Genomic DNA, 117,653 nt, shown 5'->3' with positions numbered 1-117,653 from the left:
ATAATCTGACTCCGGCTGTCCACGACCGGGTTATGATTTCCTGTGTGGGCTGGGAGACTCAGCCATTGGACGTGGCCTGGTCACATGCACAACACGCAGAACGGCAGCTGCTGTCGCAAATCAACGAGAAGAAAAAGAAACTGGAGACAGCCCAGTTAATGTTCTACGAGAATAGGGGCCAGGCGCCAAGAAAAGAACAACAAATGACAGATGCGACGCCAAGGTGGCCTCAGGAGAAGAGAGAGAGGGGGGTGCCCCTGCCGGGAGACATTTGTGGACTCTGTCAGAAGACAGGCCACTGGAGACGGCAATGTCCCATGAACGCTAAGAAAAGAAGGACAGATGGCCAACAGGTCAGGCAGGGCAACAACCGACACCAGGGCCGAGGACAGTGGGGGTGGCAGGGAGGACAGCCGGCCACCTGGGGGTATCCATCACCCCCTGGCCCTTGCTATCCGACAGGACAGTGGATCTGGACCGGCTCCTCCCCTCACCTGGCAGCCCAAGCAGGCCCGCAGGACACCAACCGAGCCCGGCAGCAGGCCCTCCCATGGCAGTATGGACCCGCTGCAGACGTGACGGTGTCCAGCCCGGGTCAGCTATGAGATAGGGAGGTGGCTGTGCAAGGGGTAAGACTAGTGACAGAGCAGGAAGTAAAGGTACGTGCTGGTCAATTTATGCAGGTCTCAGTCTCCCCTGATGAAGCCCCAGTGTTGGATCTGCTCGTGAATGGTGAGAACATAAAATTCCTTGTTGATACAGGCGCTAGTCTGTCAGTTATTAGACGGGAAGAGATCCCAGACGCTCCATTATCTAATAAGTCTATTAACACGATTGGAGCGTCTGGTGAGCCCTGTTTAGAGCCAGTGACGTGCCCGTTGGCAGTGGCGCATGGTGACATGAAGGTAGAACATACATTTTTGTCATCAACAGTGTGCCCCGTTAATTTAATGGGACGCGACTTGCTGTGTCGTTTTGGTGTTAAATTGGACTGTTCCAGCGATGGCATTTTTATGTCATGTCCTACGCTGGGCCTTTACAATTTATCTGTCAGTAAGGGGGAACCAACAAACTATTACTATAATTGGGACCTTTCTGACAGAAACTTATCTGAGAAGTTACATAAAATGATACCAGATGATTTCACCAAGTCAGCATTGCTACGTTGTACTGCACATTTTTCACCATTCACAAGAGATCTGACCTATGAAAACTTTTGGTTTAAAATAAAAAATGAGGACGAAATAAATTTAAGTAATATGTACTTTAATGACCAGTTTAGTGCCGTTACTCTAAATTTAACTGAAGAGCAAACAATGTATCACACTTTGACAGATACAGCTGCCTACATCCCCCTAGGAAAGAAACTAGGCGAGGGGGGTGACATAGGCCCCTGGTTAAAATTAGTGATAGAGGCTGTTGATTGGCAGGAGTATGGTTCAGGGAACTGGTATTCACCCAGCATGAAAACATACTGTACTCCACTAAATGTCAATTGCATGATGACAAGAACGTCAACTAGCTCTAACTCAAAACAGGATTGGGAAACATTAATGGTACTAGATACCTCAGAAATATCCCCCTTGCTTGCACAAGTACCAGAGTGTTTGTGGGCAAAAGACAAATATGACATAGGGCAGATAAAAAATGCCAAGCCTATTGGGGTTGAGGGTAAATCGACGTTCAGACCCAACAGGGCCCAATACCCTCTGAGTAAAGATGCAGAAGAGGGGATATCAAAGGTACATGCATCTCTAGTGGAAAAAGGGGCTATTGTCGAATGCCCTAACTCACCCTGTAATTCACCCATCTTGCCTATTAGGAAGGCAAATGGAGCCTGGAGATTTGTGCAGGATTTGCGGCAAATAAATCAGGCAGTGTATACGCCTACCCCTGTAGTTCCTAATATTGTAACCATTATGTCGCAGGTACCGGCAGACGCTTGCTACTATAGTGTGACGGACTTGTCCAACGCATATTTCAGTTTGGCTGTCGACGTGGACAGTCAATTTTGGTTTGCGTTCACTTTCAAAGGGAGGAAATGGACTTGGACTGTTTTACCCCAAGGGTATGCAGCAAGTCCAACGCTGTTCACAGCAGCGTTAGCGACAAATCTGGAGTCTTTTGTGCCGCCCGAAGGCAGCGTTTTAATCTCCTACATTGATGATTTATTATTATGCAGTAAATCAAAAGAAGCATGTGAAAAAGATACTATAGCCTTGTTACAATTCCTGGCTGAGAATGGCCACAAAGTGTCAAAAGAAAAATTGCAATTTGTGAAACAAGAGGTAAAATACCTAGGCCATGTTATTACTCCTGAGGGACGGAGGTTGGGAAAAGAGAGGATAAGTGCTATTTTGGCCATGCCACGTGCAAGCAAAAAGGAGCAACTAATGTCCCTATTAGGTATTGCAGGTTATTGTAGGCCATGGATCCCAGACTATGCAGAAATTGTGGAGCCTTTATCTGACCTGATCTATGGAGGGAAAAAATTAGCTATGTCTGACAAAATTGAATGGACGACAGAAGCATTAGGTGCCCTGACCACACTCAAACAAGCCTTAACAGGATCCCCATGTCTGGGTCTACCTAACCACGAGAAACCTTTCAATTTATTTGTTGCAGAAAAGAATGGCTTCATGTCTGCAGTATTAACCCAGAGGCACGGTGACAAACAGAGGCCTGTGGGTTATTACTCAAAACGCTTGGACAATGTGGCCAGGGGACTTCTGCCATGTCTCAGAGCTGTCGAAGCAGCCACGTCAGCTGTGTTAGCAACAGCTGACATAGTAGCAATGCATCCATTAACTGTCCATGTACCACATGCAGTTCATGCATTGATTACGCAGGCACGTACTGCACATTTGACACCCGCACGCCTGCTACACTATCAAAATGTGTTACTAACCATGGCTCATGTTACTTTGAAGAGATGTACGGTTCTTAATCCTGCTAACCTTCTCCCTACAGAAGATGACGGGGATCCGCATTCTTGCATGGAGCTATTAGATGTTATGTCTAAACCGAGACTAGATCTAACTGACATTGAAGTACCTAACTCAGACTTAATTCTCTATGTAGACGGCTCAGCTCAGAGGAGTAAAGATACCGGGGAGCCACTAGTGGCATATGCTGTCTGTTCTGACACTTCTATCTTTGAAAGTGCGAGGTTACCAGCACACCTGTCAAGTCAAGCAGCCGAATTGTTTGCATTAACTAGAGCTTGTATTCTGGCAGAGGGGAAGACAGTGACCATTTATACAGATAGTAAATATGGCTTCAGCGTTTGCCATGACTTCTATGCGATCTGGAAACATAGGGGATTCCTTACATCAACTGGAAAGCCAATAGCCCACCATGTGTTGGTAAAGAATTTGTTGGCAGCTATTATGTTACCAAAAACAATAGCTGTCTGCAAATGCCAGGCTCACACTAATGCTCTGGACCCCATATCACAAGGGAATGCATTTGCAGATAGGACTGCAAAGAATACTGCTGTCTCACCCTTCTCCCCAGTTTTACAGATGACGGTGCTCCCGGCACAAGTTAATCCTTTCTCTATTGACGACATTTCTTTGTTACAGACAGGAGCTGACGCACGAGAGAAGAAACTGTGGGAGAAAAAGTGTACATTGGACGCCACCAGGAACATATGGGTGAACTCATCTGGCCTACCAGTTATGCCGAGATCAGTTTTCCCATATTTAGCAAAAATCTCACATGGACAAGACCACGCTTCCAAATCAAAAATGATTGAGTTGGTAAACAAATATTGGTTTGCCCCAGGATTTACTACTTATGCCGACCAATTTTGTTCAAAATGTGTAATTTGCATGACACACAACATTGGACGAGGCTTAGTTGTGCCAATGTCAGCACAACCAAAACCAGACGGGCCTTTTGAGTATCTCATGGCCGATTTCATCACTTTGAACCCATGCCAAAACTACAGACATGCTCTAGTAATTGTAGACATGTGGTCTAGATGGGTGGAATGTTACCCATGTCGGGACGAATCTGCTAAAACGGTAGCGGATGTCCTATTACGTCATATTTTTCCACGATGGGGGCTCTGTAGTAAATTGGGGTCGGATAACGGCTCGGGCTTTGTGAACAAAGTTATTCAAAGTCTTTCTCAAAACCTACAATTTGATCTAAAAAGGCATTGTGCTTATCATCCTGAGTCTGCAGCGCCAGTAGAAAGGGCAAACCAATCTTTGAAAGGCAAATTAACTAAATTGCAAGCTGAAACCAAACTCTCCTGGATCCAAGTCCTCCCACTGGCTCTCATGTATATGAGAGGCAGGACTAATGCAACATTAGGTCTGTCCCCTTATGAGATTTTAATGGGGCGTCCAATGAGAATGACAAATATGCCATTCCCACAGAATAAGATGACGTTAATGAATATTGATGACGATATGATTAAATATTGTATTGCACTCAACTCTGTGCTTAAGTCTATTTATCCGAAGGTGAAAGCAGCGCTTCCAGATCCTAAAGCCGGCCAACTACACGACTTAGAGCCAGGAGATTGGGTGGTGATCAAGGATCTAAGACGCCAGCATTGGTATCAACCCAGGTGGCTAGGGCCCTTCCAAGTTCTTCTCATCACGCCCACCGCGGTTAAAGTCACCGGCAGGGAAACCTGGGTTCATGCGTCGCACTGCCGAAGGTTCGGCCAACGTTCACGTTCGTCCACTGTCCCACACTGAAGGTATGAAGATGCAGGTGCCCACAGGTTCGACGTGGGGCCCAAGGATTCCCTGGGCCATGATGGCGTTGGGTGTAGCCCTGTACCTATCAGTGTGGACGTGGACGACAGGGAGGAGAGAATGGTACCAGAAGGAGTACACAGAGTACCAGAAGGAATGGTACCAAATGCACACACAAAAAGAATCGTTGCATACATTACATAGAAGAGACCTCCATCATCCAAACTTGGCCATGTCAATGACACTCAGTTTTGCAGTACAAATGAACTACTCAAATTGTTGGATATGTCAGCACCTGCCTCATAGCGCAACGGCCCCAATATGGATGGCCCTTCCACTGACAGCAAAAGAATGGCGTTTCTATGACTGGCAAGGTTTAAGAGAGAACAATGTTTTGTGGGATTCTGAATGCCATGATCCTCCTGGGAGTCATTACAGGGGGGTAGGGGATTTTATCACTGCTAATCCATGGACCCAGTACAAGAAGGTCTTGGATATTATAGAGATTGGGGTAAACAGGCTTGTAGAAGTTGGAAAACACAGACTTAATAAGACTATGATTCACAGGGTGGGAATGGTAAACCAAACAAACATAGCAACTAATGAGTTTGTATTCAAAGTTGAAACAATCCATGTCCAGACAAATTGTACATTTGCTGAAAAAACGAAATGTATGCGAGGGAAGTCCAGTGTCAGCCTAAACTGTTATTCTGAAATTTTCTATTTCTCTGTCTCAAGTGAATTCAAAATGAATAGAATAAAATGCAATGATGTCTCTAACTGCCAAGACCAAGCACAGACTAAAGTAACTTTCCGGTCCTCAGACATGGGTAAAGCTATGCCAATAGTAGAAGAGGGAAATATCAAATATTGTTTCACTGGAACTCTGATCCAGGGAAAGAAATATGTAGACATAGGAGAAAGTCCTTGTGACAAAGAAACCATAATGCTAACCAACCTTACTAGGCCTTCATATCTTCCTGAAACTGTCTATGCAGTGTGTGGAGGGAAAGCGTACACGCACCTCCCAGCCAATAGCCATGGTACATGTTATTTGGCCCATGTCATTCCAATGATTAGAAGGGTGAATAGTTCTGAAATTCAAGAGGCCTACTCTGAACACAGGAGGAAAACTAGTCGTAAAAAACGGACATTAACTTGGTGGCAAAAAGTTCTCGGGGTGATAATACCAAATTATGGAGTCTATAATACACAGAGCGAACTGGAAGCCTTGTCTACTGTCCTGGAAAAACACATGAATGTCTCAGACGCAGCTATTGAAGCTTTGGCCACTGAAGTTAACGAAATCAAGGCCATTACTTTGCAAAATAGAATGGTTTTAGATATCATGTTAGCCAATAAGGGGGGGGCCTGTTCTGTTATCAAGACAGAATGTTGTTCTTTCGTGTCAGATCCCACTAAAGCAATCACTAAACTCCATGAGGATACCCAACTCGGGGTAAAAGAGCTACAAAAAAACCATGGGGGGATGTTTTGGGGTCTATTTGAAGACTGGTTTGGAGGTATCGGGAACACACTGACACGTACACTGATTCTGATTGTCATCACTGTGATCATACTACTCTTAGTTTTTGTTTGCCTATCTGCATGCATTAAAGCGGTAATGTCAAGAATTGTCGGGTCCACCTCCGAAGTAATAATCCAACCAGGAAGATCACAGTGGTCACCGCCATTCAACAACAGTGACATTGTTTAGACGATGTGGATTTGGGCTTATGGGTAGATGGGTGATGGGTCCCTTAGAAATAGTGACATTGCTTAGACTATGGGTGTGGGCTTATGAGTAGATGTGAGGTGTCCTTTAGGAATGGTTTTCTTATATTTGAAATTTATACCCATAAGGTATAAAAAAATGTGTGATGTGCTCTTTAGAGATGTTTTACTATATTCTATCTAGACGTGGGTTTTTTATTTGTTATTTTGAGTTCTATCCCCCTTAACGTCAATATAACTATCTGAATTACAGGCCAAACTAAGGTGGTCGCTAAAGAAAGAGAAAAAAAAAAAAAAAAAAACTAAACTCTAGGGCCGTCTAGGAATTTTTACCTTAAAGAGTTAATATAAAAGAGATAAATATATTAAATAAGGTTTTCGCCTAGACCTGTTTTCAGATACGTAAAAGACGGAAAAACAAATGTCATTACATTTACTATTAATGACCATATTCTATGTTCAAAAGGGAGGGATGTTATAGAATTTTATGAAATGTAATCTTTGTTTCTTCTTGAAGGTAGTCAGAAGGTCATGTAATTTAGTTTAGCCATGTCAGGGTGTTTATTCCTAGGTTTGAGAACAACTGTTGTGTGAGTCACTCTTTCACCTGTTACCAGAATGTCATGATCTGTCTAAAGTATTCCTGACTGAAAGCCTTAAAAGGATGGTTGTTAACCTGACTCTTTTTTATTTTTAAGTCCCCTCTGAAGTGTATAAAGAGGGTGTGTATAACCTGTGCTAGGGAGTGGAGAGTTGCTATGCCCATTGAGTGTAGTTGCTGTCTGCTCAGGAGCTCCTTTGATGATTAAATATTGATTGTGTTTGAACACTGCTCGAACCTCTCTTTTCTCAAGTATATTTTTATGCAATAATTATAGAAATCCATAACAGTAGCTTATTATTGTCTAGTATAGTAGTATTAAAATGTATTTTTTTATGTCGAATGTATTTGTATTTAGGTTCATAAAGTTAACATGAGTATATCATTAAATGTGTTTGAAATTAAATCAAAATGTTACATTTCAGGATTCCAATAAAAAAATAACAAAAAATAATCTAGGATTCCAATTCAAAAGAAGAAAAAATAGCCGATCTACAAGCTCAAAACGCATTGCAGCGCGATGCGTTTTGAGCTTGTAGATCGGCTATTTTGAGCTAGTATGAGATACTAGAATGACAAAGTAGGAAGTAGCAATATGCAATGTGGCCCTCTGGAGTGAAGGTGGAAATATGGGGCTCTTAAGTCTGACATCATTTTGTAGGCAGAGGAGAACTTTTGGGGCCAAAAGGCCCCAGCGCCCATGAATCTTTTTACTATTTACTAATTTGTCTTCTCTTTCTTGTTGACAGGAAAGTGGTAGAATTATACTTTAGTCGTTATTTTTGTCTCGGATCTGTTGAAATAGCGAGGGACACATATTGACAATAAATCTGCTTTGAGGTCTGACTACAAAATGATGTCATGGCTTAAAAGCCCCATAGTGGCCCTCTCCATCATCAAAGTTGCCCACCCCTGATCTAGGGTTATTAAAGACTATGTGATAGTCTCTACTGTAGTAGATTTGTTCCCCCTAGAACCTGGAAAAGCACTCTATATAAATCTGTTAATGTCCCAACTGAAGGCACTGAAATCAGACGTTGTTCCCCCCGTTACTGTATATACAGCATATCTGTATGAACGCACAATGGTGGTTCTGCATGGTTAAGTTGCACTTCCTGATTTACCTGTTGCCGTAATCCCATTTTTGTTTATTTTGTAATAACAATTTGTTTCATCTTCAAGACAATTAATTAAGTTATAATGAATCACATTTTTATAGCGCTTTTCCAAAGTGCTCAAATCGCTTTACAACGGTTCATTCATTCTTTGGGAGGTGAAGCGGCGAACAGTCGTCGAAGACCCATGGATCATTGGCCAACCTGCTCTACCTCCTGAACTACATGTTTGGGTTGTTCACGATCAAGTTTTCTTTGTTTTGGCTGTTGACAAGTTTTTAAATAAAACCCTTAGAAAAATGCTTTGTGGCTTGTGTGGTCCTTCAGATCTGATGAGGGGAGTCCCAATCAGTCATGCTGATGCTGCACCATGGTTTCTCTGACTTTTGAACAAAGAAATGCTACAAGATTCAATAATCAAAGAATTTATTCAAAAGACTTTAAACTAATCTGTAATAAATCTTGAAGCTATGACTGGAGTGTAACATATGAAAGGAGCATATAAAATAATTACCAAAAACTGAAGCTGTAACACTTTGCAGTAAAAGATACCATCATACAACACTAAATCAATGTACTTTACAGATGACTTGTCCAGTGGTTCACAAACCTTTTAGCATGAAAACCAAAAGAGAAATCCCCATGTACCCAAAAGTGAAAATAGCCGATTCCATTTTCAGCACTTGCATCGATTATTGAACGCAATTAAATTACCGTTTCTTTTTTCTTTTACATTCAAATTCCATTCCATTTTAATTTCTGAAATGTTGGGATTTTCTTTTTACTTTTACTATCAAAATCCTTCCAATTAACTGTTAGTAAATGGAACATAGGACCCATAATAATGGGTCCGTGACCCAGAAATGGTCCCCAACCCAATGTTTGGGAAACACTGGACCGTCTTGTTTTCATCACTGCCCTTACAGGGCTGAAGTGAATTGTAACAGCAATTGTAACGAAGAAATGGTAACAACAGTAACAAAAAAACTGTAACATCAACAGTAACAAACAAAATGTAACATCATAAACCTAGTGTAGTCTACTGGTAGGGTGCAGCTGACCTAATGGCCTTTTACAGCGGTTGGATAATGGTCTCTTTTCCTGTTAATAAAACAAAAATAAACTGTATGCATGATGTCATAATTTGTTGCAGTTGGGGAGAAAGCTTGTATCTCCATATTTTCTCTCAAACTAACACCCAATTTGGTCATACAGTCACAATAAAGTCACTTTTTTGCTATATATATATATATATATAAAAGTGGTTAAAGATATGTAACTTTGGTAGAGTACACGACTGTATATAACTTAAATTCTTTAAGTCTGTGTTTTATAACAAAAGCGTGTGACTAAATAACAACTACAAAGCCAAAGGTCCTTATTTCCCCATTTCCTGAATTGTAACAATTTTGGAAGCCCGACAGTGATGATGAGAGAACAACAAGGTGGGTTAGGTCCTCCTTCTAGAAGCCCACCTGGTAGTTCACAGGCCTGCATCAGGCCTTCTAGAACAGCGGTTCTCAACCTGTGGGTCGGGACCAGGGGGGGTCCCCAAATTAAATTGGGGGGTCCCCAGATGATTATCTTAATGTGAAACATTGTTTTCTCACTCAACAGTGAACAAACCAACATAAGGTTGATTGATTTGACAGCGAATTAAAAAAAAAAAAAAAAAGGATGTAAATAAACTATTGAGCGAAAATATTGTAATAATAGTCATGGAATGGACAAGACATGTCAGTAGATTCAAAGATGGGGGAACACTGAACAGTAACTTGTTGGTTTATTGTTGGGTTTATGCACATTTCTTAAGTGACAAAAAAACCCTTTTTAATACCTCTAAAATGACAAATTAAACATTGGCCAAATTGTCAAATTGTCAGTGAACGAAATTGGGAAAATAGCCGATCTACATGCTCACAAGCATGTTGATGTAGTGCATGTAGATCTGCTATGTAGAACCGTGTTATACAAAGTGTGACTGTTAGTGCTCGTCAGGGTGGGGGGGTCCCCAGTTAAAATATGATTATTTTGGGGTTCGCGGCCTGAAAAGGTTGAAAACCACGGTTCTAGAAGCCCACCAGGTAGCTGCGGGCCTGCGTCAGGCGCTTGAGGCGGCTCTGCAGAGAGGCTCTCCTGCTGGCGATGTCGATGTCTTCCTTGAGCAGGACCTCCACGTTGTCCTTGTCCTGCAACATCTGCAGCATCTGCATCTGCAGCTGAGAGGCGCACTCCTGCAGCATGAAGTAGAGGATCACCATGGGGATCTGGTCCGACAGGCGCTGCCTGGCAATCTGGAGAGTGCAGACCAGAGGACAAGCGGACAGTGAGTGACGATGTGCACCTTATCGATCCTGCTTACTGAGCCGAGCTTTTATCGAGCCCGCTATATTGAGCGTTTTCTAATATCTTGGGGAAAAACTCTGAAAAGAACTGGTATCTTTTTTTTATTGGCCAGTTGTGACCGTGACTTTGTGGCTGACCACCAACTATGAAGATGACAATAATTGACAAAAGTAACAAATATTAACATTAAATATTATTAAAACAATCATTCATTAGTGTGCACTAAGTGTTAAATGGATTTATATTATGAATAGTACTGTAATCATTTCTTGATCGCCTCTGGTCTTGATTGTTTAAACATGACGCCATGGGCCGCTATGCTCGATAACAAGCTTGATAAGCCCAAAGCTTATTGATACCGGGTACTCAATACATCTGTTATCGAGTTTGTAGCGGGCCCTTGTTTTGAGCTCCATCCCTAGTGATGATCAGACCTGTAACACTCCAGTGCATTATGGGGTGCTCTCTGATTTGTTTAATAACTTAAAACTTACGTTAAAATAAGACTTGAGGTGCAACATCATCTCCTGCAGTGTGGCATGCTTATCTGAGGAGTAAATGGTGGTCCTTCTCTCGAATCTCTCAAGGTTGACATCATCCTCATCCTGGATGACCACCTCCCCCTCCTTCTTCATTTGGATCAGACTTTGACTGTAGGTTCTGTCCTGTGTGTAAACGATCATCTCCATCTTGAACTGGGTCCTGATGGTGGACTCTGCAGCGGTCTGCCTCTCCTGCTTGATGGCTTCAATCTTTGTCTGGAAAACAAACCAACTTTAAGGGATTCTGTTCACATAGGATTCAGGGGGGAAAACAATGCCAAAAACTGTGAAACTATAACAGGGGTGGGCAACTTTGATGATGGCGAGGGCCACTATGTTTCCACCTTCACTCCAGAGGGCCACATTGCATATTGCTACGTTCTACTTTGTCATTCTAGTATCTTATACAAAAGAAGCAAAAATAGCTGATCTACAAGCTCAAAACGCATCGCGCTGCGATGCGTTTTGAGCTTGTAGATCGGCTATTTTTGCTTCTTTTGAATTGGATTCCTGAATATATATATTTTTTTTTATTGGAATCCTGAAATCTAACATTTTGATTTAATTTCACATTTAATTATATACTTATGTTCAGAGATGGGCAGTATTTGAAATACATGTATTTGAAATACGTATTTGAAATACTTTTTTGTATTTTGTAATTTGTATTTGGCTGCGATGGGAAAATTTGGATGTAATTTGTATCAAAATACTTTCAGGTCTAGTATTTTCTGTATTTGAAATACAAAATACATTTTAATGTAATTTTATTCTCAAATGGACACATTTTAAACATTCACAAGGGTAAACTCTTGTGGCAGTTCAGGTAGTCGGGGGCGTTAGGGATATTTTGTGCTATATTAGTCTAAAAGCACCACATTTTGCACAGATGTAGCCCAGGGCATGCTCTAATGATTTGGCAAGGGCGCCTGAGTCGGCGACCTTCGGGGTCGCCACAGCGGACAAGTCAAGTTGGGCTCCCATCGACTTTCTATACAGGAGGAAAATACCCAGAAAAAAATCTGCTTTAAGTAGGATGTGAGGGGTCTAACTAGGGGTTTGCCATGATGCTGAATCCATTGCAAGCATTTTTTTGGCAAAAAAAATAAATGGCCCCAGAAAATGCCCACAAAACGGTTAAAAGTGATGACTCATGAGTCATGAGTCATCACAAAAGTGATGACTCATCACTTTTCATCACTAAAAAAATCATTTTCTGGGGGCATTTATAGCCCAAGGAATGTTTATTTGTGCAAAACAAATGCTTGCAATGGATTCAGCATCATGACAACCCCCTAGTTAGACCTCTCACATCCTACTTAAAGTTTTTCTGGGTATTTTTTCCTCCTGTATAGAAAGTCGATGGGAGCCCAACATGACCCCGAAGGTCGCCGACTCTGGCGCCCTAGCTAAATCATTATAGCATGCCCTGGGCTACATCTGTGCAAAATGTGGCGCTTTTAGACTAATATAGCACGAAATGGCCATGTTATCTCCCTAACGCCCCCGACTAAGGTGTGTGTGTGTGTGTGTGTGTGTGTGTGTGTGATACAGCCATGGCACTTAACTTGGATTTGTTTCAAATGTAACATGCGTTATGATTACAATTACGAATTACTTGTGCCAGCAGAGCGTGCAAGTACTGTGTTCATCTGCATATGTACGTTATGTAAGTAGGTAGGTAGCTGTGTGTGTTTAAGCCCGTAGCCCAATCAGGGACCAGCATTTCTGGCACTGTCATAATTAACAGCCAATGAGGGACCAGCATTCCGGGTGATATCACTGGCATCGCCAGTGGTGCCAGTGGTGAGACACCTCACGGAGCGCTCTGCTGATGCACAAGTAGGCCATACATGGCCTACTTTTGCACCAGACGCAAGTTGGCACCTCGACAGAGCGTAGTTTTTATTATAAGGCCGGTAGAGCAGTTTTGCATTGTGCATTCAATCTCATGCCATAGTTCCTTTCGAAGATAACAGTAACTCTGGCCTGCGCTCTCACACACTGACACAAAGTGGTAAACATTTAGGCTGCCTGCTCAAGACAAACACCATAGTATAGACCCGTTTCTTGTTTACAAACATTGAGACTAAATGCATAGGTGACTGTATCAAATCAATTCCCAACAATCCCCAAACCTGTTGTTTTGGGGAGCGCTGGTTTCATTGGCTCATTTGGTACCGACCTGCACGCGCATCTAGGTTTTTATCAGTGTAACGTGGACCAGAAATGCATTATGGTCAATTTATTCTTAGATATTCTGACAGGCAATTAATGTAATACTTGCAATCAATCTATAAAATTCTATTTTTTTAAATGTATTTATGTATTTTCAAAATACAAAATACGTATTTGTATCTCAAATACATTTCTCTGGCCTGTATTTATATTTTGTATTTTGATACATTTTTTGACCCAGTATTTGTATTTTGTATCAAAATACTTTTCAATGTATTTTCGCCCATCTCTGCTTATGTTAACTTTATGAAACATTTTAATACTACTATACTAGTCATTAAGCTACTAAGATAGACTGACGGAATTAAAGCAGGTCATGTTTGGTATTGTAACAGCTGAAATCAATAATATATTAGTATTCTGGTATTAACCTGTGGGCCGCATTAAGTGAAGGTGGGGGCCGCATGTGGCCCCGGGGCCGCCAGTTGCCCATGTATGAACTATAACATAAAGAATACAATTTATTATGATCTGGTTTGTTGTTCAGTGCAGTGGTTACCTTGGCTGTCTTCATGAGGTGAGGAAATCCATCAAAGCTATCATGAGCCAGCTGGTTGAACACCTTCCTAACAGCATCTAGAGGTAACAACAATACAACAGATCAGCTCTTAATTCCCAACACAGAAATAGAGAAATCAAACAAACACATATTATTTCTTGTGCCATCAAACATTTACTGTAGCTTTTCTTTTGTCTGCTTGATTCATTTCAGATTGACATTAAAGGTATATTCAGTGATTGTACTTCAAATAAAAATATAATTGGTACATTTTCCATTCATTCTCCTCATTAGAATGTGTGCTGACCATATAAGGACTTCCACCATGGCCTGTGTTACGAGCATAGCTACATTCGGTTTTCAGAGGTGGCCAGCCAGTCCTCGACCAATCAGGGTAGAGTATGTCCGTAGTTATGTTATGATGTTTAGTTATGATGGTCAAAATAAAAGTTTTGAGAACCAAAATTGCGTCTGCTAAATGCCTAGATTGTAAACTACTGAACTCATAAAATGCCACAGTCTCGTAGTAAATCAGTATCAAACATATCCTGAAGCTGGAGACTTAGGCCTACCAATATTCAGTGATTGGGTCTAATGATCAAAACGAGAACATTATAATGGTGTAAAAAATCTATAAAAAACTAAACATTCTCACGCTGTAAGGCCAGTGGGGACAAGATGATCCCCGGCCACTTACATTATCACTGAATACACCTTTAATGTGCATTGTGCAAGGAGTCCAGTTGAACTAGCGAAGGACCACGTCCTACAGTGTAAACTGGTTTTATGAGTATTCATTATATACGTACCTCCAACATCCTTAAGCCTCTTGACCGCTGGTTCCTCCATCTTTTTGATCTGGTCCTTCACCATCACCTCAAAGGTTTTGAAGTTGATGAACCCGGGCAGTTCTCTTCCACGGTACTTCTGTTCATACTCAGCCACCTCTCTCTCGATCCACTCGTTAACTGTAGTAACACATTGACACACCCGAAGTGAGTTTAAAAACATGACCAATGATGAAAAACTCCCATACCTACTGGGAGAAATACAACAATGTGCGAACACAGCAGCAAGATTTGTGAACTGTTGCGACAAAAGAAGGCTAGAAACACAACCACCCAAAGACTACAAACCATGGCTTCACATCTAGACCCACTGCACATACAGTATGGAACAGAGCTGCTACCTTTAAATGCATTTTGAGAAGAAATAATGCTGCTATTTGTTCGAAAAGCTTTATACCCTGTAAAATGTCACAATGCGACATAGCTCTGTTTATACAATGCTGTACCCCCTCCAACTGTATATACCGGGATGTTCCCCATTTTCAACTGTTTTTATTTTGTATTTGTGACACTTGCTTTGGCAATGTAAACGTATGTTTTCTCATGCCAATAAAGCTCCTTTGAATTGAATTTAACTGAATTGACATGCATTTAAATAAATGTTATGTTCGTGGGTCTTGATCTTTGTGGGCAAAACCCAAACAGCACCAAGACACTCACAGTTCTCTCCCGAGTGGTCCAGGCGCTCCTGCCAACTCTCAAACTCTTTTCTGAGCATGGGGAAGACATTGAGGTCTTCGCCACATTTTAGCTCCTCTCCCTTAGTCAGATTGACGGCGTCCTGACTGAACGCTGTCACTTTCTGGAAAACAAATGAAAACAAATAAAAAGAATTATAATTGTCACAAATATTTGTTCCAATTTATTTTGTGTATAGACTATGCATAAAGCTTTAATTATTATTCTATTATTATCAATGAATTATTAATCTTTTTCTACCAATTAAATTGTTTATACTAATTTATAATGTATCTTAATTCCGTGGCATTTTTTAGACCTGCAGATACATGAAGAATATTGAGGTGGAAGGAGCTACAGATCAGAGAGATAGTGGAGGTTCAGTGTTAGAAAGGTTCCAAAGATAATATTAAGTTGATTATCATTTGCCTAATTATGTACCACCATAAGAACTGTGTTCTGAGTAATATGCACCTGCCACCTTAAGTCAAATGCATTAAGGGTCATTCATTCATTCCAGTACTAACACGAGCGGTGAAATCCAGTCAAGTTCACCTCACTACAAACTTTACATTTGCACTGCAGTGCCAGTGTGCATTATTTTGTCCATAGATTTATACCGTATTAATTTGCCATGATTACTGAGTTACTGACATTTCTGAATGTTTATTTTGGCTCCATCACTGGTTAACTTTCATGTTTGTTTGCTACATTCTGTGCCTTAAGCATACCCTTGTTATATTATATTCTGAATGTTATGATTCTGTAAGAGTGTATTTGGGAGCGGTTTGTATGTTTACTAAAGCACTTTATTCGACAGGTCAGTTCTATGATGCTGTAGGTTTGTCCATGTGTATTCACAGGTGCCGCCATTACATCCCATCCTGCAGCTGTGGAGTTATCGGAGTTAGTGGCTTATGTTTTTTCTACAACTATCAGGGTTGTGTCACATGAAGGGACTCACATTGATGAGGAAGGCAAGCCTCTCTGCAGGGTCAGATGGGGGTCCGGTGCCACATCTCTCCAGCTCTGCGTCGGTTTGTGCCAACTTCTCCTCTATTTGCTCCTCGAGTCGAGGCAGGGATTTCTGAGACAACAGCAAAGAGGAAGAGCAACGGTCAGGCTTCCAAGACCTAAATACATTATGCAAGTTAATGTGTACGTACACAGTATGCTGTGATTATTCGTCTATTTATCAAAACGTTGCAGGGAATTAATAAGAAGGTATTCACTTGAATATGATTCACGAGTTCCAGAGTGAGTTTCTCGGCCAGTTTAGGAACGGTGGCATGGCCCTCCTCATAAAGACAGCTGTAGAAAGAAACAATGGGGAAGTTACTGGTCACATACGGTACTACAAACTGTACAGCAAGACAATCACATGACCTTTTCTTTTGTAAATGAATGCCCTACTACTACATCCCCAGTGTAAAACAAAAGTAGCAAGAATAGCTGATCTACAAGTACACAAGTATTTGCTATCAAATAATACAAATAAATAAGCGAAAGTGTCTGTGGGTTTGATCAATATTGAACCAATTAAAAGTATTATGAAGAGCTTGTGACAACATAACTACATTGGAAACATTGGAACTAAACATTGGACTAAATAGAAAGGCATTTACCGGAAGTGCGCGTGTTCTTTGAAAAAGTCCATCTCTCTCTCCGAGGCCTCCTTCAGGGACACTTTGTCTGTGATTTCTTTTTGACCCCGACACCTGAATCACAATCAGATAACTGACTTTATAGACACATCACATGGTTTACAGATGTAAAGAAACGGGTGAAAAAACCTGTTTTTGTTATTGCACTTATTTAGAAAGAGAAAGAAAAATAGGATGGAGTGTGTGGCAGGGGGCATGGAGATCCAAAAAGAAAACGTTGAGGAGAAATATAATATTAATGTAGATATTAATATATCGTCACTGTCGGGCAGACACCTCGTATCTCCAAGTTTCAAATTTGTTAATTTAAGTAAAGCACTGCTTCATCATACAAGGCCGATCGCACAAAAGTAGTGAAAACAGCTGATCTACAAGCACACAATGCCTCGCGGTGTGAGGCGTTGTGTGCTTTTAGATCGGCTGTTTTCACTAGTTTACATAATTTTAAAAATGATAAACAAACGGTTTTGGACATACAAGGTTTTCACCCGACAACGACGATATCATCATTACATCTGTGATATTATACATATAGCACAATCCAGCTCGTACAGTATGCACATGAGGTTAGACGCAAGGTGCATATCAGCAGGTATGTACATTATGGTACACATTATGGTGCAAAGAGAGAATCAGCGCAGTCACCTGACGATCATGTAGCCCTTCGTCAAGGGGAAGACCTCGTTGTGAACAATGTCCACCACTGTCTCCTCTGTGCCTTTGTCAACCAAGTCAGGTTTGGTGAGGATGCCTGCATACCCAGAGAGTAAGGGAGAGAGAGAGGCCTGTTCTTACTAGAGAACCAAGTGTCTAGTGTAGTGTGTTTCCTAAAACCCAAAAAGGGCATTTTAATCACATTTGAGCAAGCAACACCTATTTGTTATTTACCTAAAGTTCTTTGGCCTTCAGGGTCTACTTCCTTTGCCATCTGCAACGCCTCGGTCGTTGCTATGTCCACGTTGCACGGAACAACTACCAAGTTAATGGTTTCTTGTTTTTTGATGAACGTCCTTATCAGTCTCTTTATCTAAAAAAAATAGGGAAAAAAATCCTGTGTGTCATTTTCATAAACCTGGCTGTCTTTGTATTTGTATTTGCTTTGATCGAAAGGACAACATTTTCAACATATCTTTATATAATTGGTCCCCAGTAATGCTTATTATATTATGGCACATTTCTGTCTGCACACCCTGTGTCTCAGAGGAGTGCTGTGGACAGTCCAGAATCCTTCCAGTGACGACATCATCAAGATTTATAACTTTTTATGTTGTACTAATGTAAGAAGAATGGCTTCTATTTCAGTGTGCTAACTTTCCAGGAAGATAAATGCTGTATAGTTTCTATTAGCTTGGAATCCCCATCGATGATGTCACTGGTAGACAGGTTTCGGAACTGTCCACAGTTCAATTGTCACTTTTCTAAACACTCACAGAAATGTTGAAATGTCTATAAAGATAAGGTTGACAATGTGTGAAATGCTCCTATAACCTTTCTAATTCTATAATACACTATTTATAATAAATTACCTTCTAAACCACTTAAACCCTATAAACCAGGGGTCTTCAACGTTTTCAGGCCAAGGACCCCTTTGCTGAGAGAGAGATGAAGCAGGGACCCCCGTTATAGTCTATATTTTATACAATTGTGTTGCAGATTAAAATTGTTCATATATTTCTTAGACTTGTTTGACAGCACTGTCATCAGTGTAATGCTTGGTCTGTTCTTCTTTTCCCTCTACACCAAACCTCTTTGCCAGAAATAGCCGATCAACAAGCTCACAACACCTCGCAGCGTGAGGCGTTGTGAGCTTGTAGATCTGCTATTTTTGGCTAATGTTCCACTGAATGTAAAAACATGATCATATCACACGAAATGTGGCAGCCCCCCTGTAGTAACTCTGAGGACCCCCTAGGGGTCCCAGACCCCCTGTTGAAGACCTCTGCTATAAAGCGACACATAATTTGTTGATCGGGGTCCCCCAGAAGCCTGCTTCTCGTTTAATCGATTACATGAGCAAGATAAAATCGCTTATTGGTTCTAAATATCGGTTTCAATGTGTTTTCGGTTAATTGCCCAGCCCTAATGTAGCAGCTGAGCTGAGCTGCAGTGGTGTACCTGGTAGGGCATTCACCAACTATTCGAATATTCAAATATCAAAGTCACTATTCGATGTTGTTCACCGAAGTAGAATATTTTCTTGTTTTTATTCTTTTATTGTATTCTCTACTACAGTTTATAAAGCTTGGCTAGATAGGAAGTCATAAGAATGAGTTGTCAATGCCCCTGGTGGATGAATTTATTAATGCTCTATACCAGGGGTTCTCAAACCTTTTTAGGCCGTGACCCCCACAATAAACATATTTGAACTGGGGACAAGCCCTTGGAATTATAGGTATTACATTTAATGTGACTCGGTTCCACTGATAAATATTGTGAAAATAGCATGTAGATCGTATTCGACTATTCGAATACTTTGAGGTCGAATAATTAGAATACTAAAAATCACTATTCGTGAATACCCTAGTCAGTGATGTTACTAGGTTTTCAATGTAATGGGTCCCGGGACCCACAGGTGGTCATTCAAATGGGTCCCAGAAAGGTTTTATGAGTCCTCAATACAATGTTTTCGAGCGCTGTGAGCTTGTAGATCGGCTATTTTCAAAATGTTTGCCTATTTCTTATATTTATTTTACAATTTGGCTAATGTTTGAACTTAGAACTACTAAAACTACTAAAACATGTGCCCCTAATGAATTTGGGCGCGCAAAATGGCATCGGACGTCGGTGGAATCAAAACATTGACGTTTCTATCGCCTGTTTAAGACTTTCTACGTGGATTTTATTTGTGTTAACGTAGGGTAAAGTAGGATGCTTTCACCCATGAACAATGGTGGTGTCTGTGGAATTTTAAAATGTTTTTCTTTTACCGCGACACCGTATTTTAACATGGACTCCAATGGAGGCGCATCCCCGCGACCCCAGGACCATGACATGAATGAGTCCCTGGGCGACTTGAATGAGTTTTTGATGCGGGATGCGCACGTAATGACATCACTGCCTAGTAGTCTACCTGGTCCCCAATGTTCTCAGGCTGTCCCTTCACGGCCACCCTGGCGATGCCAGGCAGGTCTATGAGCGTGAGGTCTGGAACGTCAGGAGAGACGATCTCTAGGCTGATGAGATCCTCGCTGATCCCCACTCCAACTCCCGCTAGCTCATCCTGGGCTAGGGATGGGACGATATGAAAATGTCATATCACGATTATTGTGACAAAAGAAATCGTGATTTACGATATTATCTCGATAATCAAAACCCATTATCCTGGGGGCGGAACATTTGCCAAAAAATTGCCGATCTACAAGCTCACAATGTGTCGCGTTGCGACACATTGTGAGCTTGTAGATCTGCTATTTTTTTGGCAAAGACATTTGATAGAGAGTGAAAAAAGAGAAAGACTATCAAGTACGTATATTATAAGTACCTTTTACCAATTCTAGAGGGTTGGTACTGGATATGCAGCTCGGCACATAAAAGGTGAATTGATCCCAGTGCATGACGGAGGACGATATCACGATAAATTAAATCTCCACAATACGATTATCATGAGTGTTTTTTATCACGATAAACGATAATATCGCTTATCGTCCCATCCCTATCCTGGGCTAATGGAGATATTAAGAAGATTGATTGATTGATTCTTTTATTAGACAAAAATGGAGAACGGTGCAAGTATAGTCAGTACAATTGAAATGTAGTACAGTACAAGTACAGTTAAAACCCCCTGCCTAAAAGGAACATCCCAAATAAGACTTTTTTACGTTGAAAGCCCTCAGTATTTAATTCATGGACACAATGAATAGCAAGCAAAGAAAACATAAAATAATATTGCAGTTATAAAAACACTATGTACAGGCTAGGGGAAACAAGGTGGTGAGGGTAAGGTAAGGGGGGTGCTCAATTCTCGCTTGTCTATGGGAGAAGTGAACTACCTCAAAGAACAATGAAAAAGGAAGGGAAGGGAACATCCCTGATAACTATGTTTTATATTTGGTTATGCATAATTTTAGTATAGACACAAATTCTACCACATCTGTAAAATGTCCTTGGACTTTGAGTTTTTACTATAAGGTTTTCACAGGTTAAATACATATTTTATACATTGAATTATTATCTCTTGGTGGATCTTAAAATGTATTCATCAATCTCAATCCAAAGTGAGCTCACCTTCACGGATTTTATTTTCCACATCTGTGGGGTCTTCTATCTCTTGCTCATGGTCCTGGTAACTTATCTTTCCATACCACTTCTCTCCATCTCTCCCTCTCTTCATCTTCAGCTCAAGAGGACATCTTGTCACAATACCTTAATGGGAAGTAGTTAAGAGTTGGGAAAAAGGTCACATGCTTTACATAAACGTGAAGAAAAATTATAATAATAATTAAACAGAACAAAAACATGACATTTGCAAAAAAGGCTGTTTTACAAAAGCAGCAATAAGCATGCATAGTTTATTATAGAAAATCAAGTGCAGTAATAAATAAAGCACTTAATAGAAATCACTGAGGAAGAAACGCCTATCAGGCTCAGGCTGTGCATAGGCTCGTACAGTGTTTAGTGATATTGTTTCATAAAACTAAAGGTGTATTTGTATGCAAAGCCCGTACATCTACACAAACGTTCAGATTGCAAATATAAAGTGCTTAGGCTACCCCATGGCCACAGATAGTACAATTATGTACGGGCCCTTAGAAGTACCCGTATCTTCAGTATTGTTCAATAAAAAGCATTTTAATCCGATCAGTGGCCATTTTCTCATAATGTATCTGGGTGCAATACACACCCCAACCAATAGGGTCATGCGGTCGAAAATATGGAGTAAATGGCCACGGATCAGATTCAAATGTTTTTTTATTGGTCAATACGACAGATACGGGTACTTCTGAGGACCCGTACATGTTTGTAACGTCCGACGCCATGGGTTAAGCACTTTTATTTGAAATCTGAACGTTTATGTAGATGTACGGACCAAAAAGGTAAAAAGTGCAAACACCAGGCTAAAGTTCATCCACGTCGTGATCCATGCCTAGCTGCAATTTGAAGCGTATTCAAACTTTCAAAGATTGAAAGAGGGGTCATTTATTTACCGCTTCCTCTTGGCAGAGCCACCCCGGACAGCGCCTCCAACACAGAACTCTTCCCCGAGCTTTGGTCTCCGATCACGGCGATAGCTGGAAGCGCCAGGTCTTTCTCCACACCCAGGGAGCGAAGAGAATCAATGAGGTCTATGCAGGGACGCACCTTCTCCTCAAAGTGTTCGTTTAGGATATTCATGATGACGGTTTATTGGTTTCAAGAATGACGATAGGCAGCTAAGCTATAGTATCATTAGACCTCTACTCTTAAATATCACGATGTGCAGTGGACCACTCAGTAGATTACACGCCGTTTAAGTAGCCCACACTGGATGCAGCTGGCAGGATAGCAGGTGCCACCCACCGGATTCTTATGTGTAGCATGCTTTAAGTTTCAATTTCGTTTCTCTGGAATCAGAGATGAATGATACAGCAGTTTCATTAAAACTTAAGTTTCATGTCTTGTCATGGCAAACGACCTGAAGAAAAGAAAGCTAAAACTATTCTGTTTCTTCCAAATATCACAGACAAATCAAGAACAGATTGTAAACCTTGTCTACATCAGACTATAAAATAATCATTCCCCACTGCACCAGTTTTAATTCAGCGATGCCCTTTATCCTATATAGGCTAATTATCTATCAGATAAACAATGTAGTAGCAGATCTATGCTCCTATCCAACAACAGGTTAACATGTGTCATACATTAATAAGTGCTTAACAGTGGTGTAAAGAAGGCTAGGCCTACTTACAAGTACTGTACTGTACTTATGTAAAGTAGGCTACAAGTGTAAGGTATTTTTACCTACTCAAGTAGGCCTATATCCAATTTTCATTACATTTACTTCTAGTACTCCACTACATCTCAAAGGCAAATAGCCTATTGTAGCCTACTTTTCCTCCACTACAATCATTTGAAAACTTTAGTCAGGGGTGGCACGGTGGCAGTTGCTAGTGCTGTCGCCTGGCAGTTGCGTGGGACAGTCCCACCTTTGCGTGGGACAGTCCCACATTTCCATGACGTTTCATGCGTCCCACAAATTGAGACCCTGTCCCATATTGAGCCTGCCAGGCTCCAGTAATAATCAATGTGTGGGTGTGATGGGTGAGCAAGCTAGACTGGATACCCAGGGGGCAAAGGAAGGTGTGCTGCATTTGCCCCGACATAAAAAGTTGTCCACCAGAAATATTATCTATGACCCAATATGATCACAACCTATATGGACAACCCGGTCAATTTGTACAACAAAGTCCAATATGGCCGCCTCAATATTAGCCCCTATTAGTTTTAATGGGGGGTGAATAGGGCAAAATTTTAAACTGAGGGATATTTCCACGAAACTTGACAGGTTGATCAATGGTATACATATGAAATTTTTTTGTATTGCAAGTTTCCATGAAATCCAATATGGCCGCCACAATATGGCCGCCATAATGTAAGGACCCAGAAAATAGGTTTTGCCTCTAACTTCTGAACCAGATGAGCTAGAAACGCAAACTTGGTGTCTATTTCATGGTGTCTGACCATGGGAGACTCAATGGAATAACTAATTTTATTATTGGGTGTGTCTGGACCTTTATTGTGCATATTTGCAAGATGGTGGACTCCCAAAATAGAGCTTTAACATAATTTCTACCATGATTGTTGACTGCTTTTGCAAATACAAGCAATATGAATCCATTTGCTAAGATTTATGGCACAGAAGGGACTGTATTAAAATACCTGTATTATTCTCGAGTTTGCATGTTGTCAAAATGGCTGTAAACGAGATATTATATTTCCTGTCCGATTCTACTGTATAAAGAAAGAAAGAGAGAGATTATCTCAATGAAATGAATGCAACTGCCTTTTTGGGTCTTTCACACATAGACATGCACATGCTTTCCAACAACTTCAGCTTCAGGGAAATTATAATGAACACATGATTAAAACAGGCTGCATTATAATGCAAATAATTGCTAGTCACTATCACTGTCATGTGTACCTATCCTGCTGCATCTTGTCTCCAGTCCTTGGCAACGACACCCCAAGTAGCATGCAATTCCCTTCTTCGCACATGAAGTTCAATCACCCGAGAGAGACTTGGAGTAGAACCGCTGCTCCTTCACTTGGAAAGGAGTCAGCTTAGGTGGTTCGGGCATCTAGTACGGATGCCCCCCGAGCGCCTTCCTAGGAAGGTCCTCGATGCACGTCCCACTGGGAGGAGACCCCGTGGCAGACCTAAGACCAGATGGAAGGATTATATCTCCAGACTGGCCTGGGAACGCCTCGGTATACTCCCAGAGGGAGTGGAGGAAGTTGCGCAGGATAAGGAAATCTGGAAGTCTCAGTTGGAACTGTTACCCCCGCGACCCGATTCCGGATAAGCGGTTGAAGATGGATGGATGGATGGATGGCACATGAACAGTTTTTCTGGCAGCCTTTGATACAGCTACATGATATTGCCTTGTCCATTGATATAGGCCAGGCTGGCTCTGTAGATGTACAGGGGACTGCCTTCCCATCACTGAGAGACCATCCATATTCAGTGAAGCAAGGGATGTCTGGCTTCGCGATGTGTGCAGTTTTATCTATTATGGCTGCAAGAGCAGCTCTTTTCAGGTGCAGGCCAAAGGCATTTTCTGTAGGTGGCAGCAGCTTCAACAGGGTTGATCGGTTATTTAGGAACTTGTACACTCTCAGCTTTGCCAGGTCAAAGTCCTCCGAATGGTCAGCTTTTGATGCATATACAGCTATTGTGAGGTCTCTAGCCTGATTCTTGACATCCTCTGAGAGGGAATAAGAGGAATTTTCACCAAACTCCTGAAGTGCAGGGAGATCTAGACCCATGCTGGTCTTGAACCATGCCTTCTTTCCAGTGAAAAAGGGATAGCTGGTGGTATCTCTGCCACTCAGGCTGTGAATAAAGGGCAGGGCACGACACTGTGCGAGTCCAAGGGCTGAGACCATGTGATGGATAGGAAGATATGCATCCTGCTCTGTTCTCACCCACAGCTCTGGAAGGTCTAGGAGGTGGGTGGCAGCATGATATAGATGCCTATATCATGCTGCCGCCATGGGAAGGCAGTCCCCTGTCCATCTACAGAGCCAGCCTGGCCTATATCAATGGACAAGGCAATATCATGTAGCTGTATCAAAGGCTGCCAGAAAAGCTGTTCATGTGCGAAGAAGGGAATTGCATGCTACTTGGGGTGTCGTTGCCAAGGACTGGAGACAAGATGCTGCAGGATAGGTACACATGACAGTGATAGTGACTAGCAATTATTTGCATTATAATGCAGCCTGTTTTAATCATGTGTTCATTATAATTTCCCTGAAGCTGAAGTTGTTGGAAAGCATGTGCATGTCTATGTGTGAAAGACCCAAAAAGGCAGTTGCATTCATTTCATTGAGATAATCTCTCTCTTTTTTTATTTTTTTTTAATAAAAAAATAATTTCTAAGATACATTGTTTTGGTCTCTGATTTTATCTGAAGTCATTGCTACAACTACATACAGTAGAATCGGACAGGAAATATAATATCTCGTTTACAGCCATTTTGACAACATGCAAACTCAAGAATAATACAGGTATAAGTCCCTTCTGTGCCATAAATCTTAGCAAATGGATTCATATCCATTGTATTTGCAAAAGCAGTCAACACTCATGGTAGAAATTATGTTAAAGCTCTATTTTGGGAATCCACCATCTTGCAAATATGCACAATAAAGGTCCAGACACACCCAATAATAAAATTAGCTATTCCATTGAGTCTCCCATGGTCAGACACCATGAAATAGACACCAAGTTTGCGTTTCTAGCTCATCTGGTTCAGAAGTTAGAGGCAAAACCTATTTTCTGGGTCCTTACATTATGGCGGCCATATTGTGGCGGCCATATTGGATTTCATGGAAACTTGCAATACAAAAAATGTTCATATGTATACCATTGATCAACCTGTGAAGTTTCGTGGAAATATCCCTCAGTTTAAAATTTTGCCCTATTCACCCCCCCATTAAAACTAATAGGGGCTAATATTGAGGCGGCCATATTGGACTTTGTTGTACAAATTGACCGGGTTGTCCATATAGGTTGTGATCCTACTGGGTCATAGATAATATTTCTGGTGGACAACTTTTTATGTCGGGGCAAATGCAGGTTTCCTAAAAAAAGACTGGTTTGCCCCCTGGGTATGCTTTAATTCCGTCAGTCTATCTTAGTAGCTTAATGACTGGTATTAAAATGTTTTTTTTTTGTTGTTGTTTTTTTTTATTATGTCCAATGTATTTGTATTTAAGTTCATAAAGTTAACATAAGTATATCATTAAATGCGTTGGAAATTAAATCAAAATGTTAGATTTCAGGATTCCAATTACAAAATAACAAAAAAAAGTATTCAGGAATCCAATTCAAAAGAAGCAAAAATAGCCAATCTACAAGCTCAAAAGCATCGCAGTGCGATGCGTTTTGAGCTTGTAGATCTGCTATTTTTGCTTCTTTTGTATAAGATACTAGAATGACAAAGTAGAACGTAGCAATATGCAATGTGGCCCCCTGGAGTGAAGGTGGAAATATAGTGGCCCTCGCAATCATCAAAGTCGCCCACCCCTGTTATAGTTTCACAGTTTTTGGCATTGTTTTCCCCCTGTATCCTATGTGAACAGAATCCCTTAAAGTTGGTTTGTTTTCCAGACAAAGATTGAGGCCATCAAGCAGGAGAGGCAGACCGCTGCAGAGTCCACCATCAGGACCCAGTTCAAGATGGAGATGATCGTTTACACACAGGACAGAACCTACAGTCAAAGTCTGATCCAAATGAAGAAGGAGGGGGAGGTGGTCATCCAGGATGAGGATGATGTCAACCTTGAGAGATTCGAGAGAAGGACCACCATTTACTCCTCAGATAAGCATGCCACACTGCAGGAGATGATGTTGCACCTCAAGTCTTATTTTAACGTAAGTTTTAAGTTATTAAACAAATCAGAGAGCACCCCATAATGCACTGGAGTGTTACAGGTCTGATCATCACTAGGGATGGAGCTCAAAACAAGGGCCCGCTACAAACTCGATAACAGATGTATTGAGTACCCGGGTATCAATAAGCTTTGGGCTTATCAAGCTTGTTATCGAGCATAGCGGCCCATGGCGTCATGTTTAAACAATCAAGACAAGAGGCGATCAAGAAATGATTACAGTACTATTCATAATATAAATCCATTTAACACTTATTGCACACTGATGAATGATTGTTTTAATGATATTTAATGTTAATATTTGTTACTTTTGTCAATTATTGTCATCTTCATAGATGGTGGTCAGCCACAAATTCACGGTCACAACTGGCCAATAAAAAAAATATACCAGTTCTACCAGTTTTTCCACAAAATATTAGAAAAACGCTCAATATAGCGGGCTCGATAAAAGCTCGGCTCAAAGAGCAGGATCGATAAGGTGCACATCGTCACTCACTGTCCGCTTGTCCTCTGGTCTGCTCCCTCCAGATTGCCAGGCAGCGCCTGTCGGACCAGATCCCCATGGTGATCCTCTACTTCATGCTGCAGGAGTGCGCCTCTCAGCTGCAGATGCAGATGCTGCAGATGTTGCAGGACAAGGAGAACGTGGAGGTCCTGCTAAAGGAAGACATCGACATCGCCAGCAGGAGAGCCTCTCTGCAGAGCCGCCTCAAGCGCCTGACGCAGGCCCGCAGCTACCTGGTGGGCTTCTAGAACCTTGGTTCTCAACCTTTTCAGGCCGCGACCCCCAAAAGAATCATATTTTAACTGGGGACTCCCCCACCCTGACGAGCACTAAGAATCACACTTTGTATAACACGGTTCTACATAGCAGATCTACATGCTCACAACGCCTCGTGTTGCGAGGCTTCTTTCACTGACAATTTGACAATTTGGCCAATGTTTAATTTGTCATTTTAGAGGTAAAGGTTTTTTTTTGTCACTTAAGAAATGTGCATAAACCCTCTATACACTTCAACCTTATGTTGGTTCGTTCACTGTTGAGTGAGAAAACAATGGTTCACATTAAGTTAATCATCTGGGGACCCCCCAATTTAACTTGGGGACCCCCCCTGGTCCCGACCCACAGGTTGAGAACCGCTGTTCTAGAAGGCCTGACGCAGGCCTGTGAACTACCAGGTGGGCTTCTAGAAGGGGGACCTAACCCACCTTGTTGTTCTCTCATCATCACTGTAGGGCTTCCAAAATTGTTACAATTCAGGAAATGGGGAAATAAGGACTTTTGTAGTTATTATTTAGTCACAAGCGTTTGTTATAAAACACAGACTTAAAGAATTTAAGTTATATACAGTAGTGTACTCTACCAAAGTTACATATTCTTTAACCTTTTTTCTTTTATATAGCAAAAATAGCCATCTATTTCTTTATTGTGACTGTACAGTATGACCAAATGTGGTGTTAATTTGAGAGAAAATATGGAGATACAAGCTTTCTGTCCGACGGTAACGATATGGCATTATGCAAACAGTTTATTTTTGTTTTATTAACAGGAAAAGAGACCATTATCCAACCGCTGTAAAAGGCCATTGGGTCAGCTGTACCCTACCAGTAGACTACACTAGGTTTATGATGTTACATTTTGTTTGCTACTGTTGATGTTACAGTTTTTTTTGTTACTGTTGTTACCATTTCTTCATTACAATTACTGTTACAATTCACTTCAGCCCTGTGAGGGCAGTGATGAAAACCAGACGGTCCAGTGTTTCCCAAACTGTGGGTTGGGGCCCATTTCTGGGTCACGGACCCATTATTATGGGTCCTTTGTTCCATTTACTACAACAGTTATTTGGAAGGATTTTGATAGTAAAAGTAAAAAGAAAATCCCAACATTTCAGAAATTAAAATGGAATGGAATTTGAATGTAAAAGAAAAAAGAAAAGGTAATTTAATTCCGTAAAAAATAATCGATGCAAGTGCTGAAAATGGAATTGGCTATTTTCACGTTTGGGTACGTGGGGATTTCTCTTTTGGTTTTCATGCTAAACAGTTTGTGAACCACTGGACAAGTCATCTGTAAAGTACATTAATTTAGTGTTGTATGATGGTATCTTTTACTGCATAGTTTTACAGCTTTGGTTTTTGCTAATTATTTTATATGCTCCTTTCATATGTTACACTCCAGTCATAGCTTCAAGATGTATTACAGAAGTACAGCTATCTTTTGAATAAATTCTCTTGTATTGAATCTTGTAGCATTTCTTTGATTGGGACTCCCCTCTTCAGATCAGATCTGAAGGACCACACAAGCCACAAAGCATTTTTCTAAGGGTATTATTTAACAACGTCAGGGTGTGTCAACAGCCAAAACAAAGAAAACTTGATCGTGAACAACCCAAACATGTAGTTCAGGAGGTAGAGCAGATTGGCCAATGATCCATGGGTCTTCGACGACTGTTCGCTGCTTCACCTCCCAATGAATGAATGAACCGTTGTAAAGCGATTTGAGCGCTATAAAAAAGCAATTCATTATAACTTAATTAATTGTTTTGAAGATGAAACTTAATTGTTATTACAAAATGAACTAAAATGGGATTACGACAACAGGTAAATCAGGAAGTGCGACTTAACCACGCAGAACCACCATTGTGCGTTCATACAGATATGCTGTATATACAGTAACGGGGGGAACAACGTCTGATCTCAGTGCATTCAGTTGGGACATTAACAGATTTATATAGAGTGCTGCGATGCGTTTTGAGCTTGTAGATCGGCTATTTTTGCTTCTTTTGAATTGGAATCCTAAATTATTTTTTGTTATTTCTTTATTGGAATCCTGAAATGTAACATTTTGATTTAATTTCAAACACATTTAATTATATACTCATGTTAACTTTATGAACCTAAATACAAATACATTCGACATAAAAAAAATACATTTTAATACTACTATACTACACAATAAGCTACTAATATAGACTGACGGAATTAAAGTAGGCCATGTTTGGAATCAATAATATATCAGTATTCCGATATGAACCTGCGGGCCACATTAAGTGAAGGTGGGGGCCGCATGTTGTCCCCGGGCCGCCAGTTGGCTCTTGCTGGGATTATCATACTAACTAACCGCACACACCGCTTTGTTGTGTTGTATAGCACAGCAGAGAAAGGTTTCAAGAGCTTTGGTCAACAAAAGCACAAAAACAAAAATCAAATGGAACGATGACAGCAACAGTAGCCTACACACATTGAAAACAATTATTTGTCAAATATGACAGTGGTTCTCAAAGAGGGGTCCTTAACACGTTGCAAGCCGCGGCAGAACCCTCTGAACAGAGGTAGCGCCGAAGAAATAAGCCATTTATTTACAAACATGTTTTAAAAAAACAAAGCCCACATGATAACAACACGTACTGGAGTGCTCGACACAGCGTACATATTCATCCTGCAGAGGTCGGCGATCTTACTTTGGCGAGGCGGAGGGGAGATCAATTCCATTCGTTTACGTGCGGCGAAGCAGGGAAAGGAGCGATAGAGAAGCGGCGCCCGAACGTGATTGAAACCGCGATCCACGAACAGAGACAAAGACCAGCCATCTTGTTTGAGCTTCTTGCTGAGTTTCAACACTGGGGAGAGGATGAGGCTCCTCCTGGCCAGCCATCCATCCAGAATGTGAGTCAACGGCGTGGCCTGCTGGATATTAGGAGTATCACACCCAGCACCAGAAAATGACTGTCAGAGCATATTAACCCTTTCAGATCGCTCCAAAAAGACACAGAGAAGAATTTCCGATGTTTTTTTTTATTTTATTATAATTTATATCAAAAGTCCGGGAATAGACGGCGTGGCTGATGGGACCCAGTAGGAAGTCCGAGGGAGTACGGCCAGGCTTAGAAGGTGTTAAAGGGATATTCCACTTTCAAAAAACTTTTTGTCATTGTATGGTCTAATCAGGCTTGTATGAACACCCTGAACAATTTTTAATTTTCTTCATTCAGTATTTAGATATTTGATGTAAATGTTACTAGGCCCTCCAGGCCAAGGGCCTCTCCCCACACACACTCATTGTAACTTCAAACTCCATTTTAACCATGATAGATTCATTAAAAACACCATTATTTTTTCTGCTGACTCATACTACCCTCCTAATACGTGAGCAGGCCATGTTTTTCCCATAACGTTTTTCATGTATTTTTTATATATTTTTATTGCATTTAATTGTTTCCATTTTCCCAAAGAATTATTAAAAATACATGAAAAACGTTATGGAAAAAACACGGCCTGCTCACGTATTAGGAGGGTAGTATGAGTCACCAGAAAAAATTATGGGTGTTTTTAATGAATCTGTCATGGTTAAAATGGAGTTTGAAGTTACAATGAGTGTGTGTGGGGAGAGGCCCTTGGGCCTGGGCGTGCCGGAGGGCCAGGTAACATTTACATCAAATATCTAAATACTGAATGAAGAAAATTAAAAACTGTTCAGGATGTTCATACAAGCCTGATTAGACCATACAATGACAAAAAGTTTTTTTGAAAGTGGAATATCCCTTTAAGTTGGTTCCATGGGATCCCCAGCTAAATTATTAGTTAAAACATCAAAACCAGTTTTGATCACTTTAACCCTAATTTATACTAGTCTATTCAGAAATTGGCAAGCTCACGGCCAACTCTACAAGGATCCACAGCCAAAATGGATATAAATTGGGGGTCCTTGACATGAAAATCTTTAATAACCACTGAAATATGACATTTGCTACAGTACAGTTCAGTACTTTTTCAGTTCAGGTTTATTGTCACAACATATCCATAACAGGTACAGATACAATAAAATGCTTGTGCCAGGAGCACAAGCCTTATTACTCAGCCTCAGCCTTATTACACAAAGACATGGTCACAATGACCGACAAGAGTGTGGACCCACATACCATGCAGGCCACACAAGACAAGTCCCAACAATACAACATACAATACCATACAGTGTAACAGTCTACAGTTTAAAAGTGCGTAAATTGCCTATGTTTACCTTTGTTTCAACCCTTCATTGAGCAACCTGACTTAAAAAACTATTACTGAAACGAGTGGTAATAGTTTTTTTTGCCCAGGCAGTCAGGTTGCTCAATGAAGAGTTAAACGATTAAAGGACAAGAAACTAAACCAGTTCAGGTCATTAAGCCAAACAATAAAAAAGCTAAAATAGCAGATCTACAAGCACACAACACACCAAAGTTGTGCAAATCTACAAGCACACAACACACCAAAGTTGTGAGCTTGTAGAGCTGCCACTTCCGCTGACTTTCTGCCAAATATGTGGCAAGTTTTCACCCAGATTTGACCCATGTCTTGACCTACAAAGAACTTTCTGCGACATTTTTCCAGATATCAGAACTCCACCAGGCGAGTGCGAGCCTGCATCAGGCGCTTCAGGCGATTCTGCAGCGTGGTTCTTCTGTCGTTGACGCCAGAGTCCTCGTAGAGCAGGAAGTCCGTCTTGTCCTTGTCCTGCAACATCTGCAGGACGTCCCTCTGCAGCTGAGAGGCAGCCTGCTCCAGGATGTGGAAGCGGATCACCAGGGGAATCTGGTCTGCCAGACGCTGGCTGGCAATCTAGAGTTGGCGGGGGGAAAAAACATTACTGGTTCACTTTGTTCACTTATCAGTGTTGATTTTGTCGACTAAAACTATGACGAAAAATGTTTGTCGACTGCGTTTTTTTTCACTGACGAAAACTTAATAAAAACAAAATAAAGACTAAGCTGTGATGACTAAAACTAAGACTAAATATATTGACAATTTCGTCAACAAAAAAAAAACGTTAGGGAGGGACTATTGGAGAAGAGTCATTTTATGTTTGGTTGCTCTCAGGTGTTGTGTGCTGAAAATAGCAGATCTACAAGCTCACAACGAGTCGCGCTAAAACTTTTCAGGTGACTAAATTATGACATTTTATTCAAAAGACTATGACTAAAACTAAATCAAAATATGCTGTCAAAAACAACATTGTCACTTATTCATTCCTAGAGAGTAAGGATGGAATGTTCCCCAGGTTCTATGTTCCCCACTTTCTTACCACCTAAACCTACCCCTAACCCTAACCCTAACCCTAACCATAACCTCACTAAACTAATGCTGTGAGGTGGGGAACATAGAACCTGGGGAACATAGAACCTGGGGAACATAGGTTGGAACCTGGGGAACATAGGTTGGACCCCGATAGGTACATAGGCCTACCTGCCATTTGAAAATAGCCGATCTACGAGCTGTGAGCTTGTGGATTTGCTATTTTTAAATGTTTTTTTCCCCTACATTTTTTTCATTGGAAAAATTGTGAAATGGGACATTTTGCATAATGAGTAATTTCTAGTTACTATCAGTACTTTAACTACATTTTGATACCAATACTTTGATATTTTTACTCAAGTAGCCTACATTTTTTATTCCAAACTTCAACTTGTGGCAGAGTATTTCTACATTGTTGTACTTTTCCCACCACTGTTGTTCATTAGAAAGGAACGGCTCCCTATACTGCAAACCGGATCCCATCGTTCATATCAAAGAGCCGTTCAAGTCGATTCGTTCGCGAACGTCCCGCCTCTATCTGCCACTGCATGTCAGAAAGCAGCGGGTGTTTGACCGTAATGCGCATCACAGGACATATTTCGTACTCTCTTTGTTCATGAACTAAAATGAAGACAGATTTTAGCCCAGTCTTTATTTTGTAGTTCTACATTTTCGTCTCCTCTTTATTCCTCAATGAAATTGTGAACTGCTGTGGGCACTGGGCACTTGAGCATGTCATTTTTCGAGGGGCACACGGCCAAAGAGAGGGGCAACGACGGCCATGGCCGTCGTGGCCGCCGTGAAATTCCTGCCCTGATCATAATACCTGATGACATGTTGTAGGGTGAAAAAAAGAATCACGGCATAATGTCTTTAATACAGGGGTCTTCAACAGGGGGTCTGGGACCCCTAGGGTCCTCAGAGTTACTACAGGGGTCCTCCAAATCTTTGTGTGATAGAAACCTTTTTTTTCTCCTTTTTTATATTAACCACTTGAACGCTAGCGTCCATATTCTGAGAACTTTAGCCAAACATAGCAGATCTACAAGCTCACAACGCCTCGTGCTGTGAGGCGTTGTGGATCGGCTATTTTTGCCAAAAGTTTGGTGTAGAGGGGAAAAAGAGCACACCAAGTGAAAGGTCAAGTTTATTAGGCATTGAGGGTTCAAGTGGTTAAATTTCCAAAAACACAAATGTATGTGAATTCAAAATATACTGATGACTGTGCTGTCAAACTATGGAACTATATGGAATCTATGAACAGGTTGTGGGGGTCCCTGCTTCATCTCTCTCTCAACTAAGGGGTCCTTGGCCTGAAAACGTTGAAAACCCCTGCTTTAATATATTGTTTTCTCTGGGCTGAAGTCAGATGCAAGAGAGGACTTCAAAACATCAATCATTTATCAAATTTAGAGGCACTCATTTGTGGAACTGTCTAGATGCTTCACTGAAGTCATCAATATCCTTGCCAGCATTCAAAAAACATCTAAAGCTATATCTTATTTCATCCTTACTGTAGTCAACATGATTTAGTTTACTGATGTGTTATCTTAATGTTCTTTTTTCTTTTTCACTTGTCTTTTGTTCTTTTGTGCAGTTTCTGTGTTTTTATCTCTTTATTGCACAACTGCCCCTCTTGTGGTATTCTACTGTATTGTTCTTATTGAACTTTTAAATCTGTAATTGTATTAACTTTTCCAATAAGGGAAGGATTCCAAATAAGCCTGATGGCTTCTTCCCTTCCTCGCACTGTATTTTGTTCCCATGTAATGTTACTTGTTTTATATGATGTGCTAATAAACTAAACTAAAACTAAACTAAGACTTACTTCGTAATAGGACTTCAGGTGAAACATCAGCTCAGACAGGGTGGCCTCCGGGGCGATGTTGCACAGGTTGCTGGTTATCTGTGTGACGTTCTCCAGCTTCCTCTTCTTCAAGGCACTGCTGTAGGTTCTGTCCTGGGTGTAGACGATCATCTCCATCTGGAACTGGGTCCTCAGCATGGACTCTGCAACGGGCTCCTTCTGCTGCATGATGCTGTCAATCTTTGTCTGGATGGCAAAGCAAATGGCACTTTTCAACCTGTCTTCATATAATAGGTCCTCACTAATGTTCATGATAAAATAGCACACATTTCTTTCCTACTCAGTCTGGGTCTCATAGGAGAGCTGGGGGCGGGTCAAATCCATCCACCAGTGACATCATCTTTTGACAGATTTCTTTTTTAAACAATATATATATATATATATATATATATATATATATATATATATATATATATATATATATATATATATATAATATATGAGTAGAAAAGAATTGTGCTATTTTATCATGAACCTTAGTGAGGACCTATTATATGAAGACAGGTTGAAAAGTGGTGAAATCCTCCTTTAAGTAATAATAAACACATTTCTCTTTTTCTTTTATAAATCACTGTAGAGCAGGGGTCTTCAACATTTTCAGGCCAAGGACCCCTTAGTTGAGAAAGAGATGAAGCAGGGACCCCTACAACCTTTTCGTAGATTCCATATAGTTTCATTGTTTGACAGCACAATCAGTGTATTTTGGATTCATGTCAATTTGTGTTTTCAGACATTTAACCACTTGAGCCGACATTACCTAATAAAAGTAATCTTAATAAAACTTTCGCTCTGTACTTGGTCTGCTCTTTTTCCCCTCTGCACCAAACCTCTTTGCCGAAAATAGCCGGTCTACAAGCTGATCGTCTATTTTCGGCTACAGTTCTCAGAATATTTGGACACTATAGGGTTCAAGTTGTTAATATAAAAAGGATTGGAAGATTTGGAGGACCCCCTGTAGTAACTCTGAGGATCCCTTAGGGGTCCCGGACCCCCTGTTGAAGACCCTTGCTGTAGAGTAGTACATAAGTAATTGTGACAAATGATTACCTTAACAACTTTGGTGAGGTTAGGAAATCCAAGAAAGCTCAACTGAGCGAGCTGTATCAACACTTTCTTCACAAAATCTAAAAAGCCAACAGAAAACATGATGGTGAACAAACTGAAATGAAAAGCTATCGTGACAAAAGTATGACACCAAACACATCAGGGACATGCTGGGCCCCTAATTCAGCCCGGGAAAAAGAGTTGGAGAGGCCCTCATTGCGCGCTATAGAGAGAGAGCTCTCTCTATAGCGCTGCTGCTGCTACTCAAAGATTTGCCATTTCAGATCATGAGAAGTGACAGGCCAATTACTGTACATGAGTTATATTTCGTCGTTGTCGGGTGGAAACCTTGTATGTCCAAAACCGTTTGTTTTGTATTTATCATTTTAAAAATGATTTAAACTAGTGAAAACAGCCGATCTACAAGCACACAACGCCTCGCACCGCGAGGCGTTGTGTGCTTGTAGATTGGCTGTTTTCACTAGTTTTGTGCGACAGTCTTGTATGATGAAGCAGGGCCTTGGCTTTACCAAAAGACGTACACATTTGAAACTTGGAGATACGAGGTTTCTGCCCGACAGTGACGATTTACTTTGTTGGCCGCCCGGCCCCCAAAATGGAACGAAGGCCGACATTTTTTCTTTTTTCTTTTTGGACCGGCCGGGAATGAACCGGCCGTTCGGGAGTTGTCCCGCTTTTCCCAATGGCCAGCACGTCCCTGCCAAACACATCACGTTACCCGTGATGTCCCTGAGCTTCTGGACAGCGGGTTCCTCCAGGAGTTTGATTTGGTCCTGCACCATGGTCTCAAAGGTCTTGTAGTTGATGAACCCAGGCAGCTCTTTCCCACGGTACCTCACTTCATAAGCAGCCACCTCTTTTTCAATCTTTTTGTTGACTAGAAAATATGAATAGATATGGGACCAGAGCAGAAATAATGTAAGTTATGATGACTGGGCCATTGATAGTTTCTTGGATAAGAGAATCACTTGATCATATCATGGGAATGTATTATTATTTATAATTGGGGGTGTTTTTTTGTCATTGTATATCGTCGTTGTCGGGTGAAAACCTTGTATGTCCAAAACCGTTCACTTTTCATCTTAAAAATTATGTAAACTAGTGAAAACAGCCGATCTACAAGCACACAACGCCTCGCACCGCGAGGCGTTGTGTGCTTGTAGATCTGCTGTTTTCACTACTTTTGCGCGACGGCCTTGTACGATGAAGCAGGGCTTTGAGAAAGAACGTACACATTTGAAACTTGGAGATACGAGGCTTCCACCCGACAACGACGATATTGTAGCTCGATGGAGCAATATACTTACAATTTATTCCAGATTTGTATATGTGGAAACTCCATTTCCCAAACTCTTCCCTGAGTTTAGCAAAGACATTGAGATTGTCTCCACATTTGACTTCCTCCCCTTTAGTCAAGCTAATGGCATTTTGAGTAAATGCCATCACTTTCTAAACATAGGAGTAAACACATTTGAATAAAAGTTAGTCATTTTATACATTCATATTATGTATTATGTAAACTCACACTGGTCACGTTACAGGTTCAGTGATTCCCACACACGTTATGAGTTTTCATTTGTGTTACGTCGAATCGCACGAAGGACCAGTGTCCAGTTTTACCCCAAAGACGGCCATGAGAGTAATAATAAGCAGGGGTGTCGCACCGAATTCTGGACCCTGGGTACAAGGATTCACTGCGGGCTGTTCTTCATAGGTTTAACCCATTTAGACTGGAAACGCATTATTATGCATTATTTTGTGCTTTAACTATTGGAAAATAGCAGATATACAAGCTCACAGCGCAGCACCAAGTGTTGCGCTGCGAGCTTGTAGATCTGCTATTTTTGAAAAATCGTGAAAATCGTTATATTATATTTCAAATCCTTCTAAGGTTTTTTGAAAAACCTATGTTTCTATGTCAGTGGTGCTCAAACTTTTTCCTGTGAAGGACCCCCAAAATGACATGTATTTGGCCACAGACCCCATCTCAAAATATTTAGTTCCAGGGACCCCCCAGAAGCAAAATATGAGTTACAAATGTTCGCTTAAAAAATACATATATTCGAAGATTTCCACCCATTTTTTTGTGACTTTTCAAAAATAGCAGATCTACAAGCTCGCAGCGCGGCACTCGGTGCCGTGCTGTGAGCTTGTATATCTGGTATTTTTCAATAGCTAAAGTATAACATAATTAAGGCCCCTGCACCTTGGGCCCTAGTAACTCAGCCCCACTCCCCCCCCCCCCCCTCCCCTTGTGACGCCCCTGATAATAAGCATGCTCACATCAAAGAGGAAGTGCAGTCTCTCTGCTGGGTCAGAGGTGGGCCCACTTCCACATCTGTCTAGCTCCTGTTGCGTTTCGGAGAGTTTCATCGCGATCTCTTTCTCCAACGCAGGCAAGGATCTCTGAAAATGGGTATGAGCAAGAGAAGATTGTTTACAGTGGACCCTTTCATACCACAGTATACATCATTTACACAATTTACAATAGGTTACTTTAAAGAGGTGGTGCCATAGTTTTGTACTTTTTCTGTTTTGTATGTGTCTATGAAGTTAACATTGTTCTAATAGGCCACCGGGTGGGGTTATAATGTGCAGATTTGTCTTCCCCGGCAGTGTATTTGTGTTTACTTCCTGAAAGCCACTGAGTCAAAAGGCCCAGTCGAAAAAAAAAAACAGATTAAATGACATCATATACTCATCCCCTCCCCTTTTACCATTCACCCAACACACGTGCACAGGTGTGGCTAACTTCAGCTGCGTCACCACCCACCTGTCAACCAGGCATAACTAATGAACTGGGGGTGTGGCCACATAAAAACACAATTCTAACTTTCTGTACACTTTTTTTGAAAAAATCTTCCTCCAAGTATAATCATAATCCTGATCATCATGTTTTAGTGGGGGAAAATCATGGCACTGCATCTTTAATGTAAGCCTAATTCTTTGAAATGTAGAACAATGAACAATGCACCTCGATATGGTTCACCAGCTCAAGGGTTAATTTCTCAGCCAGTTTTGGAATGGTGGCTTGACCATCGTCATACAGCGCCCTGTTGGATGAGAATGAGAAATAAGAAAAACACTTAACACGATACAATTTACAATTTAGGCACACAGAGAGACAAGATCAGAGTGCAGCCAGCATAAACCATAGTCAATTCAAGTAAATACTGTAGATAGAATGTCAAGAGCATCGGCGCAATAGATAGGAGGGGACGGGGGGGATTAACACCTCCACCTTTTTTGGGTGGAGGGGATATCCCACCCAGTGTTCAGGTCCAAGAAAAAGACGCTATGATCGCTTATACTGTACACACTGAGAGTAGGCCTAGTTCTCATTTCAAGGCGTATTACTGCCCTCTAGAGGCACAGTCCCACCAGTGCAGTGCAGTCCATTTGAAGCACATCTGTTGTGAATGAGTTTAATTAATGCGACACAAGCAGGCAGGCAGTGGCACTGGCAGAAGGAGACCGTCATTGCAGGTGCTGGACCTCTCACATCAAAATGAAACGGTCACAAAACCAAAAAACCATAACGTCGTTCTTTAAATCAAGCAACAATGTAAGTACCTTTGAACAGATGCATAATGGAAATACAATTTCGTTTGTCAACACATTTTAAGTTACGTTTCCTCTTGTTACTGTGGTTCCCAACTTTTTCATGTCGGACCCAAAAATAGACACCAATGAGGCAATCACTCATGGCCCCACGTGAAAATAAATCAGTGAAAGAGTGAAAGAATCACTCACTGGTCACAGACACAGAATATTTTACTAAAGTAAAACACTGTACATGCATGGCATGTGGTGTCTTCGGTTTGAAACTTGTCAACATGCACAGAACATAGAACAAATTGTAGTGATTTAATTTTCATGATTTATGAAACTTTATGACCAGGCGAATTCTGACAACAACAACAACAACAACAAAAAGACAGCAGCCGACATGTGTCTTTGGTTATGACCAGGCAAATTCAGACGACGACAACAACAACAACAAAAAGAAGGCAGCAGCTGGAGGGCAGCCAGTGCAGGCTTTGGAGGAGGTGAGGAGAAACCTACAAATTATTAATTATACCATTAATGGCCCCCTTTAACCTTTATTTTCTTTATATTGCATTGTGTATGAAACTACTATTTCCTTCATGTTTTCAGGACATTTCTAATCATGACAGTGAGTCAGAGCAGACTGTATCCCAAAGCTCAAGCTGGGTGGATGAAACCAGACGCCACAGACTTGGACTGCAGGTTAGAATCCTTTGTAAATCCTGTGTGCATCATTGCATGTCATTCAATATTAAGACACTTTTCTGAATGATCTGACCAAATAACGTTCTCATTTTCAGGACATATCTGACAGCGAGTCAGAAGATGGGACAACAGGATCCATCCATGTGGAGGAACTGAGTGACTCAGAGGAGACTGGAGGCCCAAGCCGCATGGATGACCAGGATGGACCACTACAGGTGAGACTCCATAACTGCTTTCTTGTTTAGTCCCATGTGCCTTCACTTAATGTGGCCCACAGGTTAATATCCAGTGATATATAATTTATTTGAGCTGTTAGAATTCCAAAAATGTACCTGCATTAATTACTTCAGTCTATATTTGTGTGTGTGTGTGTGTGTGTGTGTGTGTGTGTGTGTGTGTGTGTGTGTGTGTGTGTGTGTGTGTGTGTGTGTGTGTGTGTGTGTGTGTGTGTGTGTGTGTGTGTGTGTGTGTGTGTGTGTGTGTGTGTGTTCATAATTCCACACAAAAAATAGCAGATCTGCAAGTTCAAAATACGTCACACTGCATTGCATTTTGAGCTTGTAGATGTGGTATTTGTTTTTTGTTTTTTATGACAGTATTTTGAACATTGATTTGACCAGAGAACTTTATTTCATACTGTATGTGCATCAGGTCCTTTCTGATGACTCCAGTTCAGAGGAGATGGCTGTACGACTACAAACTCGGCAAAAGAGACCTTGTGTAGGGCAGACGGAAGAAGAGAAGAGAGAGGAGTCAGAGGAGACTGGAGGCCCAAGCCGCATGGATGACCAGGATGGACCACTACAGGTGAGACTCCATAACTGCTTTCTTGTTTAGTCCCATGTGCCTTCACTTAATGTGGCCCACAGGTTAATATCCAGTGATATATAATTTATTTGAGCTGTTAGAATTCCAAAAATGTACCTGCATTAATTACTTCAGTCTATATTTGTGTGTGTGTGTGTGTGTGTGTGTGTGTGTGTGTGTGTGTGTGTGTGTGTGTGTGTGTGTGTGTGTGTGTGTGTGTGTGTGTGTGTGTGTGTGTGTGTGTGTGTGTGTGTGTGTGTGTGTGTGTGTGTGTGTGTGTGTGTGTGTGTTCATAATTCCACACAAAAAATAGCAGATCTGCAAGTTCAAAATATGTCACACTGCATTGCATTTTGAGCTTGTAGATGTGGTATTTGTTTTTTGTTTTTTATGACAGTATTTTGAACATTGATTTGACCAGAGAACTTTATCTCATACTGTATGTGCATCAGGTCCTTTCTGATGACTCCAGTTCAGAGGAGATGGCTGTACGACCTCGGCAAAAGAGACCTTGTGTAGGGGAGACGGAAGAAGACACAGGAGAGGAGTCAGAGGAGGTTGAAATTGAGGACAGTCAAATGTTCACCAAGCCAAACCAACCAAATCCAAAGCATGTTAAAAAGCAAGTTTGTGGCAAGAAAAAAAGAGTATTAAAATTTCAAAAAAGCTGGTATGAAAAGTACAGATGGCTTCATTTCATTCCAGGCATTGATGGTGTTCTGTGCTTTCACTGCTCAAAGTACTTTAAGAGGGCCAAACCTACCCAAGCTAAGAACATAGAGACTGCCTTTGTTACGACTGGGTTTTCAAATTGGAGAAAAGCAATTGAGAAATTTACAATTCATGAGAAGTCAGATTGCCACAAACTTGCAATGAAAACTGTGTTGCATGAAAACAGAACGGTTCACTCCCAGCTGAACAGTGCAATCACAACACAACAAAAAGAAAACAGAGCTAACCTACTAAAAGTTCTTGGTGGGGTGGTATTGTTGGGAAGACAAGGTTTGGCCTATAGGGGGAAGGCTCATCGCCAAGGAAACCTAGACCACACCTTAGACTATAAAGCTGAGGGTGATGAGTCTTTAAAACTGTGGTTGTCTAAAAAGAGAGAAATGTACACTTCTTGGCTCTGTCAGAACGAAATGATCAATTTAATGAGCACAGCAATTGTAAGAGAAATTGTTGCAGAAATACAGAAACTTCCTGTGGTTCAATTTTCAGTAGTGATGGATGGGACACAGGATGTGTGTGGTACTGAGCAGGAGTCCATATGCTTGCGCTATGTTGACCATGACTTGATTGTGCATGAAGTATTCATCGGTTTAATTGAAACAACATCAACAACAGGTGAACAACTGGCCAAGCTTGTCTTTGATGTGCTACTGAGGCTGAACCTGCCTGTGTCAGGCCTTAGAGGCCAGGGATATGATGGTGCTGCAAATATGGCAGGTAGATTCAAAGGTACACAAGCAATAATCCGTAAAACACAGCCACTCGCAGCATATGTACACTGCACAGCCCACTGTGTGAATTTGGTTACACAACAGGCATGCAGAGCCGCCCCTGTTGTGAGTAGCGCCCTTGATTGTATTCATGAACTTGGAACCTTCTTTTCACAGTCTGGTCATTTGAAGAACACATTCAAAACGATTGCTGCTGCGGGTCATGGTGACGATGACAGGCCAGTCAACCCAATCGTTGTAATCAGGCCTTTATGTCCCACCAGATGGACTGTTAGACTGTCTGCCATTAAAGCTGTTTTGACCCAGTACAACACAGTGTTGGAAGCACTGAATGAGAAGGCAACATCTGGTAGCAGCACTGATAGCAGGGCACAGGGCTTGCATGACAGATTAGGACAAGGAAGTGTTGTACTTGGCCTAATGCTTGGCAAAGAGGTTATCGGTGAATTAGAGATGCTAAATGTCAGTTTACAAAAAAGAAGCCAGACAGTGGCAGGTATGGTTTCTCTAGTCTCCACAGTCCAAGACCACCTGAAGACAAAAAGGGACTCTGACCACTTTGAAAAAGTATTTAAGAAGGCAGAAGCTGTGTGTGAACAACTGTCTCTAGAGCCCATTGTTTTGCCACGCACGTGCAAGCCCCCCAAAAGATATTCTGGGCCGGCTGCTGCTTACACTCCAACATCTGCCTCAGAGTTTTACAGAACGCAGTTCTACAGTTTGTTGGATACAGCAGATGCACAACTGAGTGAGAGATTTGCGCAAGAAGGCATAGAAAGTGTGAAACAACTGGAAAGCACACTCCTGACTGGTACTATTAATGACACTGTCTGCAAATACCCAGAACTGGATAAAGACAAATTGGAAATTCAATTGGCCATGTTTAAACAGTACTAAGTAAAAACAACTGCAGATGCTGTGAAAATTCTACAAGAAATGAATCCTGAGACGCGTGGGCTATTCAAGGATATAGAGACACTTGTCAGATTGTTGTTGGTGGTGCCTGTTTCATCTGCTGAGGCGGAGCGCAGCTTCAGTGCGTTGCGTAGATTGAAAACATGGTTGCGATCTACAATGACTCAGAAAAGACTCAATGGTGTTGCTGTGTGCCACATTCACCAAGACAGGCTGGATAAATTGGACAGAAAAGACATTGCTCAACAGTTTGTGCAGAGTAATGATAGGAGGAGGTTGTTATTTGGTTCCTACATGGAGCCTACCCCTGGTCAGTGACTTCCCTGTCCCCAGTGAGCCCGGCCACCTGGGGTTAAAAAAAGTGCTGCAGCTCTTGGCCTGTTACTCCTTCAATAAAAAGATCTAATACAGACTTAATGAATTCATGTGTATTTCATTCTAAAAATGCCTTGAAATCTGCGTAAAACAACTGTGTAATTCAGCTCAAGTGGAGGGGATATGTCCCCCCCTCCTCGGGGCAAAAGTGGGGGGGATATCACCAAAAGTGGGGGGGATACCCCAAATTTTTTCGCGCGCGCTACGCGCGCGCACATACCTCCCAGATATATCCCCTTCACTTTTAAAATGCCAATTGCGCCCCTGGTCAAGAGAACAAATAAGTGCTGCAAAGTAAGTAGGATAGCAGCATCTATCAAAATCAGGGGTCAGCAACCTTTTTGAAATGAAGTGCCATGTTTGTATTTTCTAGATAGTCAGTGTGCCATCTCAACATACATTTTAATGATAATCAAAAATTCTGACATATTTTGTTGTACATTGTTATAACTCCCGAGTCAGAGTGCAGAGTTTTAATGTAGAATTATGTGCAGGTCAGGATGTAATTTGCTGTAAATTAGGTGTCTTCATTTAATTGACCACGTTTAAAATACAGTATATGTGATTTTAAAATAAAAAACCCTCTCTCTCACACTTCTGCCAGTGTGCCAGTGATCACCCTCCCCTGTGCCAATGTTGGCACCCGTGCCTAAGGTTGCCTATCGCTGATCTAAATAAATCTAAATGATGTTCAAATGAAGTAAAAGGCCAGTAAAATACAAAAGATACTGATCATATTTTCAACAATAATAATAATGAATGAATTGGGATGATTGAATGAATTTGGGTTGGGTTACTTTGGGTCATCTCAGGTTTACTGAGCCAGTCCTGTGTTTACCGAAATGTGTCATTATGGGCCTTTTCCACCGGCAAAGAACCGGTTCTGGTTCTTTCTCCTGCCTATGGGATGAACCAGAGGTGTGCTTTTCCACCACGAACCGGAGTTGGTTCTGAACCGTAGAAGTTGGTTCGGAACGGGAACCACAAAATCCTTGGTTCCTCTCGTTCAATAATGGTTCAATCTGGTGGAAACGCAAGCCGGTTCGCGGCCGGTTCGCAAGAACGAACCAAGGTTCCAAGAAAGTTGAACGGCACTGGTTCTTGAACCAAGGTTCTTTTGGTGGAAAAGGTCCCCTACAGTAGTGCAAAAAAAGAAAGGGCAAACGGAGAAGTTGAAGGCCAAAGATGAGGTTTATGGATGCGGTGGGAGTGGACATGCAGGTGGCTGGAGTGACAAGGAAGATGTGGAAAACAGTTGCACATGATCCTCTGTGGCGAAGCCATGATGGGAATTAAAAGAAAGAAAGACAACAACCCAACCCTTCTGCAATGCTACAATCATATGAACATTTAACCCATTTAGCCTGAACGCAAATCTGTGTCACTTTAAATTTGAACCACTTTAACCATTATTTTATGCCTTAGCTGTTGAAAAATAGCAGATCTACAAGCTCACAGCGCTGCACCGAGTGCCGCACATGCGAGCTTGTAGATCTGTTATTTTTGAAAAATCGTGAACATTTGTGCAAGTTTTTGAATATTTTTGATCCGATTCTATAAATGTCTTGTAAATCAGTGGTTCTCTTTCATGCCATGGACCCCCAAAATTACGTGTATTTGGCCGCGGACCAACAACAAATAACATATTATGTTGTTCCAGGGACCACCCAGAAGCAAATATATGAGTTAAATGTTCACTTTTAAAAAGATATAGGCCTATTCAAAGACATGCAAAAAACAAACAAAAAAAACACACGATTTTTCAAAAATAGCATATCTACAAGCTTGCAGCACGGCACTCGGTGCCGCGCTGTGAGCTTGTATATCTGCTATTTTTTCAATATAGCCCTCTTGACGATCTATTGTATACAGTGAGTGTTGGCCTCCAGACCTGAAGTGTGTGTGCTCTTTAAAGAAGACCTTCTCTCTCCTGGTGACCTCCATCAGTGACAGCTGGTCCACGATCTCCTGCTGGCCCCTGCACCTCACGATCATGTACCCCTTCTTGAGGGGGATGATCTTATTGTGAACAATGTCCACGGCCGTCTGCTCCGTGCCTCTGTCAAGCAGGTCCGGCTTGGTCAGGATACCTGCGTGCAGTGGTGGGAAAAATGTTTTTACTTAAGTAAAAGTATCAATACTGTTATCACAGAAATACTCTGTTAGGGTGCCCTCAGACCAAAATACCTACGAGAGTGGAATCTGCGTTCCGCCAATGCATTTCAATGAGAAGGGAGCGTTTTTTGCAGAAATCCTCTGCTGGCATGAAACTGCTTCACTCTCATTGAAATGCATTGGTGGAACGCGGATTCCACTCTCATAGGTATTTTGGTCTGAGGGCACCCTTACAAGTAAAAGTCCAGAATTCAAAATGTACTTGAGTAAAAGTATGAAAGTGTTTGAAAATAGCATATCTCAATCTCACAACGCGTCGCAAACGTGACACATTATTGTGAGCTTGTAGATTGGCTATTTTCAAATAGCCTCTGTATAAAATAGGGCTAAAGTGGTTACATGATTTGTAATATTAACTCATACAGTGCCATCCGGCCACAAGGGGTGCTAGAGTGCCAGAAATTTCTCCATTGACCTTCTTTATAGCTTTCGTCGACCCTCTCCCAACTGGCTTTTGTTTTCACTCCGGTCAATCCTATGGGTGTCCAGAGGAGGAAGCTAGCTGACACGTAGCCAAAATGCTAACCCATTTAGAAGCCCGATCTAAAGCTATTTCAGCCGCAAAAAACTTTCTCTTTGGGTCTGGGGACACAATCCGGAGAAAATCCTGTCTAAAGATGTGATTTATTATTGGAGTGGGCGGCGCGATTCGGCCGTTAGCGCGAATACGGCCCGTGGATGGCCGAGTCTAAGTCCCGGCCAAGGATTTGACGTCTAGACCGGGGCTTCGTTGAGGCCTCCGATAAAATAATTCATTTTATTAAATATCCCGGACATGTTCGGGATAGGCACCCTGGAATACGTCGCGCCGCCTACAATGAACATTTGGTGAACATTGGGGGGGGTCTAAACTTTATTTTAAACCATTTTCAATGGAATAAATCGTCGGAGCATCTAGCGTCTCTCGTTGGTGAGCGCTGGGCGAGCCGGGACCACCCACGTTGCTCCAAGCAGCTCGGGGTAAGTAAAATAGCAAATAAAAAATTGTTTTTGATCCCGAATATCCCGAACTAGTTCGGGATAGGCACTAAAAGGGTTAATATGATTTATATCTGCAAAGTAACTAAAGTTTTCAAATAAATGTAGTGGCGTAAAATGACAATATTTGTATCCGAGATGTGGTGGAGTAGAAGTGAAAGTATTGTAAATTGGAAGTAGTCAAGTAAAGTACAAATACCTCAAAATAGTAACTGAATCTAATTACAGGAGTTACGTTATATAGTCCAGGCGTTTCGGGCAGTATTTTGATGTAATCGTGCACTTTATGAAAGAAGCATGAAATTTGGCACACAGTTAGAACATGCCATATGGAACATTTTTGGCTATAGGGGCATCGCAGATTCGTCTTGGGAAACTTGTGAGAGCCAATTAAAGTTGGGCTCTCATAGACTTTACTATAGAGTGAAATAATAAAAAAATACATATGCTTTAAGTAGCATGTAAGGGGTCAAACTAGGTGTTTTTTGGGGATTCTGAATCCAATGCAAACATTTGTTTTGCAGGAAAAACATTCCTTGGGCTAAAAACAGACCCCATAAAACTATGTTTTAGTGATGAGTCATCACTTTTCAAAGTTTTATGGCGTCCGTTTCTCGGAAAGGAATGTTTTTCGTGCAAAACAAATGCTTGCATTGGTTTCAGAATCCCAAATAACACCTAGTTTGACCCCTCATATGCTACTTAAAGCATATTTATTGTTTGTATTATTTTACTCTATAGTAAAGTCTATGAGAGCAACTTTGATTGGCTTCCACAAGTTTCCCAAGACAAATCTGCGATGCCCTATAGCCAAAAATGTTCCATATGGCATGTTCTAACTGTGTGCCAAATTTCATGCTTCTTTCATAAAGTGCACTATTACATCAAAATACTGCCCGAAACGCCTGGACTATAACGTAACTCCTGTAATTAGATTCAGTTACTATTTTGAGGTATTTGTACTTTACTTGACTACTTCCAATTTACAATACTTCCATATCCGATTTTTGACTGAAACGCTCGGACTATTACCACTGCCTGTGTGTATACGTACATGGGGAGAATACAGGAGACAAACATACCACCGCCCTGTCAACCTAGTAACAGCAAAGTCAATTTGCCATTTTACATAACATCAATTTACCCAAGGTCCTCTCTCCTTCACCGTCCACCTCCTGTGCCATCTTCAGTGCCTCGGTAGTCGCAATGTCAACGTTACACGGAACCACCACCAAACAAATTGTTTGTTGCTTTGCGATGACTTTCTGTATCAATCTCTTGATCTGAAAGAGAAACACACACACACACACACACACACACACACACACACACACACACACACACACACACACACACACACACACACAAACATATAGTATGTCACTGCCCTTAAAGGAGTAGTTCACCCCCAAAATGACTTTTTCTCTATTGATTACTCACGCCATGGAGACTTGAGTTCAATAATATTTTTTGTTTTTGTCGCATTCCTACATTCATTACAATAAATGCAGCCCCATTGATTCCGGATGGGGACCCGAATGCATTTGGGTCCCCATCCGGAATCAATGGGACTAAAAGTACTATAACTGAATTGTTGTCTTAGGAATGCGACAAATACAAAAAAATATTATTGAACTCAAGTCACCATGGCGTGAGTAATCAATAGAGAAAAAGTCATTTTGGGGGTGAACTACTCCTTTAAGTCAAAAGATTCACATTCACACAAATATGTTTAAAAATCAAATGGATGCAATGTGCATTCCCTATGAAACCTGACGAGTCTATTGCACGCTCCCCGGTGGACAAACCCTACTGATTTAGGTGAACCCATGCCGTGTATTCACTTTAGTGAATATACAACATACCGGTATGCCGTGCCAACAATCCAATTCTGCCTCTAGTGATATTTTCATATTCATCGCACGGGTCTCAAAGGTTGGCAATATAAGGCAGTTCAAACAACCTTGGTCTAGTTGTGTGTAAAGAGCAGCACAGACTCCAGAGGTCACAAGAAACTTAAAGGGGGCCTGTCACCTAAAGGGTTACTGTCACTTTAATATAAGAATCATCTTAAAAAAACAAGTTAATATTTTCATGATGTCATTGTGGGGATGCGCAATTATAAGCCAATCAAATTAATTGTCTGTATAGCCTGACTGTATACTTACTGTACTGGTCAGCTGTTGTTGGGGGGCGAGGGGCAGATTAAACTGTGACATGAGCTTCAGACTGTTTCAGACTGTTTTCAGAGAAGATCACGTCACAGTGTAATCTGCCCCTCAACCCGTTTAGGTGTCAGTACCCCTTTAAGTCTTGTTCAAATCCTGCTGTTCCCTCATCCACCCATCAAATAAGCAAGGCAGAAGATGTGGCTTTACCTGGTCCCCAATATCGACTGGCTGTCCCTTCACAGCCACCCTGGCGATGCCAGGCAGGTCTATGAGCGTGAGGTCTGGAACGTCAGGAGAGGCGATCTCCAGGCTGATGAGCTCCTCACTGATCCCCACTCCAACTCCGGCCATGTCATCCTGAGCTGGAATTGAACAAAACAAGGAGAGCGATCAGACTGGCTTTGTCGTGTCTTGCATTCATGGAATAAAAACATAGGTCTACTCAATAAGTGTTATTACCTTGCTTAATAAGCTGCTCCACTTGTGAAGGAGCATCAATGGCAATCAATTTCAGAGACTTCTGAAACCTGAGACCTACTGTAGATAAACAACGTGATATGGTCAAACAATGTCCAAGGAACATCAATGTGAGACATTCTAATGTCTCATATCATACCATATAGAGGGATTTATTCAACTCTGACAAGTTACTGGTAATTTTTGTTTTGTTTTAACCCATTCAGAACGGGTACACTATTGTGTATCATTATTTTATGCTTTAACTATTGAAAAATAGCAGATATACATGCTCACAGCGCGGCACCGAGTGCCGCGCTGCGAGCTTGTAGATCTGCTATTTAAATTTTGACTAGATTCTATAAGTGTCTTTTGAATCCTTCTAAGATTTTTTTGAAAAACCAATGTTTCTATGTCAGCAATCTACCAGCCATCGTCAAAGTAAAGGTCCTTTTCACTTAAATGGAGCTCAGTTAGTCTGCTCTTGAGAGACTACCATGTCAGTGGTTCTCAAACCTTTTCATTTGAAGGACCCCCAAAATTATATTTATTTGGCCACAGACCCCCATATATTTAGTTCCAGGGACCACCCAGAGGCAAAATTTTAGTTACAAACATTGCTTTGAAAATACATAGTACCGGTATATTCAAAGATTTGCACACATGTTCACAACTTTTTCAAAAATAGCAGTTCTACAAGCTCGCAGCACGGCACTCGGTGACGCGCTGTGAGCTTGTATATCTGCTATTTTTCACTGGTTAAAGTATTCAATAATTCTAGGCCTAAATAAGTCATAAGATATCAGACATCATAGATGAGCAATGAGCATTTCTCCCCATGGAGGAGAAGCGTAGCCACCTGTTCTCTCTTCTAAATGAAGATAATTCTGCATTCATTGTTTTGTATAAACATATCCTCTTTCAGTTGATGGAATAACATTGAACCTACCGCTGGCGCCAACATTGTAGCTTATTCTCCCTTGCCACTGGTCTTCTTTCTTTGTTTTTCTCATCTTTAACTCGAGAGGGCACCTTGTCACTATGCCTGCAAATGTGAGATAATGGCTTTTAAACTTGGTGGGCACGGAATATCTTGCTCCATGTTAGCCTGATACTGATACACCCACTGTTTCACTAAAACAGTGGTTCTCAAATAAGGACCCCCAAATTAGCCTCGCGTAGCCAGGCTTACTCATCTGCAAAGAGAAAAGCCTGGTGACAATAGAAGGCAGAAGGCGTTCTAGGAGGTGGAGCTGAATTTTCCCGGAAGCTGTATTTTTTTCACAGTGCAGTGTTCCTGCAAACGTATTCCCAGCACGAAAAAATCTCGTCTACGTCTCCTGCTCCGTCGGTTGCGCTCGCAATAAACAATATACAAACAAAAACATTGATTCAAGCAATGTTACACATATTAAGAGCGAGTTAAGAGCTACAATCTATTTTAGTTTTTTCGCTGGGGAATGTAAACAGACCCGCACCGCATGACGTAACGTCCGTTAAACGCAGCACTTCCGCTAGAAATCTTGGAACCTACCGGAAGGCATATTGTCCACAGGGTGCCCCCAAATTGATATGTATTTGGTCACGGACCCCCAACCAAAAACAGGTGCAGGTATACAAGAAGATTTATGTAAACGTTTTCAAAATTGATTCCACATTTCTAAAACATATCCGATCTTCAAGCTCACAGTACAACACGTTGTGAGCTTGTAGATCGGCTATTTTTGAATGGCAGAATAAAGTGGTTAAACAGATCTTGAAACTATATCTCATTTTGCCGGGGACCCTCTCAAGGACCCCTGGGGAAGCCCGGCCGGACCCCAGTTTGAGAACTGGTGCATTAAAAGACAGGTCTCACCACTTCCTCTTGGCAGAGCCACCCCGGACAGCGCCTCCAACACAGAACTCTTCCCCGAGCTTTGGTCTCCGATCACGGCGATAGCTGGAAGCGACAGGTCCTTGTCCACACCCAGGGAGCGAAGAGAATCAATGAGGTCTATGCAGGGACGCACTGTTTCCTCAAAATGCTGCTGCAGCAAGGAGGGTTTCTGCAGGGATCGGGAGGTTACATTTAAACACTTTTTAAGACAATATTAACAACCTAGAATAAATAGTAAGACCAAACTTGCAATGAGAAATTAACGTACATGGTTTTATAAACGGTTTTATCCCCATTGTGTATTCACTTTTTTCAAGTCATTTACTGTTAAACTTGCATGAACCCATGAAGCCATTAGTGAATTGAATAACCGTATTCCTGACTGTATAGCAGAAAATAAAAAAAGGCTTCTTGTCAGAATTGCTCCTAGTGACAGCAGGACCCTTTAGGTTACCTTCAATGATGCCTGTCATATAGCAGCACCTGCAAACTCGTGCAGACGTGACTTTAAATAGCCTACAGTAGCTACAAGCTTGCAACAGGTTGTAAGCTTCCCGATTAGCAGTGTTGGGCAAGTTACTTTAAAAAAGTAACTTATTACTTTACTAGTTACTGCTCTGAAAAAGTAACTTGTTACGTTACTAGTTACTAAATTATAAAAGTAACTGGTTACTAGTTACCTTACTTTACTTTAAAAAATAAAGTCAGTTACACTTTTTTTTTTTTTTTTAGGGGGCTTCAATAATGACCTTATAAAGAAAAACACTGCCGATTAGTGACATAACTCTGGCGGCGCCGAGTCCGCAGAATAAGCGTTCGGCACGGAGGCTCACTGGCCTTAGCTCACTCGGGTCTTGTGAACACAATTGGCCCGTGTTCGGTAGAGGGAAGCCAGGCGAGGAGGGGGATATTGGTCATTGCATGCAGGGGCGTCAATTGGGTATGGCAGGGGTATGCAGCTGCCATACCCTGGGTCCAGGGGGGAAAATAAAAGTTACTTTTAAATATAAATCAATGAATGTCTCTTTGTCTATCTGTGCTGGTTATTATGTTGTTAAATTACAGTAAAATAACTACAAATGCAAAATTTTACATAATGGTCACTTTAACAAGGTATTAGGCCAGGGTTCCCCAATTAGTTTTCGCCAAGGGCCGAATTATGTCTAGGGTACCAAGCCGAGGGCCGCAACATTGCGTCTCCAGCGTCAATTCAGATATAGGCCTACTAGTGCAGTGTTTCTCAAGCATTGTGCAGCGGACCTTTGGTGTGGCCTTACGATTTAAGGACTTTTAAAACCTGTTTAATACCTCAAGAAATAAAATAAAATAGACCATTACAGCATCAAAAATAATCATCAAACTATATAAAAAACTGGTAAAACATTGGCCAATTTTAAAATAATATAAGAAAGAGGCAAACATTTTGAAAACAGCCACACATTCCATATATCTAGGTGTGCCCTGGGATCTTTTGGCTATGAAAAGTGTGCCCTGGCAGAAAAAAGGTTGAGTGTTGTTGCTGCTCTTATACCACCATTATTATAATTATTATGAGAAATGCACTCCTTAAAGTTGAAACAAAATAAGTTAAGAACCAATTAACCAGTCTGCTTGAAAAGTATGCATCTGTAGCAGCTAGTTGACAGTGCAGAGACATAATTGCTTTCCTTTGATCCATTAACAAGGGGCCGTTACTACTTATTGGCATCAGCTGCCAGCTGGACACAGAGTCTGACACAATCACCTTCCCTCTGCAGGGCTCTGTGTCTGTCTCATTTCTCCAAAAGCCCTTGAATATGATTGAAAATGATTGTGATTATGGTAAGCTTACGTTTCATATCGCACTCACCTTACCTGTAACTTTCACTACTCCCCGAAAATATTTTTTTTTGACTGGGGTTGGTGGGGGCCGCAAATGGCCCGCGGGCCGCCTATTGGGGAACCCTGTATTAGGCTATAATTATATTCTCCACACTTGTATTCTCCCCAGCTTGACAACATGGTATATTACCAGGTTCTGCAGGTCAGCTGCACAGATGCAATGCATTATTGTTAATTGTGGCACGTTTACTAACATGCTAAGTTTAGCTGCACTTGAAAAACCATTCCAGGCTGCCATATCCAGCCCAAGAAACCGTAGAAACCTGTGTAAAAAACGGACAAAAGTTTGTTTTTTCCCCCCAGACATTGTGAAAATAGCAGATCTACATGCTCACAACGCCTCATGCTGCGAGGCGTTGTGAGCATGTAGATCTGCTATTTTCACAATAGAACCGTGTTATCCAAAATGTAATGCCTATTTTCCAGGAGGACTCCCATCTTTGCCATACCCTAGCTTTTGCTGAACTGACGCCACTGTTTGCATGTATTCCTACGTCGTCACCTGTTAGCAGGGAGTGTGGGGCGGGAGTAGTAGGACAAAATATGCTCTACGTCCTCCTGGTGGGGGCTCCTCACTGGCAGGTGAGTCAGTAGGATACATCAGCAGTGTCTACAGAAATGTGTGTGGGGAGGAATCAATTGGCACAAGGAGAAAAGGTTGAAGGGGTAAAAAAAAGTATTGGCTACTGTAAATTAACTGTTTCAGTTCAAAATACTGTAATTTGGGTTTTGTTAACTTTCCTGACATTGAATTTAAATTGGCCTTGGCTATGCTATACTATAGGACACATTGAATTTAAATTGGCCTTGGCTATGCTATACTATAGGACACAAATGAGTTGCCTCAACCAAAAAGTTGAAACAAAACAGCTCTGCTCTCCCTCTGCACTGTCAAACAATAGCGAGTTTAAGCTAGATGATTTTCAGGACGGCAACGCCAGGTGGACTACGGCTGCTATGACGTAATCGCCGTAGCGATCAAAATGGTTAAGCAAAGCCTCGGCGGCGACAGGTTCCCACCCCTTTCACTGAACGCTTTGGTTCCCATGGTGACACACAGCAGACGGAGTAGGCGCTACGTGGGAAGGGACCTCCTGCCGTAGTAGAGACGGCTGAGGCGACGGCAGGTTTATCTATCGAGCGCGGATCATTTCCGGTTACCGTTGTCATCTGCCGTTGCCGTAGCGTAGCTTAAGGTCGCTAGTGATGGAAGAAGTACTCCTATTTCATACTTAATTAAAAGTATCAATACCACAATGAGGAAATACTGTTAGGGTGCGGTCACACCGAACTTTCATTGTGCCTCTGCGGTGGATTCTGCCAATGCTTTTCTTTTTAGGCCTAGAATTATTGAATGCTTTAACCAGTGAAAAATAGCAGATATACAAGCTCACAGCGCGGCACCGAGTGCCACGCTGCGAGCTTGTAGATCTGCTATTTTTGAAAAAGTTGTGAAAATGTGTGCAAATCTTTGAATATATGTATTTTCAAAGCGAACGTTTGTAACTAAAATTTTGCTTCTGGGTGGTCCCTGGAACTAAATATTTTGAGATGGGGGTCCGTGGCCAAATACATATAATTTTGGGGGTCCTTCACATGAAAAGGTTTGAGAACCACTGAAATAGTGGTCTCTCAAGAACAGACTAACTGAGCTCCAGTTGAGTGAAAAGGACCTTTTCGTTGATGATGGCTAGCACCGAGTGCCGCGCTGTGAGCTTGTATTTTTGCTATTTTTCAATAGTTAAAGCATAAAATAATGATACACAATAATGTGTACCCGTTCTAAATGGGTTAAAGATTTGTTTAGGCCTTTATTTGATAGGACAGTAGACTGACAGGGAATGGGGGGAGAGAGACGCGGCAAAGGTCGTCTGGATCAGGAATCGAACCGGTGACACCATCAGGCATCAATGCCTATGTGGTATGCGCCTGGACCATTAGGCCAGCTGGAGTCCCTTGGCAATGCTTTTCAATGGAAACGGAGAGGTTTGTTGCCATTTGAGGATTAAAAGAAATGCTCCATTCCCATTGAAAAGGATTGGCAGAATCCGCCGCAGAGGCAGGACTAATTACCATTTCATACTTGGGCTATTTGAAAGGATTTTTGATTCATAATTTGACAAAGAAACTAATAACTAAACCTGTCAAATACATGTAGTGGAGTAAACAAAAGTACAACATTTGTGGAAGTAGTAAGTAAATACCAGTAAGACTCCCTAATCGGGTCGCAGCGTGATTTTAGGGAAAATGTGTAGGAGCAGTGTCCAAAAATGTGTTTGAAAAAATCGGCCTGATGGTGGCGCTGTATGGGATAGATCCATGTTGATGAGATGAGTGTAGACATACTGTGTACCGATTTGCGTGATTTTAGGGCAAAATCTGTAGGAGTAGTGTCCAACAATGTGTTTTAAAAAATCTGCCAGAAGGTGGCGCTAAATGGGACAGATACATGTTGATGACATGAGTGTAGACATACTGTGTACCAATTTGCGTGATTTTAGGACAAAAATTTTAGGAGCTGAACGTGTTTTGCAAGAATCGGCCTCATGGTGGCGCTAGAAGAGGGTCATGTGAGAATTGATTTGGCATGGATCGGGGCAACGGTTGCGGAAATATGAGCAGGGCAAAAGTGTGACGTGTGACAGACTGACTGACTGACGGACTGACTGACTGACTGACTGACAGACAGACGGACAGCTGGTCGAGGTTTTGAGGCTACAAGTATAAAGTGTCAATAAATGGATATACAGTACTCCACTAACATAAATTGTAGTCTACTTCAAGGGTTTCCAAGCTTGTTAGGCCATGACTCCCCAAAATGATCATATTTGAACTGGGGACTCCCCACCCTGACAAGAACTTGGAATTGTAGGCATTTAGTTTGACTCGGTTCCACAGATAAAATAACAATGCCTCACACTACAAGGCGTCTCACAATGTTTGCCTCTTTCTCATGTCATATTTGGCCAATTTGATATTTTAAAAGGTCTTAAAAGTAATTAATTTGTAACTTTTGAAATGTGCAGATACTGTAGATAGTAGGCCTACGCTTATACTGTATGTTAGTTTGTTTAATGTTGAGTGAGAAAACAATGTTGCACATTAGCCTAAAAGCGACCGGTAATCATCTGGGGACCCCCCAAATTATTTTGGGGAGTCCCACTAGGGGTCTCAACTCCCAGTTTCGTAAATGTAAAATTGGCTACTTGGTGTTAAATCACATCAATATCTGATTAGGCCTATCTAAAGTCAATCTTATGATTATTTAGTTAACATTGCAAGATTAAACCCTAAACCCAATGTTATATAGAGAAAACAAAAGAGAATGAGCCGCATCTGTCAAAACATGAACACGCACGCGCACGCACGCACTCACGCACGCACGCATGCACACACACACACACACACACACACACACACACACACACACACACACACACACACACACACACACACAGAGAGAGAGAGAGACACAGTCCACTTACGTTGTCATGATTGGTCTGCTTGGTTTTGGAGGAGCTTGATTGAGAGGGAGAGCTCTTCTTCATCGTGGCTTTCTTCTTGGACTTGACCAGACTGTCTGTGGACGTCTGAGTGAAGACATAGTATAGTTCATTAGTAGGTCTACAAACTGAATATCACCACAGCACAGTCAGGCTCCTTAACCCTTAAGTTCTGTTCAGATTCACTACACCTTCGTTCTGTTCGGGTCATTTTGACCCGGGGGATATTTGGTTTAAAAAAAACAACACTAATATAAATTTTAACTTAACAAATCATCATGATACATTGACTTTGACTCAATACCAAACAATTCATATGATATATATGGTAAATGTTTGCATTTCTGCTTTGCTATATCACATTAAACACTGAAAGAGCTAGGCGTTTTTTACTGATTTAGCTAAAATTCATGTAAAAAAAAAACTACTTTATTTAATACTGGGCAATATTGCTCATGCTTATAGGAAAAAAATAAAATCAGAATGGGGCTTGGGAAGGGGGGTGTTAGACGTGGGGGTGACTGTGTGTCTGTGTTTTGGATTAATACTGTGTATATCTGTGCTTCCGGGTCAAAATGACCCGAACAGCACTTAAGGTTCAAAAAATATGAGGGGGGTGTAGCATGGGTGTAGTGCAAAAATATTTTTTTTACATGTTCATCTCAGAAGAATCTTTAAGGCCAGTGAGTTTCAGGTGGAAACAAAATAAACTTCTACCTTTTTTTTCCAAATGAAAATGTAAACCGGGTCAAAATGACCCGAACAGAACTTAAGGGTTAAAGGAGCTATAGTCAACTTTTTCTTGAAAAACGGATGCTAAAATGATTATTTTATCATTGTTTTACTCTTTTTGTGCTAATTTTGAATTGAAACACATATGAAGCTTACCTTTTTATAAAATATTTTCGAAACATTATTTTTATTTTAGCATCCGTTTTTCAAGAAAAAGTTGACTATAGCTCCTTTAAATCTCCCCCATCACACAGCTTGCTAACAGACACAAACTGCACATGTAGCCACAGACAACCACACAACACACCACTTAAATAATGCATCTTGAGAAATGGACAGCATCTGTAAACGTAGCCTTGAAACATCACGGCTATCATGTTTCAGGGCTATAGCTGTAATGATGATGTACCACAATTCTCATTTTCTCCATAATAGCCTACAAGTGCGAGTGTGCGTAGCGACGAGTGAGTGCTCTTTGTATTATATAAGCCTACTCGAGCGGTTTGTTTCCCCATCCAATGATAGGCTATAGCCGAGGAGCGCTACCTCTCCTTCGTGTGAAGCAGTCTACCGTTGTTCTCTAAGGTAGGCTACGTATGCTTCACACTCGGGTACGCTTCACACGAGTCACGTGTAAATAAATCCTCAAAATGAAAAAAAAAAGAAAAGAAAAAAAATATATAAAAAATATAGAACTATAGAGCCTATATAAAATAAAAATCAAAATACAGAAAAAAATCATACAGCGGCGGTCGGATTTTAAGGGGCGGCGGCCCTCCAATATGCATATAGGGGAACACTGATAAGACCAATAAAAAACTATGAGACTATACCTTGATGTGAGTTGATTAGAAGCAGGAACACAAAGTAGCCTATACGTACAGTAGGCCTAGTCAGATCCGTCTGATCCCTTATTGTAGGCTACTGTACTGACTGTGGTGGGTGTGTTTAGGATTCAGTACTGGAGAAATAAAAACTCATCATAAGTTTCACTTTCGATGTTGTGGTTTGCAGGAATCCACACCATATTCTAGGCTCAGATAGTGCATTCGCCCCGTCTGGTGAGGATCCAAACCGGGCCGCTTTAAAGTGCATATAAAATAAGCAACTAATATGACAAGCTATAATAAAATAAAATAAATTAATTTGTGACTACAAAACGTAGAGAAAAGTTGCTATAAAGGAGATAACACGAGTCTAATGGTTCTAGGCTAGATCAGTGGTTCTCAACCAGTGGGTCGAGTCCCCAGATGATTAACTTAATGTGCAACATTGTTTTCTCACTCAACAGTAAACAAACCAACATAAAGTTTAAGTGTATAGAGGGTATCTGCACATTTCTAAAGTGACAATTTAAGGAATTTTTTATACCTCTAAAATGACAAATTAAACATTGGCCAAATTGTCAAATATTAGATATGATTATTATTGAGGTCGCGGACGCGACATATTCAATATGTCACTCTCCATGGTGCTGATTGTATAACCAGCCACAGATCCTATTAAATGGCAGGTGCAATCTGTATCTTTGTTCGATGAATGAGCCTATTCTCTCTAAATGAATACAAATGCTCCAGTTCTCTCAGTTTCATTTACAGTTGACTGGAAATACCGTTACGTGCCCTACCTGCACAAACTTTAAGGAAGGACTGAATTAAGTTTTGATTCACGAGAAATCTGGTTTAAGTTTCACTTTCCATGCAACTGCATTTTAAAGAATGTTTTTTTTCCCTTCTTTTTCTTACCAAGTGAATTAGGCATGCTGATGATATCTGATACTCTTTCACGCCTTTATGCAACCACATCTAAAGAGAAAAGAAAGGTGAGAAAGAGTTCCTGTCTGTCGTCTCTATATATACATAGCCCTATGCTGCCTCCCAGTGGTCAGATGACGTCACTGCATCAGGTGAAAGTTAAACTGTCTGATGATGATGACGGGAAGCTCATTCTATTGATTGATTGATTGATTGATTGAAGAATTTATTAGAAGTTTGCAATAGAAAAAAGTACAGTTTCATGACAGTACAAATCACTGGTACAAGGTCAACTAAAAGGAGATCCTAGAAAGCCGAGGCTTATTTCCACAGGAACCACACTTTAAGTATCTCATATAACATTGAAAGACAGACGGATAGAACATAGTACTTTATCTAGGATAATATCAGTTTCCAAAGCATAACATCAAATACAAAGGCAGAAAAAAAAGAAAAGGGGGGGGGGGGGGGGGGAGCATGGGGGCTTAGTCTATTTACAAGTCACGGGTAGCAGCTGTCTGAAGGTGACTTTTCATACCAATTTTGAAGGAGGCTTGGGATTTGCTCTCCTTTAGGGCTTGTGGAAGGGTGTTCCACATGTTGATGGTGTAGCAGGAGAACGAGTTAGAGCCTTGTTTAGTGTTAAATCTACGTTGATGATGATTAGTGGAGCTGCCTCTGGTGTTGTGATCGTGAACATCCTTGACCTTTAAGAAGTAGTTTGTCAGGTACATGGGAATCTTGGAGGTGTAGTGTATCTTGTACACCAGGGCGGGGTTGCACCACCTCACACTAAGTTCAAACGTAGCCTAGTTGTAACGTAAATGGCTTCTAAGTCAAGACTTACACATTACTAAAATTTCAGCTGTTGCACCACTCTAACGTATCTGTAAGTAACTACTAAATATTTACACCAGCCTTTGGGCAGCACTAAGCCCTTACTAAGTAACCTATCTCTATGGGAGTAGAGCAACTTCACTACTAACGTGGCAGACAGCATTACAGTATATCGGCTATTTAATTAATTCAACAATGAAACAACCCATCTGTTTAAAACATACATTAAGCCCTATATACATTTCGGCCATTTGAAAATAGCCGATCTACAAGCTCACGATGTGTCTGCTATTAATAAAGTATTTCTATATTGCAGGATTGATACTTTTTTTAATTAATTTGAGTACTTTTCAACCACTGCATATACAGCACAACAGCGAATTGAACGGTGTATCCAAAACTTTAATTTTGACTAGGAAGAACGCAATTAACCCTATCTTGAATACATAGTCAGTCTAGCTATTAAATGTTACAACGGCTTGCCATAATAGTGCGCTCTCTTCCCCTGTGTCTCCAAATATGCGCTGCCCTGCGTTACTTCACAACGGGGCAAAATGTATGAGGCCAATATAATTTGTGATAGCCTACAATCCGTTTGCAGGGCAATGCGCTGCGCAGGGATGCGCTCGCCCTGTGCACGCATATCAGTGACTTACATGCCAGTGGAGAGACGGAGGTCTTTGTTGACAAAAGACGATACAAGCTTTATTTCCTTACTAGAAACAGTTCGTTTTCATTGGATTCGGGAACTATGACGTCATTTTATGCGACTATACATTACTTTAGGAACAGTCTACGCATTACTAGTTACGTTATGCCTTAAGAAGTCGTGGTGCAACACCTGTTAGTAACTCACTTAGTTACAAACTAACTAGTAGTTACTAAGCCTCTAGTAAGGACTTTACTCCCTAACTTAGGGCAGAACTTACGTTCTGGTGGTGCAACTGGCCCCAGGCCCATTGCAAGATGCTGTACTCTGTCAGCTACTTTGAGCCACCCCACGCTTTCGTGGTGATGCTCGGTAAGGTGGGTCTGAGGAGGGAGACCAAGCACAACCCTAATTAGTTTGTTTTGGGCTGTTTGGAGCTTTAGCTTTAAGGCAGCTGGGGCGTCGCGATACCAGACAAGGACTCCGTAATCAATGTTCACAGTGGCATATTCACAGTGGCATCCTCATTGTCTCCGCCAGGCCGAAGGCATGGCCGACACCATGTTTTGCACCCTATCCGTCAGTCACATAGACCAGTGGTTCTCAACCTTTTCAGGCCACGACCCCCAAAATAATCATATTTTAACTGTGGACCCCCCACCCTGACGAGCACTAAGAGTTGAGGGATTACATTTTGTATAACACGGTTCTATTGTGAAAATACTGTTCACAATTTCTGCCTCTAATATTTGACAATTTGGCCAATGTTTAATTTGTCATTTTAGAGTTATTAAAAAGTCATTAAAGTGTCACTTTGGACATGTGCATAAACCCTCTATACACTTGAACTTAATGTTGGTTTGTTTACTGTTGAGTGAGAAAACAATGTTGCACATTAAGTTAATCATCTGGGGACCCCCCAAAATAATTAGGGGGACCCACAGGTTGAGAACCACTGACATAGACCGTAAGAACAGACAGTGTTATGCCCATATACTCCACTACATCAAGCCTATTTGGCAACTGGTAAGCATGTGCAATCTTTCTACATTTTCAATGGATTCTTATGTACAGGGATATTAACTCTAGAGGTGAAGCAAAATCTATCCTAAAGAAAAACAGGAACACATTGAGATACACTGCATGATGTTGAGCAGAAATACCAAACCCAGGAGGATTTGTTAAAAGTATACACAAGTTTCCCAAAAATTATGAGTTATAGAACTGAGCATTGTTCTGTACAATGATCAAATGAAATTACATAAATAAAGATATAAAAGAATTGTGTGTAAATATACGATAATGAAATTAGAATGTTATTCTTGTCAATCAACATTTCTATCCATGGAACATCTTCATAGACCTGTGTGAATGGGAGCTGCATTCATGGTGTCCCATCAGCCTGAAGAGGGCGGTATTGGTCCAGGATGTCTCCACTCAGCAGTCTGTCAGAAACTCTGCCAGGTAGCTCATAGATTATTACTCAATAATAGATTTCATCAACAAATAGTATATTATTATAAACATCAATTCAACTAGTGAATGGAGGAAGACACCTGTCGAAACAAAGGTATGTTTAATGTTACTTTGACAATGTGAGTGAAATCTTCATGCACTTCAACAGACTTAATGTGGGACTACAGATGATAAAATATGATTTCAAATGAAGCCGTTTTTTTTTCTTCCTCAAAACACACACACACACACACACACACACACACACACACACACACACACACACACACACACACACACACACACACACACACGCGTGCAAACGCACACGCACCAACATTGGCACCCGTATCACCGCACACTGGCAGAGTGTGAGAGAGAGGAATTTTATTTTAAAAACATTAAACGTGGTCAATTAAATTAAGTTTATAGCAAATTACATCTTGCACAAAATTCGACATTCATTAAAACTCTAAACTTTGACTGGGGAGGGAGTCGGGGAGATAGGTGGATTATTGCTCTGGGACTAATGATCATTATGTCCTGCCAATCTAAATATGTCAAAATATTTGTCATTAAAATGTATGTTGACATGGCACACTGAAACATAAAAACATGTCACTTCATTTCAAAAAGGTTGCCGACCTCTGCTATAGGCTATTTGCCATGCCCAAATGCATGGGTCCTTTCTTCGCAGCAGAATGTTCTGTTACAAAATGTTTTTTTTCCCTTCTTTTTTCCCAGCTGTACGTGATATTCTGTTATATTTGAGGTTACAATGAAAATATGACATAAAATACACGTGAATAATGCATTATCAACTTGAGTCTACTAATTATTTTGGCAGTTGTCAGTTTTTGATAAGCACCACTTCATAGGTCATTGAAAGAAAACATTGCATAATGCAATCAAGGCAGAATGTTTCACAACTATACTGAATATTTACTTTAACATTTGCAGTACCTGCATACACAACTGATCGCAGGTATGCAATCAAATGGTCATTTTTCATTACCATTAACTTGGACATGGAATTGATTGACCTCGAAATTGAGTTTCTACAGCCTGGTACATTCTCAGGACATATATTACCCATGTGTGGTCTAGATATCTCCTAATCATCTTCAGTGTTTTACCAGTGTTATTGTATTGTATTGTATTGTTTTATTTTATCGTTATTGTTGTTTTATAGGCCATTCTCTGTGTGCAGGTCCAATATTAAGCATTTACGCTGTTACACCCACACCCCCTCTATTTTATGCAAAGGCACAATATTATTACTCCAAACTACTACTACTCAAAATAAATTCAATCAAATTGGATGAGCACAAATAGCATAATATGAAAACTGTCCATTGGTATGCAGTAGTGACTTGTAATGTCTATCCAAATTGCCCAGTTACTCTATTTTACTGTATGTTTTTATTTATTTTAAAGGATGAAACGATTTTAAACAAAAAAGGAAAATTATTGATACAAAAATAAAATCAACTGATCCATGCGTTCTTTTCAGAAACAATTGAGATTATTCTTGAGATACAAGCTAGACTCTAGCAGTGCATTTATTCTCTGCCTATACAGTATAGAGCGACTTCAGTAAATAAATAGTTAACAGTCCAATTTTTGTTGAAAACCCGGCATTCAGCATCGACTTTTCTTTTTTTATCCACTTTAGCCATTTTTGATGGGAAAGGTAAGGCAGGTTGTCTTGACTTGTGACCAGTCTGACCACCTGCTTGTTATTGAGACAACGATACAATAATCTCACACACACACACACACACACACACACACACACACACACACACACACACACACACACACACACACACACACACACACACACACATGCTGATGTACGCATTGCGTCCATATGTAAGTGAATAAAAAAAAAACTCAAAATAAAAGAAATGCAGCTTTAGTCCATGCATGAGGTAAAATTTGAAAATGTGTTTATTTTGTAATTTGCCATTAACCCTACAAGGGCCAGTCAGAGTTAACCAAAGGGCTGCATACGGCCCCGGGCCGCACAACGCCCAGGTCTGGTATAGAGAGTATAATTATGAACCGTCATAATTATCTTTATTTGTTTTTTTACTGACAGAAATATCTTTACCTCTAGACACAAATGCAGATTGCACACAGGGCTGAATTTACGGAGGCACAAGCCTAGGGTCACGAGAGTAGGGTGTACCTAGACATATAGAGGTAAAAAACAAGCTGCTGGCCTGGGCGGCTAGTCTAGCGGTCCAGGCACCTGCAGGGTTTGGGAGTTCTACTCCCAATCCCGACGAACTTTGCTGCTTTTCACTCCCCATCTCTCTCCCCATTCCCTGTCTACTGTCAATACTGTTCACTCAATAAAGGCAGAAAATGCCAAAAATATATATATCACTTAAACGCTACACTATACTACTTGGTCCCCTCCTTTTTCCCCATCTACACCAAATATTGACATGACATTCTTAACGTTTTCCAATGCTGTTAAAATGTGTAGAATACATTTTAAATGTCAACATTCTCTCCAGGATGCCTCAGGGAAAATAAACATTTAATCATGAATGCTCATTATGTATTTGAAGCCTACTTAGTCATTTTGATAGTAGGCCTAATATAGCTAATATAGACACTTACAGCATGTGTTGCCTTCATTATAAGGCTTTATGTAAGGCTTTTAATTTTTTGCGGCTCCAGACAGATTTGTTTTTAGTTTTTTTTTGGTCCAATATGGCTCTTTCAACATTTTGGGTTGCCGACCCCTGCCCTAGTGGAATTCAGGACCATTCAGAACCATGTACAGCACTGTCAGACATACAGACAGACAGACAGACAGACAGACAGACAGACAGACAGACAGACAGACAGACAGAACATGTCACTTTGTAAATGGAACTTTGTCCAAAATGCATTCTCCCCATTCAAGCAATCCACGGGCAGAAGAGCAACAAGGGAAAGAGTTCACTACAAGCCATAAACTCTGTACACACAGTGTAGGCTAATATTTCTATTTAATTCGGCCCTAACTGCACTCATAGCGAAACTAAAGTTGAACACTGGTGTGACTATTGCTTAATTTATACCCGTTGTGATCTACAAACTCAATTTGTTTCATCTGTAAAGTGTCGCTTGCTTGTTGCGACCGAAGGTCGCATTAATCAGGGAATTTTAATAAAACCCTGGGAATAAATTCCTTACCAATCAATTTCTTCACCAGTGTGTTCGTAAAGGTGTCTAGTAACATATCTAACAAAGATTTAAATTCAGCATCCCTAGTAAAATATTTGACAGCTAGGCTAGGCTTTTTTTTATGCCCATCTCCATGTATGGGCATAACATAATATTGTATGTGGATACTTATTATTAATAAAGGATAAAATAAAATAAAAAAGTCCATATATGGTCATTCCCAGAAAAGGAAAAAAAACTTTTATGCCCATACATGGAGATTCCTGATGTCATAAATCCCAGGCCGAAAATTTGAATGTTAAGGTACCCCCTTATGCCCATATATGGAGATCCACAGGCATCAAACCAAGGCCCTAACTCACCAAGGCCCTGCTTGGCACTACTTACGTACGTTTTATGCCCATATGGAGATTCCTATATTTTCAATATTAAGGACATTATTAAGGATATTATGTTATCAATATTAAGGACATATATGGGCGGCGTGTTTCTCCCTCCACGTCATCAGCGCCCACACCCTAGGTGGGGTTGGCGATAGGGCCTTTCTGTGTGGAGTTTGCATGTTCTCCCCGTGTCTCCTAGGGTTGATACCCTCACAAAAACATGAACAAACTCCCCCCAGAATGACAACAACTAGAATCGTCAGAGGAACGCTGTGGTTGGCCAGATGGCGGCAAGGTCGCATGTCACCCTGAGGTCGCAAGTCACCCTGAGGTGTCTCACTACTATACAGTACCTATATTTACGACATTCAACAGCGTTCATTAGGCATAGTGGGAAATGTTATCAGTTTCAATTCATGTTCAACACAATACAAAGTAAGAAATGGAAACCTAAACCATTAGGGTAGGGATTAAGTCAAATTCAAGAGTATTGCCTGCTTCTTATTCTGACAAGTCAGAAAGAAAGTGTATAATCATATAAAGTTTTCACGCATGTTATAAGAAGCTTACAACTTGCAGATTCTGGTGTCTTTATAACGTGCAATATTCTACTAAATGTCTTTCTTTTGCTCTATCTCCAAAGTAACCTAGATCTGTTTTCTTGACAAAGAGAAAGCGTTATTCTGTATCTTATATCACCACCTACTCTCCTCAGACCCACATGTTTAACAAAATCCTGAATCCTCAGCAGTAAACAAACCTACATACAGGTGTATAGAGTCAGTGTATCTGCACATTTCTAAATGTCATTATATTTTCATATGTTGCATAAGAAAGAGGCACAGCAAGCTTCTTTTTTTCGGTTATTGAGCTGATGCTTTGAAGTAAAAGGAGACATTGCGAGAGTGAGAGGATATGGGAAGTTTCACATCTACATTTTCTATCAGTAATCATGGTGTTCATGTATGAATCACACGTCACACCCTAACCACTTCCTGTTGCCAGGCACGTACAGTACTGTACAAAAAAAAACAAAAAAAAAACACCAAGGACCTTCAATGGAAATTTCCAAGACCGCACAGGGTGCGTTTTTTGTGGTTTTTAGGCTGGGTGTTTTGACTGTACTTGTGCTGTACTACTTTTTTGTTTAGTAAAGTATTCAATCCATCAATCAAAACAGATTTGCACAAAACACTTCCAATTTTGTCTGCTCAATTCTTATCATCACTTCCAACTTCACTTCACTTGTTTATAGTGTAAGTTCTCTATCCTGATTGGATACACTTGGTATACCAACCTGAGAAGGCATTTGGCATCATTCATAACATGCATGTGTTGCCAGTGTCATTATCCCTTACCTATTTAGCAGCTGGCAAGCATGTGCAATCTTTCTACATCCCAAAATTCTATTAATGTTAAGATCTATACTCTATAGACCTACTCAATTTCAATGCATTCTTATGTACAGGGATATTAACTCTAGAGGTGAAGCGAAATCTATCCTTGAGCAGAATGATACCAAACCCAGGAGGATTTGTTCAAAGTATACACAAGAAAATAATGAAAATATTCCTGTTTCCCAAAAATGATGAGTTATAAAACTGAGCAATGTTCTGTACAATGATCGTATGAAATTACATAAATAAAGATATATAAAATAAGTGTGCGTAAATATACAATTATGAAATTAGAATGCTATTCTTATTGTCAATCAACATTTCTATCTATGGAACATCTTCATAGACCTGTGTGAATGGGAGCTGCATTCATGGTGCCCCATCAGCCTGAAGAGGGCGCTATTGGTCCAGGATGTCTCTAGTCAGTAGTCTGTCAGAAACTCTGCCAGGTAGCTCATAGCTTATTACTCAATAATTGATTTCATCAACAAATACAAACACTATATAAGCCTATGTATCAGTATATTATTATAAACATCAATTTAACTATAGTGAATGGAGGAAGACTCCTGTCGAAACAAAGGTATGTTTAATGTTACTTTAACAATGTGATTGAAATCTTCATGCACTTCAGCAGACTTAATGTGGGACTACAGATGATAAAATATGATTTCAAATGAAGCTGTTTTTCCCTCAAAACACACACACACACACACACACACACACACACACACACACACACACACCACGCACGCACGCACGCACACACACCCACACATACACCCACATCCTCTTTGTAGACATATTAAAAGCTGTACCGTTGCCCAATCTTTCAGTTGAACAACAAAATGCATGCAGTCATACTGATCCTTGGGCTTCTGCTCTTCCCAAAAGGTATGTTTTTCCCCTTTTAATTATGTTGGGGTTTATTCATTTTTTGTTCCCCTTTATTTATATTTCTTATTCCACCCACATTCAGTTGACTACCTTCTCATACATAAATAATTTGTATCTTTTGAGAAATGTAATTATAAGGGTTTGTTCAGAAAGTCATGCTTCTGATACTCATGCATACGTTTGCATTGGATTTCAGTCGCTGTAACCTCTATTATACTGCCCCTCTGTTGTCTTAGCCTCTGCCTTGAGATGTTTTGCGTGCGAGCCGAAGGAGCTGTTAACCAAAGGAACCTGCACATTAACAACGCAATCATGTGATGCTTCCATGGATCGTTGCGGCTCAGGAACAAGTAATACGTCTATGGCTTTATAGACCACATGGCCTCTCCTGTTTACCCAAATGTTTCACATTCTTCAGCACAGAAGAATATTCAAATATTTTTCTAGACAGAGCATTAAAGGAGTAGTTCACCCCCAAGATTACTTTTTTTCCCTCTATTGATTACTCATGCCATAAAGACTTGAGTTCAACAATATTTTTGGTTTTTTGTCGCATTCCTAAGACAATAATTTGATTATAGTAAATGTATGCCCATTGATTCCGGATGGGGACCCAAATGCATTCGGGTGTTAAATTTACTATAATAATTTTTTTTTGTTAGGAATGCGAGAAATACGAAAAAAAATATTATTGAACTAAAGTCTCCATGGCATGAGTAATCAACAGAAAAAAAGTCATCTTGGGGTGAACTACTCCTTTATAAGTATACAGACTAATGTATGTTTTATTTATTTGTTCACAGCGGAATTGTTGCCAGGCATTACCGTGAAGAGCTGCGTCACACAGTTGATGTGTGAGACACGCACTCCAAGCAAGGATACAATCAGCTGCTGCGAGAGTGACTTGTGCAACAGCGCTGCGAGCACTGCTGTGAGCGTCTTGCTCCTCATAGCACCAGTGCTCTCTGTGGTTCTGTTCAACTGAGGGTTTCACTGCTTCTGTTTGCTACTTATCTCTGTATGATCTCTTGGTACGGAGTGCTTTGCTATAGGCCCTTACTGCAACCGTAGGCACGGGTGCCAACATTGGCACCGGGGAGGGTGATCACCGGCACACAGGCATAAGTGTGAGAGAGAGGATTTTTATTTAAAAAAATGTTTTTTTTAAAACGTGGTCAATTAAATTAAGTTAGCTCATTTATAGCAAATTACATCTTGCACAAAATTTGACATTCATTAAAACTCTGAACTCTGACTGGGGAGGGAGTCGAGGAGATATAGGTGGACTATTGCTCTGGGACTAATGATCATTATGTCCTGCCAATCAAAATATGTCAAAATATTTGTCATTAAAATGTATGTTGACATGGAACACTGAAACTCTAGAAAACATGTCACTTCATTTCAAAAAGGTTGCTGACCCCTGCTATAGGCTATTTGTCATGCCCAAATGCATGGGTCCTTGCCTCGCAGCAGAATGTTCTGTTACAAAATGTTTTTTTTTTCTTCTTTTTTCCCAGCTGTACGTGACATTCTGTTGTATTTGAGGTTACAATGAAAATATGACATAAAATACACGTCAATGCATTATCAACTTGAGTCTACTAATTATTTTGGCAGGTGTCAGTTTTTGATATTCACCACTTCATAGGTTATTGAAAGAAAACATAATGCAATCAAGGCAGAATGTTTCACAACTATACTGAATATTTACTTTACATTTGAGTACATGCAGTACCTGCATAAACAACGTGCTCTCTGTGGTTCTGTTCAGGGGTAGGCAACCCTAGGCACGGGTGCCAACATTGGCACCGGGGAGGGTGATCACCGGCACACTGGCATAAGTGTGAGAGAGAGGATTTTTATTTTAAAAAACATTTTTTTAAACGTGGTCAATAAAATTAAGTTAGCTCATTTATAGCAAATTACATCTTGCACAAAATTCGACATTCATTAAAACTCTGAACTTTGACTGGGGAGGGAGTCAGGGAGATGGGTTGATTATTGCTCTGGGACTAATGATCATTATGTCCTGCCAATCAAAATATGTCAAAATATTTGTCATTAAAATGTATGTTGACATGGCACACTGAAACTCTAGAAAATGAAAACATGTCACTTCATTTCAAAAAGGTTGCTGACCCCTGCTATAGGCTATTTGTCATGCCCAAATGCATGGGTCCTTGCTTCGCAGCAGAATGTTCTGTTACAAAATGTTTTTTTTCTTCTTTTTTCCCAGCTGTACGTGACATTCTGTTGTATTTGAGGTTACAATGAAAATATGACATAAAATACACGTCAATGCATTATCAACTTGAGTCTACTAATTATTTTGGCAGGTGTCAGTTTTTGATATTCACCACTTCATAGGTTATTGAAAGAAAACATAATGCAATCAAGGCAGAATGTTTCACAACTATACTGAATATTTATTTGAGTACATGCAGTACCTGCATAAACAACTGATCGCAGGTATGCAATCAAATGGTAATTTTTCATTACCATTAACTTGGACATGGAATTAATTGGCCTCGAAATTGAGTTTCTACAGCCTGGTACATTCTCAGGTCATATATTACCCATGTGTGGTCTAGATATCTCCTAATCATCTTCAGTGTGTTACCAGTGTTATTGTATTGTATTGTATTGTTTTATTTTATCGTTATTGTTGTTTTATAGGTCATTCTCTGTGTGCAGGTCCAATATTAAGCATTTACGCTGTTACACCCACACCCCCTCTCTTTTATGCAAAGGCACAGTATTATTACTCCAAACTACTACTACTTAAAATAAATGAAATCAAATTGGATGAGCACAAATAGCATAATATGAAAACTGTCCATTGGTATGCAGTAGTGACTTGTAATGTCTACCCAAATTGCTACTTTGCTGTATAGAAGCATTCAAATTGAGCCCTGTTGGCCCAGTTGCTCTATTTTACTGTATGTTTTTATTTATTTTAAAGGATGAAACGATTTTAAACAAAAAAGGAAAATTATTAATACAAAAATAAAATCAACTGATCCATGCGTTCTTTTCAGAGACAATTGAGATTATTCTTGAGATACAAACTAGACTCTAGCAGTGCATTTATTCTCTGCCTATACAGTATAGAGCAGGGGTGGGCAATTATTTTTTCCATGGGGCCACATGAACAACAGAAAATATTGTGGAGGGCCGGGCCAAAAGGCAGTGCTCCCCGCAAGATGTGCTCCCCACAAACTAAAGACACAGCTTTACCTCCGACTTCAGTAAATAAATACTTACCAGTCCAATGTTTGTTGAAAACCCGGCATTCAGCATCGACTTTTCTTTTTTTAGCCACTTTAGCCATTTTTGATGGGTACGGTAAGGCAGGTTGTCTTGACTTGTGACCAGTCTGACCATGCACCTACTTGCTATTGAGACAACGATTCAATGTTCTCACACACACACGTGCTGATGTACGCATTGCGTCCATATGTACGTGAATAAAAGAAACTCAAAATAAAAGAAATTTAGTTTTAGTCCATGCATGAGGTAAAATTAGAAAATATGTTTATTTTGTAATTTGAGAATTAACCCTACAAGGGCCGGTCAGAGTTAACCAAAGGGCTGCATACGGCCCCCGGGCCGCACAATGGCCAGGTCTGGTATAGAGAGTATATGAACCGTCATAATTATCTTTATTTGTTTTCTACTGGCAGAAGTATCTTTACCTCTAGACACAAATGCAGATTGCACACAGGGCTGAATTTACAGAGGCACAAGCCTAGGGTCACGAGAGTAGGGTGTACCTAGACATAGAGGTAAAAAACAAGCTGCTGGCCTGGGCGGCTAGTCTAGCGGTCCAGGCACCTGCAGGGTTTGGGAGTTCTACTCCGAATCCCGACGAACTTTGCTGCTTTTCACTCCCCATCTCTCTCCCCATTTCCTGTCTACTGTCAATACTGTTCACTCAATAAAGGCAGAAAATGCCAAAAATATATATATCACTTAAACGCTACACTATACTACTTGGTCCCCTCCTTTTTCCCCATCTACACCAAATATTGACATGACATTCTTAACGTTTTCCAATGCTGTTAAAATGTGTAGAATACATTTTAAATGTCAACATTCTCTCCAGGATGCCTCAGGGAAAATAAACATTTAATCATGAATGCTCATTATGTATTTGAAGCCTACTTAGTCATTTTGATAGTAGGCCTAATATAGCTAATATAGACACTTACAGCATGTGTTGCCTTCATTATAAGGCTTTATGTAAGGCTTTTAATTTTTTGCGGCTCCAGACAGATTTGTTTTTAGTTTTTTTTTGGTCCAATATGGCTCTTTCAACATTTTGGGTTGCCGACCCCTGCCCTAGTGGAATTCAGGACCATTCAGAACCATGTACAGCACTGTCAGACATACAGACAGACAGACAGACAGACAGACAGACAGACAGACAGACAGACAGACAGAACATGTCACTTTGTAAATGGAACTTTGTCCAAAATGCATTCTCCCCATTCAAGCAATCCACGGGCAGAAGAGCAACAAGGGAAAGAGTTCACTACAAGCCATAAACTCTGTACACACAGTGTAGGCTAATATATCTATTTAATTCGGCCCTAACTGCACTCATAGCAAAACTATTGAACACTGGTGTGACTATTGCTTAATTTATACCCGTTGTGATCTAAAAACTCAATTTGTTTCATCTGTAAAGTGTCGCTTGCTTGTTGCGACCGAAGGTCGCATTAATCAGGGAATTTTAATAAAACCCTGGGAATAAATTCCTTACCAATCAATTTCTTCACCAGTGTGTTCGTAAAGGTGTATAGTAACATATCTAACAAAGATTTAAATTCAGCATCCCTAGTAAAATATTTGACAGCTTTTTTTATGCCCATCTCCATGTATGGGCATAACATATATTGTATGTATATGGATACATATTATTATTAATAAAGGATAAAATAAAATAAAAAAGTCCATATATGGTCATTCCCAGAAAAGGAAAAAAATAATATGCCCATACATGGAGATTCCTGATGTCATAAATCCCAGGCCGAAAATTTGAATGTTAAGGTACCCCCTTATGCCCATATGGAGATCCACAGGCATCAAACCAAGGCCCTAACTCACCAAGGCCCTGCTTGGCACTACTTACGTACGTTTTATGCCCATATGGAGATTCCTATATTTTCAATATTAAGGACATTATTAAGGATATTATGTTATCAATATTAAGGACATATATGGGCGGCGTGTTTCTCCCTCCACGTCATCAGCGCCCACACCCTAGGTGGGGTTGGCGATAGGGCCTTTCTGTGTGGAGTTTGCATGTTCTCCCCGTGTCTCCTAGGGTTGATACCCTCACAAAAACATGAACAAACTCCCCCCAGAATGACAACAACTAGAATCGTCAGAGAAACGCTGTGGTTGGCCAGATGGCGGGCGAGGTCGCATGTCACCCTGAGGTCGCAAGTCACCCTGAGGTGTCTCACTACTATACAGTACCTATATTTACGACATTCAACAGCGTTCATTAGGCATAGTGGGAAATGTTATCAGTTTCAATTCATGTTCAAGACAATACAAAGTAAGAAATGGAAACCTAAACCATTAGGGTAGGGATTAAGTCAAATTCAAGAGTATTGCCTGCTTCTTATTCTGACAAGTCAGAAAGTAAGAAAGTGTATAATCATATAAAGTTTTCACGCATGTTATAAGAAGCTTACAACTTGCAGATTCTGGTCTCTTTATAACGTGCAATATTCTACTAAATGTCTTTCTTTTGCTCTATCTCCAAAGTAACCTAGATCTGTTTTCTTGACAAAGAGAAAGCGTTATTCTGTATCTTATATCACCACCTACTCTCCTCAGACACACAGGTTTAACAAAATCCTGAATCCTCAGCAGTAAACAAACCTACATACAGGTGTATAGAGTCAGTGTATCTGCACATTTCTAAATGTCATTATATTTTCATATGTTGCATAAGAAAGAGGCACACCAAGCTTCTTTTTTTTCGGTTATTGAGCTGATGCTTTGAAGTAAAAGGAGACAATGCGAGAGTGAGAGGATATGAGAAGTTTCACATCTACATTTTCTATCAGTAATCATGGTGTTCATGTATGAATCACACGTCACACCCTAACCACTTCCTGTTGCCATGCACGTACTGTACAAAAAAACTAAAACTAAAAAAAAAAACACCAAGGACCTTCAATGGAAATTTCCAAGACCGCACAGGGTGAGTTTTTTGTGTTTTTTAGGATGGGTGTTTTGACTGTACTTGTGCTGTACTACTTTTTTGTTTAGTAAAGTATTCAATCCATCAATCAAAACAGATTTGCACAAAACACTTCCGATTTTGTCTGCTCAATTCTTATCATCACTTCCAACTTCAATTGTTTATCCTGTAAGTTCTCTCTCCTGATTGGATAAACTTGGTATAGCAACATGAGAAGGCATTTGGCATCATTCATAACATGCCAGACCGTCTGACCGTGCCTGTAGGGCACCAATATAGTTAGTATACATAGTGAGGCGTTCATGTTCATGCTTTATTAGCAGGAAGATTTTGTGCAGGAAGATATTAAAACCGTGTAGGATGTGGTGGAAGGTGACAGTTCCGCAAACAGAATGTCTGTTCACTAAGACGGTTGCAGTCTGTTCACTGAGACGGTTGTAGCATACTGCTGCAACCGCTTTTGCTTTTGCCTTACATTTTTAACACTGACCCTAGCAGTGATTCTCAAACTTTTTTTTATCACGAAGTGACACGCAACAAGCTTGTATCTATACAACAAACATTAGGCTGTGCAAATCAGAAATAATATAGAACACTCAAATAAATAAGATGAACAGGCTGTATTATCAGTACGTTTACTTGGAGGTCATTGAAACAGTTGTGCAACAGTAGTGTAACATCCTTCAGGTTGTGAAGAGGCAGTGAAAGTCAATAATTATACAAATCATATGATGACTTTAAGCTTTATTTCAAACACATGTATTGCTGCTTCAGATGATGTTACTGCATCAGTTGAAAGTTAAACTGACTGATGATGACAGCAAGCCCATTTTATTTACTAGGACATCTTTATTTGTCACCTGCACAGGCTTACAGTAGGCTACAGGGTCGTACAGGTGTACAGAAGTGAGAGGAACATACAGTTAGTCCTCTTTGTGTTTAATTAAATGCTTACATTTTCTGAATTACAACTGCATTCTGCAGTTAGCAAAAATAATGAAACATGTTAATATTTGTACTCTATAGACCTACTCAAATGCAATGCATTCATTATGTACAGGGATATTAACTCTAGAGGTGAAGCAAATCCGATCCTAAAAAAACAGGAACACATTGAGTTACACTGCATGATGTTGATCAGAATGATACCAAACCCAGGAGGATTGGTTCAAAGTACATGCAATAATATAATGTTGTTTCCCTAAGATGATGAGTTTAACTGAGCAATGTTCTGTACAATGATCATATGAGTCATATGATATGACATTACATACATTGTGTGTTGTTACTATAATCACCTAGCCTATAATAGTACGGTAAATATACAGTATTCGACAATGACATAAAATTGATGTTATTCTTGTCAATCCAAATGTCTATCTATGGAACATCTTCATAGACCTGTGTGGCTGGGAGCTGCATTCATGGTGCCCCATTAGCCTGAAGAGGGCGCTATTGGTCCAGGATGTCTCCTCACTCAGCAGCCAGGCAGAAACTCTGCCTATTTCTAGATCCACTCACTGGAACAGAAGACAACAGACAGACAATCACTAACTGTTTGACAGTTTTGCACGTATACAACAATAACAACCACAACAACAACAACATTATTATTAAAAATGTTATATTATATTTTATTACTAATGTTACTATTATTACTATTATTATTATTGTTGTTTTTGTAGTTGTTGTTGTATGTTGTCGTTGTTGTTATATTAAAATATATTGAAGATTTCTGCCTGATGGAATTCAGTGTTGTCGAGGTGCATAAAATAAACATGGTTAAATGAGAATGAGAATAATTTAAGGTTCACCATGGAATTTCTTCTGGATCTGAGAGTTAAAGTGGGAGGTGATGCACCGAAGAGCACTCTCTATAGGAAGAAAACAGAAAGTAAATGTGTTGATTAATTTTGATACAGTAATGGTCTTTTCAGCAGGATACAACGTTAGTAGCCTGATAACTGTATAAGCATGCCTTAGGACAGGGGGGGGGAACTTTGATGATGGAGAGGGCCACTATAGTTTCACACTCACTCCAGAGGGCCACAATGCATATACAGTTGAAAATAGCAAAAATAGCAGATCTACAAGCTCAAAACGCATCGCAATTCTTTAATTGGTATCCTGAAAAGTATTTGTTTTTTATTTAATGTAAAATGCATGTACAGGCTCTTATGTTACTTATCGTCGTTGTCGGGTGGAAACCTTGTATGTCCAAAACCGTTTGTTTTGTATTCATCATTTTAAAAATGATTTAAACTAGTGAAAAAAGCCGATCTACAAGCACACAACGCCTCGCACCGCGAGGCGTTGTGTGCTTGTAGATCTGCTGTTTTCACTACTTTTGTGCAATGGCCTTGTATGGTGAAGCAGCCGGTTTCTGCCCGACTGTGACCTTATGTTACTTCTTACTTTATGAACTTAATCACAAATGCATTGGACATAAAAAAAACTAGACTAGCTACTAGTCATCAAGAAGATAGTACTAATATACAGTCGACTGAAGTAATTAAAGCAGGTCATGTTTGCATGTTTGGAATTGTAACAGCTGAAATCAATATGTCAGTATTCTGATATTAAGGGCCAAATTAAGTGAAGGTGCCCATGTATGCCTTTAGGACTTATAGGACTTTGGAGCGCAGATACATTCCCCCACTGAAACTGTATGTATGATTGCTTGATTAACTGCAGTTAATCAAACCATAGTTTAATCTAAGGAACATATTATATCATGACTTACACTCATCACATCAGCGTCTTCCTGGCAGAGAGCTTCACCCAAGGTGTCATATCCTGAAGATGCTACTGGTCCATGTGGAACTGTCTTCAGCCAATCATAAACCTTATGGTGGGCTGACAGGACGTATTCACTTCCTGGTTCAGCTGGTGGTCCACCACTCACTGGAACATAAGACGGCAATACATGTAGAATTACATTAATACATGAAGAAATAACTGAAAAAATACATGTATTCTTATGATTATCATCACATAATACAGTATATACATACTTAAATATTTAACCACTACTTAGGTGAATGGAGTGTCTCCTGTTCTCGCTACACTAACAGCTTCAGCAAAACATTTAGATGTACTACGTTTGACACGTTCTAACCAACTACAGTAAATAATTTATAGGCTATATGCACTATTATTGATTTAAATTAAAGTGTATGTCAGTTTTTTAAGTTAAATATTATCCACATTTTAGAGGTTATCTGATGCAACAGAAAAGTTACATTTAGAAATGCCACTGTAAGAATGATCACATTGACACTTTTTAACAAACAATAACAATAATACGCACTAGATGGAGGACTCCATGGATTACTTCTCCTTCTCCTGACAGCTGGCTGGGTTGGTTCTTCCGGCTCCTGGGTTGGTTCTTCCGGTTCCGCCATCACAAACTTCAACATTCTTTCTAGCCTCTCCTCCTCTCTCCTCTTACATTCCTCCTCTCTCTTCTCCCATTCTTCTTTTACAGCTGTCTGTATTTTTGCCAGTCCTTCAAACTGTGCCATCTGTCTTGTCTCATCTCCCACCCCGAAGTGCCCTCTGTCTCGGATAGACCCGTCTTCTCTTGAGTCTGGAAGCCCTCTGAAGTGCCCCCTGTTCCTCACCACCATGTCTTCTATTTTCATCACCAGCTCTGTCACCTCTGATGGGAGGTACCTGGAGAACTGGAGAACATGGTACCTGTAGCCACATTTCTCCAGGAGCCTCCTCAGAGGTTCACCTTCGGTCTGGACGTACTCCTCGACACATCTCTCCCCCAGCCAGAATCCCGAAGTGAACAGAAGCAGAGTGTGTTTCCAGACTCTGTCCCCCAGCAGCTCCATGAGCTCCTCCACTGATCTCCTGTCAGCTTCGGAGAAGCTGGACATGACAGATACAGTCAACAGGACAGCATGGGGTCCCGGAGAACACAGAGTTAGGCCGCGTTTGATCTTCTGTGATGCAGGTGTAGTCGACCAGTCTGGAGAGTTCACCACAATCAAATTTCGATCAGCAACTCGTCTCTGTTGTCTGACATATTCTGTCAGTTTAGTCTGGGTTTCAAACTCCTGGAATATAAGGTGTACATAATAATGAACTCATGTGACTTACTTACTGTAGGAGCTTTTGAGCAAGACTGTGAAGGCTAGCCCAGTAAGCGGCTGGAAAACAGCACAGAGTCAGATTGAAGTTGCAAGTGCTGACGCTCATTTAAATGAAATACTGAGTTCCCCTCAAGCTTGGTAGTCACGAATATGTTGAATGTATTATGTTTTATTCCGTCACTTTGTCTAACAGTAGTGCCACAGGAATACTACTACTACAAAAAAAAATATATATATAACATTGTAGCCTCCTTGGCTTACTGTGCAAATTGTGTAATATGTTGCATAAATCACATTCAATGTCACATAGACTAACTGGCTTTTCACCATCTCCGGTATCTCAAAGGTCCATGCTCAAGTTCCCTCAGCCCTATGTTCCCTCAGCGACACGGGTGAATGTTAACCTGGTGAAATGCTAACCTGCCGACGCTGGTGAACATTCGCTGGTGAATGTTCCCTCAGCCCTCATGGGGCTGAGGGAACATAGGGTCGAGGGAATATAGCCATGATCTCTCAAAATGTAGCAGGCGTATTGCCATGAAACTTGCATTCATGATCCTCGGAGGATTACCTCTACTAATCTTGGTCATCAGATCGTGCTACCCTTAAACCAAAATATCCACTTGCACACAAGATATCTTAAAATCTCAGAGATTTAGGATTTTTTTCTAAATCAGGAGCCACAGGGGTCATAGTTTATAGAGAGGGACCCGGCATCGTACTCAGGGTGGGGTGTTTGAGATTTTCTGCATGCTTTTTAAATTATTTATTTAGTTAAAGATGTATCCATATCACCCAGTATATGCCCAGTTAAATAACATTTTAAATGAATTATAATGATTATTAATCAATAGCCAAATGCGATCCATTGCTTATTAGTCAAGAGTTGTAACTAAACCTCAGCTGAGATAAAACTAGATAATCACTGTCTTGTTTTAAAATGATGTGCAACTATGTGGCGTGCCATCTTAGCCATAATGTGTCTGGACTATTCCCCTGAGGTTGCTGCAAGTAAATCATTTACCGCCACTTGATGGTCATCGGGGTCTATCCTTTGCGAGGCTAATCGGGGTTGTCATTGGGAATTGCACATGAATGGAATCTAATTGAATTCCAGGTAAATGACTGTTCATCGCAATGATGAATTGTGCTGATCAAAGTAACAGTACCGAAACCTGTATTGTGGGCTAAGCCTCAGAGTCACTACGCTTCTGGAAGAGAGACAGACCAAGTGGGCGTTGCCCTTTCTTTGCGATGGCTCGCCAGATTGAGCTGACAATAACAAAACAATAAAATTACTCTGGCCTTAACTGTTTTCATTGAGGGAACAGTCTCTGTGTGTTAATCACATGATGGGTCACACTCATATCATATGACAAATCATATGATAGGGTAAAACAATATTACTAAATTCCTACATTATGACTCACCTTCCATAAAGTTTCTTTAAACACAGTCTCCTGCAGGATGTAATTTCCTGCTCTGCTCCTCCCAGACTGCTTGACACCAACCAGCATCACCCTCACATCTTGTAGACTCTGGTGTTCTCCTGGCAGACAAAAACGTATTAGCTCACTTAGCACTGATTTCAATTTGTAGTTGTATGAATGTATTATAAACAGTTCTGAGAATTTGGGATGTGGAATTTCCAAATAAATAATTCATAGTAGATTACCATGATACAAAAAGAGAAAGCTTTCGGCCCAAGAATGGTATAGAGAAATGCCATGAGGTCACTGAAATCAGTTTATTCTACAGGGATTATTTGCTCGGCAAGTTTCATGGCAATTTGCCTTTTGGCCATTAGAGGCCATTTTTATTTTATTTGGCCTAATGGTGGTATAGCCTAGTAAACTAGACTCTGGTTTGCGAGGCTAGTGGTGATGCCATGTCTCAGCAAAATCAGTAGGGTTCATCATCTGGTGAGCATGAAGGTGAACAGCAAATTCCATGGCAATGCAGCCAGTATAAATTGTTCGGGACAAAAGTGGTCGTATACTAGATGGACTGACTAACCTCGCCATCCTTAGAGCCCTGCTGCTAGCAAGGATAACAATTAGGAATATAAAGAACCGTCTGCCACACTTACCTTCAAGCAGAACTTTCAGAGCAGTTCTTTGCCTGCGCACCCTGCTCATGAATGTGCAGACTTGATCCTCTATGTTCCGCTTCCTCTCTGACAATGTCTTTGAAACACCTCCATCATCTTCAAAGTGTCCACCTCCGTTTCTTGCCACCATCTCTTCTATCTTCTCCAGTAGCTCTGTGACCTGACCGTCGTCTTCCTTCGCATTGTTGAGGACATGATACCGGTTCCCACATTTGTCGATAAGCCAGCGGAGGTCTTCCCCTTCAGCCTCAATGTGGTGCTCAATGGTGCTGTCTCCCAGCCAGTCTCCCCAGGTGAACAGTACCACAGTGTAACTCCAGACACTCGGTGTCAGAAGTGACATATGCTGCTCTACCGCTACTTTCTGTTCATTGGTGAATGCTTTATCGACAGGGACCATAAGAAGAACAGCACGTGGTCCAGGAGGACAGAGAGCTACACTTCTCTGGATCTCCAGTTTGTCCATCTCTGAGGTGTCCTGTAGTTGACTGTTGTAGAACCAGCCCGGTGAGTCCATCACTGTCAGATGTCTCCCTGCTACTTCACCATGTCCTACCTCACAGTGCACTGTCCTTCCCTGGCCAACTTTAAAAACACTTCTTCCCAGGATGGTGTTTCCTGCTGAGCTCTTCCCAGACCAATACCTTCCCAACAATAGAATCCTGAGTTCAGTCAATCCTGACAGAGAAAACATTCATTGTTTAATTTCACTTTGACACCTTTTTGTTTAAGGAGCAAAGCCACAATGTTCAGGTTATTATATACTTTGCGCTATAATAAATGTGAGAATATAAAAGAAAAATCATTAATCAGAGTAAAACAAATCATACCAGTATATTTTGGAAGTCTAGTTGTGTATTGCTGATCTGCCTTCCTTCGTTCTGCTTCCATCTCCTTCACTTCCTCTAAGTCTAAGACATGGTTTTCTCTTTCTGTCTCATAGTGGCAACCATTTCTATCTACCATCTGCTCCATCTTCTCCAGCAACTCTGTGACCTGTCTCTGATCTCCTCTGCCATTAATGTTGAGAACATGGAAGCGGTTTTCACATTTCTTAGTAAGCTGTCTTAAGTGAACATCAGTTCTAATGAGATCTGTCGCAGTTCTCATTTTATTTTGATCAACCACTGTGAACACCACAATAGTGTGTTTCCACACTCGGTCACTGAGGAGAGAACTCACATGCTCCTCTACCGAACTCGCAGTTCCAACTAATGTGGTGTCTAGTGGAATCACAATGAGAAAGACATTGGGTCCTGGAGGACACAAATGCACACTCTGTTGGATTTCTAACCGAGTAAGTTTGGGGGTCAGAGCCAGGGGATAATGAGACCTCCACCCTGGCGTGTCAACCATAGTGACCTGTCTCCCAGATACTTCCCTTTGTCTCATAACACTCTTAGCTGTTCTGTTTGTTTCAAAAACATCTCTGCCCATTATGATGTTTGCTACGGAAGACTTTCCAATGGGTTCATCCGCTCGTCTTCCCCCGATCAGAACAATTCTCAGTTCTGCTGCGTCGAAGTTCTTCCCTGGTTGGAAACATAAATGGGAAAACTCATGTTATCTTGTCTTGTCCTTTAATCACTCAGACCACTTTTGTGACTAACTTTATTTATTAGTTTTCACATAATGACCATTAGTTTTAACCTGTTACACCACACTCTACCAACTCTCAACTAATGTCTTGCACCTATGTCTATGTTTCCAGTTTAAATCAATAATGCTGTTCTCATTTGCAGATTTAAGCAATTAACACCATAGCACCCACTGGTTTTTACTCTAGCAATGCTCTTGAAAGACTTACGGTATATAATCAAAAGCCAGGTTTTTTTATACTGATACTGTATCTGCAAGTATTTGATCCCAACATAAAAATGTTATGTTGGGATGCAAAGGTGAGCTTGTAGTGGTTATTTGTCTCTGCTGGTGTCTCCTTATCTCTTTGGAAGGCATTGTAACCACTGTAAACAACCCAAGTTAACATAAACCAACAACAACAACAACAACAACAACAACAAAAATACACTTCCAAACATTGTTTGGAAGTGTATAGTAAGTAAGTAAGTAAGTACATTTTATTTATAAAGCACCTTTCAAAACAAAGTTACAAAGTGCTGTACAATGGACAAAAGTATACACAAACAAGTTAAAATAAGGCACATAGTGGTAATAACACAAGAATAAAAGAAACAAAAGAAACAAACAAGGGACTGCACAAGTCGGTCAGTAAAATAAATATAAGAATGAGAATAACACTTCATGAAACAAAATGCTGACGGAACAAGTGTGTTTTTAACAAGTTCTTAAAACCTTCAACTGACTCTGCATTTTTTGAGCGGTGGTCACGCCGTTCCTATACGTGGCCGTGTGTGTAGACGTGTATGTGGGTGGGTGCGTCCGTATGTAGCCTCAAGCCTGTGGTGTAGTACCTTTTCTGACCACACATGTGTAACCAGGTGGAGGCGCTACGCACTCCTATTACATGTATATGACAACGCCACTCTCATTTACAGGGTGAGAGACCCGGACATAAAGGTAAGTATTCAGTTTGAGTGAATAATAACCAGAGGTTGGCAAAAAAGTTATATTTATTAACAGTTTAGGAGAATTGTACAAAGTATTTCACCTATGTTCAACACACCAATATAACGACATCCAGCAAAAGGTCAACCAAAGAGTGATCAGATAATATAATTGAGGTTTAGCACTAATGGGCACCTCCAATGTTCAGTGAAGGAAACAGTGCCACTAGTGGCTAGAAGAATATTGCTGTGAGCTGCTGTAAAGCACTCTGGGGGTGGGTAGCCCCACACACTAATTAGCACAACAGAATAGTAAAAAACCACAGCAAAAATGAATGAAACAGTTAAGTATAAAGGCACCCCACTACACAGCACTGCAAACCCTTAGAGTAGCTCTGCACGCCCCAACAATTATTTCTGCCTTATTAGCTGTACTAGTTTCCGTTCCCTTACTTTTTGGATGTGTAACCACAATGTTGACCAAATGTAAGATATCCGCTGCACTAGTTTCAGTTTCTTTGCTTCTTGGATGTGTAACAATAAAGGTGACAATATGCAATATACCATCAACTCAAGTAGCAGCATAGATAATAAAAACTATACAAAAACAAAAGGTTAAAAGAACAGCGGTTCACAGTCTAAAGGCACAATCTCCAGACCTGTATGTCCCATTCACAGGGCCGGCTCTAGTTTGTGGCTTGTTGACACATCTTTGATTATCTGAGCTTGTGTTCAAACACAAGTCACTACCAGCTCTGTCTTCTAGTCCTGAGCTCCAAAACGAATGTCATTAGGCCCATGCCACAAGCACAAACAGGGCAACACGCCGCCAGCAGCGTGAAGCAGGAACCATGCAGGCAACCTGGACAAACGCAGTGTCACTCTGCCTGTCCAGGTGCCATTTTGAAAGGTGTGGTGCCATTGCACACACCAGGTACCAATCCCACTGATTACTGTGGGACTGCCATTGCCCTCACCTGTCCCACTTATCACATTCGCCCCTCCCAAAATGCATCGGCGCCCCGACGATGTCAAACCAATATTAACCCAGGTGTAGGTCAGTCCATACACTGGTCCTCTCTGCCCTTCCAGTCAGGGCTCACTCATCAGTCTGGGTGCCGACACAGTAAGGGCTATCACTGTTGAGAATCTTCTGGACAGCATTAAAGACAGCAAAACATTCAAATAATACATCCGACTCACTCTACATCATAAAATATATAGTTTTCCCACTTTAGTTTAACATTGAATTGATTCTTAGGGATTCCACATGGAGGAACATCACTTGAGCTCTCAGTCCACCTCAGGCCTTCCGCAGTACAATCACTCATTACGGCCACTGTGACACGATCCAACTTGAACAGCTACACAGCACATGTACCCACCAAGGCCAGCCGATCCGGGCCCAAAGGAGTGTGGCTATGACGCCGCTCACCCCGCTGACATTCGACTCCTCAGTGGATCCCGTTGGCTGCGACCCCAGTCAACCTGACACGTCACAACAGCAGTGGGTCCAGTCAATCTGAGCCAAAGGAGTGTGGCTATGACGCCGCTCACCCCGCTGACCTTCGACTCCTCAGTTGATGGCAACCGCTCTCGAGATGCCATCAGTCCCACCTGCACTTTCATTGCATGCTCAGGCCCTTGATCCTAAGGCAGTCTGCTTTCTTCTCTGTGGAGATGTAAACACATGACAGTCCCTCAGTTTGACGTTGACCTGACAGTCTTTGATTTTTGGACTTGCAGCAGTGCCATCTCCTCCCATCGTCTCTGGAGCACTTCTTCCAGGGTTTCAGCAGTTCAGGGGAGGGCCACCAGACCGCCATGTGGCACAGCATGCTGTCAGTCCACTGAGGGGGCAGTCTCCACTGCCAACCGCTGTTCTTTAAAAACCAAAAATAAAACCCAACTATGCTGCTACTGCTATACAATGCACAATTCTCCAACCAACCAAAGACTAGATCCTGCCGACAACGCCAATTGTAACCAGGTGGAGGCGCTACGCACTCCTATTACATGTATATGACAACGCCACTCTCATTTACAGGGTGAGAGACCCGGACATAAAGGTAAGTATTCAGTTTGAGTGAATAATAACCAGAGGTTGGCAAAAAAGTTATATTTATTAACAGTTTAGGAGAATTGTACAAAGTATTTCACCTATGTTCAACACACCAATATAACGACATCCAGCAAAAGGTCAACCAAAGAGTGATCAGATAATATAATTGAGGTTTAGCACTAATGGGCACCTCCAATGTTCAGTGAAGGAAACAGTGCCACTAGTGGCTAGAAGAATATTGCTGTGAGCTGCTGTAAAGCACTCTGGGGGTGGGTAGCCCCACACACTAATTAGCACAACAGAATAGTAAAAAACCACAGCAAAAATGAATGAAACACTTAAGTATAAAGGCACCCCACTACACAGCACTGCAAACCCTTAGAGTAGCTCTGCACGCCCCAACAATTATTTCTGCCTTATTAGCTGTACTAGTTTCCGTTCCCTTACTTTTTGGATGTGTAACCACAATGTTGACCAAATGTAAGATATCCGCTGCACTAGTTTCAGTTTCTTTGCTTCTTGGATGTGTAACAATAAAGGTGACAATATGCAATATACCATCAACTCAAGTAGCAGCATAGATAATAAAAACTATACAAAAACAAAAGGTTAAAAGAACAGCGGTTCACAGTCTAAAGGCACAATCTCCAGACCTGTATGTCCCATTCACAGGGCCGGCTCTAGTTTGTGGCTTGTTGACACATCTTTGATTATCTGAGCTTGTGTTCAAACACAAGTCACTACCAGCTCTGTCTTCTAGTCCTGAGCTCCAAAATGAATGTCATTAGGCCCATGCCACAAGCACAAACAGGGCAACACGCCGCCAGCAGCGTGAAGCAGGAACCATGCAGGCAACCTGGACAAACGCAGTGTCACTCTGCCTGTCCAGGTGCCATTTTGAAAGGTGTGGTGCCATTGCACACACCAGGTACCAATCCCACTGATTACTGTGGGACTGCCATTGCCCTCACCTGTCCCACTTATCACACATGTTAAGGGAGGGGTGCTGTTTTCAGGCCAGGCCAGACCAGGCACACACACACACACACACACACACACACACGCGCACACACACACACACACACACACACACAGGGGGGAAGGGGGGGGGGGGGGGGGGGTGTTGGTGGGTAAACCACCGCTCAGTTCACACGGGTGTGATTTTTATAGTCAGCGGTAGAGCATTCCAGAGTTTTGGGGCAACTGCCGCAAAGGCCCGGTCACCCTTAGTGACAAGATTAGTTATGGGAACAATAAGAAGGCCTTTGTCGGAGGACCTGAGGGAGCGCGTGTTAGGCTTAGGTTGTAATAGGTCCTTTATATAAAGTGGGGCCAGCCCATTTAATGCTTTATAAGTAGTTAATAAAATTTTAAAATCAATACGGGACTTGATGAAGCCAATGAAGTGCGGCTAGGACCGGTGTGATATGTGCTCTACGGTGTGTGTTTGTAAGGATTCTGGCAGCGGCATTTTGAACTAACTGTAAACGGTGAATAGCGGAAAGGCTCAGGGTGGTATAGAGTCCATTACAATAATCTAACCGGGAAGAAACAAAAGCATTTATGATTTTTTCAAGATATTGTGAGGTGATGATTGGTTTGATTTTGGCTATATTGCGCAAGTGGTAGGGGATATAGAGATTCTTATTCATAAGGAGGGAATAATGTTGGTTGTACTATTCATTGTTAATCATTTCCACAGCTTCAAAAACAATGCCAAGTTTAGATGCTACATTTTTACATGACAGGGGCATAGGGCATTGTTTTTGTCGTTCTTTTAATCTTTTTATGGCTTTTTATGGCTTGGCCAATCTCACTGTCCCATGGAGGCAAATTAAAAGTTTGGATAGTGTTGTATATTAACCCAGCAACCTCAGCCACTGCCAATTTCACTCTAGAAATCAATATGCAATATGCAATCGTAGCTGACTAGAATGGCAGCTGTCATTGTATGTCAATACCTAGCCCACATTAGTAAATAAATATACTAGGGCCATGCATTTGGGTCCTCCATTGCACCAATCAAGATAAACCAGTTCCAGTGGTTGTCCTAAGATATCTGCATCAATTCCTGGCACTGCTTTGTTGCACCTACTGCACAATGCACATTACATTGTAATATTGATGGCATCAGGGAACTCCATATATGGGCATAAAAGGGATTCATAACAGTGAAGCCAGAGCGTGATGTCAGAGAGCGGAAAACCCATTCTGTTAGAGTGGTTCCCGGGGAACCGTTCCCCTGACATCACAGTGATGTCAGAGCACGATGTCAGAGCAGCAAACCCATAGACCGTAAAACTGCGACCTTTGGTCGCAAAATAAAGATATTGTTTTAAAAGGGATGGAAGCATCCATAACATTATAATGACAACAGTGGTGAACAATATATTGATACTGCATGGTGTGGCCATGTGGGTGGCCTTTTATTGGGAAAAGACGTGGGTCAATTGGTGTGATCATAAAAATCATGCAGCCAAAAGACTCAAGTCCACAACAAAACAACATAATAAATCACTGTTCCAAACCAGTCAACATGTAGTTAGTGCCAGCAAGTGCATAAAACATTAACAGAATTTCCCTGAAACAATCAAGTCCATAAAGTTTATTCGGGACTTTGCACTGCTATTTAATTCTTTAAATCACTCATCATGTGGTCAAATGTGACACCTATTATGTATCAGTTTGTTAACCCGCGTGACCCTATAGTGTCCCTAAATATGGGCATGTCAAAATAGATTTTCTATGAATAGAACATTCAGCAAAAAGAATAAAAGAAAGTTGGCGAAAATAGCAGATATCTTTTTTACATTCCTACATATCTTTTGGGGGGCTTTTCTGACACTATTTGATGTATAATACATATAGGCCCTAGGGCAGGGGTGGGCAGCATTAATTTCCAGAGGGCCATACGGACCTCGATAAAGTGAGTGAATTGATACTTGAAACACATAACACATAACAATTATGTTCAAACTGCATGAATTTGGTAGACATGCCAAACTAACTTTACAATGAGGTCCTTTCACAACAAGACAGCTGTATCACGCTGGTGTACTCTGGCCTACAATAAAAAATATTATAGTTACATAATTTAATCTGCGTCAATGTCATATCAACTTTTAAATTAGCCTATACATTTATACTGTATCTTATCTTATCTGATATGCACCTTGCACCTCTGCCAGTCAGCCAGAGCCCTGAGGCGTCTTACTAGATGCACGTGAATGCATGTCAGGGGTTGTACAATTTGGTTTGGCCTTGGTGTCGCAAGACAAATTTCAGTGTGAACTGACAATAAAGTACTATATCATTATGATATAGTACTTTATTGTCAGTTCACACTGAAATTTGTCTATATCATATCATATGATATGATATTATCATATCATATCATATCAATGTTGCTTTAAGGCATTAGAATTAGATCATGAACCAGAACCCGACTGGCTGGCTGACTGGCTGGCTGATAAAAACACATTGCATTGTTATAAATATGGAAGGTTTACTGTTTAACTGTTAAATAAATAAAAAACATTGACTACATACAGAGGTATGCATGCATGCTCAAATGGTAAATATAAAATTGGAGTCAAGTTAAATCAATGTTTCAAAACTATTAACATATAGCAAACGGGGGGGGAGGGGGGGGGGGGGTAATTTAGTTTTTCTTTGAGGACTTCAAGGGCCTGATTGAGATGATCAAAGGGCCGGGTCCGGCCCCCGGGCCGCATGTTGCCCATGTGTGCCCTAGGGCATACATGGGCAACAGGCGGCCCGGGGGCCACATGCGGCCCCCACCTTCACTTAATGCGGCCCTCAGGTTAATATCAGAATACTGATATTGACCTAATTATATTATTGATTTCAGCTGTTACAATTCCAAAAATGCAAACCCACTTTAATGACTAGTAGTATTAACATTTTAGATTTTTCACGTCCAAAGTGTATGTGTAATTAAGTTCATAAAGCTTACATAAGTATAACTTGTGAAATTAAACAAAAATGTTAAATTTCAGGATTCCAATTCAAAAATAACAAAAGATATTTCAGGATTCTACTTCAAAAGTAGCAAAAATAGCAGATCTACAAGCTCAAAACGCGTCGCGCTGCGACACGTTTTGAGCATGTAGATCGGCCATTTTTGCTACTCTTAGATAAGAGGTTTTTGCTTGACAGTAACAATATGCAATGTGGCCCTCTGGCGTGAGTGTGGAAATATAGTGGCCCTTTCCATCATCAAAGTTGCCCACCCCTGCCCTAGGGTTAAAGGGATATTTCACGTAAAAATTAAAATAAACTTTGGTAATTTTATAATCTAACCAGGCTTTTGGGAACACCCGGAACAGTTTTAAGTTGCTTGATTCAGTATTTTGATATTCATTTTATCAGACATACAAACCCATTGTAACTTCAAACTCCATTTTAACCATTGATAGATTCATCAAAAACACCTGTCCTTGGTTCTGCTGACTCGTAGCTTGAAGCTCATTTTGACCGCTTTCTCTTCGGTTCGACCTCACCTCCCAACAATTCAGAGCTTTAAAAACAACAACCACTATATTGCAGAACCAATCTAAAGTCTTTAGTGCTCAAAGTGCCAAGGGATTAAAATGGGAGAATGGACAATATGACTTGCAGAGAACTGTACTGTCCTTACTGTTTTTTCAATTACTTTTTTCATTTATCTTACATAATTTTTGTATTGTATTATTTGTACAGCCTCCTCATGAATTAAGCGGGTAGTAAGAGTCATCAGAACTAAGGATGGGTGTTTTTGGTTAAACGTTAAAATGGAGTTTGAAGTTACAATGGGTTTCTAAATATTGAATCAAGTAACTTAAAAACGGTCCCGGGTGTTCCCAAAAGCCAGGTTAGCCGGAAAAAAATAAGAAAATAATAATAATAAGAATAATAATAATAATAAGAAGAAGAAGAAGAAGAAGAAGAAAAAGAAGAAGAAGAAGAAGAAGAAGAAGAAAAAGAAGAAGATGAATCGTCCCTTTAAGCGGTTAAGAAACTCTAAAGAAACTCGAATAACTGACAACCCAGCAACCTCAGCCACTCCCTATTTTACCCTAGAAATGCTATACTAGAAGTTTGGAGCGTAGACTTTTATACTTTATCATGCAAAACCAATTTTTTATTGTACTCATACTGTATCTCATATCTCCATGAATGAATACATATGCTTCTGAGAAAATAGGCCTATACTTCAGCTTGCATTTACTATTTTCAAATAGCCGATGGATATATAAGTCTAGTTAACCCAAACCCCACTTTGAGAACCACTGATGTAGGAAATGGTTGTTTGGCATTTCTATCACAATGCTTCACCTGCTGGTGTGCTGGTAGTGCTGCTCCCCTTAGTTGGCGCCTCCAACTCTTTCTGTCCCTGCTGGCGCCTGCCGCGTTTGTTCCTTTTGGAAGGCATTGTAGCCACTGTAAACAACCCAAATTAACATTAAATAAAAAATAATAATAAATAAATAAATACAAAGATTTTAACCAACTAACTACATTGGAAGCATATATGGAGATTATTGTTATTCATAGGGAGGGCAGAAAATTGGTTTACCATTCAAGTTTAGATGCTACATTAGTGGCGTTTCCATAAAGCTACTTTTTGCGCATTAACGGCTTAATCGCAAAATGTTTTTATGGAAACACTTCAAAATGCGAATAAACTTTCATTATCCGCAAAAAAGATTATCCGCTTGGAGGAGGAGGATTTTGAGGCTTAATCGAATAAACTAAATGCGCTTAAGTGAATGGAAACGGGTAAGACAATAAATGCGAATAAAATATGACGTTCTGGTCCATATCGTCCTCCTATAACACTTTCCCCCACCGCTTAATTAACGTCCATTGTATAGCGTTAGCCTACAAAACAAACCGGTTGTTACACACGGAGTAGCCTCGGAAACCCAGACTTTTATTTTCACACGGAGTGACCCTTTGTCATCACACTGTGTTGCGCGTGCCGAAAGTGTGCGTACAAGCTCAGAGCAGCTCGCATCTGCGACGCTGCAGGATGCAGTCTGCCCGGAGGACTCAACCGGGCGGTGGGCCGGCCGCCTCGGCTCGGCTCGGCTCGGGGACGCCCCTCGGGGAGCCCCAGCCCGGGGTCGCTTGCTCTGTGCTCCCGCCGGCCGCACTTTCTCCGCGGCGGTGCGTCGCGACTGGCTCTAGGTCGGGAATCAGGATGCGTGTGCAGCGAGTCACAGCAGTGCACTCACGTCTCTCGGTCTGAATTCAGCCCCATCCCAGCTCTGTGCACTGTGTGCAAGCCCGCGGGAAATGTTTACAGCAGGTCGGTCAGACGGACCCAGGCAGGATCTCCCAAGAATCGCATTTCACCAGTTTAATGGAAACGGGCTAAATTCGCTTTGTCTTAAAGCGCATTTCTGATAATTCGCTTCCCTAATTCGAATATGTTTATGGAAACGCCACTATTGTTACATGACAGGGGCATATAGGGCATTGTTTGTGTTTTGTTATAAGGCTTTTTAGGCTATACCACCCAATCTCCCTGTCCTGTGGTGGCAAGTTAAAAGTTTGTATAGGATTATGATTTCTGTGAGGTAAAGTGTTTGAACTCAATTTAAAAGTAACTGATGCCAGCTATTGCTTTCTCTAAGTGAGATAAAACAGACAACATTTGGAGATGTCCAATATTACAGTATCCAATTTCATGAACTGTATAAAGTAAATAATTACTGTCATTATGCAGTCATGATTTACTCTACTCTTTACAATTATGTATCATGATTTGTTTGGATTAGTAATGATATATTGAAAGATCGGTAACTTATTTACATGCAGAATGCTTACCTTATTACAGTACCTCCTTACAAGCTGTGTGGTAGAAGAGTGAGTCAACTTGCACTGAGTAGCGATTTAAGAAGACTGCTATGTAATCATTGACCTGCTGTAAGGAATGACTCTGACCAAAAGTCCACTGGATTAACCTTTGTATATTATATCAGAGAACTGTAAATGGTTGATATCACAAGTTTGTTGCTACTATGTAACTTTCCTCTTCGACCCCGGATGTGAACCTGGTTTCCTGCGCAAGTGCTGACATTTTCACGTTGAGCTAATAGAGCCTGCCTGCTTAGTACTCGGGATAATTTGAATCTTGACCATCAGGTCAACATCCATGTCAGATCCATGTGTCTAGGTGAGACATGACCTTTGACACGGTCTAAATGTCTCAGTAGGGTAACCGGTCACTTTGCCAAAGATCCAACTCGCCAAATTGTCCACGCTCATTGGGCAGGCTTGTCAATGCTCCTGGATTTACATATACTATGTTAAATATTTTCTGGGGGAGGAACCCCAGATGAGAAGTCATTATTAAGGATGTCTTACTTTTCTTCAGTCATCAAATCCGTACACCTACATTTGGCATTTTAAGGCTGAAATTGTACGTATGTTAGTAAAGCAATCCTGATAAAAAGTATCAAACATGCACACAATTCAACAGAACACAGGACAATATATATCTTATAAGAAGTTTTGTGGGGAGGACCACCAGACCCCCGTTTGGGAGTTCTGCACACACCCTAAAAAATACATCTCCTGGATTCTCCTCGACTGACAGTCCAATGTTGACAACCCTGCTCATTGGCGAGGTGTCCTAGCAAGTTGATTTGGCGAGTTGGATTTTTGGCGAAGTGACTGGTATTCCTCAGTAGAACAGCAGGGAGACTAAATACAACCACAACACTTGTATTGTGTTATACTGTATTAACATTCTACCATACAGATTGGACAAAATTACATTTCATTCATTAAAAAAGGTTTCATATAGTGTCGCTTTAAAGTGTTAAAGTGAAGTACAATTATTGTAATACCATTATAGAATCCCCCCATCCATGTCTGTCAATTCAGTGTTCATTTTATCCATACAAAGGTAACTTGATGTATGTATGTATGTATGTATGTATGTATGTATGTATGTATCCTATGTATGTATGTACAGTATGTTTGTATGTCAGAGGTCATCAATGTGTCCTTACACAAACAATTGTGTCTGTGAAAAGACTTATTTTGATCACAAGACCCCATTACTGAGTGTCAGTCTCAGTCTCAGTGTCAGTTTTCTTCAGAATATTATGTTTGACACTGATTTACTATGACACTATGGCACATTAATGACCATGACCAACGATCTGAATTCTGTCCCCTCGTATATTATTTTATTAATTTACGTGACTGATTTCGCTATATTCATATTGAAAACAAGTGCTTGCAGTCGCGAGGGGCGTGTCTTGACTCGCTCCAGGCTTGCTAGAGCGGCTACTGGAGCTCTGCCCGGCCCAGCGGCCGGGCTCATCCGTGGGTAGAACTAACAGAGGAGAGGGGACTCGGTATTTGGTTATGGAGGTTTTTTCCTGTTTTTTTACGATGACCAACGATATGTATGCTATCACACGTTGTGTTATGTTTTGTAATTGATGGGACTGATTTCGCTGTATTCATGCTGAAGCACATGCAGCTTGCACGAGTCTACAGTCGCGAGGGGGGGGGGGGGGGGGGGGGGGGGTCTTGACTTCGCTCCAGGCTTTGTGGATAGCGGCTGCTGTTCGCTGTTCATGCCGCAATGAGAGGTTCATGTGCGGGATGAACAAGCCATTGTGACTCGGTGATTTTTATGGAGCTTTTCTTTCCCGGGCCGTTCCTGGGACAAATCATCATGACAAAATAAGATAAATAGGGGACAGCCGGACAGGGCGACTATTTGTGAGGATAAGTGAATAATAATTAGAAGATAGAGTTAAAATAAAACATTAAACCAAGCACTTTGGCCGAGGCTTGCGCTCGCATCTACGCTCGGGACTCGTGTGTAAAGTATAAGTAGCCAACATTTACTCAAGTACTAAACCAAGCACTTTGTACCGAGGCTTGTCATCATTGTGAGTGGATGAGAGCCGCTCGCCCGCTAAAGTAACTAAGTAGCCTACATTTTTTTTTTGTCAAATACGTTTTATTGCCAACAGATTATCAACAACAGGATGTATCAGTTATAAGATTAACAATTTTCTGTTTTAGCATATATAATAAAGAAAGAAAAGGAAAGAGCTGAAAACAACAAGAAATAAAATACAATATGTCATCAAAACAACCCCTTCATACCCTCCCACCCCTACTGCTCAGTGACGAAACGCATAATAGAGAATCAGAATGAATTATCCAATGGACATGCATTAGAATAAACAGTCTGTTTACACTAACATCATCCTTCTACTCAGGTAACGGACAAGGGGCAGCCAGATCTTATCAAATTGTGCCTGTCTGTCTTTAAGGGAATATCGTATTCTCTCAAGGTGAAGTGTACTAGTCATTTCATTAAGCCAGTGTTTAAATGCAGGTGCTTCCTCTTTTTTCCAATGAGTTAAAATCAGCTTCTTTGCTGTAATCAGACCATATGAAAGGAGATGTCGTTGTGAACTTGTCAAGTTGGAAATGGGGTCTGATGTGCCTAAGATAATTAGTATTGGGTCAGGGTCAATTTGGGTGTCCAGAATATCAGAGAGCGCCTCAAAAATCTTAATCCAATATCTCTGTATTTGAGGACATAGTGCGAAGCTGTGTAATAAGCTAAGTAGCCTACATTTACTCAAGTATTGATTGTACTTTGAGGTGGAGATAGCCTTCTTCTAATCGGCTCGCCTGCAGTCGGTAACTAAGTACGCTACATTTACTCAGATACTGTACTTACGTAGGGCCCTACACTTTTGAGGTATTTTTACTTTATTGGAGTGTTTTACATTTCAGTACTTTTATTTCTACTCCACTTCATCTCAAAATAAATCATTGTAGGCTACTTTTACTCCCCTGCAGTTATTTAAATTTTTTTTTATTAAAAATACTTTGTTTAATTATTATTACAAACCATTCATTAATTACTATATATACATCGGCCATTTGAAATTAGCCGATCTACAAGCTCACAGTGCGTGACAGACATTTTCTTGTAACGGTTTATTTCTACATTGTAGTATCGATACTGTTACTTGTTGATACTTTTACTTGAGTACAAAATATGAGTACTTCTTCCACCGCTGCGCTGTCAGTCCGTGCAGCCGTGCTGACAAGGAAACAGCAAGGGGGGCGTGTCCAGCTTGCATTTCACCGAGACAAGAGGGCAGGAGAGAGTCTCTTGTTTTCGTCATTTTCACGCGACAACTTTATTTCCGAAGTTATTTCCCAAAATGGCCCCAGTTGGTCTTATTAATTTATAAACCTCAAATGTAACTATATATTTCCAAACTAATATGACTCAAATATATGTTAAAAATACTTAGGGGGACCTTTAGAGACATGTGTCAACAGTTTTACAAGGCAAATTTCATGGTGCCTACACTAAAGGTGTACTCCATTTTCATTTTATGAACAATTATTGTCATGTCACACCATATGACGATTTTAGGCACAAGTACAACAAACTGCTGAATAAAGTCTGATTCCAATAAAATATCTAAAAACAAAATGTGTTTCCATAAAGTTGAGAGTGAGTAGAATAAAAGTAAATCATTTTTATGCCTGCTATTTAAAGTTTTTTTAAAAACCCATTTTTTGGGGCGTCACGTCACTGACCCAGATATAGGTTCAAATTTCATGGGAAAAAAGTTTTGTGCACGTAACACAAAGATCCCAGGAGGAGATAGATTTTTACTGTTTTTCATATAATTCAAAATTCTGGGGGATCTAAAGGTCAAAGGTTAAAAGTCAGAGCGTAAAAGTTGTTCGGCATGAGGAGACGCATACGTGTATACAGGTTTCATGGCTGTACCTCAAACAGAGCATGAGCTCTACCTGTTCAAAGTTCGCACTTTCGAAGACTTCCTACAGCGCCACCATTTGGCCGATTGCTGTAAAAAATAATAGCACACTTCGCCACTGTAAGCTGAACACATTGATGTTTTTATTTTCATTTTCTGTCTAAGTATGTAGGAGTAGAAAGGAACCGAAGTTTTGAGGAGAACTTGATATGACTGACTGACTGCCTGCCTAGTATAGAAATAATAATGACAACATCTAAAGTCCCACAATTACAAAAGCAGAAAAAAGGGGTAGAAACATGGGGGCTTAGTCTATTTACAAGTCTCGAGTAGCAGCCGCCTGAAGGTGACTTTTCAGACCAATTTTGAAGGAGGCTATGGATTTGCACTCCTTTAAGGCTTGCGGCAGGGTGTTCCACATGTTGGTGGTATAGCTGGAGAACGAATTAGAGCCTTTTATCCACCCGTTTCCGCAAACATTTACTGGAGCATTATGTGTAGGACACTTCCGGTTAGCAGCGGACATACAAGCAGGGGTGAGATGCCGTGGGCTTGCGTGGGCTTGGCGAGCCCACACTTCTTTTTTTCAAGCTGCACGTACGCACGCCCCACATGCACGCACACACGACCCGCGCGTGCACGCACGTCGTCAAGTTGTGTGACGCCGCGGTCAGCACGAACATTTCAGTCCCCCTACCTGGCTAGCTGCTTTGACTTTGCATAACAATACTCGGGTAGGCAGTTCTCACCTACGTCCTCATTTAGTCTACACTTGTACACGGCCAGCAGCACGTTCGCCTTGCATTCTTTGCAGACAAAACGTCTCCTTTTGTGAACATCTCATCTGTTCACTTCACAAGAGTGGAAGAAAAACGAAGCAAGCAGTGTGTTGTTTTGTCAGAGCTGCATGCATAGTGGAGGGAGAGTTCCGAAAGTGTCTATGATTGTAAAGTAAAGTCTATGTAATATGTAAAGTTATTTTATATTTTATATTAAAAAAAATACATTAATTGAAACATTTGAATTATTTGGAAAATAATTAACAATGTAACTAAATAATAAGAAATATAATTAGGCTACATTAAAAATGTTGTGATGTTGAATACAGTATTTCAACTAGCACCGAGCGGCAGGCATGCGTGCACACATGCGCGTGCACGCGCGTGCGTACGTGACGTGCACGTGACATCATGAATTTAGAGGGGTACCACTTCTAAAATCCATATCACACCACTGCATACAAGCTCACGTCGCGTCGCAGATGCAACCGTTGTGAGCTTGTAGATCACAATCGGCTGCGGTGCCGGAAGCTCTGTGCAACTTCTGCGCAATGCACGATGGGATGTTGGAATGTTGTGGATAGTTTTAAATCTAGGTTGAAAATGATTAGTGAAAACTCATATACATACGGTACATGCATGCATGTAGGCCTACACAGACATGGTAGGTAGACAAGGCAGTGTGTGTGTGTGTGTGTGTGTGTGTGTGTGTGTGTGTGTGTGTGTGTGTGTGTGTGTCTTTCATTCCTCCATATTAATCTGGCCTATCCTGACCTTTAGGCTAGATAGACCAACAGACCAATAACTTATTTGTGTAATCACTTTGGTGGCCCTGAAACATAACAGACCGTAATGTTTGGCATAGCTATCACTTGGGCAAGTTACTTTTTCACAGAGCACTTCTTTAATATGTAATTATAAATCATAACTTTAAGGTCTCTTTTCACTTCAAGTTAGGGGTGGGCAATATGGAAAAATACAACATCACGATATTTTCACAAGCTGTATCACGATACACGATTTTTTCACGTTTTTAATGGTTATTTTTCAAATTACTTGACAAACTAGACTCTCTGGGTTCCTTTTGAACTTTACAAGTAGGCTATGTAACTCGGAGACCTTGTAATTTTAACGTTTGAGAACTACTGATTTAGACCAAAATGCTGGTTTTAATTGAATTCTGCAATGAATCTCTGTATTAACGATTAAACAGGATTTTTTACAAGGCTCCTCTGAAAAGGCATATCGTGGAGACATTGTATCGTCTCAGCGATAACTATCACCATATCGCCCACCTCTATCACAAGATCGCCACCCAAGTGAAAAATAACTTCAAGTTAGCACAATATTATGTGGGAAATATATTAATATATTCATGTAATTACCTCTGATAGAACATAGAACCCTTCCCTCTTTAAGGGTAAGCAGAATGATTATTTTCTTTTTTTAGAATGTGTCAAGATTTGTGCAAAAGAAATATTATTTAATAGTGAAATGCCCCCTTTCTTCCAACTTTAGCCCACGTGCTTAAGCATTCTATATAAACAAAAAAAGAGAACATACCTTCCCCAATCATTTATCCTGGTAGAAAACACACTTTAACGCCTCTAAGTGGGTAAGGATTCTAACTGTTTAGCTGCCTTAGCATTAGTGTGGAAAGCCCTCCAGTTTTCACAACGAGACAGCCTGTCACTCTTTCCACAATCTGATGTGCAACACACTCTCCGACAGAAGTTACACGAAGGTGTGTGCAGTGCACTGCAAACTGCTTATATTGTAAGTAAACACAGAATCTATAATCTGTCTCATGTTCGTCGTCTGTTGCTGCTCGTCTAGTGTGTGTTTCAGCCCGGACGAGAAAGAAGGACGGAAACGGCACTCGGACGTCTATTTTGTCCGGCTTGAAACACACTGCTCCCGCAGTTCCCCGCATACTGTAAGTACATTTTGATGCCAATACTTTCGAATTTCCAGACTTTTACTTGTAACGGAGTGTTGCTACTGAAATGTGAGTACTTTTCCCACCACTGGTGTCTCACTCAGCAGCAGTGTGTGATAGGTAGCATACCGGAGCCTCTGTTGTTCCTAATATATGTCTGCTTGTGACTGCAACCTGTTCCTGTTCGTGGATGACTCGGCTCTCCTAGTCTCGGGCAAGGACCACTTGCAGATTGAAAAGACACTCAACTCTGAACTAAGTAGTTTCAGTTTCAGTTTCAGTTTCAGTTTATTTTTATTTATAGTACAAAATCACCCCGAGGGGCCTCTGTGCACTTCACAACAGGGCAATACAACACACAATTTCAAGGAAAATAAAAACAGTCAAATGTGAAAACAACAACAACAAAACATTCAATTTTGAAAAACAACAAAAACAGGACAAAAAGATTATATATAGAATATAGCAACACAATGTTAAAAACCATGGGGTAATAGGATATGGTCATGGCAATGTTCATAGATTATGGCAAACCGTAGTGCAGGCAAAAAAGATGAGTTTTTAACTTAGATTTAAAAATGTCTAGGGAGTCAGCATCCCTGACAGCCTGAGGGAGAGCATTCCAGAGGTGAGGGGCACGGTGTGTAAATGCTCTGCCCCCGACGGTTACTTTATTGGGTATAGTTACTGTGAGTTGACCAGCGTCCTGGGACCGTAGTGGTCTTCCTGGGATGTAAGGTTGTATTAGGTCCGACATATAGGATGGGGATTGTCCGTGTAGGGCTTTGAAGGTCAGGAGCAGGACCTTGAAGTCGGCTCTGGCCTGAATTGGTAACCAGTGAAGTGCTATGAGTGTTGGTGTGATGTGATCGTATTTCCTTTTCCGGGTTAGTACTTTGGCTGCAGCGTTTTGGACTAGCCTGAGGCCATTTGTTGCTGTTGATGGTAGTCCAGAGAAAAGTGCGTTACAGTAATCTAATCTAGATGTGATGAATGCGTGGATCAAGGTTTCAGCGTCCGGGAGTGATAATATTGGGCGGATTCTAGCTAAGTTGCGTAGGTGGAAGAAGGCAGATTTTGTGATACTTTTAATGTGGTGTGTAAAGGATAATGATGGGTCGAATATTACTCCAAGGTTTCTAATAGTGGGTTTATGATTTATTGAACAGCCATCCAGATTGAGAGTTAGGTTATTGTACAGGTGTGTGTGTTTGACTGGGCCGACCAGCAGCATTTCTGATTTGGCAGAATTCAGGAGCAGGAAGCTGTTGTTCATCCATGTCCTAACTTCATTGAGGCAGTTTTCAAGGTTATGGAGGCTGGATGAGTCGTTTACTGTGATGGGGATGTAGATTTGGGTATCGTCTGCGTAACAGTGATAGTTGATATTGAATTTCCTAAAAATGTCCCCTAGTGGAAGCATATATAAACTGAAAAGTAGTGGGCCAAGAACAGAGCCTTGTGGGACGCCGTAGTTTACATTGGAGTAATCGGATGTGGAATTGTTGAAAAATACACGCTGTGTTCTGTTGGTAAGGTAGGAGCGAAACCAGGCAAGGACGGGACCCTTGATACCAACCAGATATTCTAATCTATGGATGAGGATGGAGTGATCGACCGTATCAAAAGCTGAGCTAAGGTCAAGGAGCAGCAGGAGAGATGTCTTGTCTGTGTCCATTGCCATTAGTAGGTCGTTTGAGACTTTAACCAGTGCTGTTTCTGTGGAGTGATGGGATCTGAAACCGGACTGAAAACTGTCGAAAAGGTTGTTGTTATTGAGATAGGCTGTTAGCTGACTGGAAACAGCTCTTTCCAGCAGTTTTGACATAAATGGGAGGTTTGAAATTGGTCTGTAGCTTGCCAGAATGTGTGGGTCAAGGTTTGGTTTTTTAAGTATGGGTTTGATTATGGCGGTTTTAAAAATTAATGGAACAGTGCCACTATGCAGGGACTGATTGATAATATGGAGAAGTGGAGGACCTATTATTGAGAGCATCTCTTTAACTAGATTGGTGGGAATTGGGTCTAGTAGGCAGGTGGTGGATTTTGAGGTGGAGACCAGTTTAGTGAGTGTATCCCAAGTGATTATATTAAACTGTGATAAATTGGAGCCAGTGTGGGGAGTAGATGATGTGGGGGATGGGGGTAGTGGAGAGCTGGTTGTGGGTGTAGATGTGGCTATGCTCTTCACTTGTTCTCTGATCGACTCAACTTTGTTATTAAAAAAGTTGACGAAGTCGAGGGGGCTGATAGAAGGTGGAGGAGCTGGAGGTGCGGTTTTGGTGAGGTTGGCGATGGTGTCGAATAGGAATTTTTTGGTTGTTTTTATTGTTGGCTATCAATGCAGAATAGTACGTGTTTTTTGCTTGTTTTAATGTGGTTTTATACTTGTGTATGGAGTCATCCCAGGCTAGTCTAAAAACCTCGAGCTTGGTTTTTCTCCATTTTTTCTCGAGGTTTCGACATAATTGCTTGAGGGCCCTTGTATTATCGTTAAACCATGGTGTGATGTTTGTGGAGTTGCGTTTTCTGTTTTTTAGGGGTGCGATGGCGTCAATTACATTAAGCAGGACCTCATTGAACCCACTGGTGAAGCTGTCAAGAGGTCCTGTATAATTATTAAAATGGCTGATGGCTGGTGGCAGGGAGGACTCTAGGGCCAATTTAGCTGCAGTATTAATGCATCTGCTTTTTGATGGACGATGGTTGGTGGAGGGCAGGGGGATCAGGGCCTTGAATTGTATGAAACAGTGGTCAGATACTGATTTGGCAGATGGAATTACAGACACATCGTGGATTTGTATGCCACGGGCCAGGACGAGGTCGATGATATTACCGTTTTTGTGTGTGGGTTCTGTGATATATTGGGTGAAATCAAGGGTTTCAATGAGAGATGTAAATGCTTTATTTAGTGGGTTGGATGGGTTATTAAAATGAATATTAAAGTCTCCAGTAATGATCAGGTGGTCAGCCCTAGTGGCTAGGTCAGATAGAAATTGAGAGAATTCTTCAAGAAAAAGTGTGTAGGGCCCAGGGGGGCGGTATATTATGGCTATGTAGAAAGGCAAGGTATTCTGGTTGAGTGGTGATGAGGACATTAATAATGATTCAAATGATGAAAATGATGGATTGGGTTTTTGAGTGAGTGGGTATTTCGCATTGTGAATCAGAGCAACACCCCCCCCTTTTTGTTTTGTGGTGCGGGCTGCTTGAGAAAACACAAAATCTGGTGGAGATGCATCAAGTAGGGGCTGTTCATCATTAGTAGTAAGCCAGGTTTCACAGAGTCCCATTATATCCAGATTATGGTCTATTATGCGATCATAGATTAATGAAGATTTTTGATTTAGAGACCGTATGTTTAAAAAGCCCAATTTGATTTCATTAAAGTTATTTGAGTTATTTGTTTTATGTAGTACAGTCTTAATGTAATGAAGGTTAAGTAAGTTCAAGCCGTTTTTGTTTGGATGATGTTTCCTATTCCCTATTAAGATTGGAATGGACTTTGGATATACAGTATATACAGTGTTATTTGCGGGGGGAGGTGACCCTCCCGGCCACAAGGGGGAGCTGATGTTGATGGATAGACTGGTGTGGGGCTGACCGGCTGTAGCTGGTGTGATAGTGTAATCAGATGGCGTTTGGTCAGCTGTGAGCGAGGTAAACAGTCAAAGTTTTAATGTCGTCTGCGGGGCTATGGAGCGACGAAGGTTATTGGCGAGCGCTTGGCATCCAAGCTTACTTGGATGGAGCCCATCATTGGCGAAAAATGACGGACGTTCCCAAAATAGATAAAAGTTATGGACGTAGTGGAATTTACGCGAGAGACAGGCAACTTGGAGCCAGTGGTCAAGAGACAGTAGTCGACTGGAGTGGATGTCTCCGTGGCCATGACGCAGCGTGGCCAACGGGCCTGAGATGTAAACAGACTTTCCGCTGCTGCCGAGGATATTAAGGAGTTGTGTGAAATGGATTCGTGATAGTTCTGAGTGACGGTCATTAGTGCCCACATGGAGGACAATGCTTGTGACGGAGGATGGAAGGGAAACCAGGATTTCGGGGATTTGTTGGAGGAGATCAGCGGTGGTTGCCCCAGGAAAACAACGTGTTATTGTGTTGTCAAGTCGGATATATTTAAATATTGAGTCGCCGATAAGAAGCGTGTTTGCGGGGGAGGGTGGAATGGGCGACGGAGAGGGCGATTTTGGTGGGTATGGCGTCTGTAGTGTGGGGGAGGAAGAGGGCTTACGCGTTGATTTTCGCCCGGGCCATTCCCAGGTGTTATGCAGTGTAGGGGGGGTGGGTTTTTTTGGTGGAAAGAAGCCATCCGAGCTAGGCCTGTCCTCTAAAAATCGACGTATCGACGCGTCGTTTTAAGCCCCGCGAATCGACGCCAATTGTTTGAGTCGAAGCGAAAATATATATATTTTTTATATCACCAGCTAGCCAACTACTGCGGTGCACTGCTGGACTGGTGAGGTGTCATGTACTTCCAATGAGAAGTAGCAATTGGCGAACAGTTATTTATTGTCTCGCACCAGCGTAGGGGTGAAAGTGAGACAGAAACGGCCAGAACGGTTCAGAACCGTCGCCTCGTTAAAACATTCGGAGCCGGGACAGTGTTCCGTTAAGAGGAGGAAGCACGCTGTCAAAATCCCATAATAACCTCCTGCCACAGCACAAACGCGCGTCCACGAAGTAAACACTCTTCTAAAGTCAAATTAACATACACAAGTGTAGGCTACAAGTTACGTTTTCTAATTAAAGTGCTTCTGAATTGTTCCATGTTGTAATCCATGATGAATGATTGTGTTTCGCTGCGTTTGCGTTCATGACATGTCCACACTGCTGGCTCTGGCCGGGAGCTATGCCTCCCCTTTTTATGATCCGTTTCTGAAATGAATCCGTTCTCGACACTGACTCATTACTCTGTCAGTGCTCTGTGTCCCGCGACTGCGGACTGGATCCTATCGTTCATTTAAAACAGCCGTTCAAGAGAGTGGAATCGTTCGCGAATGTCTCATCTCCTACTGCAAGCTGCCGAGAGACGGGGCAGCGTTGAAACAGCGGAGATGTTTTATTTGTTTTAATGGTGTGTTATAACTCTATGGTTGTACACTGCTATGCAGATAACATTTGTGCTCGCGCACCGATATCACCGAAAACACTGTGTATTCAATTAATCTCTTAATGTATTATTGTATTATGTAGACATGGTTTAAAGCAACACTTTTTTCTTTTTCTTTTTTTCTTTTTTTTACACAAAGTAGACTATAAAACGATTCGTCGACGCGTCGGATTAACCCCCGCGACTCGAATCGACTCCATAAATCCTGAGTCGAGGACAGCCCTAATCCGAGCGGCGTTTAACAGCGTTTTGTATAAGTTTATGGCGTAACTTATTCTGGCTAGTGGTGGACACGCTAGCTGAGAATAGTGGGCGTGGGGGCGAAGATGATGAGCTCAGTGGGGGGAACTCGTTAATGTCCAGTGTGTCCAAAACTGAGAAGCTATTTTTCGTGGGCAGCGGGGGGGGGGGGGGGGGGTTGGAGTGGCGGTGAACGGGAGGGAGGCCTCCTACGATTTCCCCTGGATGTCACTGTCCAGGGCCCTGGGCCTGGGGTGGAGCTGGCCGACGGCAGAGTTCTTAGCCTGGTACCAGCCAGGAGCCGGCGGGCCGAGGCATCCGAGCCAGGGACAGCTGTGCTCAGCCCAGTCATTGTGACAGGGACAATTGAGTCCAGCACTGCCGCCTCGGTGGAAGGGAGGCGGGGACAGTGGTGTCCAGCGGCGGGGAGAGTCACGTCCATCTCCCGATCCTTGGAGAAGGGGAGGCGGGGGCGGTCGTATCCAGCGGCGGGGAGAGTCGCGTCCATCTCCCGGTCCTTGGAGGAGGGAAGGCGGGGGCGATCGTATCCAGCGGCGGGGAGAGTCGCGTCCATCTCCCGGTCCTTGGAGGAGGGAAGGCGGGGGCGATCGTATCCAGCAGCGGGGAGAGTCGCGTCCATCTCCCGGTCCTTGGAGGAGGGACGGCGGGGGCGGCCGACCAGGACAACGTTGTCGGACGCATCGGGGTCCGGGGCTGGGTCGTGGCAGAAGGAATACAGTGAATCGAGGAGCAGCTCATCATCCTGTATCTGGTGGAGTATTGATATTCGTCCCTCCAGCTCAGACACCCTCTGCTTGAGGTGATGGCAGCCGTCGCATCCAGATAAGGTGAGTGATGTCATGTTGATGATGGTGGTGGTTGCTGGGGGAGAAAAAAGACTGTGGCCAGTAAAAGTGGAACAATGACAGGGAGAGATGAAGCAGACTAGAGCAGTAGTGTAGTGTTGCCGGTATGTTTTCTCAGAACGGTACGTACAGGCGGGGCACCACAACGGGTGCCCACAGCGTAGGGTAGGCTCTAGCAACAGTAGGCTCACAGCGTAGAGTAGGCTCTAGCCTCTAGCAACAGAACCAGAAGAACACAGAAAGGGAGCGAGACTTACCAACCAGGCCCAGAGTATGGGCCTGTGAGTTGGATCGGCTTAGATCTGGATGGTGGTGGTATTGTCTTGTGGTGTTGGATCCAGAAGGTTGTTGATGTAGTTGTTTAGCTCCTGGTTAGCTGGCAGGCTGCCAGACAGGCTAGTAATGCCGGGTCGCTAGCTGTTTTAGCTCTTGGCTTAAAATCGGTAGCACCGATTGTTAAAAAGTTAACAGTAGGTTAAAAGGGGCCAATGAGGCAACATGACCAAGGATAAAAACTGTTAAAGTAGAGTCTTTAAAAGCGTTAAAAGTGGCTTTTAAAACTAGCCGGCTGGTGAGGCTTCAAACGCGGGTGCTGCAGGCTAGCGCATGCGCACGTTTTAGATCAAGTAAGATCTGCACATGGCTTAATGACAACAAATTATCAATTCACCTGGGAAAAACTGAATCCATCCTCTTTGGATCAAATCATAACCTGAAAAAAGTCGATAACTTCACAATCAAAGTCGATAACTTCACAATCAAAGTGGGTGACAAGGTCATAACACGAAAAAACAAAATCTCCTATTTAGGATGTATCCTTGAAGCTAATCTTTCCAGCGAAAAGATGACTTCTAAGGTAATAAATACTAGTAAGACACCTGAGGGTGACTTGCGAAGTTGCGACCTCAGGGTGACATGCGACCTTGGTCGCGCCAATTTTTGGCCATCTGTCCATTCATGATAGTTATGTTCCATGATAGTTATATGTCCTTAATATTAATAACATAATATCCTTAATAATGTCCTTAATATTGATAGGAATCTCCATATATGGGCATAAAATGTACGTAAGTAATGCCAAGCAGGGCCTAACAATGGCTACTGTCTATGACGGTAGTCCCATATGACATGATGGACTGGACTATCTCCATATATAGTGTTCTCCACATCTCCATGTTTAGGCCAAACAGGTTCGCTCCATTTCTCCATGTATAGGTCCAAATGCCCAACGTTGAGCTTGACAACGAAACGTTCTTAACACAGCCGCCCCCATATTTACTTTAGAAAATATGTTAAATTCTAAGAACGTTTCGAGTACCGGTTTGATACAAGAGCGAATAAGCGCTAAACTTCTGGAATCCTGTGCGTCGACTTAAAGTCGGATCCAGGCATAATAACTTTATCTGGCCTCCCCGTTGCCACCTCCTTGTTACATTTTCTTTTATCCAGGTGGATGGACATTCTTTCATAGGTGATCTAAGTCCAGCCGCCCCCAGACAGTCAGACAGTCAGCCATTGACTCTGGCCTAACAATGGCTACTGTCTATGACGGTAGTCCCATATGACATGATGGACTGGACTATCTCCATATATAGTGTTCTCCACATCTCCATGTTTAGGCCAAACAGGTTCGCTCCATTTCTCCATGTATAGGTCCAAATGCCCAACGTTGAGCTTGACAACGAAACGTTCTTAACACAGCCGCCCCCATATTTACTTTAGAAAATATGTTAAATTCTAAGAACGTTTTGAGTACAGGTTTGATACAAGAGCGAATAAGCGCTACACTTCTGGAATCCTGTACGTCGACTTAAAGTCGGATCCAGGCCTAATAACTTGATCTGGCCGCCCTGTTGCCACCTCCTTGTTACGTTTTCTTTTATCCAGGTGGATGGACATTCTTTTATAGGTGATCTAAATCCAGCCACCCCGTATCAGATCGGAGGAAGATACAGCACATTGTACCTCATCCACCCTTTCTTCTCTCTCCTTTTGGTATCTTTATCCTCCTCCTCTTTTTTTTCTTTTTTATTCTTTTTTTGTCTTTCTTAGTCTTGTGTATCCTTCTCTTTTTTTATTTCTTAGTCTTGTGTAGCCGCCCCGTACAGGAAGTGATGTCACGACTCACTGACATCACACTGACATCACTTCCTGTACAGAAGGTCACTCAAGCGACAAGGTTTTTCAGGGTAAATGCGACCTACGGTCGCAAAAATCAACCAACAAACTCGTTTCCTACAGAGGATCGCCCCGTTGGTCAACTTCAACACACTGAAGACCATAGCTGGTGCAATAATCCAGCCCCTCTTTGACTACGGAGTCCACGTATGGTATCGTGACGCCCCACAAGCCCTAAAAACTAGGGATGTGCCGAAAGGAAAATTCTTGTCCGAAACCGAATACCGAATAATGGAAACACTCGGCCGAAAACCGAATAGCCGAATATTATTAATATATATTATTATGCGCATAATGTATTTTTATTGCCATTTTTGTATCATTGCTGTCATTACAGTACATTTGCTGTAAAGCTACCTTATTATGGCAAACGTGATTATGTCAAAACCATAATTATATAGGCCAATTTAGTCACAGACTCCCTTCTCAAAATATTGTGTGCCAGCCAGGGACCCACATATTATTCCAGATTTCTATTTCTTATATTTATTTTACAATTTGGCTAATGTTTGAACTTAGAACTAGGATTTCTAAATACACTAGGCTACAGAGACCCATTTAATTATATTTATATCACTGGGACCCCAATTTATATTAAATGTTAAAATACTAGAGTACAAATGGAACAGGTCCATTTGGTTCCATTTATTCACTGAGTTACAGACCCATTAAGTTTCCAAAAGATTCCATTTTACTTTGTTTATTAGCAATATAAAACGTTTTTATATTCAGTAATGGTATTGTCTGCCTCTCATTATTGTCAAGGAAGAAAGTACTGTATGTCGCTGCCTTGCTTAAGTTTCATCAAGGCAAAAAAAGCACCGTAAGACACACACCAAAAGTTTCACTTCACATGCAGGGGACGGAGGAGGGGGAGCCACAGTTGCACAGAAATCACTTTCACTTTGCAGCTTTTAATCAATGCACAAGGATTTAAGGACATTATTAGATTGCTTAGTCAATTATGAAGGGATTTGCTATTCGCTAATCGCTAATGTTTTTCTTTTACCGCGATGCGGTAAATTATTTTAACATGGACTATGGAGGCGCGTCCGACTAGGGTTACCAACCGTCCCGTAAAATACGGGATCGTCCCTTTTTTGGAAACTAAAAGACGTGTCCCGTATTGAACTGAAACGGGACGCTCTTTGTCCCGTATTTTAAGGTTGGGGGATAAATATGAATGACGGGATGATTTAATTGAGAAATGACAGCGATTCTGCCTGTCAGAGAGCTTCCACTTCCACTCTGCTCTCCTCTGAGACAAGTGCTGCATCCCATTGCTGTGAGAGGCGCTGCGCTGTTTGTAAGCAGCTGATTGGCTTATTAACACAGTGTTGCTAAGACACAGTCTCCGCCCCCTACACACTCCCTTCCCAAGCATGGGCTGTAGGTTCACTCCACAAGTTGCCTGCGAGAGACGATACGAGTGCGTGCGAGCGACCATACGACAGTGCTCGGCTCAGAACATTGTTTAATGTCTTAAAAAAAAACGTGTGCCAGAAGATTGTGTACAAACATATTAGACATGAATCTATGATAGGTGATAGGCTAAACAAAAAGGTGAAAAAGCAGGCAAGCAACAGAAAATAAGCCATGGATATTGGTATTCCTGGGAACACTACAGTAATCTTGTCTGCCAACTAAAGCGACCCCAGACAGGCTGGTATGTGAAATAAGCATGCGTTGATTTTGTTTTTAAAACCTAATGGTTATTGCTGTATGCCAATATGATTAAACTAGTGTTGGGTAACCAGAGAGTGGGCACATTAGGACCAGGTAGACCTAGGCGATATGTTTTGGAAAATTGAGAGAAATACAATATAGGACTACACTACATGATTTTAAGGTAATAGGTTAGCTGGCCCAAAGACACCCGAATTAATATTGTGAAAGGAAAAATATGATTTAATAGAGGAAAATACCCGTTTTAGCCAATTTATAACCAAAAATGTCCGATTTTTCGCCCCAAAGACACCCGAATTAATATTGTGAAAGGAAAAATATGATTTAATATAGGAAAATACCCGTTTTAGCCAACTTTATAACCGAAGATATCCGATTTTTCGGCGCCGCCTTCGGCGGCGCATGTCTCCTTAGAAAGTGTCCCGTATTTGAAACTCTGGGAGTTGGCAACCTTACGTCCGACGGACAGCAGCCCTCCGTTCCCTTTGTTTACAAGTTTCAACAATCTAGATTCTAGCTAACGCTGTTGGCCACACCAACAGAACTACTGTGGCATGCTGATGCTGCTTTTTGAGAGATTATACTGGACCCCTGTTCTTCACACTATTCGGTGCTATACTATTCGGTTTTAAAAACAATACGTCCGAAAACCGAAAATGCATTTTTAGGCATTTTCGGCCGAAGATTTTCGGTGCAGAATATTCGGCCTCATCCCTACTAAAAACTTAGCTCCAAACAGCCCAAAACAAACTAATTAGGGTCCTGCTTAACCTTCCCTATCAGACTCACCTCACCACTACTCACCAGTTAAGAGTGGGGTGGCTCAGAGTAGATGACAGAGTACAGCAACTTGCAATGGGCCTGGTGTACAAGATACACTACACCACTAAGATACCCATGTACCTGGCAAAATACTTTAACAACGTTAAGGAGGTCCACAATCACAACACCAGAGGCAGCGCCACAGATCACGTTCAACCCAGAGTCATCTCAAAGAAAGGGTCAAACTCGTTCTTCTGCTATACCACCAATATGTGGGTTAAATAAATTATTAATTAAGTTAAATAAGTATGGAATATGGATAAATCCATAACCAAAATAAGAGAGACGAGCCAAAGGATAGATTGCTGTATTTGAAGAGAGTCAGACAAGGAAGACAGACAGTGAGCATACCATAGTGGTAGCTTTCTAAATCTCTCTCTTTTTCCTAAATGGAAGTTAACATTCAGTATATAAAGAGTACAGTTATGACAGTAAGAATCGTGGGACTCATTCATTCGTTTTTTCTTTAATTGTTTTTTAAAACGTTTTCCCTTTTTTTCCTGACTATATCTACTAGTACTGTGTTCTATCCATCTGTCATTCAGTGTTATATGAGATACTTCAATGTTGAAGTATCTCATAGGAAACTTTCCTATGGAAATAAGCTTAGTCTTTTCTAGGATCTCCTTTTAGTAGACCTTGTACCAGTGAACTGTACCGTCATGAAACTTTTTCCTATGCAAACTTCTAATAAAGTTTTCAATCAATCAATCAATCAGTTGTTGCTGGAGGAGCCATATTGGGAGTTTTGCCGGTTGGTGCTAGTGCTGGAGCAGCACCTCGCCCACCTGAGTCAATCAGCATTGGGGCAAGCATTGGGCTAACTGTCAGGGGTCAGACTCAGTACCCATGGAAAAATGTTGATGAATGAATGACAATGTTTCAATAAGTCCAAAACTAGACCACCATCTATTACTCAGGGGTTCCCAAACTTTTTTGTCTCAGGGCACCCCATAAATATTATTATTTTTTAATCCGAGGCACCCCTACATTGTAATTTTCACTCCCAGCACCTTATATTTATAGCATATCGTCGTTGTTGGGTGGAAACCTTGTATGTCCAAAAGCATTTGTTTTGTATTTATCATCTATAAAATGTACTAAACTAGTGAAAAAAGCATATCTACAAGCTTGTAGATCGTCTGTTTTCACTAGTTTTGTGCGACAGTCTTGTATGATGAATTATGATGATTATGTTGCGAGGAAAACGTTGAGATAATAGCCATTTTGGTTAGAACAAAAATAACTTTGTACTTTTTTTCAAGTGTCCAAATAAATTCTAAATATTATCAAATTATCTCGCGGAACCCCTGGACTGGCGTCACGGCACCCCAGAGTGCCCCGTCACCCACTTTGAAAACCCCTGATCTATCTGTCTGACACGCATTCTGTTTATCTCCCAATACAGTAAATGGATGTTAAGTCAAGACTTCATAATGTGATGCTGTTGCTTTTCTGCTACGTTAAACGTTTCCCCAAACTGTGGAACAAACTTCTCGTTGCAGTTAGAACTGCAGTGCAGAATCGCTCCCCAGTTCTCAGACCTCTTCAGACTCTACCTTTAGCCGGGTGATTGGTTCTCACTATATGCGAACAAGTCTTGGTTTAATGTATGCCCTGAATTTCAAATAAACAAAACAGTGGAAAAAATAGTTTGTATCATCATCTTCTTCTTCATCTTCCTCTTGCATCTCAAGTCAAGGTTTCTCACATTCAATCTGATCTGGAGCAATAATTAGGACTTCTGTCTGTCTGTCTGTCTGTCTGTCTGTCTGTCTGTCTGTCTGTCTGTCTGTCTGTCTGTCTGTCTGTCTGTCTGTCTGACTGACTGACTGACTGACTGGTTGACATCATGGGGTAAAACACAACATTGATGTGAATCATTGAACTAATACAATGTGATAACACAAACATCTGACTCTGTTCATGTGTGTGGAAGCATACTAGGGTTTTTATTGTTCCTATATGGGTAAAACACCTGCAGGGTAAAACTGAATCCATCCTCTTTGGGTCAAATCCTAACCCTCAGCCAGGTTGATCACTTCACAGTCAAAGTGGGTGACAAAGACGAAAAGACCTACTTGGGTTGCGTTGCATCCTAGAGGCTAATCTTTCCAGTGAAAAAATATATGAAAATAATGACAGTTTTGACAGCAAGTTTTGATTTAGTCATAATTTAGTCACCTGAAAAGTATTCGCTTTAGTCTAATTTTAGTCGACTAAATATCATAGGATTTTAGGCGACTAAATCTACAGTTGATTTAGTCAACTAAAATGTATCTTGGCAGGCCTTGATGGCACATAATGATTGATTTTACACTTAGTTGCGTGATGAAAATAGCCGATCTACAAGCTATTTTCAGCACCTGAGAGCAACCAAACATAAAATGACTCTTCTCCACCAGTCCCTCCCTAATGTTTTAGTCTAGTTTTTATTTTGTTGACGAAATTGTCAATAAATTTAGTCTTAGTTTTAGTCATCGTTTTTATTTAGTTTTCAGCTGTGAAAAAAACAGTCGACAAACATTTTTCGTCATAGTTTTAGTCGACGAAATCAACACTAAATAATGATAATGAAAATACTAAGGTAATCAAACGCCTCAAAAGCCCTATAAACAAACAAGGCTCCAAACAGCCCAAAATAACATCCTGCAATGGGCCTGGTGTACAAGATACCACTATAAGATACCCATGTACCTGACAAAATACTTCCAAAACGTCAAAAAGATGTTCACAATTACAACACCAGAGGCAGCTCCTCAAATCCAACACATGCAAACAAAAATGCCACAGAAATGTGGAACGCCCTACCAACTGCCTTAAAGCAGCGTAAATCCTTACCCTCCTTTAAAACCGCTTTGAAAAGCCACTTACAGGCGGCTGCAACTCGAAACTGGTAAAAAAAAAGACAAAGCCTATCCTTACCTCCCCCTAACCTTTCTACTGTAAATACCATTTATTTTTTATTTAGTTTTCTGACTGTCTTATATATTTTCTACATAGCACTGTGTTTTATTAGTCTATCATTTAATGTTGTACGAGTATAACAAGTAGGTCGGGACTCGGAAGTGGCTTATTGTCGGTATCAGCCGGTAACACACAGGAGTCTATCCCCATTACAATGCGCTAGAGCAGGGGTCAGGCCAGGGACCCCCAAACTGATGGGGAGATGGAGCAAGGACCCCCTATCTCGTAGGGTGGGGGTGGGGCTACAACACATAGGTCCTATTGTATATCTATGTATACAATTGTGTTTCATGTGAAAACATACCATGTTATTGTGCATTCAATACTATGCAATTAAATAGATTCATATATTCATGCTTTTATTTTAAACTGGCATGTACGCCATTTATAAACATACCTTATTAACTGAGAACCAATGTCAATACTATCAATCTATCACTAACAATCTGTCAGTTGCACAATAATCATGTATACAAGTTATTCAAAAGAGACAGAATCATATATATTTTTTTATATTTAATGACAAATGATATCTTTTTTTCCCCCTTTTTCTCAAACAATTTTGGGGACCCCCTGCAGTATCCCCGCAGACCCCCTGTTGAAGACCCCTGGGAGATGGATTGCTCAGGTGGAGCGCCACACCTACCATCAGGCCCCAGTATTTGCTGCACAACTTGCTGTACCCAAGCCGTGCTTGACTTAAAGGAGTAGTTCACCACTATTCAACTCTTCATATAATAGGTCCTCACTAATGTTCATGATAAAATAGCACAATTTTTTTCTATTCAGTCTGGGTCTCATAGGAGAGCTGTCAAATCCTTCCTACCGGTGACATCATCGTTTGACAAAAAAATAATAATATTTTTGAAAAAAAAAAATGATTTTTATTATCACGAGAACAATGGCTTCCACTTTAACATTGCAACTTTTTCAGGAATAGAAAGCCTGCAGTTTCTATTAGCTTGCATCTCCCATTGATGATGTCACCGGTAGGAAGGATTTGACCCACCCACAGCTCTCCTATGAGACCCAAACTGAGTAGAATTTTTTTTTGATGTTTTATCATGAACATTAGTGAGGACCTATTATATGAAGACAGGTTGAAAAGTGGTGAACTACTCCTTTAAGCTTTCTGGTGGTGTTTATCCTTTTACCTTGTACTAGTGAACTGTACGCCTACTGTCATGTACCTTTTTCCTATGCAAACCTAGAATAAAGTCTTCAATCAATCAATGTTTAAATTCAACAGTCTTTGTCGCCCTTGTGTGGACAAGATGAACAAATGCAAGTGGAGTTGTCAAAAAATCCAGTTTTCACTCGGTCAATGAAATAAGAACAATAAGATTACACATTATGGCGCTAGTTTCTACAAAATCTACAAGCTCACAGTGAGACGCGTTGTGAAGTTGTAGATCTGCTATTTTCAGTGAGGGACACCTTCATAGAACAGACTACAGAGCATCATGTTGACATGCTGGCTAGATCAAAGGTATTTCCTAATACAAGTTGATGTGATTGTATTGGGAAATACTTTAGGAACAGTGTTGTTTTTTACAACAAATTTTGATTCAGTTTTAGTCAGTCTTTTGAATAAAATTTAATTTAGTTTTAGTCATAATTTAGTCACCTGAAAAGTTTTGGTTTTAGTCTAATTTTAGTCGACGAAATATCATATGATTTTATGGCGACTAAATCTACAGTTGATTTAGTCAAGTAAAATGTATTGATCTCATTGTAATGACTGATTTTACACTTGGTTGTGTGCTGAAAATAGCCGATCTACAAGCTCACAACGCGTCGCGCTGCGAGCTTGTAGATCTGCTATTTTCAGCACGCAACACCTGAGAGCAACCAAACATAAAATGACTCTTCTCCACTAGTCCCTCCCTAATGTTTTAGTCAATAAATTGTCAATATATTTAGTCTTAGTTTTAGTCATCACAGCTTAGTTTTATTTTTTATTTTTTTTATTTAGTTTTCATCAGTGAAAAAAACGCAGTCAACAAAAAGAAATCATCATAGTTTTAGTCGACAAAATCAATAGTGGGGTGCCTGGACACTCAGTCATTTTAAATTTGTGTTAAAGTTTATTTTTCACTTCCAATTTGTAGATTATGGTCTATAGAACAATTTTGGTGAGTGTCAAGACAGTAGATTGAAGAAAAATATATATTTTGCCCTATTTCCAAAATGACCAAAATCGGAATTGTGTTTTTTGAACAGTGTCTTAGTTTTCCCACAATTGCTGTGTAATATACATTTTTTTATTGCTAGATCAACTCAATACTGTGTGGGGAATCAATTGGAGTCAAATATTTGTTTTGAATATTATGGTATTATATGATATTTCACACAATGAGACAATAACATGGTTATTACACTCATACACAACAATACAGTTACACTTTTGTTTTCCTGTACCACAATATAGCGCCACTGGCTTTAACAACTACTAGAACAATATTTTAACAAAGAAAAAATCAATCTAACACATATATACAGTCTGCTCTGGTCTAGCTAGTTCTCACAAGTACATTTGTACAGAGGTGTGCATTTCAACTTTTCTTTCATGCAACTGCACCGAGTGCAGGTTGGCATACCAGCACGTTTACAAGTACACTTCACACTTTAATATATCCTTGGCAAGGGGCAGAGTGGTCCAAATGGGACCACTAATCCCATAATTAGTGGGACTGTGGACGGTCATCATGGACCTGAATGAATGAATGACATAGTACTACCATACATATTCATGCAGATACATAGTTATGTGCTGTCGCCCAGGCGCTTGGTTGGAAGACACTGTTCAGATGTTGATCCAAAGCATCAGTTGGGGGGAATCCTTTCCACGTCCCTAGTTTTATGTGAGAATTGTGTAATTCGAAACATGATCAACATCATTGCCCACTTTTTTCAGCCTTGGAGATGCTTGTGTTGGAGTGTCAGCAAGGGTTACAAATTCTTGAGGGATGGCACTTTGCGCATCACCTTGTAGCAGGATCGCTTACCCTGCCATGGATTTGAATGACGATGTGCTGTCTGAGCCAGTGAATGCATGGAAGAGAGCCATGCCCTTGCATGTTGTCATGCCCAGGTTTGTGGCTATGGTATTCAAGGAGATCATTCTAGTAATCTTTCCAGCTTTGAAGGAGATCCAGATTTCCGCAGCCGCATTCAGAGCCTGGATGTGATTTCTGTTGAGGAGGTTTCTCTTCAGGAGGAGTTAGTTGTGCCAATGAGGACCATGAGGAAGCTGACACTTGTGTCCTAGTAGGCCTACATCTTCTCTATGCCCTCCAAACATCATCACTTGGGATGGTGCATACTGGAGACACAGATGTTGTTGTAGTGCTTCTGTGTAATTTTCATCACATCCAGGCTCTGAATGCATCCGTCTCTCTCTAGGTCGTCCTCAGACGAGCCTTCCAACGTCGCTTCCAGTCATCCCGGTTCTCCATACATCCGGCCAGCTCACTGGTGCTTTGCGCTCCTGCGTCTTTCTTGAGTACATCCACATTATGTTAGTGTGGGACGTCCTCGTGACCTGTGCCCATGTGTTGGTTCCCACAGCACCAGTTTGCTGGCTGGCAGCACCTGGTGTCTTTGGCAGTGTCCTGCTAGTCTCATTCTCCTGGTGTCTTTGGCAGTGTCCTGCAAGTCTCATTCTCCTGGCTGCTATTTTCTCACCCATAATATTCCAGCATACAGATTCTTGTTGCTGACATGTGAACTCTTGCTGATGTTGAGCACTGCACGTAACATTCTGGTGTAGCACCCGTCTAGAGACTTCTGCAGAGCAAGGTCCAGCATTCACTGCCATATAGGAGAACAGACTCTATCGTCGCATAGAAGAAGCTGAGTTTGGTTTGTCGGAGGAGGTTAGAGTTCCATACACTAGCCATGCCATTAAGGGCCCTCCATGCAAGATCCTGCTCTTGTCAACTGCCTTCCTGAGCGCATAATCCAGGACTATGACAAAGAGGAAGGGGGCTAGGGTGTCTCCTTGCAGTACCCCAGCCAGGATGTCAAACTCCTCACTGTTGCCATCTGGGGTCACCACCTTGGCCCGTGTTCCTGCATACATGGTCTCTATTGCCCGGAGTAGGTTGGGAGGGACACCGTAGGCCTTCAGGATCTTCATCATGGTGCCTCTGTGTATTGAGTCAAAAGCACAATTCATAAGGTTGTTCTTCTTCAACTCCTCGATTAGTCTCCTCAAGGCCAAGATCTGGGCTACTGTGGTTCTCTCCTCTCGAAAGCCGTTTTGGTTTTCCCTCAGTTGAGGGTCGATGGCATGCCGAATCCGGTTTAGTATCAGCTGTGGAAATCTGGATCTCCTTCAAAGCTGTAAAGACTACTAGAATGATCTCCTTGAATACCATCGCCACAAACCTGGGCATGACAACATGCAAGGGCATGGCTCTCTTCCATGCATTCACTGGCTCAGACAGCACATTGTCATTCAAATTCAAGGGTAAGCAATCCTGCTGCAAGGTGATGCTTAAAGTGCCATCCCTCATGGAGGAATCTGTAACCCTCGCCGACACTCCAACATAAGCATCTCCAAGGCTGAAAAAAGTGGCGACAAACTTTGTCTGTAGGCTGTACCCTGATGACTCAAACGAGGGCAATGAAAACTAGGGATGTGGAAAGAATTCCACCCCAACTGATGCTTTGGATCAACATCTGAACAGTCTTCCAAGCAAGTGCCTGGGCAACAGCACATATGTATGTATCTGCATTGTGTAGTACTCTGTCAATCAAAACCTCCACCGGCTGTCAGTCTGTCTGTCAGTCTGTCTGTCAGTCACACGTCACACTTTTGCCCTACTCATATCTCCGCCACCGTTGCCCTGATCCATGCAAAACATTGCACACAAACTCCTTGGTTGCAAAACCACAACCTCCACCCCTCATTTCTCACATGGCCCTCTTCTATCGCCACCATGAGGCTGATTCTTGCAAAACACATTTTTGGACACTGCTCCTACAGATTTTGCCCTAAAATCACACAAAGCGGTACACAGTATCTCACT

The 117,653-nt window shown here is 41.2% G+C and overlaps 3 protein-coding genes and 1 long non-coding RNA gene across 6 annotated transcripts; 1 reads left to right on the top strand and 3 right to left on the bottom strand.

Annotated features, from left to right (window-relative positions):
* Nucleotides 1-10,234: 10,234 nt before the first annotated feature.
* On the bottom strand, nt 10,235-22,311 carry LOC308286749 (interferon-induced GTP-binding protein Mx3-like; the record flags this gene model as incomplete). The annotated part of the gene is made up of 13 exons (XM_080727871.1): nt 10,235-10,459; nt 11,006-11,269; nt 13,791-13,867; nt 14,600-14,758; nt 15,299-15,440; nt 16,281-16,403; nt 16,549-16,627; nt 16,942-17,034; nt 17,626-17,731; nt 17,869-18,007; nt 20,051-20,205; nt 21,205-21,342; nt 22,125-22,311. The coding sequence occupies 13 exons, from the start codon at nt 22,309-22,311 to the stop codon at nt 10,235-10,237; spliced, it is 1,887 nt and encodes a 628-aa protein (XP_080583997.1).
* Nucleotides 22,312-32,442: 10,131 nt separating this feature from the next.
* LOC308286815 (interferon-induced GTP-binding protein Mx-like) lies at nt 32,443-56,954 on the bottom strand (the record flags this gene model as incomplete). The annotated part of the gene is made up of 13 exons (XM_080727938.1): nt 32,443-32,667; nt 34,949-35,173; nt 36,035-36,111; nt 36,771-36,929; nt 37,360-37,501; nt 38,336-38,458; nt 39,027-39,105; nt 45,758-45,956; nt 48,164-48,302; nt 49,398-49,552; nt 50,596-50,691; nt 51,505-51,694; nt 56,892-56,954. 13 exons carry the CDS (start codon nt 56,952-56,954, stop codon nt 32,443-32,445), a joined length of 1,872 nt encoding a protein of 623 aa, XP_080584064.1.
* Nucleotides 56,955-68,142: 11,188 nt separating this feature from the next.
* Nucleotides 68,143-70,443, top strand: LOC308286464. Its single transcript, XR_013962105.1, has 3 exons — nt 68,143-68,196; nt 68,436-68,549; nt 69,003-70,443. It is a non-coding gene; the product is annotated as an uncharacterized lncRNA (long non-coding RNA).
* Nucleotides 70,444-75,160: 4,717 nt separating this feature from the next.
* Nucleotides 75,161-92,083, bottom strand: LOC308286589 (GTPase IMAP family member 8-like). 3 transcript variants are annotated; one of them, XM_080727671.1, is made up of 9 exons: nt 92,057-92,083; nt 90,560-90,664; nt 81,466-82,167; nt 80,615-81,313; nt 79,956-80,074; nt 77,733-78,489; nt 77,166-77,326; nt 76,237-76,296; nt 75,161-75,942 (listed from the first exon to the last, which is right to left on the bottom strand). In XM_080727671.1, the coding sequence occupies exons 2-9, from the start codon at nt 90,654-90,656 to the stop codon at nt 75,940-75,942; spliced, it is 2,598 nt and encodes an 865-aa protein (XP_080583797.1). In that variant the 5' UTR covers nt 90,657-90,664; nt 92,057-92,083; the 3' UTR covers nt 75,161-75,939. The 3 variants fall into 3 exon arrangements, with proteins under 3 accessions (XP_080583797.1, XP_080583799.1, XP_080583798.1); XM_080727673.1 differs by having other exon boundaries at nt 81,466-82,599; nt 92,057-92,071; XM_080727672.1 differs by lacking the exons at nt 90,560-90,664; nt 92,057-92,083 and adding an exon at nt 86,376-88,456 and having other exon boundaries at nt 81,466-82,958.
* Nucleotides 92,084-117,653: the final 25,570 nt, after the last annotated feature.

Source organism: Nannobrachium achirus (genome assembly GCF_963921795.1).
Source record: "Nannobrachium achirus genome assembly, chromosome: 6".
NCBI classification, from domain to species: domain Eukaryota; kingdom Metazoa; phylum Chordata; class Actinopteri; order Myctophiformes; family Myctophidae; genus Nannobrachium; species Nannobrachium achirus.
Note: the sequence above shows the minus strand (reverse complement) of the source record. Positions and strands in the feature narration are given on the sequence as shown.

Bases quoted from the DNA above. Each gene is read 5' to 3' on its own strand.
- LOC308286589 (XM_080727671.1), bottom strand. From the start codon at position 90,656: ATGCCTTCCAAAAGGAACAAACGCGGCAGGCGCCAGCAGGGACAGAAA. The intron at 82,168-90,559 runs GTGAAGCATTGT...GTTTCCAACCAG, and splicing joins CACTACCAGCACACCAGCAG to GGAAGAACTTCGACGCAGCA. The intron at 76,297-77,165 runs GTAAGTCATGAT...TTCTTCCTATAG, and splicing joins AAGACGCTGATGTGATGAGT to AGAGTGCTCTTCGGTGCATC.